The sequence below is a fragment of the Corythoichthys intestinalis genome, unplaced genomic scaffold, assembly GCF_030265065.1.
Source record: "Corythoichthys intestinalis isolate RoL2023-P3 unplaced genomic scaffold, ASM3026506v1 HiC_scaffold_25, whole genome shotgun sequence".
Taxonomy (NCBI): Eukaryota; Metazoa; Chordata; class Actinopteri; order Syngnathiformes; family Syngnathidae; genus Corythoichthys; species Corythoichthys intestinalis.
Genome location: NW_026651594.1, coordinates 4,635,024 through 4,759,013, shown reverse-complemented (window position 1 = coordinate 4,759,013; position 123,990 = coordinate 4,635,024). Strand labels below are relative to the sequence as shown.

Sequence of the window (123,990 nt, the reverse complement as noted above, 5' to 3'; positions counted from 1 at the left end):
TAAAAGCCACCGGGGAGTCTGTTTTTTTTTTTTTTTTTTAAATATTTATATTTCATTACATAGACATGCGTCGTAGGGAAGGGAGATTGAGGGATAAAAAAAGGAGTTAGATGAGGCTGCTAAAGGCAGTGGATACCTCATCAGCTGGGTGAATAGCAGACCTGGTAAGAACAAGTTTGCAAGGATAGTCGGGTATTAAATCCAATTATAAACACAATTACAATGTTATTTTTCTATACGATTTTTTTGTCATTGCTTTATTAATCATTAGGTGCTAGAGTTGTTAAGTATGGATAATAATGAAATAATAGTTTTAAGAGAACTGTGCTGTTGGTGGCTCAGTAACCATCTGATGTGGTTTGTTCTCAGATGAACAAGTGAGGAAGGAAGTTTTGATGCAGAGGTTGAAGGAAGAAAAGAGGCAGACTGACTGAGTCACAGCCAGAAAGTGTTGATGACAGTTTTGATTTCTATTCACTGTTGCCCCCCTCCCAATTAAAGTATGTCACAGTCGCAGCCAATTATTATCTAAAGCTGGTTAAAATTGAAGTTATGTTGTTTTAAGGTGTATTAAATACTTGTTCATGTGCCCCTTTTGATCTACGAGCATCCACCCCTCCACCGGTCTCTGCATGGCCCTGCTGAAACACAGTGTGGGTCGACAGAGCTCAATATTTTGTTGGGGGTGTACAATACAGTGTACTGGAACATATTTCCTCCACACCCTTCTCACCTTTTTAACCCCTGACCCATTTTCATGCCTGCATGTGTACAATTGGACAATGCTCAGTATTTTTCCATGACCAAGTGCAGATCTAACAAAATGATATTTAATATCAACATGTTTACATCTTTGACGACAACAGGGTTATTAGAGCAATCGCACCCCTGATTGTCCTCATAAATGGTAACTGGTGAATGCTCATACAGTGGGGCAAATAAGCATTTAGTCAACCACTAATTGTGCAAGTTCTCCCACTTGAAAATATTAGAGAGGCCTGTAATTGTCAACATGGGTAAACCTCAACCATGAGAGACAGAATGTGGGGAAAAAAAACAATCACATTGTTTGATTTTTAAATAATTTATTTGCAAATCATGGTGGAAAAAGTATTTTTCAATACCAAAAGTTCATCTCAATACTTTATGTACCTTTTGTTGTCAACAACGGAGGCCAAACGTTTTCTGTAACTCTTCACAAGCTTTTCACACACTGTTGCTGGTATTTTGGCCCATTCCTCCATGCAGATCTCCTCTAGAGCAGTGATGTTTTGGGGCTGTCGTTGGGTGACACGGTCTTTCAACTCCCTCCACAGATTTTCTATGGGTCTGAGATCTGGAGACTGGCTAGTCCACTCCAGCACCTTGATATGCTTCTTACGAAGCCACTCCTTTGTTGCCCTGGCTGTGTGTCTGGGATCATTGTCATGCTGAAAGACCCAGCCACGTCTCATCTTCAGTCCCCTTGCTGATGGAAGGGAATATTCACTCAAAATCTCTCGATACATGGCCCCATTCATTCTTTCCTTTACACAGATCAGTCGTCCTGGTCCCTTTGCAGAAAAACAGCCCCAAAGCATGATGTTTCCACACCCATGCTTCACAGTGGGTATGGTGTTCTTCGAATGCAATTCAGTATTCTTTCTCCTCCAAACACGTGAACCTATGTTTCTACCAAAAGGTTGCGTTTTGGTTTCATCTGACCATAACACATTCTCCCAGTCCTCTTCTGGATCATCCAAAATGCTCTCTAGTGAACCGCAGACGGGCCTGGACGTGTACTTTCTTCTTCAGGGGGACACATCTGGCAGTGCAGGATTTGAGTCCCTGGTGGCACCATGTGTCACTGATAGTAGCCTTTGTTACTGTGGTCCCAGCTCTCTGTAGGTCATTCACTCGGTCCCCTTGTGTGGTTCTGGGATTTTTGCCCACCGTTCTTGTTATCATTTTGACGCCATGGGGTGAGATCTTGCATGGAGCCCCAGATCGAGGGAGATTATCAGTGGTCTTGTATGGCTTCCATTTTCTAATAGTTGCTCCCACAGTTGATTTCTTTACACCAAGCGTTTTGCTGCAGATTCAGTCTTCCCAGCCTGGTGCAGGTCTACAATTTTGTCTCTGGTACCCTTCGATAGCTCGGAGTGTGACTGACTGACATTGTGGACAGGTGTCTTTTATACCGATAATGAGTTGCTATACCGATAACAGGTGCTATTAATACAGGTAACGAGTGGAGCCTCGTGAGACCTCGTTAGAAGTTAGACCTCTTTGACAGCCAGAAATCTTGCTTGTTTGTAGGTGACCAAATACTTATTTTCCACTCCAATTTGGAAATGAATTCTTGAAAAATCAAACAATGTGATTTTGGTTTTTTTCCACATTGTCTCTCATGGTTGAGGTTTACCCATGTTGACAATTACAGATCTCTCTAATCTTTTCAAGTAGGAGAACTTGCACAATTGGTGGTTGACTAATACTTATTTGCCCCACTGTACCCATTTTCCATCCCACTCAGCAACTGAACTAGATATAGGCTTTCCTGCGTGGCGGATGCCAAAGCCATGTACTCTGCGTCACATGTAGACAGGGCTACTGTGGTTTGTTTTCTAGATTTCCAAGAAATAACAGGACCAGCTTCAGAAAGGCTAAAACAATAACCCGTTACACTTCGCCTGTCATTCTTATCTGATGCCCAATCAGCATCACAAAATGCAACAAGAGTAAAGGCCGAGTTATACTTCCGCGTCAGACCTACGCCGTCAAGGAAGAATCGAGTTACGACCCTACGCCGTAGCCTTACGCGCACCTCTCGACTTTTCTAACCTTCGCGTCGCGTAGACGCGTAGACGTAGCAAAAACGGACTGTGATTGGTCCGCTCAGACTGTTGTTTCCGGGCGAAAACACCGCCATTGTAGAATAGAATCAAACATTATTTTCTACACGCAAAAATGCACCAAGCCGACGGGAGTATCGTCAAGAAATTATTATTGTGACTGCCAAATGGCAAGGTCGGCAATCGAAAAAATAAATAAATGGAAGAACCACCGAGACGTGGGTGGTCGGAATCGAGTGGCCACACGAAGCGGTGACACAGTCGGCCAAAAACTGCCAACTTTTTATCACTTTATGTCGTATTTTTGGTTGGTGCACTTCATCATTTACTGTGTACATATGTTTCAAGTATATGAAGAATAAAGCACAGATTTGGTGTCAAAAGAGTTGTTTTGATCTTTAATTTTCAATAACAGACAGTTCACACACACAATACATCATCACTGATTGAGAGTGCCTCGGTGCTTTTTATGATAACCTTAAAATCAAGCCTCCCAACGCAGTTTGGGAAGTTCCCTAGACGCCAGAAATCTGCTATGGCTTCCCACTGGCTGGTTGTAGGACACGGCAAACAAATCGGGCTGGAGGGCTTTGCAGACCTTGAACGCAGTACTCAACGCCAGTTTGAAGCTAGCCGCCACAGCTAGCTCTCTCCACCCGAGTCTAAAACTCTCTGTGCGGCATCAAAAGTCGGCCAGACCGCCTCGAAACCGTCTTCTGCGTCGCCTGTCCGTCAACATTTGTATGTTCAATATTTATTCAGTGTCGATGAGCAGAATATTTACTTTCAAGAGTTCCATCTTGCATTGTTTATTTTTTCTCCGACTAGCGGAAGTAAACGAGCATGCCCCAAAACCGTACAAACATGACGCCACATCCCTCTAGTGGCTTGGCGGTGAATTACAGAGCAACGCGTTCCCTCACCGCAGAACTATCGAATGTCGAATGACGCCGTAGTCGCTACGCCGTCACCGCAACGCGGGAGTATAACTCAGGTTTAAGAGTCACATTCTTTTTGTAACACAATCCCTTGTCAATAGTGCCCTTTAAGTACCTCAGTACATGCTTTGCTGCAACCCACTGTTGTACTCTTGGTTCAGACAAGTGGTGTGACAGCTTACTAACAATAAAGCTTATGTCTGGCTTAGTGCTAGTCATCAAGTAAATCAGGCTGCCAACCATTTCACGATACCTTTTTGGATTAAAAAGTTCACTTTCGTCATCAAAACTTTTTTGTTCTCACATGGACCTGCTCTTGATTTACAGTGAGACATATCAAACTTGTCCAAAATCTTTGTGATACACCTTTTCTGGTCCATTTTTGTCTCGTTATTTCCTTGCGTAAAGTAGATGCCTAGGAAATGTTTCAGTTCACCTAGGTCTTTCATTTTGAATCTCTCTCCCAACATCACCTCTACACTTTTGAGGGCTTGATCGTCACTTGCTGCAATAATGAGCTCGTCAACCCAGATTATTAATATGACTTTTTCCCATTTTAGATTGTTTACTGTAGACACAATGATCGGCCGGATTCTGAATAAAGTTATTATGACACAAAAAATCATGTAACATTTTATTCCAATTCCGTCCCGACTGTTTTAGGCCATAGAGTGATTTGTTAAGTCTGCAGACTAGTCTCTCACCCGTGTCTGACTTGACCTCAAATCCCTCTGGTTGTTCCATATACAGCTCACAATCAATAGGGGCATGCAAGTATGCCGTTTTTACATCCATTTGATTCAATTTAAAATCATACTGAGCTGCAATCTGCATTAAACTACGTACAGAAGTCATATCTGCGGTCGGAGAAAGGGTTACTTTATATTCAATACCCTCAATTTGACTATAACCTTTTGCTACATACCTAGCTTTATAGGTTGTCTCAACTGGATTGTCTTTAACTGAAAAAAAACATCTGCTCCCCACTGCATGTTTACCCTCTGGTAATGTTGTCAGGGTAAACGTATCATTCTCCCTCAGAGAATGAATCTCCTCCTGCATGGCCTTAGTCCACTCTGGTGAACTCATGGCTTGTTCTAGTGTTCGGGGCACATCACATATGGTTCTATACCAATAATCCAGATTTGCATAATCATCGTCACATGTTACTTTGCAATCATTGTCTCTAAAGTACTGAGGAAGTCGCCTCTGCCTCTGTGGATAACGTGTGCCCTCATTGTTCTCCCTTTCACCAATATCTGGGTTTGGGGCTAACACTTCTGCTTTTACTTGGGTTTCTTGTTTAATGACCTCAGTTTGTGGTAGGTGAGTTTTGTCGCCCTCTCTAGGCCATGCATATTCACTGATGTCATTATCTGTTTGGGTGTGGCACTCTTTGTGAAGAACTTCACCAGCCTATTTTTGACCACTTTCCCAGAATCAGGATAGAAAACCAAATATGCAGGGCAATATTTGTCATAGCCAACAAAAATCCCTCTGTCAAATCTGGAGAGTCTTAACTTTTTCTTATCATATTTATATGCATAGCAAACAGACCCAAATATTTTCATCCTTGAGAGGTTAGGCCTCTTTCCCGTCAACATGTAATATGGAGTTTGCTTTTAAACGTCTGTTGTAACATCGATTTCTGATAATTGCAGCAGTCTGAACTTCATATGTCCACAACTCCTTTGGTAGACCACTCTCAATTAACATGCATCTTGACATTTCAAGCAAAGTTCTCCAACTCCTCTCAGCAGTCCCATTCTGATGGGGCGAATAAGGAGCTGAGGTATCATGTCTAATGGCATTTTTACTTAGCAGTGACCGGAATTCTTTGGATGTATAGTAAATTCTTTACCATTATCTGAGTGAATGCATTTGGGTTTACCATATGGAGCAACATCTGTTTTAAACTTTTCTGTTGCTTAAACTGAATCACTTTTAGCTTTTAATAAATAAGTAAACATTGCTCCCGAGTAGTCATCTGTAAATCCTAAAATGTACATAAACCCATCTTTTGCTGCAGGCTCTATAGGCCCTGATAAATCCGTGTGTACAAGGTCAAGTTAACTTTTAGCTTTTGGGTCTCCCTCCCTATTCCTGCTTTGAGGAATTAAAAAAAAAATTATTTTTTTTTTTAGAGTTTTTTATTGTTTTCCAGTCACAAGTCAATTTAACATATATGTCTCAGCAATGGGATGAATACCCTCTACATGTTAAAAAACATTTTTGAAAAGATCAGTTAACAATTTGCTGTGGATATACATTGATAAACATAGATATTCAGAAATACTACAACTAAGCACACCAAGCAACAGTGGTAACAAGAAAAGCACCTCACATGAAATGGCTGGATAAAATATGCAAGACTAGTAAATACCACTCTTGGTTCAGAAACAAACTATCATTCAGGTTTCATACAATGGTGTAAATATTACATTGAATTTGAAACCAAACTAAATTAAACTGAACTAGTGCTCCACATCTATGTGCATGTGTTGTGGACCCTTACGTTTGTTACAAGTGTTTGTTTTGTTTGCTTAATGTAATGTAACCAAATAACCCTCTCTGGGTTCTTCACAGAAAAAAAGCCAGGAAATAAATAATACTATTGAAAAAAAAAATATATATATATATATATATATATATATATTTTTTTACAATTTTTTAATCTATTTTTTTTGTTTTTTGTTTTGTTCAGGGGGCCAGACCAAATGTGGCCCGTGGGCCGTAGTTTGGGGGACCCCTGAGTTAGTGCTTTGAATGAGACCAGGGCTTTCTCTTTTTTTACACACAATAGCAGCCTTTCACACAGTGCAACTTCTGAACTCCGGTGCAAAATCAGTAATAACAGTCAGTCACTGTATTTTAGTCACAACGACCCATCAATAAAAATATTCAAGTAGATATTAAAGAAAACGACAAAGACAATACTGTAGTGCAGCAGCATCTTTATCGCAATATCAATCCAGGGATCAGTTCAGTTGCACACAAAACATCAACTAAATTACAATGTAGAACAAAAGTAAAATGTAGGCCTAGCCTATCTTATATCTGTAATCTTTCTCGCTCCCTCTTCCTCCGCTTCAGCCATTGTTATGTTATGTCCTATCTCTCATGTGAGCAGGGTCTATATTTTGTTTGAAGCAATTTTTTGGGGGGGATTGAACAATAAAGACACAAATCTACCTCCAACTTTATCAACCAACAGTAGGCTCTCAGAGCTGTGACTGATTTTAATAAAATATAAAAACATATCAAAAGCAAAATAAATATACAGAACACAACAATTATTTTGTCTATCTTTTCATTATAGTCATCATGCAAAATACATGGTGTCTCAGCGGTGGTGCTGACGTATTCTGTCTGGGCTGTCATAACAGGGTTGGCACTCCAATGCCGGCTCCTTCTTGCATTTGCCACAGGTGTACCTGTAGCAGTGAACACAACTGCCGTTTGCAGAGTTCTGTGAGCATTCAACTCTAACTTGACACTTGGCTCTTTTACTGGGACTGGGTGTGAGGGGCTGCTGACGAAGCTTGTTCTCTTTGCGTGACAAAAGTCACTTGAATGAAAGCAAAATGTTTGAATGCAAAAGTTGCCTCAAAATAAAGACAGCCAAAGAAATTGTTGTATTTGTTTTGCTTTTGATATGTTTTTATATTTTGTTAAAATCAATCACAGCTTTCAAAGCCTACTGTTGAATGATACATTTGTTGGTAGATTTGTTTATTTCTTAGTCAGTGCCCCCCAAAAAGTTCCTTCAATCAAAGTATATATTTTCAATCAATAACAAAAGTCACTTGAGCGAAAGCAAAATGTGTTTGAATGCAAAAGGGCGAAACCTTCCAGAGTGAGGCTGCTTTGTACGGAGTTTTATTTGTGTCACAATTCTAAGGCCACCGCTGGCTGCTTTGTCTTTGCTCGTAAATTGAGCCATTAGCAGAGGAGGGGGTTGGGGGAAAACTTTCTTGAGTAGGCAGCTTTCTCTTTACTTGCAATAGAGGTGTCCCAATTCTTAGGGCTGATGTTTCAAGCCCTACCCCTTACCCCTACTCCTTATTGCTTCGTTTGAAGGGCCAAGGGGTGGGCCGAGGGGTGGGCAAAGGGGTGGGCCAGGAGGTGGGCCAAGGGGTAGAAATGAGATGGGCTTGGTGGAGGATCTCCTTATAAGGCTGTCCCAAAATGGGACACCCTTGGTAATATTAGGAGGTACCAAAACCCCTGGTAATTCTAGTGTTAAGGCAACTTTGAGCCAATTGCGCAAGTCATTTACATAGAAGGAAATCTTTCAATTTGTAAACAATAGTCAAGTTGATCGAGTGGTCCAACCATATGTCGGCTAATGAGTCCAAGGCTACTAAGTAAGAAACACCGCGTTAAACAAGGAATAGAAAACACTTCTTGGCGTGAGACCTTGTAGTTAAATGCCGCGTGTAACATGTTTTTGTAACAGTTATCTAACTCCAAACACTACCGAGGTGGCAAAATATAACTGGAGCGGACATGTGTCAGATGTACAGCAAATTTCAGCCCAATTTCGTAAAACGGATCCACCCCAGTGTCTTTTTTTAACATTGGGCCAAACACCATATGAATTGACTTGCCAGATCAGCTAACAGTTTGGGCCAGAACTGGTCCAAAGTAGCAGAAACCACAGTGTGTGGCCTAGATGAAAGGATTATTTCATTTGGAAAAGCAATTTCACATTAAAGATGACCCATATTGAACTGTAAACAACATATTGTATTTCTTAAGGTTCCAGGATAACGCCAGGGACCCAAGCGCAGAGACTTGAGGCAAACTGGCACTGGTAACAAGAGTTTATTGACAGTTAGATGGAGTGGCGGGTAGAGGTTGCGGGTGTGCTCCCTGTAGCATTGAGACGAAGATGACACTGTATGATTGTTGTGGACAAAATAATGACAACCTCTAGCATGTGTTGACGTGAGGTCTAGATTGATAAGCCGGCCACTTGAGTGATCAAAATGAGGTGAAATGACCAATTATACATTTGCCGAATGCAGACGGGCTGACATGGATTTTGTTGTTACAAGGAAATACTACAAGGTATGTGCATCTAAACAAAAATACTATGTCACTTTTTTATTGCAGATATTGATCACAATAAAACATTTGGACAACATGATTCCATTTCTTGTTTTATTTAAAACAATTGGTGCATGAGCAAAACGGGTCAATAAATCACAATTTATAAAATTATTGGAAAAATAGCAAACGAGAATGTGATACCAGACGGCAGAGCTCCGGAGGCTCGCCAAACTTTCACCCGAAATTATGGCCTCCACACGGGCTTTCTCCTGCTGTCCTCAGTAATTCCAGCTCCAATAGCCCATCTCAAGGTGGCTCAGTTAAAAAGCATGTAGTTAGATCTCTGGATCGAGCTCCAGCCCCAGCCTCTCTGCCTCCCCCGGGTAGAACGCACATGGTCTTCATATATGTCCATCAACGTACAGTAAGTCTTGTTGCGAGGCACAATAACATCTTTCCTTGCCTAACAGCGTTTTCCGACTGTAAACAAACAGACAAAAAACTTGTAACACTTACATGTTTGCGTTGACGTAATTGTGCCATCTACACGTACTGATTAGCAAATGGCTATCAGCAGATACAGTAGTTGTAGTAAATAGTATTAAATATCACAATAATTACCATCATCGTGATAACAATGTTATATCAAGTCGTTTAATACGCAAGATTTTAGCTTTAGTATTTTTTGAGCAACGGACACATGAGAATGCAGGGATAGGAAGAACATACCTTCCATAACACCAGCGGAAACATGGCTAAAAAAACACCCGGTCTTTGTGGCACAAGCTTGGTTCCACATCTGCCTTCATGAAGATGTTGTCCTCCCCTGTCGTGATGATGGCAGAAGCACAGGCGGTTTTTCCTATGGGCAATGTGGGCGACCGCCCAGGGCGCAATCTATATGGGAGCGAACAGGCACCCTCGAGGAGAAACAACAACACAAAAAAATTTGCTAGTTCCTAGACTAATACCGCTCATTTCTATGTCAAGTTGGTAGGGCGGGCACCAGGTCGCCCCTTACTATCATATCAATTACTGCTTAAAGTCATGTGTCAGGGAAGGGGCAGGGGTGACGTGACAGATGAGGGAACAGCTACTCGTAACTGCAGAGTGAGTGAGCATGGCGAGCCTCAATCACTGTCAGAGGAAAAGCAAGGAGGGGAGCGGAGCTCCGTGTCCTGTACAGCTTTTCACAGGCCACCTCATTATTTATGTGACTACTTTAAGAAATGGTGATTTTTTTCCAAGAAAGTCCATTAATGGGTCTATCATATTCGTCGTTCAATACTCTACAAGAAAAATATAACATGCATCTAAAATAATCCTAAACGATTTTATTAGCAATTTTAATACTCCTTTTAGCAAGGTTACTTGGGTATGTGCAGGCATGAAAATCTCTCACCTTTCGGCGAAATTCGCCGTTTTGAAGTCAAAAAAGGCGACCTACGTGAAGTGCGTAGATCCGAGGAGAAATTCTTTTTGGGAGGAGGGGGGGGGGGTCGGGAGGTTTTATTAAATTATTATTATTATTATCATCATGTGATTAACTTAGTACGTAAACTGATCGGTTCTTTAAAAAAGTGACACGGACAGTCAGCAAATCCTTCTAGATGCTTCGCTGACGAGAACCAATCATCGGTCCAAGCTGCGGGCCATTATTCCAAACGCGCGCACTCCTTAGGGCCCAAGTCCACTGCATGCGTGATCGTTGCGTTTCCGGTCCGACTCCGGTAAAATATGGCGCCGGAGCCAATCCGTTCCCATTATATCCTATTGTTCAACGTATACCGGCCGCGTCAGTGCTCCGGCTTGACTGCGAACCACCTCCGGCGTGCCGCATGCCCGCCAGATGGTATAGGCTATTTTCTATTTTTGCCGGACACGCATCCGGCAAAATGCGCGGAGCTGGGCCTGGACGTAACAGCCCAGGTGCCTAATCACGGTTTAAACACGAGCGAAGATGGATGATGAGCGCTTCATCATGAAGGTGGAAACCCACAAAATAATTTATGATGCAGCAGATCCTTTCTATAAGGACAATATAAAAAAGGAAGCTGCAAGGTGTCCTATTATGTGTGTTTTTCTGTCCTGATCTCATCATGATGCAGTCATGTCTGTCTCTTAATTCCAGATTAACTAAAATATCAATATGCAAAGAAAATATGTGCTCTCTCTCTGCTTCTCTGATGAGTATAGACTCCGTTTGTTTTTCGTTGTTTTAAATGGCACATTGTCGCGCGCGATCACGCGAGAGCTCACGGGGGGACGAGGTTGGCGGACCGCAGCCGTGCAGCAGCCGGTATGATTTGCCTGTTTTTGACGGACTGCGTGGCACGCAGGCAACACTGAACCGGACCGGAACCGCAACCATCACGCATGCAGTGTACTTGGGCCTTTAGACGCGTTATTTTCGGCTGGGACTTGAGCTGACGGCCGGTGTCGGCACAACACCGGCCCGACGAGTGGTGGGAATGACTCTTGCTTCTTAAAGCTTTTCAGAAATACAGGGATCCCTCGTTTTTCGCGGTTAATGGGGACAGGGACCCGCCGCAATAAGTGAAAACCGCGAAGTAGCGCCCCCCAATTTTTTTGGTGTGTGTTCAATGTATTTATTTAGATTTTACATTGGGAAAAAGGATACATATATATAAGACATGTTTTTTCACTTTTTTCACCAAAGTATCATTTATAAATGGTTTTCAAGCACTTCAAAATGTAAGAATTATGATAAGTTTTAAACATGTTACTGCCCCACAGAATTATTTTCAAACAAGAATAAAGTAGTTAGAAAATGCTTGGCTTTATTAAATGCTTCATACTGAGTCTACTCAAACCCTTTCAGGCTTTGTTAAACGGTGATTGACACACGTGCAAAGTTTTTCTTTTTATATATATTTTTTGTTTGAAGCAACTTATTTGATTGAATAATAAAAACACAAATGTCCTAGCCAAAATGTGGCCCAAATGCAAAACAACATTACTTCAATGGAAAAATTTGTTTCAATCAAGAAAAATAGTTTTCAAATGCTTTTTTTGTCTCAAATTTATTTTGCAATCAAAAACATTTTTTTTTATTGAAGTGACTTTTGGGATTAAAAGTATAACTGTATTTTGATTGAAGCAACTTTGTTTTTGATAGGAGTAACTTTGTTTTTTGATTGAATAATAAAAACACAAATCTACCTCCATCGTTATTGAGAGAGAAAGAAATTAAGAAAGCTTTAAAACTAAAAGCCACCGGGGAGTCTGTTTTTTTTTTTGTTTTTTTTTAAATATTTATATTTCATTACATAGACATGCCTCGTAGGGAAAGGAGATTGAGGGATAAAAAAGGAGTTGGATGAGGCTGCTAAAGGCAGCGGATACCTCATCAGCTGGGTGAATAGCACACCTGGTAAGAACAGGTTTGCAAGGATAGTCGGGTATTAAATACAATTATAAACACATTACAATGTTATTTTTCTATATGATTTTATGTCATTGCTTTATTAATCATTAGGTGCTAGAGTTGTTAAGTATGGATAATAATGAAATAATAGTTTTGAGAAAACTGTGCTGTTGGTGGCTCAGTGACCATCTGATGTGGTTTGTTCTCAGATGAACAAGTTGAGGAAGGAAGTTTTGATGCAGAGGTTGAAGGAAGAAAAGAGCTAGACTGACTGAGTCACAGCCAGAAAGTGTGGATGACAGTTTTGATTTCTATTCACTGTTGCCCCCTCCCAATTAAAGTATGTCACAGTTGCAGCCAATTATTATCTAAAGCTGGTTAAAATTGAAGTTATGTTGTTTTAAGGTGTATTAAATACTTGTTCATGTGCCCCTTTTGATCTACGAGCACCCGCCCCTCCCACATGCACGGCCCTGCTGAAACACAGTGTGGGTCGACAGAGCTCAATATTTTGTTGGGGTGTACAGTGTACTGGAACATATTTCCTCCACACCCTTCTCACCTTTTTAACCCCTGACCCATTTTCATGCCTGTATGTGGTATGCCGCTGCGTACGTTCCCATAGCAACCAGTCCTGTTACGCCACAAGTGCTGCATATTGTGAGAACGAGAATAGGCGTAAATCAAAAAGTAAATCCGAACTTTAAGATTTTTTTGGGTTGAATTTGAATCATATTTCACATCACTTAATATGATACAAAATAATAAATGCAAGTCTAGTATAAAAAAAAGCTCATGCAAAATTGTTTAGTACTTAATTAATTTCCTCTTGAATTATTATTTTTATTTATTTACTATTTTTTTGTATGTTTAATGATATAAACATGTTGAGATGGTTATATTCTATGTGAACTAGTTGTTTGTATTATTTGTTATTTGTATGTTTTGTAGTGTTCATTCATTCATTCATTCATTTTCCATGCCGCTTATTTCTCACAATTAAAAAAAAAAAAAAAAGAATAGGCATAAGCGTAAGGTGCGCATTTCGAGCAGAGGGGCCACCCCACCTGTTTGAGGATTAATCTGTGCGTCAATGAACGAATGTAAGTATTTCCTCTTCATGCCATAAAGCGTTCTTTGCAATATATTCGCATTGCACATTTGCTTTAAGAGGGAAGGTGTTACTTTAGCATCTTAAAATGATGTTGTACATCCATATGAGTGTAAAGTGCTTAGTTTTCGCCACTTTTATGGCCAAGATGACCGCACGCAGCGCGCACTCGAACCCGTCGCCCCCACCTTCGTGTTCATTTTACTGCACAAATATGTATGTATGTCACGTGACTCAGAGTGAGTGGGCGGCGATCGGGCCCTTTTTTAATTGGCAAAATGAAAAGTTATCCGTCTGGAAAAAAAAAAAAAAAAAAAAGCAGAAGAGGAGAAAAGGAAGCAAGACAGCGGTGAGTGTACTATGTTACTGTAGTTTTATGTCCTAATGTAGTCGAAGCACTGCAGACTAGTAGTAGTAAACCAATTAACTGCCTTAACTTGTTGTAACTAGCTTGTTAGCATTTGCGAACAGCATTGCAGCATGCTAGCGTTTCTTCATACATAAAGATGTTACCTAGAACATTAAATCAGTGTTTAGAATCACCATACACACTGATCAGCCAGACTGATAAGATGTTACATGATTCACTTCTGTGCCAGAATGTTATCCTTATTAAGTAAAAGCAATATAACTTACCAGCTAGTCAGTAGAATACGGTATGTGTAAAGGTATGTGTACTAAGCACAATAATAATAATAATCTGAAGTACATTTTGTTTATTAAGGCGTGTGTGTAAATAATTAAGGATAGTGTGAAGTGAATGAATAATGCAATTGGGGGGGGGTGGGGGGGGCACTTTGAGTGTCCAAAAAAGCACTCTATGAGAGCGAGGCTTTATTAGACTTTTATTAAATATGCTATTGCTACAAGTCCAACTGTCCCCCTTACTTGCACATGCTCAAAGGGCCCCATGTTGCCTGTTGCCAAGGGCCTCCGGGGACCCTTGCTACGCCTCTGGGCGGGGGATAGACTATTTTAATAAAATAACATAAAAAACGTAACACATTCTTGTGTTTGATGGCGGGGGTGGTTCGCCCAGGGCGCGAAAGTAGCCAGGACCGCCACTGGGCAGAAGGTTGCCGTATTTCCAAATTTGTTGCAGGGATTTTGACGAGTAATGTTACTCCAGCTCCACTGTTGTTTTGAATGGAGAAATTCTAAACGGAATGTTGCTTGCAGACATTAGCAAGTTGTTACATATTTATGTCATACTGCTGTTGCCATAGTTGTACAATCCCTGTAGGTGTGGCATGACAGTAAAAAGACATCAAAGTGATGAGTTGTGTGCACATATGATGAGAAGCACACTGGATAAAGAAGTTCCAGAAGTCTCAGCCTTACATGTACTTAGATTAAGGAAGTGCACAACAAAAAGTGGCGACGAGGACGTCTGGACCTGCGGCAGCTCGGATGTGATTTTATAGTTTGCAGCAGGTCGCGGTGCTCCAGGGGATAGACGGCGCTGACCTCCGCTGCCGCGTTGCAACTTCGTAGGGAGGAGGACGAGCGGAGATTTCAAAAGGAGCATGATGGTGCTGTATAACGAGGTGCGATGGCGGGAATTATTGGCTCTGTTGGTCCTTTTGATGAAATTGTGGAACAGTGGCGCTTGTACACAGAGCGGTTTGGCTATTTCGTGGAAGCTAACGAAATAGCAGAAAAGAAAGTAGTGCCCACATTTTTGAGCGTTGTTGGGCCAAATACTTTCAATTTACTGAGAAACCTGTTTCAACCTGGCGGCATAATGTACAGGGAGATCGTGGAAACTCTTAATGCACATTTTTCACCCAAGCCCCTTTTAATTGCAGAGAGATTCCGATTTCGCAGGAAAAATCAGGAGGAGGGGGAATCTGTCACTGTTTGTAGTGGTGCTGCGGAAGCTTGCTGAACATTGTGAGTTTGGTGACGTTTTAGAAGACACTTTAAGAGACAGATTGGTATGTGACCTGAGAATTGAAGCAACACAAAAGACGTTACCCTCAGAAAGTGGATTAACGTTTTAAAAAAGCCTTTGATGTAAGTGTTGTTATGGAAATATCTTCAAAGGAGGCGCAACAACTGAAAACAATGAGCAGAATACACCAAGTGGCAAGTACCCAAAGCAATGTTGCTGGTCCCAGTTTTAGGTGCGGTAAAACGGGGCACCTTGCCTACACCTTTTGGTGCAAAGAAATGAACTGTCGTAATTGTGGAAAAAAGGGTCATGTTTAGAGTGCCTGTCAGAATAAAAAAAAGCAGACAAAGGATAGAAAATTGAAGACAATAAGAAAAAGAAGAAATATGTCAAAGCAGTAGAGAGGGCCTCTGCTTCCGAAAATGACAGTGACGTGCACACCGTGCATGTAACGGACGGAGACTCACATTGTTACTGGGTCACACCAAGGTTAGAGGGTCTCCCAGTCAAAATGCAAATAAACACTGGGTCAAATGCATCGCTTCTGTCTTACCAAGACTATAAACAGTGTTTGAGACACCTTCCATTAAGACCATCAGACACTGTGTTCAAAGCGTACACTGGACACAAAGTGCACATAAAAGGAATGACTGACACGACTTTCCAATGCAGTGAGCAAACTGCCAACTTCCAGTGTATGTCACAAAAGGGAATTTTGCTTCCATCATGGGATGACTATGGATTAATCCACTACGTATAAATTGGCTAAAAGTTCAGCGGCTGTCAGACGGTTCTTCAGAACTACAAGTCATCCTGGACAAGAATGAAGAGGTTTTCCGTGAGGAATTGGGCAGCATGAAGGACATTACAGTGAAATTGGACATTAAACCAGGAAGCAAACCTGTGTTTATGAAGGCTAGGACAGTGCCATATGGAATTCGGGACAAAGTCGAGGCTGACCTGGATGCGCTGGTCAAATGTGGTGTTTTGGAACCAGTCACCACCAGTGAATGGCCGACACCAATTGTGCCGGTTCCGAAAAAGAATGGTGGAATTGATCATGTGGAGATTATAAAGTGACTTTGAATCCGGTGTGAAGCAGTACCCGCTTCCATTGAACGATGATTTGTTTTCAGGTCTGAGCTGGGGTCAAAAATTCAGCAAAATTGACCTCAACCAAGCGTATCTGCAGATGCACGTGGACGAAGAATCATGCGAGTGGCTAACAATTAACATGGACAAGGGACTTTTCAGATAGTGCAGATTACCTTTTGGAATCGCATCTGCTCCTGCACTATTTCAACGGGCTATGGATCAAATTTTGTGTGGATTGCCAGGAGTACAATGTTACTTGGATGATATTCTCTGCACCGGTACCAACGACGAGGAGCATCTTCGCAACCTGGATGCCCGCTTTTTATTTATTTATTTATTTGTTTAGTTTTTTTAAACCTCTCCTGTTCAACTGTTTGACATGGAGAATGGAAGTCTAAGTGCCCGGTTGGTCTGAACAGTTTTAATGTTTCAGATTGAGAGTATGACATACTCCCATTGTGATCATTCAACATACCTCTTTATTATGACAAAGCAGCGAACAGGAAGAGGTTATGGGGGGACAGAAGAAACACAAGAGAAGAAAGATAAGAAACACAAACAACAACAAGAAATACATTGACCTTCTGCATTAACTACTAATATATTGGTGCTATCGTCAGCTAGATGTATTTCCGGTTGACACCATGTGGGGGGCCTGTTGACCGGGGAGAGAGGGGGATGGGGGTAGGGGAGTCTATAAGTGATTGAAAGGGGTAGAGTGTACACAAATTAGCTCTGTGATCTAGAACCCAGTAATCGTGTGAATTCCTTGTGAGTGTAAGCCTGTTGGCAACCGACCCTACGCCGCCCCATCGCTTATGCCAGCACCGGGACCCCCCACCCGAGCGCGCCCTATAACATCCAGTCGCACGCGAGCCCCACCAAGCACGCGACACCTTACAGACTAGCGGAGAGGCCCCCCGGGCACCAACCAAGGGCCGCGGCCCCTACCCAGCCAGCCCGGGGATGGGGGGGGGGTTCAGCGCGGCCCATCCCTCCTCCCGCAGCCCAGCAAAGAAGCCATCATCCCGTCTCCCCCCCGGATCCAGGGTGGTCCCCCGGGCCACCCGCGCAACCATCAACCGGCCTTCAGGGATGGCAAGAGGGGATGCACCACCAGCCCCACGCCCACCCCCGTCCGCCCACCCAGCCCACAACCCATAGGCGCATACCCCCAACCGGCACAGCACGCCGCGGGATCCCCAACGGCCCATCAAGCCCAGGGCTGGGCAGGGTCCCCCACCGGAGCAGGCAACATCCAGCCGATACACCGGCGCCCAGAGGTAACCGTGAGGCACCCCCTCCCCCGCAACAGGTCCCAACCATCCCACAACCTTGGGGTGTGATGCATTAAAAATAGGGAGGAGACGGGTCGGGACTGTATGGCCCCTTCTCAGTTCTCCCCAGAGTAATGAATGGATGCTGTCTTAAAAAGGCTATATAAAAGGCAATATGGTCTATGGTTGAGTGCGCAAGGAAAAATGTGAATTCTTGAGACAAGGGCAATTGTGGATGCACCCGTCCCAGAAAATGTGAGTCAGCTTAGATCTTTTTTTACGTCTACTGAACTATTATGGATGGTTTATTCCCAATGGCGTACTGCACGCTACACGTCACTTCCACTCATAAATATTCATGACGTTAGCTAATGTTGCTAAGGGGGGACACGCTACCGTTTGTCCCCAATTGGAAATGAATGGAAATCGTGTACGAAGGAGATGTTCACAGAGCTAAACCTACCAATTCTGTTCGAAAATAATGTCAATGGTGCCAAACTCATTGGTAAAGATGTGGAAAAACTTTAAAATTTTCAGTTAAAGAGATTGCTTGAGTGTCGAGGGCTGAAAAAGACGAAAATAACGAGCCGACCTAAGCATAGTCTTAGCTTTTTTATTGACATCTTTTTCTTACGCGACTGACAATGGCATTCTCCTGTTTCAACAATCTATCCTTTACCACCACATGCCCTGCCTGTCTTATATATTATATCCTCTGGTAGTCTTACGTCTCTGACCGTTCTTTTGGCCAATTTACAGTGGGGCAAAAAAGTATTTAGTCAGCCACCAATTGTGCCAGTTCTCCCACTTAAAAAGATGACAGAGGCCTATAATTTTCTTCATAGGTGTACCTCAACGATGAGAGACAAAATGAGAAAAAAAAATCCAGAAAATCACTGTCTGATTTTTAAAGAATTTATTTGCAAATTATGATGGAAAATAAGTATTTAGTCAAGAACAAAAGTTCATCTCAATACTTTGTTATATTCCCTAAATTGATAATGACAGAGGTCATAACGTTTTCTGTAGGTCTTCAAAGGTTTTCACACATTGTTGCAGTTATTTTGGCCCATTCTTCCATGCAGATTTCCTCGAGACCAGTGATGTTTTGGGGCTGTCGTTGGGCAACACGGACTTTCAACTCCCCACAAGGATTTCATATATGGTTGAGATCTGGAGGCCAGCTAGGCCACTCCAGGACCTTGCAATGCTTCTTATGAAGCCACTCTTTGTTTCCCCGGCAATATGTTTGGGCCGGCAATATGTTTGGGATCATTGTCATGCTGAAAGACTCAGCCACGTTTCATCTTCAATGCCCTTGCTGATGGAAGGTTTTCACTCAAAATCTCACAATACATGGCCCCATTCATCCTTTCCTTTACACGAATCAGGTGTCCTGGTCCCTCTGCAGAAAAAATGTGGTAAAGCATGATGTTTCCACCCCCATGCTTCACAGAAGGTATGGATACAATTCAGCATTCTTTCACCATCAAACACGACAAGTTGTGTTTCGACCAGAAAGTTCGATTTGTTTCATCTGACTTGACTCTCCCAGTCCTCTTCTGGATCATCCAAATGCTCTCTAGCCATCTTCAGATGGGCATGGACGTGTACTGGCTTAGGCAGGGGGGACACATCTGGCACTGCAGGATTTGAGTTCCTGTTGGCGGAGTGTGGTATTGATAGTAGCCTTTATTACTTTGGTCCCAGCTCTCCCCAAGTCATTCACGAGCTCCCCCCGTGTGATTCTGTGATTTCTGCTCACTGTTCTTGGGATAATTTTGACCCCACAGGGTGACATTTTGCGGGGAGCGCCAGATCAAGGCAGATGATCAGTGCTCTTGCATGTTTTCCATTTTCTAATAATTGCTCCCACAGTTGATTTCTTCACACCAAATTGCTTACCTGTTGCAGATTAAGTCTTCCCAGCAAGATTCAGGTCTAGAATTTTGTTTCTGTTATGTCCTTTGACAGCTCTTTGGTCTTGGCCATAGTGGAGTTTGGAGTGTGACTGTTTGAGGTTGTGGACAGTTGTCTTTTGTACTGAGAATGAGTTCAAACATGTGCCATTAATAGAGGTAACGAGTGAAGGATAGTGTTAGGGTACGCTGGGAAGTGGACCCCAAAGCAGACGAGTGGCTGCGGTGATTTACCAAAGTTTATTTATGAATTCACGAGGGTCGCAGCAGCGCACCTGCACTCGAGCTGGTAGCTGGCAGGTGTTGACAGGAAGTCAATCAGGCGTCGGTACAATTCGGGGAGCAATCCTGGGATGGAACAAGAGGTCTGATTAGCCGGGTAGGAATAGTTGCGGTAAATAGTGATGTGCCCTACTGTGCCGAGTAAACCGGAAAAAAACCTGCAAAGAGCGCATCGAGGCATGTGTTGATCACGCTTGTGGCCACGCCCGAAGCCTCGGAAGGCACGTTGCTACGTCGGAAGCCTCACGAGACGGGCTTCCTACGTCATCGCCAACACATAGTTTCGCGGGTGATTCGAAATAAAATGGCACACTGAGACGACAATGAGCTGACAGGTGACACTGACACACCCAACTCACATCTTCAAACCTCAATTCAATCGGATTCGTTTTGCAATGGACGCACCGTCTCTGTCTGGGATCATTTTGAGCAGTTCTCTCCTTTAAAAGGTTCAAATTATAATAACCAGTGTGAATATATATTGTAAACTATTGTGACAACACAGTGTATCCCTCGTTTTAATGTATTTCTTCTTCTTGCTGATTTTTCAAAAGGTGAAGTGTAAACTTTGTTCTTGAGAACTTTGGTATACCAAGAGAACACTTCATCTATGTTGAGGCACTGTACCCCGGCCCCATCCGTCCCTTGCGAAAGACTATTTAAAAAAAAAATCCTATCCAAAAAAAGAAACCGTTTACAGCCAAAAACTTTGGAAATGCTAGTTGTCCTCAATAAAAATGAATGAAAGGTGTGTCTTGTTCCTTGTTTATACTGTATGTCAATGTCTAAAATAACATACAGATCTAGGCTCTTTCAAGTAGAGCCTAGATCTTGAGCTCCGGTCGGGCCCAAAATGTCAATCATTTACGTTCGGGTCGGACTTCTCTCGCTAACTTTTTAAAAATAAATATACTGTATATTTGTATATGGATGTTAAACTAAGGAATACTTGTTATGAAATAAATAAATTGTATAAAACAGAGAAATGGCGCTGTCATGAGCCGCAGGAGAGCCAGTGCATTGTTTGCGCACATGAACGCTCAGGGGCGCTCCGCGAGTCTGCAAATCTGCATCCTGATATTTCCTTTTCGAATTTCGATATGGATATGATATTAGTCAAACATCTTTATTATCATTTGTTTCGAGGGCCGCACGTCTTCGTGCAAAGCAGGACATCGTGAAGTTCGTGGTGTTCCTTAAAATGTTCTTATTTTGTTTCAGTGTTCCTTAAGGCTGGTTGTTCTTCAGAGTCATTAAAATAATGTAATTCAAAAGTATTTTAGTTTATTTTTGTATATGCTGCTGTTCCTCTCCTTGTCAGAGAGGTGCGTCCATGAGAGCACAATATCCCACACAAAAATATATTTAACAAACCTATCCAGCGTGCATTTATATTGATCATAAAAGTATGTAGACTATTTAAACATTATGAAAAATTGCGTTTTTTTCTGCCAACTCGAAGGAATTAAAATAAATGTATGTTGCTGCATTTTGCCAAGGAAATGACGCATGAACTATTCACCTGATAGAACAGACACACAAATATTAAAGATATAAATGTTTATTGAATATGCATTTTACAGTGTTGTTTAACTGGGAGAATTTGTTACAAAAGACAGGCTTTAATTTGTTATCATTATGCACATAGGCGTCGTCACAAATGTGATCACACAAAACACAACAATTTTCCAAGCAGTGCTCTGTCCAGGTCTGACTGACTCATTGCATCCCCGCATTTCCTCCTTCAAGGTCCTCATAAATAAAAAATAAAATTTCGGCTTTTTTTCGGGCTCGGGCATGCAAGTTAAGTTAATTGCTCCGACTTTAATACATGCGGGCCGGATTGGGCTGGATTTTTTAGGCCCGATCTAGGCTCTTTCAAGTAACACACACATATTCATTCACATCACAACTCCCTGCCCTGTTGACCCCATCAAATCCATGGTATCATTTTAATCACTCTGCCTGTCATGACCTTTATTTTCCACATGATGGCGCAATAGAACAAATGAAGCCTCATGATGCTTCGGCCCAGGAGCGAACCAGTTTGATGGAAAGCCTCATTGCTTCATGATGCTTCAGTTTGCCATCACTGGCGGTAAATACCTGAATGCTGGACTTCACTGACGAGAAAGTTGAAAGTGTTGGTCTGGCGATGAGCGGCACCGACGAGCTGGTTTTTAAAGGCGGCTGATTGTTATGGCTCGCAGCTGTCACCGTTCCACTCAACTGGTCTCAAGCCTGCAATCAAGGAGCCCTGACAGATAGAAGAGCCTCTCAGAAGGGGTTACAGCTCTGTAAGAGCCAGAAATCTTGCTTGTTTGCAAGTGACTAAATACTTATTTTCCACCATAATTTACAAATAAATTCTTTAAAAATCCGACAGTGATTTTCTGGATTATTTTTCTCATTCTGTCTCTCATCGTTGATGTACACCTGTGAGGAAAATTACAGGCCTCTGTCATCTTTTTGAGTGGGAGAACTGGCACAATTGGTGCCTGACTAAATACTTTTTTGCCCCACTGTACATTGATATTTTTGTGTTGCCTGGTACACCAGACTCACCGCTGTTCCAGCTATTGAGTCTGGCCACCATTCACTCGGATACAATTTCCAGGGCGGAGCAAGCCACAGCAAACAGACAGCGGAGTGGACCAATCAGCGACGGGCAGACGTGACGTTAGTAAAATGGCGACGGCAGGACGAGGGACCTGCGCGCGGAAGTAAACATACGAAGAGAGCGGAGTTTATTCAACATGGCTAGCGCGAGACAGACTGTTGTCAGTGACTCGTGTCGATGTGTTTTTGGTCATTTAAAACTGATTTTACCGTGGACTGGAACATATTCTCGGCTCTGCCGTTCACCATCTGTGTTGTTGAAGAGACGACTTTCGACGCGCAAGAGTGACGTTGCTCGTGAAGAACACGTCACGCAAATAAACGAATCTGATTTGTCGATTGATTTTGTATCTGCTCGAAAAGGCCGTTAATGGGATGGTTCCCAGACTATTTCTCTCAGTGGAGAATAGTCTGGCAGAGCCAGGCAAATTTTTGTGTAGCGATCGCAAACGCCAATGAATACTTAATTAATAACAAATCTTAATTCTATAATTTATTGTCACTTTCCCCTTACTAAAGTTTTTTTTTTTTTTTTTTAAACAGAAAAGCTAACAGTGGCAGTCAGATACCATTTTAATTCTTTTCAGGTCATTCATTGTCAGACAGAAGCACACATGGCTTCCTTCCGAATGTCACAGTGGGACTCCCTGATGCGCAGGACGGACAAGAGCACCAGCTGGAGTTCCTGGTGGTTCGTCTTCAACTGTTTTGGTGCGAACTTCTCATTAGGATGTGACTTCAGAAGCGAGGAAGAACAAGGCCTTAAAGTGGCTGACCGGCAAGAAAAAGGAGCAGAGTCAAGGAGGGCAGAAAGGAGATGGCGAGGAACATGGACTTGTACAAGTCGAGGAAGCTGACCAGAAAACGTAAGGCATAGAAAGAGGCTTATGTGATTGTTGGAAGACGAGGCTCACATCCTGGTAACACCACATAGATTATTGCACTGCCTGAATCTCATACGCATTTTATATTTATGTTTATTTAGATTTCATACTTTATGCTTGCAAGTCACTTTTGAGATTTTAACTGATCTTATCCTGCACTGTAAAGGGAGATGGTCCACAATTTAATTGTACAGCTGTATTATAAGGGCTATTCTATCCTTTAATAAGTTGTGATTGTATATAGAATTTATTAATAATCTACATATCTTTTATAATTGATTCTGCATGTTTTCCTCAAGTATTATACTTCTGTTGTGAAAACTGATTTTTTACCTGTTGAAAACTTGCAGTAAATAAAAAATAAGTTCCTATTTTGGGCAAAAACTTAGGTGATCATCTCAGCACTTGGTGATATTTGTGAATCCAGTGGAAAATCTGAAATTTTTTATAGCCATTTTAAGTTTTGTTATACTTATATAAAAAATAATCGGGATTTTATAAGGGAATGACTTTGAATTTTTTTATGCCGCTGCTCATGGAGATTCATATATGGCTAAGGTAGGTGCCTATTTTGGTTGTAGGTCAGTAGCAGCTTTGGTTTTGAAAACAACAAGAAGAACAAGAAGCTTTAATGGTCATTGACACAAGTGTAACAATGAGATAAATCCGATGAGTGAGCATCGAGCTGCTGCAGATGAACTGCGCCGCCACCAACTCTTTCTTCTTCAGAAATTACGGAGGACTTACAGAAGTTACAGTGAACACACATATACAACATAGCAGGGATATGACAAATTAAATTTGAAGTTTTTGAAAATAGGCTTCCTAGGGATCAGCCCTGCGCCCCGTGTAATGTCAAAGTGGCCAAAGGTAGCTATCTTGAAATCAACGAAATTGGAAAAGACAATTGAGAAGTTGTGAGAGATGTTTAGCCGGGCCTCAATTTGTGTCAAAAGAAATGGTGGAATTCCTGCAAGCCAATGGGGTTCCACACATCAAGTCGGCTCCCTATTACCCAGCAACCAACGGCTTGGCAGAGAGGTTTGTGCAGACCCTCAAACATGCTCTCAAAGTATCACAAGGGCATAGTACACAACATCAGAGACTACACGAATGTCTCCTCAAATACCGAACATCTATGCATGCAACTACAAACGTATCGCCAGCAAGCCTAATGTTTTCTCGAGAGCTACGTATTGGCATGGACCTGCTGAAACCACCAACCCTGAGAGACATTATTCAAATGGATCGATGGAAACAAGTACAAAGCTGTTATGGGCCGGAGTTATCAGAGTAAGGAAAAGTGGGCCCCTGCCACCATCCTTGCTCAAACTGGGCTTGTTTCCTACACAGTTCAGACAGCTGATTGTGTTTGGCATCGCCATGTGGATCAATTGTTGGGAACATCAGACACTACTCCAGAACGATCTATTGATTGTGATGATTCTAGCAGTGTAATTATACCAGAAATGTCTAGCTTACTGGATGTGTCAAAACCAAACAATCCTTCTGTAATTGTGTCTGATTCAAACAATGCACAAATGGAACCTGCAACGGTATCGGAACCTGATTCCACTAGTGAAAAATTTGAAGTGACGGTTGAACGTCGTTATCCTGCACGTGACAGGCGACCGCCTGCTAGTTTGGATTTATAAGTAATAACTAAGATGGGAAAAGCAGGAGCTTCTTTTGGGTTTATTTCTGGTTATGTTATGTAATGGAAGAGGAGATGTGACATATTATGTCATGTCACACAGCTGTTGCCATAGTTGTGCACTCCCTGTGGGTGTGGCATGCGCTCCCTGTGGGTGATGTATGACAGTAAAAAGAAATCAAAGTGATGAGTTGTGTGCACATATGATGAGAAGAACACTGAATAAAGAAGTGTTGTTCCAATCAAGTCTTGGCCTTACATGTACTTAGATTAAGGGAGTACATAACAGAAGTAAAGCAGAAGTACCTCGGAAATGTGTCTATAATGTTCCTTAAATGTGTTATTGTCTAAAAATGAATTAACTAATGTTAATAAAGGGACCCTTATTGTAGTGTTACCATATTTTCCAGAGCCAATTCAAATAGCTTCGTGAGAACATTTTCTCTAAAGATTGGTGTAAAGCTAAAGCAAATCTACCAGTCACGAGTCAATGTTTCAAAAAACAAAAAAACAACTCATAACAAACCACAATATACAACAAAAACAGTGCATCTAACGCAAATGTTATTTTTAATATTACTTTGTTAAATTTGACTGCACCTTCAAATCAGAAATGACATTCCGTTCAAGGCTCACGCAGTGTGAGGCTCTAAAATGGCAGTTCAGCTCATCATTTGAGTGAAGATGCTGCTGGAAGCACTCAACGTAGCTGAAATTCCAGATGTGGACAAAGAAGAACGGGTTCAAGTATGGGGTTGAACTATAGTACTCTCCTACAAATCTGATGAGGCATTGAAAAAAAAAAAAACTCTGATGTGGCTAATATGACTGTCATTTAGCCAATTTTCAAGTATGATTTAAAACGAGATATGCGAGATACAGATAATATAAATTGTGTGTATTTTCTGAGTAATGGCAGATGACCGGAGTTATGACTTGCTAGCTCGACTTTGCAAGCTGTTAGAGTATCACGCTTCAGCAACGAGTCATTGTATGGCAATTACATGAAAATGTCTGATGTATGAGTATTTTTTTTGTCACATTTGATCAGAATCTCTAGTTTGTGTGCACTGAACCGATACATCTATCAGCCCTTAGTTTGGAAAATGATGGAAGTTCAAAGGGCAATGAGACACTTGCCAACTGTGAGCCTAGTAAAGAATAAAACTGTTGATGGTGCAACATAGACAACACAATCATAATCACAACCTGTCAGATCTGGTAGGCTACAGCAAGTGTTAATTTTACTGGCAGACATTTTCATGTGAACACTGTAATAATGTTGGAATAACATTAAATACATATTAAAATTTATTGTCGAGAGCAAGTAATTGAACAAATAATGGAAGTCAAAATACATACACATAAATATGAATGTATATTTATACATATGTTTCCCTTTGATCAATGAATTGATTTTTCCCCCCCAGACAATAATAAAAGATTGCAAACTTTTAATGAGGATACAAACAGAAGTTAAAGAATGCAATTATCAAAATCAAAGTCAGCTTTTATTGTCATCTTCTTCATATACATGTATACATATACTGTATATGCATAATTTTATCAAAGCAAAATAAATAATTTCATAGGGATTCAATGAGACGAAAAAATTTTACATCGTAGGGATGTCCTGATCACATATTTTTGCACCTGAGTCAGAGTCACCTGATTTTTAGAATCTGCCAATTCTTAACAAAAGTTGGGGTTTTTTCACCCCATGAGTCATCTCCGTATTGTGGTTGGAGCTGTTTGCGTTTCCCAATGATCCTAGGAGCTATGTTGTCTGGGGTTTTATGCTCATGGCAAACAGGTCCTGGTGAGGGATAAGACAAAGCATGGCTCAAAATAACCCTCATGATGAATGGATGAATGAAATGGACTTAGGTTTCCCTTGCCTGGAGGTAGGGCATCTGGTGGCCGGGCTCAGAGTCTTTGGCGAGTGTGCTGGAGAGCGCTCCCTCTGGGGACTCCCTCGTTCTGCTGGGGTAATTCAACGCTCACGTGGGGAATTACAGTGAGACCTGGAGGGGCATGATTGGGAACCTGAGCTGTGTTCTGCTATTGGACTTCTGTACTTGTCGTGGTTTGTCCATAATGAACACCATGTTCAAACATATGGGTGTCCATATGTGCACTTGGCACAGAGTCTTTTTCTTGCCCTTGAGCTGACTTCTTAGGACCTGCCGTACTCGTTGCAGATACTTGACCGTTACAGCATTCGTTATGGCCTCTTCATGATGTTACATTCCAAGGTACTTGTAGCCCTCCTTAACATGTGCTCTCCACCCCTATGGGAGTGCAACCCTCTTTGTCTGGACTATGTTCCCTCTCTTTGTCACCATTCGGCCACATTTCTCCAGTCCGAATGACATTCCGATGTCGCCGCTGTAGATAGATCCAGGTGGTGCGGATCAGTGAGTCAATGTCTCGTTCGCTCTTAGCGGACAGCTTAATTTCATCCATGTAGAGCAGGTGACTGACGGTGGCCCCATACCTAAGTCAGTATCCATAGTCAGTCTTGTTGATGAATTGGCTGAGGGGCTTCAGGCCCATGTAGAACAGCAGTGGGGATTGAGCATCTCCTTGTTATATGTCACATTTGAAAGAGACTTGCGCAATTGGCTGAAAGTTGGCCTCAAGGGTGGTCTGTCACAGCCTCATTAAGTTTGCAACAAAGGCTCTTAGTGTGGTGTTAACCTTGTACAGCTTCAGGCAGTCCGAGATCCATGGATGCGGCATCGAGTCATATGCTTTCTGGTAATCAATCCAAGCAGTGCACAGGTTTGTCTGTCTGGTTTTACAGTCTCAGGGGAGAGTTCTGTCCTTCCTTCAGTTTATCTCCCCTAAAGAAACCTGAAACTTTCAGGTGTGCTGGAGGAGGGAGACATGGAAAACACGAGACGAAAAGTGGCCCGAGGTGCGGTTTTGATGAACCCTGTTCTAGGTTATTATACTTTCATTCCAGATTCTTTATGTAAAAAAAATCTTTTTTTTCCCCCAAAATCATCCTGGCGAAGGATCACGCGACCTAAATTTATCTAAATTCATATTAATTGTAAATCAGGTGAGCCAGTTCTTTTGACAATAGTTTGAACATACTTCACATAAGGAACCGACAAAGCACACGTATAGCACAACAACTGCAAATCCTCAACAGGATTTGAGGTAGGTCCAAAGAAAATTGTCTTGCATGGACAAACTGATGAAGCCACAATGGATGACAGGCAAAACTGTGCTTAGCCACAGCTTCTCACACCAACACGCACACACGTCTCGTAACCTGATCCTTCTGATTAAATGATTGCCCACCAACTCAGTACAAAAAAAAAAAAAGGTTTTTCACCAGTGTGGTTTCTTATGCGTTGTATTAAGGTTTCCCTCAAAGAAAATCTTTGACCACAAATTGAGAAGGAAAAGGTTATTCTCCAGTGTGGGTTGTTGTGTCTTGTTAGGTTTCCCTTTGAAGAGAATTTTTGGCCACAAACTAGGCAGGAAAAAGGGTTTTCTCCAGAATGGGTTCTTGTGTGTGTCATTACGTGATGCTGGGAATTTAATCTTTCGCCACCAAATGCACAGGAAAAAGGTTTTTCACCAGTGTGGGTTCTTTGGTGTGTTTTTAAGCCCGTCTTTTGAGTGAATCTTGACCACAAACTTAGCAGGAAAAAGGTTTTTCACCAGTGTGGGTTCTTGTGTGTTCTATTAGGCTACCCTTATGAGAGAATCTTTGGCCACAAACTGAGCAGGAAAAAGCTTTTTCTCCAGTGTGGGTTCTTCTGTGTTGTTTTAAGTTTCCCTTTTCGGAGAATCTTTGGCCACAAACTGAGCAGGAAAACGGTTTTTCTCCAGTATGGGTTCTTGTGTGCCGTTTTAAGTGTTGAGTCTGAGAGAATCTTTGGCCACAAACTGAGCAGGAAAAAGGTTTTTGACCGGTGTGGGTTGCTGCGTGTGCATTTAAGTGGCTCTTGCGACTGAATCTCTGGCCACAAACTGAGCAGGCAAAAGGTTTTTCTCCAGTGTGGTTTCTTGTGTGTTGTTTTAGGTTTCCCTTTTCAGAGAATCTTTGGCCACAAACTGAGCAGCAAAAAGGTTTTTCTCCAGTGTGGGTTCTTGTGTGTCGTTTTAAGTGTTGCGTCTGAGAGAATCTTTGGCCACAAACTGAGCAGCAAAAAGGTTTTTCTCCAGTGTGGCTCCTCATATGCCTATGACATCTATACTTATTTATAAAGGTTTTCACACAGTGAGAGCATTTGTGTTTGTCGTCACTGTTCTTATGACCATCATCACTGTCAGGTAAGTGTGATATGGCGTCTTCGCTATCTGATAGTGGAGCGGTGAAACTGTCCGCTTGCAATCCTTCTGTTGAGCTGCTGCTGCCAATTGGAGGCTCCGCTCCTCTGCTGGTCTCACTCAGGCCCTCTTCACTCTTCAAAGGCTCACCAGTTGGCCTAGTGATATCGTTTTCCTCTTCAACGTATGTCTCTACCTCTTGCGTAAACTCTACTTCTTCCCTTTTGATTGGAAGATGCTTATCTCGCTTTTGCTGTTCAGGGTCGTCTGGCTCTTCCTTTTTTATTTGCAGGTGCACAACTTCCTCTTTAACGCCAGGAGACTCTGACTCCTGCCGCTCAGAACCAAGATATTTTCTGAAACCTGCAAGACACAAGAATACAAACTTTAAAGTAAAAAAATCAATAACATGTTGGATGAACATAAAAAAAAAATCATGGAAAGTATTTGCACCTGATTAAATGGCTCCTTTCCAACTTTAAGCACTTGTATGATTTATTGTTAGATAAGGGTTGATATGAATTATTATAATCAGGGGTGCACATAAGTGGTCCGCATGCGCGCATGCGTACCGGACGTAGACAAACGCGCTGGCCCTCAACAACTTCCATACGCTTTTGTGTACCGATGGCTGACCACCGTATTTGCGGCGGACACGAGAAAATAACTTCTCAAAATGTCAAAGAGGCAGGCCACACTGAGTAATTACTTCCGTGTTCCCCCACCCCCGTCAAAAGACAGACGACAGAGACGTCACCGGAGCTACCGAAAAAAAGGACTTTTGCTGAAAAGTAGGAGGTACCATGGCTAGAAGCAAATGATGCTCGCACGGAAATGCGGTGCAAAATGTGCTGTGAGAATCCCAATGTCGCCGATAAGAGCAGCGCATTTTATGTAGGGTCAAAGAATTTCAGCCATCCAAACTTTGAAAAGCACGAAAAAAACAGAGAGCATGTGGCAATTAAGCAAACTATCGATGTCAAACAGGACCCCGCTCGCCCTATGGACAAGTGGTGGAATAAAGGTAATGAACAGCGACATGCACTGACAAACGTGTTTTTGCTCGCATTTTACAAAGCTAAACATGCACGTTCAATAAGGTCTTATGAGGAGGACATCCCACTTTTAAAAAGGCTTGGAGTTAATGTGGGAGCCGCATAATGCCCTTTATTTTGAATTGGTGCTTTTTATTTCTTTACATTTCAAAGTAATGGCAATTTTGTTGTGCCAGTTGATGTTAATCAAGCATTAATTGTTAATATAATTAATTAAAGTTAATTGGCTCTAAGTAAAGCTTGTCATAAATTTATCGCATCAGGCGGGTTGGCTCTCAAGCTCAATGAGGACCAAGTCACATCTCCAGGTCCTCCTCTGAGAACCTGGGCAAAAAAATTATGTGCACCCCTGATTATAATGTTACTTAAAAGTATTTCCACCTGATTAAATGGCTCCTTTCCAATTTGAATCACTTGTGGTAACCCCAAATGAACTTTTGCAAAAGCTACGTCCGTTCCACTTACAGTTGCTAAGCCAATAAGCTCACTCACGTCGACGGCACAGCCATCGCAGGCAGGCATATATAAAAGTGTTTTAAACGATTTATTTTGGAACAGTATTGGTGCAACAGTTTCCAGACTGATGCAAAAGGGTTTACAATATGCAGCTGAGGGTTACAATTAAACACGCATGATAATATCGGTGGCCGATAATGGCAATTATGACGTCACATCGATAATCCAGATAAAAAAATAAATTAAAAAATTCAACAGCTACAAATAGCTAAAGATAGCACTAACATATTCATAGTTTGTGTAGGCATTCAATATATTTCTTGTTGTTTGTGCTTATTCTGTTCCTCTTTCTCTCCTTTTCTTCTATCCCCCATAACCCCTTCCTGTTCACTGCTTTCTCCTGATAAACAAGGCATGTTGAATGATCACAATGGGAGTATATCATACAGGACAGCATTGTCGGTATTTCACAAAACGAGCCATTTTTTGTAAACCACGGAGGCGAACAATACAGACGTGACATTTCTGCTTCTCGTTTTACACATGGACGCATTTGTAAACATTACCCTTGAATACAATCTGTAGAAAACGCACAGTTGCTGGAATATGGGCTACACAACAACAAAGACTGCAACAAATGTTGGGGGCGGTTTGGAGGAACGTCAGTCTGGCGGGACATGGACCGCAGACAGTTTCAGCCCCAGAGTATCAGTTGTGCGTGAGGAAACAATCAAGTGCACGATGATGACAATGGCTTCGCTGTGCATAACCTCAAGAAGCCTCAATGCATACGGCAAAGATGAAGACTTCGGCATCAGCCGAGAAGGGCCATCTGATTACTACAGATGGTTAGTCCTTACTCCTGCTGACTATGAAATTACAAAGTGGGGGGACTTCCTCTTAAGATCTAGTTGTTGATTTTGTTTCCCTGATTGAAAAAAAAAAATACTTCCCCCTGCTCCAAAATTGCCCAATTATCTTGCCTTTGTTGATTTGAATACATTTTCTGTTGCAAAACGTTACTTGAAGTGTTACTTAATATGACTCAGTCTGAGTGTCCAAAACTCGGTGACCAAAAATCGGTCAGAGGTCTCAAAAATTTCTATTTTTAGCTCACATGAACTGACCTACCTAATGACTACTCCGAGCAAAAGGACAGGAACTACCCCATCCGCCATTGGAGGAGTGTAAAGCTACATTCACACCGGCCGCGTCATTTGCTTGTGGCACGTCGGGTTCCCACTGAAAGTCAATGTAAACGCGCAAAAAGGCACGTCAAACTGCCTCGCGTCGGGGCGTTGCGATGACGCAAATCGACTGTCACGCGTCAAATTTAATGCGCCGCAAGAAGATGGTTTGGTTGAACTTTCTGCGACAGAGTTCGGCGTCGAGGGGGAAGCAGCCAATCGAATACATTTTCTCATTCATGTGACTTTAGCTGTTGGAGCCGGAAACCTGCCGCCACATCCGGTGAACACAAATCCAAACATTTCGAACTACTTAGAAAATGGAAGGCGCTTTGATGATTGCTGTGAGTGACCATAGCGTCCTACAATACGACGTTGCCAACATAGAAAAACCGGAACAAGAAGGACGCTGCCTGGAGGGATATAAACGATCTGCTCAATGTTTTTGGTAAGTACTTAACGCTGGAGCTAACGCAAAAAACGCTAAATTACGGGCTACAGTACTTTAAGCCAACAACTTACTACAACTCGGACAAAACGGGAAAACTGCTATGCCTCATTTGTTTACAATTATCTAGCGGAGCAGCGGCTAGTTCGGCGCCGGCCGACGTGGAAATTCACGACATTGATGGCGTCCCTTGATAAATTTGCAGCATCGAAAAAGACCACTACCAATTTCGGTTCTTTTGCATGTGCATTAGGGTGTGTCTAGAAATAAAAAGTTGAGAAATGAGAGGGGGCCCTATGTTTTCAAGTTGTCTTATGATATACTTGATCATAATCAACAGCAAAAAAATAGTTTTGACTTTATTTACCTACCCCCTTTTTTGATTGAAAAAAAACAGCATTTTTTGGGCGTTTTTGCATTTTTTGACCATTTCCGCCTAAACCCTGTTTTTTCAGATATGTAATTTTTTATGCAATATTTCTCATCTCCATTTAAAACCAGATATTTATTACAGTTGAAAATGGTCCCTTTAAAAATAAAAAAATGGTCCTTTTAAAAATTAAACTTATTTAGTTTCCAATAAAACTTTTACTCTTCTAACATGCCAAGACATGCTGCCGGCCATCACAGATCATTAAGAGAACACTTTGTACCCGAACATATTTGAATTGAACTGTTGAACCTTTTTATTGATAACTCCTATTGAGATGGGTCCCAAGACCAGGCATGAGGCTGGTACTAGTCTGGCTGATGTGACAGGTCCAGGAGAAGCGATGATACAAACCGAGCTCTCTACCCTCCGGGGTGTCCTGAGGCATGGCATCTACCTGCAGGAAAAGAGGCTGTTGGAGGATGGGGTGGATAGGGGGGTGGATAGGAGGAACTACAGCATCAACCAGCTGGTCAAGGATGTCAGGGTGGAGTTGGTGGGCTGTTGGCAGAGGGCAAATGCTCAATTCAGTACCCCGGTCACCATAACAGACAGTCCATAGAACGGAAAATCCAGGTGGCCTGGACTGCTCTGGAAAACTTTGCCTGTAACAGAGGGGGCATGAATTGGTCACCAGGATTGCCTCAGAGTGAGCAAACCATGCAGAGGACCGGACAGTGGGCATGACGGTCAACTGCACCACATTGGGCTGGGTGCGGAGGCAGGACAGCTCAAACAGGGCATTCCTTGGACCATCCACCCAGCTGTTGTTGACCTTTACTTGGAACCAGCAGGGGAAGTACACATTAATTATGAAGGAGACAATGTCCTTCAGTCTAGCCAGGAGCTTGCCCTTAAGTCCATGACTGAAGTTGCTACCGACTGTCAGATCTCTGGAGAGAACCCTTAGCTTCCCGGCAATTCCAGGGAAGACAAGTCTCCCTGATCTTCCTGACGAAATAGTGAAAGACCTCTCCTCAGACCAGCACTATGGATACAGGATCACCAAAGCTATCAGAAGTGGCAAGATGGACAATGATCTTGCTGCACTGACAGTTGGCAAGACCGGACACCACCGGTGGCTCACCACAGCTAACCTGTTCTGTGACTGGTGGTGCCGCAGTCATGGACTTAAGGGCAAGCTCCTAGCTAGACTGAAGGAGATTGTCTCCTTCATAATTAATGTGTACTTCCCCTGCTGATTCCAAGTAAAGGTCAACAACAGCTGGGTGGATGGTCCAAGGAATGTCCTGTTTGAGCTGTCCTGCCTCCGCACCCAGCCCAAGGTGGTGCAGTTGACCGTCAAGCCGACTGTCCGGTCCTCTGCATGGTTTGCTCACTCTGAGGCAATCCTGGTGACCAATTCATGCCCCCTCTGTTCCAGGCGAAGTTTTCCAGAGCAGTCCAGGCCACCTGGATTTTCCGTTCTATGGACTTGTCTGTTATGGTAACCGGGGGACTGAATTGAGCATTTGCCCTCTGCCAACAGCCCACCAACTCCACCCTGACATCCTTGACCAGCTGGTTGATGCTGTAGTTCCTCCTATCCACCCCATCCTCCAACAGCCTCTTTTCCTGCAGGTAGATGCCATGCCTCAGGACACCCCGGAGGGTAGGGAGCTCAGTTTGTATCATCGGTTCTCCTGGACCTGTCACATCAGCCAGACTAGTACCAGCCTCATGCCTGGTCTTGGGACCCATCTCAATAGGAGTTATCAATAAAAAGGTTCAACAGTTCAATTCAAATATATCCGGGTACAAAGTGTTCTCTTAATGATCTGTGATGGCCGGCAGCATGTCTTGGCATGTTAGAAGAGTAAAAGTTATTGGAAACTAAATAAGTTTAATTTTTAAAAGGACCATTTTTTTATTTTTAAACGGACCATTTTCAACTGTAGTAAATATCTGGTTTTAAATGGAAATGATAAATATGGCATAAAAAATTACATACCTGAAAAAACAGGGTTTAGGCGGAAATGGTCAAAAAATGCAAAAACGCCCAAAAAATGCTGTTTTTTCAATCAAAAAAGGGGGTAGGTAAATAAAGTCAAAACTATTTTTTTGCTTTTGATTATGATCAAGTATATCATAAGACAACTTGAAAACATAGGGCCCCCTCTCATTTCTCAACTTTTTATTTCTTGACACACCCTAATGTGCATAAAGTGTCGATTTCATGTGCATGTAAGGTTTCTGTGTGGTATGGAAGCAATTTTAAGCAACAAAAAACTCGTCATATCTGCTCATAGGAATGCCATGACGCAATATGGCACTGTGACTATTGCAGCATTGTTACTATGTTTTTTTTATTTTTTATTTATTAAATTTACCTATAATTATTGAAATTTTTTTTTTTTTTTTTTGGACATGAGCCAAGATGAACATCAGAGTTTAATGGGGGACTCCCCTCCACTCCTTGCATAAAGCCTATCTGTCCAGCGACTACACCCTCAATGGACTGACCTCCTGGAACACCTGCCTTGGGAAGCACACTGACAGACTGCACACCAGCCATGGGTCAAATCGCAGAAACGCCAGCCGTTGAGCTCTGTGCTACTCCCCTTCCACAGTTAGCTGAGGACCCCTCCTCTTTCACCCCGGCAGTCACACCACAAAGGCCGCGTGGTATGTATAAAGTTTATTAATCAATGTAACCGATGTTTGTGTTGCACATGCTATGATTGTGTTGTAATGGCATGATCAACCTCTTTTTTTAATACAGGTAAAAAGCGAAAGGCGGGAGACTCCGTGGGAGACCAGGAGAATGATATTCTCCAAGCCATCAAATTCCACGGAAACAATGCACCAACCCACAAAATAAACCACTGTCTTCTGGCAATTCAAGAGCTTATCGACACACTTCCAAAGATGAAGCAGCAAGAGCTTCGATTAAAGTTGCATCAGCTTGCGTTTGAGTTTGTGGAGGCACACGGAAGCTCTGAGTAGTTGTTTTAATTTTTTTACAGTGTGAATTTTTTCTTCCACAACAATGTACTGTGTGTATTCTGCAGTGGGGAATTATAGTTTAATTAGTACCGAATTGATCTCTTGCAGTCTGGTCTATTATTATTATCATATCTATCATATCTATTGTATGGTGTATCATAGGAATCAAATTACAATCAGACTGGCAGTGATTCGCAGTGTAGTTGGAAAAAATGCCTTACATAGGAGGTTTTTGCATTGTTCTGTGTACATAGGTTTGTTTAAAAAACTTTTTTTTCCAAATTTTTTTCATTCCTACTTCATTTGTTACCTAGTTAGGTATTGTACAGCTAAACTCATAGTTACAACTAGGGTTTTCATTTATCATACCATCATTTCTATTTCCATTCATATGAGCATTAAAACATCAGGCATCAACTAAAAAATGAAATAAATAAAGTAGTATGAAATGTAAATTTAGAAAATCCAACCCCCTGCACCTACAAATTAGCTGAAAACTGTCAAAAGTACATAAATACTTGATTACAAAATTATTTATCCACACAAACATTTTTATGTACTTAACCTCTTTACAAATAAGTGGTTAAACGCAAGGAACGTAATGAATTGTATAGAGTTTGTAATTATTGTGTGTTCAAGATATGACAGGCCTTAACAAGAATTTAAATACTTGGTGATAGATTGGTTCGGACATAGCTAATGTAGGGGTTCCAGCAGATCTTGTCATCGATGAATACACCAAGAAATGTACAAACACTTTATCTAACATCACATCTTTAACTTGTATGTTGAAATCATTGTAATTCGCCATTACTTCCGGCTACGCTATTATTTAGGTGTATTTCCTCCTGTATGTTTGTAGCTTGAAGGCGGGCGAAAAGGAGTTACGGCAAATGTGTTTTGATCTCTTCTAGCTGCCCCTCGAAAAGAGGCAAAGCTCTTATGGTGATTCTAGTGATCCTTTTATTTTCTAAGGTGATCGGCTTAATTTTCTTATGGTTAAAAGAAACATTTTGCAATGTTTGATAATAAAAGACACCAAATCATCAGTCAACTCTCACCCTTATTCTGAGCGGGTCCGCTACAGTTAGCTTACTTCATAGCACTTTTGAAACACGTCTCAAATTACTGCGGTATTTGTTTCAGTAAAAGACAAGAAAAGTAAAGTACCTTTGCCATCGGTTTGCTCCAGTTGAGCAGTTTGGCCGGTCTGTGTGATCCCTTGCAAAGCATGCAAAGTAATCACGTTTGATCACACAACACAGAGTGGATTGAGGAGAAAAAAGGCTGCGTCCAGTGTTACTGGATCGGTTAATGGTATCGGCGCCCTCTTTGTTGGTACTCGCTGATACAGATACCACCATTTTGGGCCGGATCGGCCCCCCCTGCCGATACTGGTATCGGTGCATCTTTACCGACACTACAGCCGGGCGGTATACTGAAAATTTACCGTTACCGAAATTCTTCACAATGAGCGACGTAATTTTGACCACGTCGGTAAATTCGGTAATTTAATAAAACTAGAAAATAGTCTTTTCATCCCACTTCGACTCTGTGTTGTTCGGCTATGTTCATTCCCCTTTAAGAAAGCAGTCAGTGTGCTTACATATGAAGTCACGTGGTTATCCGGAACTCAAACAGAAGCCCAGTAGGATAACGCTAGCCGCTAACGATAGTGGCTATCGCTACAAGCAAACGTGATGGAGTCGGGCTTAAAGGAGCTTCGCCAAACTTTCACCCGACGTTAAATAGACTCTTGGCGGCCTCCGAACGGGCTTTCACCCACTTTCCTCCCTGGTTCTCACGATTTCAGGAGAGGGTGCGTTCTACTGGTAGCCACGCCACAGGCTAACGCTAGCGGCTAACGCTATAAAATGAACGTGATGGAGTCGAATTGCGGCTCTAACCTTGTCAAAACGTCTGAACTTAATGAGTGGATTGAGCACGGATTGCATCTAGCAATTACTATGTTGCGTTATTTTGTATCTGTGTGTGTGATTTCTTTGATAACTTTTATGACGATAAAGCATTCAGCATACATTATAATGCAACAGTGAAGGCTATATGATATTTGCCTGGCACGGCCAGACTGTTCTCCCTGTATTTTTCAAACACTGAGAGAAAAGTCTGGGAACCATCACATTCACGGCCTCTCAAGCAGGTACAAAATCAATCGACAAATCAGATTCGTTTATTTGCGTGACGTGTTCTTAACGAGCAACGTCACTTTTGCGCGTCGGAAGTCGTCTTCACAACAACAAAGACGGTGAACAGGAGAGCCGGGAATATGTTCCAATCCACGGTAAAATCAGTTTTAAATTAGCAAAAACACATCGACACGAGTCATTGACAACAGTCTGTCTCGCGCTAGCCATGTCGAATAAACTCCGCTCTCCTTGTATGTTTCCTTTCACGCGCAAGTCCCTCGTCCTGCCCTCGTCGTTTTACTAACGTCACGTCTGCCCGTCGCTGATTGGTCCACTCTGCTGTCTGTTTCCTGTGGCTTGCTCCGCCCTGGAAATTGTATCCGCTGAATGGTGGCCAGACTCAATAGCTGGAACAGCGGTGAGTCTGGTGTACCAGGCAAATATAATATGACCGTTTGATGGCCACAGCTATTTTTCTGTATGTGCTTGCTTCATTCTGTGTAATTAACATTAATACTAGGGCTGTCCCAAACAACTAATTTCCTCCCGATTAGTCAGCCGACTATTTTTACGATTAGTCGACTAATCTAATAATTAAAAAAAAATTTTTTTTTACTACTTTAATAATTAAAGTTTTGTTCAAGCTTATTAATTCACAAAAAACATTTTGGAACACCTAAATTCTTTATTAACGTATAAATAAATAACATAAATACCAATAATTAATCACAAACAATGAGGTCAAATGCTGCTGGCATCAACTAGTGCAAAAAAATGTAAACGGAAACACTGTGACTTCACCTCTTTAACAGGAGTCAAAACAATTCCGACTCTTTTTGTGGTCTGTCATTGTCTATATTGTTTTAAATGTTAAAATGAATTGCAATGTCCCGGACAACCATTTTCAGAATAATTTGTGTGAGTTTAGATGCTTTTTCTGGTGTCCATTCCGCATTTTTGGGGGATGGGAAAAACTGTTCAACTTTTGTTTGTTTGAACCTGAAAATAGATGAAGTAGAGGGCACACTGAAATATTACAATTATTTTGAATGAAAGGCACACATACCCACCGTAACAAAAATTAAATATGTAGTATTAATTGTTATAGTATACTACTATATGTAATACTTTATAATATTGAGTAACTAACATTAGTGCAGTCATGGATTACGGTAAGCAGGCCAGTGCTGTTTCCATACATATTTTTATTATGTATATACAGGATATATGTATATATTTTCCCCAAGTGGGAGCTTCCATGATCCTAATAAATTTAATAATAATTTGGAAAAAAAAAAAAATATAATTATATATATATATCAATTATTTTATGAAATAAAAATGCACGTTGATACGACGCACATAAAGGCAACTTCCATTAAAAAAAGTCGTTAGAAAGTTGTATAGACTTACAATCCGCTAGCTTGTTGTTTCTTGTTGTCTTCGAAAATTACACTTCACTGACGGCGCTTCAAGTGTTCGTTCATAGCAGACGTGCTACCGTGGTATGCGAGCTCAGCTTAGCAAAGAGTACACGAAGTGGCACCCTCCATATTTTCCCTGAAATAATTCCAGGCTCTGGCTATTCGGGTCCGTTTTTTTGGCTTTATGCCGCTTTCACGTGTTACCAATTATGCCCTTTTCGGTAATTGGCAGTGTTTTCAACTCCTCGCCATCGTGAGGAGTGAACCGGCGATTTACTTGGCTCGTTGTCGTCGGTTCGTCCGGGTTCGTCCGATTTCCTCCTCAGAAGGCGGCGGTGTGCATAAAAACACCGAGAGGCGTCGGATGGCTCTTTATGGATACTTTTATTGACCAAAACAAAAACGTGGGGGACGCAGCCACTCAACTCGGCGCTACCCAACTCACCAATCTCACTCCCTCTCTCTCGCTCGCCCAATTTCTTCCTCTTTGCTCAATCTGACAACGCCGGTCACATTGAAATAGCCCTGTGGGTGCCAGTAACAACGGCTTGTATCGCGAGCGCCCGCCATTCTAAACTTTATCCGCATGCAATTTTTTTTTACCCCGTTATTACCCGTGGACTGTATGTTTTGCCCGTCGACGCATTTACGACATCGATGACCAAAACATCACTAAAATGGTTCAAAACTGCTGTGCTATGTGGTGTACAAATAGCTATTTATCGGAATATAGTATCCATGAGTTCCCGAACGCGGAAAAAAAAAAAGCTGGACTACGCAGACAATGGGTAAAGTTCGTCCGTGCAAAGAGGGCTAATTTTCTAGACCCAGCCTCCGGCACGGTTTTCTGTTATCTTCCACCTGAAAGCTTTTCGAACTATGGACAAGTGAAATCAGGTTTTGCTGCAAGATTGCTGCTCAAAGCAGATGCGGTGCCCACCATACACCAGCCACCTAAATGTCCCGAGATATCAAGAAAGAGGACGATGACTGGCAAAGGAGGCTAAGGCTAAGCAAAGGAGGGGAGCAGCCAAGCTTGAAATGGCCAGAGTGAGTACTCTTTTATAATAAAAAAAATATCACGCATTGGATACAGGGCTGGACACATGTATAAATTATCGATTGTAAAATATATAGAACAAATCCTCTGATCCCATTCATATTTGTGTCTGTTGGCAGAGCGAAAAACTATGATAGCGCAATAAATGATAATTATTCTATACATTACTTTATTTTGCGGTCACGGTGTATCAGCTTCACAAAAAGAAATGCAAAAAATATCATTCGTTGTTTCCCACACGATCTGCTGCCGATGTTTAATCAGTGTCATTGCTCCCCTCAATGACCGTTTCATTACACTGCATTGGCGTTCGTTTGGGCTCAAATTGGTAACCTAAAACACCAATTAAACCTTCGTAACTCTCCTCGTCACCATTAGATGAACATTCGTTACGTCCTTCTACGTCGGATTCGTCGCTGAAACTAGAAACGAAATTGTCTGCCATCATCGCCGCCATTCAGTAATAAAGCACTGAGCCTTTTTTCTTGTTGAAGAAACACCCCTCACTGTCAATTCTGAATTCTCTTTTATTGACAACACGGGGTGTTTCTTCATGAGGGAACCTGGAATATGTGCAGGACGAACACAATGCAACAGCATAAACAGCTCAAAACACCGCTAATTCTCCCCTCACTAGAAGGAATTATATTGATGCAGACAGGCGCTGCCCCCCTAGTGGCCGGTGGCACTCTCTTCACTTGAAATGACGTCACACACACAATCTGCCAGATCTCGGGCCCCGGTCGTTTTAGCTTGACAATCGAGCCAAATTTCTCTCATTTTCTCGTGTGTAATTACACGAAGTGGCATGATATGAATACAAAAGGCATGCGTTTATGGATAAATGATGGAATTAAAATTAAAAATTTCCCAGGGCATCACATACCCTTTAACAGGAGTCAAAGCAATTCTTACTCTTTTTGTAGTATGTCTATATTGTTCTAAATGTTAAAAATTGTTAAAATGTTAAAATTGCAATCTGCCTCATGTTCCAGACAATCAATTTCAGAATACTTTGTGTGAGTTCAGATGCTCTTTCTGGTGTGCATTCCGCATTTTATGAGGAGGGGAAAAAACTGTTCAACTTTTGTTTGTTTTAACCTGAAAATAGATAAAGCAGAAGGCATACTGAAATATCACTACAATTATTTTGAATCAAAGACACACATAGTCATAGTAACTCATGTTGTCCCGATCCGATATTTGGATCGGATCGACCGCGATATGCGCAAAAAAATGTGCATCGGTATCGGATCGGCCAACACGGAAAAATTCTGATCCAGTCTCCCGATCAAGTTTTTTTTTTAAAAATCCAGTCCGGGTTTTCCAGCGCACCGATTTACATAATCCATTCCAGTTTATGCTTTGGTTTCCCTAAAATCCGGTCCCCATTTTACGGCACACAGTCTCCCAATTTACCTCTGTGGCATCTCCTACATTATGATTGCAATGTAAATTTAAAGTTTATCGGTAAAAATGTCAGCTGTGTGGGATCATTTTACCTTAAAGGACGACAAAGGCGAAGAGGCAGAGTGCAACATATGCCACAATTAAGACAAGCTTGGTGGTAAAGCTGTAAGAAGTTTTCCTACAACCAACCTAATCAAGCATTTAGCGAAATACCACCATAAACAATATAAAGAGTATGTTAAAGGGTATGACAACACCTGGGGAAATGCTAATATTCCATCATTTATCCATCAACGCATGCCTTTTGAATTAATATCATGCCACTTTGTGTAATTACACACATCGCAACACCAAGAAAATGATAGAAATTAGGTCGATTGTCAAGCTAAAACGACCCGCCCCCGAGATGCCGGAAATCTAACACATTGTGTGCGTGACGTCACAGTAAGGAAACAACTGGCTCAGTGCTTAGTACTGAATGGCGGCGATGATGGCGGACAATTTTGTTTCTAGTTGCAGTGACGAATCAGACGTAACGAACATTCTTTTAATGGTGACGAGGATAGTTACGAACCTTTCTTTGGTCTTTTGGGTTATCAATTTGAGCCCAAACGAAAGCCAATGCAGCCTAATGAAAGGATCATCGAGGGGAGCAATCACACTGATGAAACACCGGCTGCAACAGAAACACCAAATGGTTTGTTTTGCATTTCTTTTTGTGAAGCTGATACACCGTGACCGCAAAATAATGTATAGAATAATTATCATTTAATGTGCTATCATCGGTTTTCGCTCTGCCAACCGACACAAATATGAATGGGCTTAGAGAATTTGTTCTATATATTTTACGAGCGATAATTTATACATGTGTCCAGTCCTATATCCAATGCGTGATGTTTTTTATTATAAAAGAATACTCACTCTGGCCATTTCCCTCCTTTGCTTTGCCTGGGGTGGTCTCATCAGAGCCAGTCATCGTCCTCTTTCTTGTTATCTCGGGACATTTAGGTGGCTGCGCGTGTAGGTAGGATTTCATTTGTTCATAGTTCGTATAGCTTTCAGGTGTAAAATGCGCACCATACAAAACCGTGCCGGAGGCTGGGTCTGCAAAATTAGCCCTCTTAACACTGACGAACTTTACTCATTGTCTGCGTAGTCCAGCTCTTTTTCTCGCGTTCGGGAACTCATGGGTACTACATTGCGACAAATAGCTATTTGTACACCACATAGCATGACAGGTTTGAACCATTTTAGCGATTTTTTTTGATAAAACATGAACGTAACTCTCTCGTCTATAAACAACGATGGCACCTGCCTCGACCTTTTGTTTCCTTGTTATGACGTCTCCGCCTCATTCGGCTGTTTCCGGAATACTTTCGGAAATGTTCGTAATTTTCGATCTTTTTTCGATAATTGGTCATGAATGCGATTTATTTTTTTGTTAATTTTATTAATATTTGTTATCTTGGCACATAACGGTTCTATTGATATCTCACAGCCCCTTAGTGTTTTCATACCCTTTAAGAAAACCGAAGACAAAAAGAAAGGTCCTACACAACTGGCAGAAACTTTTGCTATGCGTGACAAACTGGCACTCGACAGTCCCAAAGCCCAGGGAATAACAAGAGTCATTGCCGAAGAATTCATTCTGGATGACGAGCCATTATCTCTCGTGAGTAAAGACGCACCATACAACACTTAGAACCACAGTACAACATGCCCAGCCGTCATTACATCCTTGAGTGAGCCTTGAGCTATTTGGCCGTGGAAGATTCGAGAACATACACAAATATCCAAATTCCGATTATTGAAATATGTCAAGTAAAGCGGAACTAATACACAGCCCGGTCTTCGGGACGCAATGAGGAACGGACCGCATTGCGTCCCGGGAGTAAACATCATGCTCGTCATAGACCCGGGTAATGCCAATGCTCAACTCACGGCTTCGGCTCATCTCATGCTGCTCGATAAAAAACACAAGAATACCGGACTGCAGCTGACAGCCGCTACAAACTACGTCAACATCATTTTACTGTAGATAATAGATATCATATGTATATAGAACTCGATGCAAAATGACAGACTCGACGGTGTTAGCGACACGTTTTGAAAACTAGATGCGATATGACAGTCTTGTCGGCGTAAGTAAACAGCCTCCATCTTAAAGCAGGAGACTTCCCCAGAAGGCTGTTGTAGCGAACCTTCCAAGCAAACCTAATTAACTTTTAATCTAAAATACTCCTAAATCGGCAAAATCTTGACTTGAATCTATCTTAAAAACAGTTTTAAAACTTTCACATGTCGAAAGTCGACAGAAGGGAAATTATGGAATAACGGGAGCAATTTTAACAACTTTAACAGTTGATACGCAACATTAATTGAATGTAGTTTAAAGCTGCTGATACAGAATGGGGACTTGAGTATTTTATTTACTGTTTTAAACTGTTTATTTGATACTGAAACAGTCGCTTACATAAAGCAGTAATGTGAAGTAATTTCTTCACATGCCAAATAGGGTCACAAGTAAAGTAATTAAACATTGTCCAACAAATAAAGCAAGAAAAAATAATTTTTATGTTGTATATTTGACAAAATAATCGCGTTTCCGAAGTTCGAGCCTGAAAGGGGACGAACCCGGAAGTAATACGTCACACCGGGAACGCGATGGCACCTCCATACATACGGCCGCCATACAAAGTAGGCCTGAACGATATATCGTTTAAACATCGCCATCGCGATGTGTGCATGCGCAATAGTCCCATCGCAAGGACGTGCGATAGTTTTTTCATTTCACTTTTTTTAATCCACTAACGTTTGTTTTGAGCAGGGGTTTTCAACCCAGTCCTCAAGGCACACTGTGGGTCCTGGTTTTTGTTCCAGCCGATCCAGCAGAGACAGTTGAACCAATGAGGCTTCTGCTAAAACAAGCCACACCTGACTGCAATCAACTGATTGCACTTGTAAAACACCAGATTGGGGAAAAAGTGTTGTCATCTTGTTTGGTAAGAATGAAATCCTGCACCCACAGTGTGCCTTAGTGGAATAGGTTGGGAACCCCTGGTTTTGAGGAAGGAGCGGGAAGGAGAGCGCACAGCCTCTCATTCTCTCCAACTCGCAGTCATCGGCTCCTCCCCCGCTACAGCGGAGTGGAGGGAGGAGGGGACGAACAGCAGAGCGGAGGGAGGAGGGGCCGTTTTCAAAGTGAAAGCAAGCAACACGTTGAATAGGGAAGACTGTCTCCCATTTTGGCTATCGACAAGAATATAAGGAACAAAAAACAGCCCAGTCGACAGTGCCTCGCCGTGGTTGCCTCAACAAGAAGCAATCCGTCGAACATGTGGGACCAATTAAAACGCAGGTATCTATGCATTCCTGCTACGAGCTTCCCATCAGAGGCTTTTTAGTACAGGTGGGAACATTGTTACGTGCCAACGTTCTTGTCTCAAGCCTGCAATGGTGGATAAACTAGTAGTCTTGGCCAAAAACCTATGAGACCCAGTTGAGAATTGCTGAGCAAGGAAGGTGGACGATATGCAGACAAATACATAACACAGCTGCAGGAATGTCTTTTCTTCTTTTTATTCATGTGACAGCTATCAGGAAGGCAGGAAATTTGGGAGTTAAAATGGTTCTGTTATTCATCACAGTTATTTGCAGTTATTCAGTTCAATTGAGTTTCTGTTTCTTTTATATTTAAATTAATTGTAAATTGTATTTTTCAAATAACTATATGTTTTGAAACAATTCTGATACTGCTTATGATCAATCACAGTATCAATGAAAGTGAATAGTAGCGAGGCTGATACCCAATCACCAGGCTACAATGGGTTAATTTGTCTGTTATATCCAATCAGACAAGTATTCTTTGAGTAGACACTGCTTATAATCAATTACAGTATCAAATAATATAATAGTCACAACTCATAATCAATTGCTATGACTTATCATTAACTTCAGGATCGCGGATCGTCGGCGACTTACATGGACAGCAAACAATAACACTTCACTGCGTTAAACAAGCGGCACATTTTATTTAACCCACAGTATAAAGTGTACAAGCAAACAAGCAACAATTGTATTTCAGCTCATAGATTACATGCAATAACATAAATCTCATTACCGTGTGCTGGAAGGACGGAGAGCCGGGCGTCCTCAGTAAAGCGAGCAAGAAAATACCAAGGCTGGGCGTCCGCGCATAAACCCACAGCAGACTCTGATTGTACTTGTCTCCGTCGCTTCTTTATAGCAAGTACCGCGCCCCGTAACTTCCCCTCCCGTTCGAGTGCGATTAGATGTTTCACACGGTTGACGAGAAAAACATGTTATGTTATTCCGATGTTTTGGGAGTCAGCTTGATAAGGTTGCCGATGTTTTGGGAGTCAGCTTGATAAGGTTGCCGATGTTTTGGGAGTCAGCTTGGTAAGGTTGCCGATGTTTTGGGAGTCAGCTTGGTAAGGTTGGTTACCTTGCAGCTTGATGTCAGTTGATGAGGTTAAAAACAACATTCCTTTATATAAGGCTTTGGGGCCTTGTCTTACACTATAGTACAGCTGCACATAAAGTTTTGATACTTAATATTTTTGTTTAAATATTTTTACAACTTTGTTGCAGTTTTATATTGTTATATTTTGTGCAAACAACTCAGGGGATTAATGCACTTGCACTTTTATTTGACAGATTTAATATTTAAATTCAAATATGTTGACAACTTTATTGTTGTTTTACTAAGGTTTTTATTTATGGTTATAGTTTGTGAACAACTCTTGTCATATTTAATATTTTTGTTCAAATATGTTTACAACTTTGTTGTTATTTTACAGAAGTTTTTATATATTGTTATATTTTGTCAAAAACTTGGGGGACGAATGCACCTGCTCTTTTATTTGTCATGTAATATATTTGCTGCTGTTGAAGTGTCAAATATTGTGTTCAATAAATTATCTATTTTGAGCAGACATGGCTTCCTGGATCCCTTCATACAGCAATCTTAATCATTCACTAATGAAACGGTATTATATGAATACACTGTGGTCACGGTGTGTCATGCAAAGTATTTCCAAACAGCTATTCAAGTCATCTAGTGAAAATTTCTTTAAAAAAAAATATATATATATATATATTTTTTATTTATTTATTTATTACTATCGCAATATAATATCGCAATATATTGCACACCTCAAAAAAATCGCAACAATAGTTTTTTCCAATATCGTTCAGGCCTAATACAAAGTCCTTCAAACAATGATTCAAACAGCTATATAAGCGATAGATCAAGCGCAAGGGAGGAGATCCAAGTTTTTGAAGACTTGGAGGAAGAAGAGGAGATTGGAATTCTATGTTATTAGCCAGACGCCAGTCAGGATGCAAACAATGTGCCTAGACTTCCTGACATGGAATGGATACAAGACCCATCGAGATTACAACATTGGTAAGATATAGGCTGTTATTATTTACATGATTTGAAGATGCAGGCATTTGTACATAATTTTATGTTTTTGTCCATCTGATGACATTTAAAAAAAAAAAAATCAGACTTCATGCTCATTTTGGCAGACCCGGCAGCTCTCGTGCATATAAAATAATAATACAAAAATGTTGGGGGGAAAGAAGGAGATGAGTCGTTGTTATATCTTGACCGAGTGACCCACACGACACCTTTATTGGCTTTTACAACATTACTCAAAGTCTTGCCAAGTGACTCTGAACAACAACGTTTCTCTCTTAGTGAAGGAGTAAGGCACAAAAAATAACACATCTAAATGACATGCGTACACTCCACTGGTGAACTCCCGTATTACAACTAAATAATATCCACTATATCACAGTCGCCGATGACTTTCTCCACTTTTTTGTGGCAACAATAAGAAAACAAAGTGGCGTCTAATGGCGTGAGGAAATGTAGTTTTTTCAAACAAGCGAACAGATTACAAAGCACCAATTCAGTGTTGTCCCGAGACTACATTTCCCATGATTCACTGCGTGGCCTGCGCGCTCGCTGATTCGCTGCCAGACATTAAAAGCAACACTTGTCACCTGTCAGCGGCTCTCGCGAAGCGGCGAAACACAAACTAGAAGGCTATCTGCAACGTGACCGTGAATTACCGTGACGCCGACCCGCTTATGTGCACATCAACACCCCTTTCCCGATTGACAGTGGATTAACCCTTTCGGACAAGATCGTAGATGACGCACAATTTAAACACGCTTAACCTAGCGAACGCAACAACAACTATGATCGGGGATAGCCTCGGCTAACGTCGCTAGCTTATACTGTTCATTCCACAACAGTTGGCAGCTCTGCTTTGACAAAGTCATCAGTCATCTATCCAAAAATCACACTTACTTTTTGGCAAATCCTTGATCATAGGCAGACCGGTTAAGGAAGCAGGCATCTTCGAAGTGTTTGCAGCAGAGAACACTACTCGATGATGGCATGAAATTCATTCGCTTCGTGCGAACGAAAGATGTCCATTTACGTGCCCTGCTATCCTTTGGCCACTCATACAACTTTTCGTTTGAGTGAGAACAAAACATCGCCACACACACCGCCGTGGCATCTTACCGAGAAGCAATGCAACAAACAATACTGTTCTATGGCGGACTTCCCTCGCACTTCCCAGTGTGACGTAATTTCCGAAGATTTCCAAAGATTGCCGAAGAAAAGCATTTTCGCTTTCAAGGGCTTTGCTATGGGTTAAACAAAGAATCTGGAAGGGTTGCGTTAAAAAAAAATAATGCTACGACGCACATAAAGGCAACTTCCAATTTTTAAAAAAATCGTTAGAAAGTTGGATGGACTTACAATCCGCTAGCTTGTTGTTTCCTGTTGTCTTCCGAAATACACCTGGGTGACGGCGTGTCAAGTGTTCGTTCATAGCCCACGTGCTACCGAGGTATGCGAGCTCAGCTTAGCAAAAAGAGTACACACAGTGGTGGCACCCTCCATATTTTCCTTGAAATAATTTCAGGCTCTGGCTAGTCTGGTCCGCTTTTTTGGCTTTATGCCGCTTTCACGATGTTACCAATTCTGTCCTTCTTGGTAATTGGCAGCGTTTTCAACTGCTTGCACAGTGAGGAGTGAACCGGCGATTCACTTGATTTGTTGTCATCCTTCACTGCATCAGTCCCTCTTTTTTCACCTCTTTTATCAACACCACCGTTGTTTTGGGGCTTTTTGAAGAAACTTCGGACACTCAGTTGCCTTGACATTTTTCCGAGTAAGGCCAACGACGTCATGCATCAAGAGAGACAATAGCTAATTAATATGCTCACTCGCCACCCTGTGGTCTAGGGTGTGAATTGCAACCTGTCAAAATGACAGATGGACTTCAGTTTTTTCCGTCACCGTTTTAAAAAAACGGTCAACGACGGAAAATATTCGGTTAACGCGACCCCTGAACCTGAGAGACTTTTTGTACAATTTTTGTAACTAATGCACGAAACACTAAAAGCATCTAATAGCTTGGGGGGTTTGTGGGATTTTCCACTGAGGTTGTTTGTTTGTTTTGCTTTTTCAAGACAGTTTACAATATTATTTGCACGTTTTACTGACTGACTATGCCATTTCTGTTTGTTATTTATAATGTTTTGTGTATCACTGAATTAACAGGTCAGTTTCTTGTTACCAACCATTGTGTGTTATTCAAACTCACCTAATTCAGCTGGCTAGTTGTTATCAAGAGTACTAAAACCCTTTTCAACATGAGTCTGACAACTAAGTAAGGAGGCTAAATAACTTTAATACATGCTCAGATATCAGTATCGGCCGGTATCGGATCGGAAGTGCAAAAACCTGGATCGGGACATCCCTAATAGTAACAAAAATTAAATATATAGTATTAATTTTCGAGCATACTCCTATATGTATATACAGAATAATACTTTATAATATAAAGTAATTAACATTAATGCAGTCATGGATTATAGTAAGCAGGCCAGCGCCGTTTCCTCGAGATGTCCCGATCCGATATTTGGATCGGATCGTACGCCGATATGGGCAAAAAAATGCGCATCGGTATCGGATCGGAACACGGAAAAATTTCGATCCAGACTCCCGATCCAGTTTTTTTTTTTTTTTTGGGGGGGGGGGGGGGGGGGGGGGGGGGAGTCTGGTCCGGGTTTTCCAGTGCACCGATTTACATAATCCATTCCAGTTTTTGCTTCTATTTCCCTAAAATCCGGTCCGCATTTTTACGGCACACCTTCAATACACTAAATTTACATTACCGTCTCCCAATTTACCGAGAGACTATCGGTAAAAATGTCAGCTGTGTGGGATCATTTCACCTTAAAGGACGACAAAGACGAACAGGCAGAGTGCAACATATGCCACAATAAAGTCAAGCGTAGTGGTAAAGCTGTAAGAAGTTTTAATACAACCAACCTAATCAAGCATTTAGCGAAATACCACCACAAACAATATTAGGAGTATGTTAAGAAAACCGAAGACAAAAAGAAAGGTCCTACGCAACTAACACTGGCAGAAACTTTTGCTATGCGTGACAAACTGGCACTCGACAGTCCCAAAGCCCAGGGAATAACCGATGTCATTGCCGAAGAATTCATTCTGGATGACGAGCCATTATCTCACGTAAGTAAAGACGCACCATCCAACACTTAGAACCACGGTACAACATGCCCAGCCGTCATTACATCCTTGAGCGATTCGGCCGTGGAAGATTCGAGAACGATTCAGAAACATCCAAATTCCGATTACTGAAATACAGTATGTCAAGTAAAGCGGAACTAATACACAGCGTGGTCTTCGGGACGCAATGAGAAACTGACCGCATTGCGTCCCGAAAGTAAACATAATGCTTGTCATAGACCCGGGTAATGCCAATGCTCAACTCACGGCTTTAACTCAACTCATGCCGCTGGATAAAAAACACAAGAATACTTGACTGCTGCTGACAGCCGCTACAAACTACGTCAACGTCGTTTTACTGGAAATAATTGATATCATATGTATATAGAACAAGATGCTACACGACAGACTCGACTGCGTTAGCAACACTGAAGTAATGAAAACCAGATGCGTTAGTAAACAGCCGCCATCTTAAGGCAGAAGACTTCCCTAGTAGGCTGTTGTGAACCTTCCAAGCGAACCTAATGAACTTTTTATCTAAAATACTCCAAATCGGCAAAATCTTGACTTGAATCTATCTTCAAAACAGTTTTAAAACTTTCACATGTCGAAAGTAGACAGAAGGGAAATTATGGAATAACGGGAGCAATTTTAACAACTTTAACAGTTGATTCGCATAATTAAATGAATTGAATGTAGTTTAAAGCTGCTGATACAGAATGGGGACTTGAGTATTTTATTTACTGTTTTAAAATGTTAACTTGATACTGAAATAGTCGTTAATTTAAACCTGAGAGGCTTTTTATACTATTTTTGTAACTAATGCATGAAACATTTAAAGCATCTAATAGCTTGGGGGATTTGTGGGATTTTCCACAAGGTTGTTGGTGTGTTTTGCTTTTTTAAAGGGTATGAAAACGCAAAGGGCGTGTGAAACATCAATAGAACCGTTATGTGCCAAGATAACAAATTTTGATAAAGTTAACAAAAAAATCAATCACATTAATGAGCAATTATCGAAAACGGATCGAAAATGACGGAACATTTCCGAAAGTGTTCCGGAAACAGCCGAATAGGACGGAGACGTCATAACAAGGAAACAAAAGGTCGAGGCAGGTGCCATCGTTGTTTATCAACGAGAGAGTTGCGTTCGTGTTTTATCAAAAAATCGCTAAAATGGTTCAATTCTGTCATGCTATGTGGTTTACAAATAGCCATTTGTCGCAATGTAGTACCCATGAGTTCCTGAACGGGAGAAAAAGAGCTGGACTACGCAGACAATGAGTAAAGTTCGTCAGTGCTAAGAGGGCTAATTTTGCAGACCCAGCCTCCGGCACGGTTTTGTGTGGTGTAAGCCTGTCGCAATATGCAATAATTCCATTTATCGCGCGATATATAAAAATGAAGGCGGTAATTTTTCCGCTGCAATTTATCGCCTCGCGTGCACGTGTGTGCGCGTGTGCAGCCGACGTGCTGTTAAAAGTTCGTTACCAACTGCGCAAAATGCATCTTCGTTCCAGGTCCGGCAAAAACTAGCGCCAGAGCCAATCGTTCCCATTATATCCTATTGTTCAACGAATACCGGCCGCGTCAGTGCTCCGGAGTGACTGTGGACCATCTATGGCGCGCCGGTGTTGTTGACGTGTGGGCGCTCCCGTAAGGAGTGACATTTCACACGGGGCGGCTATTTTTCGGCACAACGCTGGATATTTACAACGAAGTCCGCCAAAACATTGTTACCGACTTGGCTGCTACGAATAACCTCACTTTGACAACGAACAGCTGAATGAAATGAAGAGCGCTGTGCTTCAAACTCGTCCTGTTTATGAAAGCCATCAAATGCTGGTGTAGTAATAAGCAGACGTGACTCCAGCGGCGCTTGCTAACTTTTTTAATGCGCGGTTGCGCGCACACACTAGATATCATGAAATGGCAAACTAGATGTGGTACGTCCCATGCCATTGGCTACGTGAGCCCAGAGTGATTATGGGACACGTAGTCCATCGATGAATTCTAAACTGTCATTTGTCACATGAGGTTAAGAAGGCCAAATCAATCCATACCAGTGACTGTAGATAATGTTGCGAATATTGTTAATTCAGTACGTGACACAGATGGATTCGGACCATAAATAGGATGTCTTGCTCATGTAGTAAACCTGGCTGCTAAGAGAGCTGTAGCAATCAACGGTGTGCCCTGCCTCACTTTACAAACAGTAAAGATTGTTCTCAGCACTTTTATACAATTTTTTTTCATATCAGTAAGAAGTAAGCACGTAAATATTATGCACTAAAATGCATGTTTATATGATGGCAATTTAATTTTTGCTCGTTAGCAAAAAAAAAAAAAAAAAAAAAAAGAAACAAAAAATACAATTGTTATTTTTTTTTACAGAGCATTAAATGTATTGAATCGGATCGAAAATCGTGTCCCCCGTATCAAAATTCGTACCGAACCATGACTTAACTGTATCGTTGCATCCCTATGGAACACCATTGCAGAAGCTATGACGGGAAATGTTTTCATTTTCCTAAATGCTTAAGTTATTAAGTGCAATTTTTTTTTTTTTTAAACACATTTTATTTATTCCGTGTTTCTGTGCGGTATCAATATTGTTGTTTTTTACTTAAGAGGCAGGGTCTATTGTTTTTAGTTGTGATTTCTTTAAAAAGTATATTTGAATTTAAGAGTAAATATTTATCGTGTTTAAATGGGAGTACTTGATCTATTAATATATACTGTATTCGCACTGTGTTATTGTAAATTGGTTAGAAAAAAATTGGGGGGGGGGGGCGCAATAATATCGCATATCGCAATAATTTATGAGAATAATTATCGCACACTAAAATTTGTTATCGCGACAGGCCTAGTGTGGTGCTCATTTTACACCTGAAAGCTATACGAACTATGGGCAAATGAAATCAGGTTTTGCTAAGAAATTGCTGCTGAAAGCAGATGCGGTGCCCGGTGAAAGAGGATGATGACTGGCTCTGATGAGACCACCTCACCCACTCCAGGCAAAGCAAAGGAGGGAAATGGCCAGAGTGAGTACTCTTTTATAATAAAAAACATATCACGCATTGGATATAGGACTGGACACATGTATGAATTATCGCTCGTAAAATATATAGAACAAATCCTCTAATCGCATTCATATTTGTGTCGGTTGGCAGAGCGAAACCGATGACAGCATATTAAATGATAATTATTCTATACATTCCTTTATTTTGCGGTCACGGTGTATCAGTCTCACAAAAAGAAATGCAAAACAAACCATTCGGTGATTCTGTTGCCGCCAGTGTTTCATCAGTGTGATTGCTCCCCTCAATGATCCTTTCATTAGGCTGCATTGGCTTTCGTTTGGGCTCAAATTGATAACCCAAAACACCAACGAAAGGTTCATAACTCTCCTCGTCACCATTAGAAGAATGTTCGTTACGTCGGATTCGTCGCTGCAAATAGAAACAAAATTGTCCGCCATCATTGCCGCCATTCAGTACTAAGCACTGAGCCGGTTGTTTCCCTATAGTGACGTCACGCACACAATATGCTAGATTTCCGGCATCTCGGGGGCGGGTCGTTTTTAGCTTGACAATCGACCTAATTTCTATCATTTTCTTGGTGTTGCGATGTGTGTAATTACACGAAGTGGCATGATATTAATTCAAAAGGCATGCGTTGATGGATAAATGATGGAATATTAGCATTTCCCCAGGTGCTGTCATACCCTTTAAGACAGTTTACAATATTATTTGCACGTTTTACTGACTGACTATGCCATTTCTGTTTGTTATTTATAATGTTTTGTGTTTGTCACTGAATAAACAGGTCAGTTTCTTGTTACCAACCGTTGTGTGTTATTCAAACTCACCTAATTCAGCTGGCTAGTTGTTATCAAGAGTACTAAAACCTTTTTCAAAATGAGTCTGCCAACTAAGTAAGGAGGCTAAATAACTTTAAACTTTAACACATGCTCAGATAGGTCGCTAACGGTATCGGCCAGTATCGGTATCGGATCGGAAGTGCAAAACAATATCGGTATCGGATCGGAAGTGCAAAAACCTTGATCGGGACATCCCTAGTGTTTTCCCTAGTGTTTCCATATACATTTTTATTATGTGTGTGTGTAAATATATATATATATATATATATATATATATATATATATATATATATATATATATATATATATACGACGATGCATGTTAATACGATGCATATAAAGGAAACTTCAATTTAAAAAAAATCGTTAGAGAGTTGTATGGACTTACGATCCGCTAGCTTGCTGTTTCTTCTCGTCTTCCAAAATGACACCTGCGTGACTGCGCTTCAAGTGTTCGTTCATAGTCAGCGTGCTACCGTGGCATGCGAGCTCAGCTTGGCAAAGAGACACACAGTGGCACCCTCCATATTTTCCTTGAAATTCCAGGCTCTGGCCATTCTTGTCCGCTTTTTTGGCATTATGCCGCTTTCACCGCTTGCATGGCGAGCGTTCGCCATTCTAAACTTTATCCGCATAATTTTTTTAAAACCCATCATTACATGTCGACGGTATGTTTTGCCTGTCGATGTATTTACGTCATCGATGATGTTGACAACGTCTACTAGTCGAGAGAGCACTACATAAATCGTCATATTTCGAGCATGTCCTCGGATGTAGAAACAAATGTTGACTCAAATTTTACGTCGGATGTCGAAAAGATCGTGCGTCGAAGCGATCGTCTGTCGAGTACCACTGTACATGGTAAATGTTGTTATACTTGTATAGTGCTTTTCCACCTTTCAAGGCTCTCAAAGCACTTTACAGTATCTCGCCATCCACCTACTGGTGATGCAGCACCAGGAGCAATTTGGGGTTCAGTATCTTGCTCAAGGATACTTAGACGAGTTCATCAGGGCAGAGAATCAAACTCACGACCTCTGGCGACAACTACACTACCACTGAGCCACTCCACCTCCAATATGTATGGCACCTTAAACCTGCGCTGATGTGCCGATGTCAAAATGAGTCAGTCATATCGTCAAACAACAAGGATTGGACACACTATCGCATAAAGATTAAACGGATTGAACGAATGCCACCAAATGACAGCTCAGGCTTCTACAGAAACAGCCCCGCACTACCCTCAAGGTAAGTAACATGATACTCACAAAACAGCGAGTGTGATGTGAAGGCGTCACTCTCTGATGGTCGAGCGATGAGGTTGTCTGCTTGGAATCCTTCTTTTGAACTGCTGCTGCTGCCACTCGGACGCTCTGCCCCTCTGCTGGCCTCACTCAGACCTCCATCTTCACCCTTCAAGTAGGCATGTCACGATAACAAATTTTAGTGTGCAATAATTTATCTCATAAATTATTGCGATATGCGATATTATTGCCCCACCCCCCCCCTTTTTTTTTAAACCAATTTACAATGACACAGGGAGAATACAGTATATATTAATAAATCAAGTACACCCATTTAAACGTGATGAATGTTTACTCTTAAATTCAAAAATACTTTTTAAGAAATCACAACTAAAAACAAGACCATGCCTCTTTTAAGTAAACGACAACACTATTAATTCCGCACAGAAACACAGAATAAATAGTCTTTTTCAAGAAAAAAATAAAATTGCACTTAATAACAAGCATTTTGGCAAATGAAAACTTTTCCCCCTCATAGCCTCTGCTATGGCATTCCATGTGTAATATTCTGATTGGATGTTTTCCGAGGCACCCTGAAGCACGCAATGGTGATGTTGTTTTGTTTATGTGACGCGGCAGTGAGACAGAGACACAGGGTCCATATACACTGGGTGCATCTTCGTTCCGGGTCCGGCATGGCATTGTGTTGACTGCGTGCCCCGCAGTACGTCAAAAACAGGCAAAACATACCGGGTGCGCACGGCTGCGGTTCGCCAACTCCGTCCTGTCGTAATGTGGCATTCAAAACAACGACAAACACGCGGAGTCTGTACTCATCAGAGATGAAGAGAGAGAGGTGGACTTGATTTGATTAAACATTTTTTCCCGATTTTTTTTTTTTTTTTTGCTTTTACCATGAGTTTGCGACACTATTTAATTACTGCTTTAAATTACATGACTTGCATATAAAACGTCCATTCTCATAGCTTCTGCTATGGCGTTCCATGTTTAATATTCTGATTGGATGTTTTCCGAGGCACCGTGAAGTGCACGCTACAGTGATGTGCCACAGGTTGAGGAAGCGTTGTTAGCGCTGTGTGTTAATAAAAACAAAGTTGTCAGCATGTCGTGTGTTTGATATCATTGCCAGAAAAACACACATAATAGGACCTCTTGCAGCTTCCTTTTCAATGCTGTCCTTAAAGTAATGATCTGCTGCATCGTAAAGCATTTTATGACTTTCCACCTCCATGATGAAACGTTCTTTGTCCAGGTTCGCTGGTGTTAAAACCGTGAGTAAGACACTGGGCTGTTGACTCCAGGCCTGAATCTGCCCATTTTGACGGATGCGTCTCCGGCAAAAATAGAAAATAGCCAAAACCATCCGGCGGGCTCCGGCACGCCGGAGATGGTCCGCAGTCAATCTGGAGCACTGACGCAGCCGGTGTAGACCCCAATCACCAACATCAAACAATCACGTGATCGCTGTATTGTGCCGCCATATTGTCCGTCATTGTGTGTCCGTATTGTCAATGATCGTAGTTTCTAAAGGTGGATTCACTTGCAAATTATGGAAGCCCCGGTGCTTTCAGACGCTGTAAACTCATTGGATGAGTTGCATAAAAGCCGTTATTTGGAAAAGCTTCGGTCGACCCAGTCGGCAGATCCATATTTGATGCCCAAACCGATGTTTCCTCCCGTCTGGTGTTCTGCCAAAATCTCACCGGTCCCGTCCCATGTGTCAGAGCTCGTCCTGAGACCACAAAATTTCCAATCATACTCCAGTTTATGCCACGATGAGGAGTCGGGTACCCAAAATCGGCACCGGTCCGAATATAAACCGACATTTGGTCAGCTGAGCGTCACCGCTTTCACGATTGTAAAATGAAACTTGATCGACAACGGGCCGGTGTGTGGCGAAAAATATCTGCCCAGCGTGAAATGTCCCCCCTGACGGCAGCGCTTATTTATAACGCTTTATTTAAGTGAAAACATTAAATGTTTTCATGGACGCAATACAGTAATGGATTTACAACTGTAAGATCAGTTTTAAATAATTAAATTGCACAAAATATTAGTACTGTATTTTGGTAACAAATCGTGGACTGGGCCACATAACCATCTTTGAACAGAAATGTATTAGTGTATAGGTTTTCACGACCATATCCCAATGACAATCACAAAGGTATGACATTTATTAGTTCAAGCAGAGTAAAATAATACATATTCACGGTACAAGAAAGTCGTTTCCGTGTGGGCGCTCCCGTCAGGGGGGACATTTCACGCAAGGCGGCTATTTTTCGGCACAACACCTTCTTGCTGCGCGACCGTGGCGACGAGCTTCGTAGTCTCCGTCTGATGATGTCTGCGATCATGTTGGCATCATATTGATGTTTTCGCCGCTGTCTAACGGCTGTCGACACAAACGCATTATGGACCGAGATAAAACAAACCGTGCTGCTTGCGAGATTTGCCCTTTCAACAATGGGCACACAGCAACTACTAAAATTACCGTTTATCTTCTCTGTTACTGCAACCAACCGCCACACTCCTTCACCATTTTGATTAATTGATGTTAACGATTGTCAGGAAGGTTTTTGGGTTTGTTTACTAGGCGGTGATTCCTTAGACAAGCAGAAAAACACACAGTAATAGGAGGAATGTACGTAGCAGTAAAATGTAAACACGATGAGGTGACTGACAATATGGCGGTACCAGTCAGGGGGGCGGAGTTGTGACGTCACGTGATTGGGGTCTATACGTTGAACAACAGGATATAATGGGAATGGATTGGCTCCGGTGCTATTTTTTGCCGGACCCGGAACGAAGATGCGTTTTGCGTAGTTGGTAACAAGGAAGCCGAACTTTTAACACTAGAAGTACCATGGGTGTCCCATTTTGGGACACCCTAGGATCATCCCCAAGGGTGTCCTATTTTGTTTTGTAAATGGGGCCATTACTTATGCACCGCCGGCCGCATCCCATTTCTATTTTTCTTCCCCCACCCCTTGGCCCTTAACAGCACGTCTGTAGCACTCGCGTGAAAAATCGCAGCGGGAAAATTACGGCCTTCATTTTTACTTACCGTGCGATAAATGGAATTTTTGCATATTGCGACAGGCTTACCTTCAAGGTCTCATCAGTCCACTTGGGGATGTCCACCACCTCCACTTTTACATATGAAGGGTCCTCCTCCTCCGTTTTGAGGGGATGCGGTTGCTGCTGCTCCTCAATGTGGGGGTTCTCAACTCTAATTAAATACTCCTCCTGCTCCTCTTTGATATGGACAAATTCTTCCTCCACCTTCTTGATAGATGTCAACTCTTCCTCCTCCTCTTCTTTCATGCGAGGAGACTCCTGGGGTTCAGGACGAGCAGATTGACTAACATCTAGAAGACCAAAACCATAAAACATGGGCCAAATCTTATTTCTTCATTTGCCATATACAGTCCCTAAAACATTTATTGCTTCAAAAATATTCTTCTGTGACAATTTTGTATTGATTCGTATCTTGTTGTCCTCCACTACGACACAGTAAGTCAAATTGCTTGTCATCACATTTTAATAAGTAAGGCACAAACATAAACAGTCCTTTTAGAGTCAAGCCTCCTGTTGAGGAAGCACAGCAGTGGCGTGATACAACACACCTATGGAACCCTAACTAATGCTGAAGATTACGGCAACATTTTGTCACATTTAGCGTCACAGTGTTTAAACAGGGTTCCTACAGGTTTCCTCAAGTTAAATAGAAGACTTTTTAAAACCTAATTAAGACAATTTTTAAAAAACTTAATACCTATTTCATGGCCATATCGACCAAGAAAACCAAAATCCGTGAATTTGTGTTAATTTCTCAAAAGTGGAAATGTGGAATGTGCGCAGGATGAAAGAAGGCAACATTTTGAAAAGGCTACTCACGCGACACCACCACAGTACAGACACAGACAACAGGCCAAGTAGAGGAGTTCTCGTTAGCATTAGAATTTAGTGTAATCTTAAACTCTTGGGCAACCATAACACCTCTGCTTTCAAGGTTGCTGTGGACTCAAACGATGTGCATAGATCCACTCTCGCAAATCCACAAGCAATCGTAGCTGGGCTGGGATGCTGGGGGTCGGCAGCACTGGCAGCTAGCTGGCTAGTGTTAGCTGCTGTCGCTTCGTTGACATAAACAGCTTGCTTCAGTTTTAGCTTGTCTCTTCATGCTCACATGCAGCTGGCTAGCTTAAACAGGCAGATTGAAAAACGCCGGCGATGGAGGGAGCTTGTCTCTTTCCTCTTACGAAGGTATTGTGCTTGGACGATTTAGCATTGGACTGATTGTACCCAGCGTTTTTTTTTTTTTTTTTTTGCATATGATGCAAAAAGCCTTGAACACACTGCTATCCACTGGTTCGAGCCAAAGGCAAAAGGACTGTTTACTCAACCACGCGTTGTTGAATATACATTTCTCAATCTCTCTAATATGAAATGTATGGCTAGGTGTAAAAAAAAAAAGCATCTGTATTGTGTAGAGCAGGGGTCCTCAAATACAAATCTTGAAGGTCCACCATAGTTTTTTTCATACAAGCATGGGTCCATTTATTAATGTCGGTCAAGTACAAGGCAATTATAGCCAGGTCCGGATATTCAGAGTTCTGTAACCCTGTAGGTATTTTTGGGGAAAAGTTGTCATACAGCATTTTTAGAAATTTCAATGTCTTCTTAATACAAATCCACTGTATTTCAATGACATAAGGTTCACATTTTTTTGTAATGCTTGGATAAAAATAGATGTCATTTTCCCAGGCTGGAAATAAATGGCAAATAGGCTAAAATTATAAACTTTTACATATCACCACTAAACTTCACCAGTTTCTTGCTTACATTTTTACAAACACTTTTTGTATTGGAAGTTTTCTGAAATACTATGTTTACATATGCAAATGAGGTGACATATTGGAATATTAGGCATAATTGGGCGTAATTGACAACTGATGAAGATCAATGGAAACAATTTTAGTTGATACAAACCATAAACATGTCCTAAATTGTTTTGTTAAATTTGAACCTTGTTTTTTTCATGATTAAACTTAAACTATAGTGAGCCTGATCAATTTTTAAAAATGAGGGATGAATAAGAAAAAAATAGGTGTCCGTGTCATCAATGGACTTTGGTTGACTGCAGGGCTGGACTGGGACAAAAAATCGGCCCGGGCATTTTGAGCCGAGACCGGCCCACCAGGTATTGATGGAAAGACAATTAAGCCTATGAATGAAAACAAACTTTCTTGTGACAATGCTTTCACACTGTCTTGTTGGTGTATATATACTTCATGACTCATTATGACAGAATTTGTACGACTCTTCAAAGGTGAAACAAATAATCATGAAAAGTATGGAGTGATCGACTTATCATAAATATGGTTTACCTTGGCCAATTGAGACCACTCATAAACTGTCATATAGTTGAGATTTCGCACTTTTGACAGAAGTTTGAATGGAAACTACCAGGCTAGATCTTGCCTGCGTTGTCTTACAAAAAAAAAAAGTTATGTGCTCGGACGCGCTGGCGCGTCCGCTCGACCTTATAAAGTTTTTAACTACCCAACAAATAGAGATAATACTTAACTACACTGTAAATTCTAACAAGTTAAGTTTACTTAAATAAATTGAGGAAACCGATTACCTTGGGAAAAGTAAGTAAACAAACTTATTGTGTTAAGTAGTGTAAATTATCAAATTTAAGTGAGTGGTACTTCTTTTTGAAGTTGTGAGAACTTGATGTATCTTAGTAAAGTTAAATTCAAATCAAGTTGTTACAACTCAATTACTTTGAGTCAAATTAACTTTAATAAGGGTATCTTAGTGTACTCCACTTCAATAAAGTTGACAGTAACTCAATAAAGATAAGTAACAATAACTTAATATACTATGCCAAAGTAAGTGGGCAGTACTTAAATTCCCTAAATCAATGGAAAATGACCAGATATCAATAGGACGTGTCCCCCAAACTTCCCCGATTCCATTGACGCTTATAGGGGGTGCTGCCATTGACGGCCATGGACGTCCAAATTTCCCATTCATTTCTCATGGCATTTACTTAGTTTAATGCCATTGATGGGCATGTTTCTTCATTGTATTGATGCCAATGTCCTTGGATTTCATTGAAGCCTATGTAAGTCAATGCCATTGACAGCCATGGACGTCCAAAAATTTCCCATTCATTTTCAATGGGGAAGAAACAAAATTTCCCCAAATCAACAGGAAATGACCTGATATCAATGGGACGTGTCCTCCAAACTTATCCGCTTCCATTTACACTTATAGAGGGTGCTGCCATTGACGGCCATGGACGTCCAAATTTCCCATTCATTTCTAATGGCATTTAATCACGTTTTTTCATTCTATTGATGCCAATGTACTTAGATTACATTGACGCTTATGTAAGTTGATACCATTGACATCCATGGACGTCCGAATTTTTTCACATTCATTTTCAATGGGGAAAAAACAAAATTTCCCTAAATAAAGAGAAAATGACCAGATAACAATGGGACTTGTCCCCCAAACGTATCTGCTTCCATTTACACGTATAGAGGGTGCTGCCATTGACGGCCATGGACGTCCAAATTTCCCATTCATTTCTAATGGCATCGTACTTTTCAGCAGGAATGGACAGAGGAATTTGCCTTTGTGGCGAGAGCAGGTTCTGCGGCGTTGTCTAAAATACAATGATAAAATTGCATCTATGAAAGGGTCAAATATAAAGCGGCACTTCGACACCCGCCATACTACATTTGCATCGAAATATCCGGCGGGGGACAACAGGAAGAAAGCATGTCAAGCGCTTCTTACAAGAGTGCAAGCTAGTCACACGCAACTCCGTGTTTGGACCAAACAAGGTGACTGGAATTCAGCTAGCTTTGCTGGCGCTTTAGCAATTGTGAGAAACGGGAAGCCATTCACAGATGGGGAGTACGCCAAAGAAAATGCTTGATGTTGCCAATGAACTTTTTGACGACTTTTCGGATAAAGACAAGATTATTAAACGGATAAAAGACATGCCCCTGTCAGCAAGAACTGTTCACGATCGTACCATCATGATGTCAAATCAAATTGAGGCAACGCAAGTGAAGGACACAAATTCGGCTCCATTTTTTTCACTCGCTTTGGATGAGTCAACCAACGTAAGCAATTTATCACAGTTCAGCGTGATCGCAAGGTATGTTGTCGGTGACACACTACATGAGGACAATCTGGCAGTTTTGGCTATGCAAGGGACAACATGAGGGGAGGATTTATCCAAGTCCTTCATTGAGTTCGCTAAAGAAAAAAAAATCTACCAATGGACAAACTGATGGTGCTCTGTGTATTTCTTCTGCTTCTTCGTGAACATGAAAGGAGACGTATCTTAAGTTTCTCAATGCCTGCATGACGCTTAACCTCATCAAGTATCAACCAGACTACAAAGCCATCAGCAACACCATGCAGCACCAGAAGTACCAGTAATCGTAAGAAATACTCATCATTTATTTACAATAGCATAACAATGTTATTAAAAATAATTCAGAGACTAACCCAAACCCTTGTACTTTAAAAGTGTTGAAATTACATAAAATGCACACATTACTTGTATTTTTGGTTTTAAACATAATTTATGGCTCTCACGAAATTATATTTAAAAAATGTGTTTATGGCTCTCTCAGCCAAAAAAGGTTCCCGACCCCTGATTTATAGCTTCCGATCTATCTGAGAAACAAAGAACAAAGCTCAAAACGCATTTTAAAGCAATAAAACTGCCCACTGGAGGGCAGTAGCGCATTTTGTAATACTCGAGACCCGATTCAACAGCAGTGAACGGTCGGACAGCACGGTCGGAGCGCTGGCGGCATGATGCCAGGTGGCGGACGACCGAGCAAAACAACTGGACCACTAGTGCAGCTGGCTCTCCGAGCAGACCCCGCAGACTCAAAAATAATCCATCTTTGTGAGACAGACAACGACAACGGCGTCATCTGGCGACAACTGCGTCATCTCTCAGTAGTCATGTGTAAATAAATTGTTACTTTGCTATCAAAAGTTCTATTTGTCCTGTTCTTTGTGATATTTTGTAAAAGGAAAACATTATTCAGATGTTTGGGATGTAACTAATGCAAAAAATAGCTGTGTTAAAGTCAAAGTTATGTTTGAAATGTATGTGTTTACAAAAAGCTCATTTTCTCTGTTTTTTCATCAGAAATTGGAAAATTGCTCAAACTAAGCTACTTTCTAATGAAGATATGAACTTACTTTTTTTTCCTGCTGAAAGAAGAGAGTAATCTTTCTTTTGGTGGGTTCCATGTTTATATAGCAATAGAACAGAATTTTCTGTGGGCCTTGCAAAATCAGTTGTGACGGCCCCTGGCCGTTTAATTGTTAATTTTCTGAGGTTCTTCCAGTCAGCTGATCGTCGCCTCCACCAGCTGGCTGCTCCCCCTCCGACTATGACGACAGCTGATCGACGCAGGACGGACCGACGACGTCACCACCGCTGATTGGCCACCGGAAAAGGCGCCAAGCTTCTTAAACCTGCCGCTGTCAACGCTCTAAGAGGTCGCATTTGACAGTATTCTGCCGCAGTCCTCCTCGCCAGCTATTTGCTCGCCATTCACTCTCGTTTGCATTTGATCGCTACTTTGATACACTCCCGCTTTTTCAGTGAGGTCTTTTGTGTTTATTCGTTATTGGATCGTTTTTGTTCACCACTGTAAATGAGAGCACTGAAGCAAGTAAGGGTAAGTCGCCATTTCTGTTCAACCCGTTTTCTCCTGTTTTGTATAGAGTAGGAAGTTAGGTTAGACGCTGTCTTTTCTTTGTTCCTTTTACATGATCAGGGTTTAGTTAGCGGGTGGGGTTTAAGTGTAGTTCCTTTTGTTTATTGTTTTGGCCTGGGCTTACACTGAAGTCACGCTTCGCTGGCATTCTGTACATATTCATTGCGAGTTTGATTGTTCTGTAAATAAATTTATGTCCACTCGTACTTTTGTGTGGCTTGTTTTATGTTACGCCCTTCGCGAGCCGTCTTCGGCACGTAACACAGTCAAAATCCAGCAAAACGGCCGGGAGTGAAGGGCCTTGCTGTGGTGAAAATGGCTAGGAGTGAATGAGTTGATTAACATTCGCTGAACAGAAATCTCAACTTTGCAAATGGTTAGAAAACTCTCTCCCAGAGTCAATCTGAATCGTATTATGGCACATGAACTGTTTGTACCATTATCTTTGGCAGAGGTAAATGGACAACTTCGTTCAGGATCGAGGGCCATACTCGCAATGATCATAACTGCTGATGTTGAATGCCCTGATCACCTTTATGACAAAGATCTAGACAAGGAGCAAATGCTCGTAATTGATGGTCAAGCACTGGTTATTGCCATTGCTAAGCCAGAAGGCGCAAAGACATTTGGAGACCTTGCCGGTGTCTTTGTAGAGGCTGTGCTCAAAAGCGGAGCAAAATTCCAACGGACTGATGTCTTGTTTGATTGCTACCAAACACACTCAATTAAAAGTGGAACACGGAATCACCGTGGAAGAGGCTTGGTGGCAATCTGAAGACCTGTTGAAAGCACAGATTTGCCTCTTCATGCGAAGTGGGAAAACTTCATTGCTCATCAGGACAACAAGGCTGACCTTACCTGATTCCAGTCATAACAGCTGATTCTGAGAGCACCAGTCAACAAAATCCTAGTGGCAGCAGGTGGTTTTAGTGATGAAGATGGTGTCGAAGCGTCCAATGCAATACTGAACATACGTTGCATGGAAGCTAAGCATGAGAAAGCAGACACCAGAATTGTTCTCCATTGAATAACAAGCAAGGCATCAACCACTGTTGTTTCAGCAAGAGACACTGACATATTGCTCTTACTAATTACCCACTTCCACATGATGCCATACAAAAAGCTCTGGATGAAAGCAGGTACATCAAAGAAGAGAAAGTACTTCCCAATCAATGCGATTGTGAAACAACTGAAGATGGAACCACAGGTTCTGAAACTGCTTCCTGCTTTCCATGCACTGACTGGAAGTGATTACACGTCATACATTGCAGGGCACACAAAAGAGTCATGTTGGTCATGTGTTTGTCAAGCACCATCATCTCTTAAAGTGACTTGGTGAAGGTCCAGAGCTTAGTTAATGCACCATTCAGAATGTAGAACAGTTTGTCTGCAAACTATATGGTGCAATGGATGCGGATGTCCCGATCCAGGTTTTTGCACTTCCGATCCGATACCGATATTGTGTTGCACTTCCGATCCGATACTGGCCGATACCGAAACCGGCCTATCTGAGCATGTATTAAAGTTTAAAGTTATTTAGGCTCCTTACTTAGTTGTCAGACTCATGTTGAAAAGGGTTTTAGTACTCTTGATAACAACTAGCCAGCTGAATTAGGTGAGTTTGAATAACACACAATGGTTGGTAACAAGAAACTGACTTGTTTATTCAGTGACGAACACAAAACATTATAAATGACAAACAGAAATGGCATAGTCAGTCAGTAAAACGTGCAAATAATATTGTAAACTGTCAGTGGAAAATCCCACAAACCCCCCCAAGCTATTAGATGCTTTTAATGTTTCGTGCATTAGTTACAAAAATTGTATAAAAAGCCTCTCAGGTTTAAATAAACGACTATTTCAGTATCAAGTTTACATTTTAAAACAGTAAATAAAATACTCCAGTCCCCATTTTGTATCAGCAGCTTTGAACTACATTCAATTAATTTAATTTTGCGGATCAACTGTTTAAGTTGTTAAATTTTTCCCCATTATTCCATTATTTCCCTTCTGTATTGACATGTGAACGATAGATTCAAGTCAAGATTTTGCCGATTTAGGAGTATACTGCTCCCTTTGTGTGTGTAAGTGGACACAAGTTCGCAGCAAGCCAAACTCCATTCAAAAATGAACGCGGGAGTCAGGAAGTAGCATCCAAGCTCCAGGTGCTTTTATTTAGCTGCACTGTCACATCCAAAAATGAACCCAGGTGAAACTAAAAGAAATAGAAGGTACAGAACGAAAATGATTGACAGGTTTGACTATCCATATGCTATATATGTCAAATATATACGAAGCCAATTCCCATACAATGCCTCTCAATATTCTATATGCAAATGAAGCATGCAGCAGGTGCCAAAGTTTACAAAGTGGCCAAAACGCTCCAAATATGGCACATAAATCGCTAAATACTATATATAAAAAGTGTTGTACTTACAGACGATACCTTCGAAGGCGCAAACAACACGACAAGTTTAGGATAGCGTGAGCACAGTAAACAATGCTACCCAGCTCTCGTCAAACGGCGGACTGACGAAACAACTACAAACATGGCCGTTGCGCTACTTCTTTCCTGTCGGACGGCTGTCAAAATAAAAGCAGGAACGAAAAATGCACATCGCAAAATGAAGGGCAGAACAAGGAGTATTTTAGATAAAAAGTTAATTAGGTTCGCTTGGAAGGTTCACTACAACAGCCTACAAGGGAAGTCTCCTGCTTTAAGATGGTGGCTGTTTACTAACGCACCTAGTTTTCAATGCATGTGTATGTCGCTAAATGCTTGATTAGGTTGGTTGTATTAAAACTTCTTATAGCTTTACCACCACGCTTGACTTTATTGTGGCATATTTTCCACTCTGCCTCTTCGTCTTTGTCGTCCTTTAAGGTGAAATGATCCCACACAGCTGACATTTTTACAGATACGTCTCTCGGTAAATTGGGAGACGGTAATGTAGTGTGTTGAAGGTGTGCCTTAAAATGCAGACCAGATTTTAGGGAAACCGAAGCAAAAACTGGAATGGATTATTTATATCGGTGCGCTGGAAAACCCGGACCGGATTTTCATAAAAACTGGATCGGAAGTCTGGAGCAGAATTTTTCCGTGTCGGCCGATCCGATACCGATCCGCATTTTTTGCCCATATCGGCGTCCGATCCGATCCAAATATCGGATCGGGAATTCTCTAATGCGGACCACATCAATGACCTCAGGGCAAGCATGCTTGTAAGAGGTATGCCAATAGAAAGGCTGCCACTGCAGCACTGTAATTCCATATTCACCGTTCTCAATTTCAAGCTTTAGTGTGGAACCAAGCTAACTTGCAAAAGCCAGTTCTACCAACCCTTGAAACCATGGTGTGGAAATTTGAGGGAAATTTGCTTGTTCCTCAGCTCATGTCTCTGCCACCAGTTCCAAAGGCTTGTGAGGAGTTCATGTCCTGTGCCTGCTCCACAAGATGCTAGACAGGCCGATGTGGATGCAAGCCTAACCCATGTACCGCATCTTGCAAACGCAGATTGTCAAATAGTACTTGCATGAATCAGTAGCTTTTATTATGTCAGTAGGTGACACTATTAAGGTTGTCCCGATCCGATATTTGGATCGGATCGGCTGCCGATATGCGCAAAAAAATGCGCAACGGTATCGGATCGGCCTACACGGAAAAATTCCAATCCAGACTCCCGATCCAGTTTTTTTTATATAATCCATTCCAGTTTTTGCTATGGTTTCCCTAAAATCGGGTCCGCATTTTACGGCACACCCGTCTCCCAATTTACCTCCGTGGCATCTCCTACATTATGACTGCAATGTAAATATAAAGTTTATCGGTAAAAATGTCAGCTGTGTGGGATCATTTCACCTTAAAGGACGACAAAGCCGAAGAGGCACAGTGCAACATATGCCACAATAAAGTCAAGCATGGTGGTAAAGCTGTATGAACTTTTCCTACAACCAACCTAATCAATCATTTAGCAAAATACCACCATAAACAATATAAAGAGTATGTTAAGAAAACCGAAGACAAAAAGAAAGGTCCTACGCAACTGGCAGAAACTTTTCTGGATGACGAGCAATTATCTCTCGTGAGTAAAGACGCACCTTCCAACACTTAGAACCACGGTACAACATGCCCAGCCGTCATTACATCCTTGAGCGATTCGGCCTTGGAAGATTCGAGAACGATTCACAAACATCCATATTCCGATTATTGAAATATGTCAAGTAAAGTGGAACTAATACACAGCCCGGTCTTCGGTACGCAGTGAGGAACAGACCGCATTGTGTCCCCAGAGTAAACATCATGCTCGTCATAGACCCGGGTAATGCCAATGCTCAACTCATGGCTTTGGCTTAACTCATGCCGCTAGATAAAAAAACACAAGAATACGTGACGGCAGCTGACAGCCGCTACATACTACGTCAACATCATTTAACTGTAGATAATACATATCATATGTATATAGAACTAGATGCAAAATGACAGACACGACGGTGTTAGCAACACATTTGAAAACTAGATGCGAAATGACAGTCTTGTCAGCGTTAGTAAACAGCGGCCATCTTAAAGCAGGAGACTTCCCTAGAAGGCTGTTGTAGCGAACCTTCCAAGCAAACCTAATTAACTTTTTGTCTAAAATACTCCTAGATCGCATACTCCACAATCTTGACTTGAATCTTCAAAACAGTTTTAAACCTTTCACATGTCGAAAGTAGACAGAAGGGGAAATTACGGAATAACGGGAGCAATTTTAACAGCTTTAACAGTTGATTCGCAACATTAAATTAATTGAATGTAGTTTAAAGCTGCTGATATAGAATGGGGACTTGAGTATTTTATTTACAGTTTTAAACTGTTCACTTGATACTGAAACAGTCGCATTCGTCCTAAACCCGATACTGGAGCCGGAAGTCACTCATTTTCATGGCGAGAGATTCAAAAATTGAATATATAAACCAATTGCTTCCACACATCCGAGCAGTCAATTTCATTCAGGAGCATAAAACACTCCGTGAAATATGAAATAAACATGCTTTTTGGTGTCATACGCACTTTAAAACAATCTGAAAAGTAACTCCCACAAAGACACTGCGGTTTAAATGGAATTGACTTCATATAATCAGTGATGGTAATGGGATTGAAACAGTGTAGTCCGAACGGCTAATCCACTGGATGTTTTAGAACAGGGGTCCACAACGACCGGGCCGCGGACCGGTACCGGTCCGTGGCGCATTTGGTACTGGGCCGCGCAGAAATAATAAATAATTTCTTCACGACTGCATTCTGGCCAAATGACTTTGGCCTGTGCCGCTTAACACACCAATATCCCTTTCTACTCTAGATATACAACTACAGGATAGGAGGTCGTCATAGAAATGCATTGATTGGACTGTTAAGGCCCAAGTACACTGCATGCGTGATCGTTGCGGTTCCGGTCTGGTTCAGTGTTGACTGCGTGCCACGCAGTCCGTCAAAAACAGTCAAATCATACCGGCTGCTGCACGGCTGCGGTCCGCCAACTCTGTCTCCTCGTGAGCTCTCGCGTGATCGCGCGCGATAATGTGCCATTTAAATCAACGACAAACAGACGGAGTCTGTAGTATGTACTCATCAGAGAAGCAGAGAGAGAGCACATTTTTTTCCTTGCATATTGATATTGTAACGTTTGCTAAGCGGAAGTTTGGCCGCGAAAACAACACACGAGCTTCAACGCCTTTTTCCTCTTTTTCTTTATTAACTTCCCGCCACCTCACCAATGCAATAACAACAACTACAGTGGGAAGAACAAGTATTTGATACACTGCCAATGGGTTTTCCCATTGTCAGTGTATCAAATACTTGTTCTCCCCACTGTATTTACACTGACGCTAGCCCCGCGTTGGTGCATAAACTAACCCACCGATGACAGCCCCGGTCGGCACAACACCGGCGACGCTACAATATTTTAGTTGTGTCTGTCTCTTAATTCCAGATTGACTGCATCATGTTGAGATCAGGGCTCCGTGTGTGGAGGGAAGGGGGGCTATTATGCCCTTGGTTGTGTCGGTGCGTTTATATCTTTGTGCACATTTAAAATTTATGGCACATAACATCCCATAGAGCTGTTATCATCATCGGCGATCACTCGTAATCGAGTATGATAGTCCACCTGGGGGGGAGGTGTTATTTGTGGGTCCTCAGATGGCTGAAAAGTCCAATTCTAGAACCACAGACTTTCGTGCAGTGTGGGCATGGGTATGTGTTACTGGGGGTGGAATATGATGTGGCCTCATGGGTGGCAGTTTTCCTCTCCTTCCTGCGCTGTCTTTTGACTGTGGCAGCCCGGCGGAGATTAAGTTCATGGAATGTGGCTCCTTTGCATAGACTGTCTCTCCATGCAGACCTATTTTGGGCAAGGTCTTCCCAGCAAGCGCTGTTGATGTTGAACTGCTTGAGGCAGTTTCTTATGTTATCCTTGTAGCGCTTCTTCTGCCCTCCAGGAGCTCTCTGGCCTGTCAGCAGCTCTGAATAAAGGACCTGTTTGGGCAGCCGCGTGTCTGGCATTCGGACAACATGGCCGGTCCATCTGAGTTGATGTTTAATGACGGTGGTGCTAATGCTGTCTATGTTTGCCTCCTCGAGTACCCTGACATTTGTGCGCTTCTGGTTCCACGTGATGTGCAGGATTTTACGTAGGCACCTCTGGTGGTAGGACTCCAGAGCTTTTACGTGCCTGCTGTAAGTGGTCCATGTCTCTGCTCCGTATAGAAGTGTAGGCATGATAACAGCCTTGTAGACAAGGATTTTTGTCCTTGCCAGCAGGTCGGGATTTTCAAAGACCCTTCTTCGGAGCTTTGCAAACGCTCCTCCGGCACAGTAAATTCGATGGCGTACCTCAGAGTCAATGTCTGCGCTTGAGGAGAGGTGGCTGCCCAGGTAGGAAAACTGGTCCACATTTTCAAGGACTGTGTTGTCGATCATTATTGTTGGCGGGGTTATGGTGGAATCTCGTTGAGGCTGATAGAGCACCTTGGTCTTTTTAACATTTATGGCCATTCCTAGGAGCTTGTATGCTCTAGCAAAAGCATCAAGTATGGTCTGGAGATCTTTCTCTTTGTGGGCGACGATGGCATTGTCATCTGCGTATTGCAGTTCCACAATAGAGGTATTGGAGATCTTCGTCTTGGCCTTGAAACGGTTAAGATTGAAAAGCTTGCCATCTGTTCTGTAAATGATCTGGACTCCAGGGGGTAGACTGTTACTAATTAGGTGGAGAATGGCTGCAATGAAGACGGAAAACAGGGTAGGGGCAATTATACATCCTTGTTTGACCCCAGTTGCCACCTTGAAAGGCTCAGTCTCACTTCCACTGCAGAGAACTGTTGCTGACATGTTGTCATGCAGGAGCCGCAAGATCCTGATGTACTTGTCTGGACATCCACTTTTTGATAGGATTTTCCAGAGAGCCTCACGGTTTACAGAGTCAAACGCCTTTGATAGATCGATGAAGGCCATGTATAGTGGTTGCTTTTGTTCCTTGCATTTCTCTTGTAATTGTCTAGCTGTGAAGATCATATCTGCTGTGCCTCGGGCAGAACGGAAACCACACTGGGACTCAGGTAGGATTTCTTCAGATGTTTGATGTAGCCTCTTTAACAGAATGCGGGCAATGATCTTTCCAGTTGTAGAGAGGAGTGAGATGCCCCTGTAGTTTCCACAGTCTGCCTTGTCCCCCTTTTTGAACAGGATTACAATGAGTGCATCTCTAAGATCTGCAGGTATTGCCTCCCTGTCCCAGATTTTATTGATGAAAGCATGCATGTGCCGAAGAAGGTTGTTCCCTCCGGCCTTCAGGATTTCAGCTGGAATTCCATCAGGACCAGCAGCTTTGTTGTTTCGTAGCTTTGCGATGGCATCTTGAACCTCCAACAGGTTTGGTGCATCACCCATGCATTCCTTCACGGGCCTCTGTGGGATTTTGTCAAGGACCTCCTCATTGACTGTTGCTCTCTGATTAAAGAGTTCCTCAAAATGTTCTTTCCAGCAGGTCCTGATCTCGTCGTCTGTCTTCAAGATGTTCTGTCCGTCCTTGGACCAGAGGGTGCTTGATATCTGATGACTGGGTCCATATACAGCTTTGGTCGCATTGAAGAAGCCCTTTGTGTCCCCTGCTTCGGCAAGTTCTTGAATTTCCCTGGCTTTCTCTGTCCACCATTGGTTTTTAAGCACCCTTACCCGACGTTGGACGCAGGCTTTGGCCCTGGCATGAGCTTCCCTCTTGTCCTGGCATGAGATGTCTTTCTGCCAGGCACAGAAAGCCTGCCGTTTTTGGGAAATTAGTTGTTCGATTTCCTCGTCGTTTTCGTCAAACCAGTCTTGGTTTCTCTTAGTTTTTAAACCGAGGACTTCTTGGCCAGTGTTAAGGATGGTGGTTTTCAAAGAGCTCCAGTGTGCCTCAACATCATCAGGATACACAGGTGGCAAGTTGTCATTTATAGCAGCTTGGAGTAGCTCCTGTGTCTCAGGCTTTCCCAGGTTCCTGATGTTGAGGCAGGGGCGCTGTTGCTTTTTCCTCCCTCTCCTTTTGGGCATCAGTCTGATGGCCATGATTGATCGAATTAGGCGATGGTCTGTCCAGCATCCATCTGTACAGGACATTGCCCTGGTTAGATGTACATCACGCCGGTCCCTAGTTCTGACGATTATGAAATCAATCAGATGCCAATGTCCTGAACGTGGATGCATCCAGGAGGTCTTAAATTTGTCTTTCTGTCTGAAGAGGGTGTTGGTGATAGTGAGATTGTGTTCTACACACTTGGTCAGAAGGAGAATCCCATTGGAGTTGATGTTACCTACACCCTCTTTCCCAATGGTGCTAGTCCATGTTCCATGGTCCCGACCAACTCTGGCATTGAAATCCCCCAGAAGGATGATTTGGATGAGCTGTTATAAACAACTGATAAATAATCTGTCATATTTATAAAATGGATAGCGAATTATATACGACACAACTAAAAAAAACGCATACTTGGAATTGGTGTCTGAACACTGCAGATTCATGTGCCCAGCGCAAACTGTTGTTTTTTCTATGAAGAGTCAAGTGAAATTTAGGGAAGAAAGAGAAACGTCTTGAATAGACCACCAGGTCGAAACTTGTGGGTGTCTCTTTTTTCTCTTTCGTACTTTTCCCCCTCGACTCGGTATACAAACAGAGATTGTTTGTGCGCCGGGCACGAGAATTTCTGGAGTGGAACCACTTCCAGATACGCTGTTTTTTTTTGTTTTCCCCCCCCCCTTGCTTAGCATGTCGTGTGTTTGATATCATTGCCATAAAAACACACATAATAGGACACTTTGCAGTTTCGCTTTTAATGGTGTCCTTATAGTAACGATCTGCTGCATCGTATATCACTTTGTGACTTTCCACCTCCATGATGAAGCGCTCATCATCCATCTTCGCTCGTATTTAAACCGTGATTAGGCACCTGGGCTCTCGACGTCAGGCCCAGCTCCGCCCATTTTGTCGGATGCGTGTCCGGCAGAAATATAAAATAGCCTATACCATCCGGCGGCCATGCGGCACGCTGGACGTGGTTCGCAGTCAATCCGGAGCACTGACGCGGCCGGTATACGTTGAACAATAGGATATAATGGGAACGGATTGCCTCCTGCGCTATTTTTTACCGGAGTCGGACCGGAACCGCAACGATCACGCATGCAGTGTACTTGGGCCTTTAGCAGTACATCTTGTTTTGTATTTCTATGTGCGCTTGGCCTCGATAATAACGTACGACGTAGGTCGTCGCCCATCACATTTGTTCCCGGAAATAATTAGCCCCCACACTAGAATAACTGAAAAACAGACGTCTTTGGACAGATTTTTTACGGGGAAAAGGGAACTTGACGAGCCAGAAGATGACCCTACAACCTCAAAGAAAACAAAGTCAGTGCTACTTCCTAATCACTAAAGACCCACGAACTGCGAAGGAGTGGATTCGTGACCCATATGTGAATAAACCGAGTGATTCGAGCCCGTCTGTGCAACAGGAATATCAGCTTGTAGAGATCGCAAATTACGGTGATCTTCAACATACATTTGAGACAACAACTCTACTAGAGCTGAAACGAATACTCGAGCAACTCGAGTTTAAAAACTGATCCGAGTAATTTTATTCACCTCGAGTAATCGTTTATTATGACAGCTCTAAGCATCACGTTTTGCTCGGACTACTTTTAATGCAGGACAACGCGCTGATGTCACGTGCGGAGAGGAGGAAGGGAAAAAAAAAAAAAACACTGCAGCCGACAGCCGCTACAAACGACGCCGACGTTGCTAAATTCTAGCCCGCACGATGCTATGTTGGTAGCAGGTAGCGTCTGATGCGTCTCATAGAGATCACATGTATGTTGAACTAGATGCGCATGACAGACTTGGCTGTGTCTGGGCAGCGTTAGTAAACAGCCGCCATCTTAAAGCAGTAGAGCGCTAAGCGCTAATAAAGAGCGCTAAGCGCTAATAAATAAGATTAACGTTACTGTCACTACTGGCTCATGTAACATTAGCCCTGCGGAGGGCTAGGTTTCTATTAATTATGACCACTGTCGATGCGTGGCTAACGTGTCTTACATACAGGGTTTAACATAACATAGCATTGTGGAGTGATGAGGGTGTAAAATAAAAACTTAATAATGCTCACTATCAATTTTAGCTCAGTAGTCATTGCTGGATAAAACACCAAGTAACACTGGTCCCTAATGTGCTCCAATACAGCCTGTATCATACATTTATTTTGAACACTGCAAAAACACAAAATCCTATCAGGACTTACAGTTTAGACTAACTTAAAACTTACCGTAAATTCCGGACCATTGAGCGCCCCGGATTACAAGCCTCACCCAGTACATTTTTAAGGGAGAAAGAATTTTGTACATACATAAGCCTCTCCTGCCTATAAGCCGCGTGTGCCCACATATTAAACTGAAATATTTATAAAGAAATACACAGTTTTCCAGGTTTAAATACCATATTTTAACAAATCGGGTTATGATACAGCGCATGACTTACAGGTAAGGGAGGTGCGGAAGAGCAAGAGACGTGCTGTCGTTGGTGTTGCGGGTGTGTCTCTGTGTGTGCGTCGGCTGCTAGAGGCAGCAGTCGTGTGTTGTTCGACGAGTTTCCAAAATAAAGAATTGCAACCTAACTTAACGGGTTACTATTTGTCATCGTTACAATACCTTAACTTTTCTTTCCAAACAGCGCCAGCAACACGGCACTTAGCTGACTCCTCAAGCTCACTCCTTAGCGTGTCGTCCTCTTCATCACGCAGCAGACCGGCTTTTCGAAACCCGTTGGTGATGGATTTTTTTTCACGCTGCTCCACGCTGTCAGACTTTTGCAAAAGTTGCTCTTCGCATACGACCACTTTTGTAAACGATCTGACGCCGCTGGCCATCCAAGCCTTCAATTCAACTCGGCACATCATATCCATTTCTTCTAGCATGATGCGGGTATGCTAATTCTTGCCTGGCACGGCCAGACTGTTCTCCGTGTGTTTTTCAAACATGTTGAATAAACTCCGCTCTCCTCGTATGTTTACTTCCGCGCGCAATTCCCTCGTCTCGCCCGTCGCTGATTGGTCCACTCCGCTGTCTGTTTGCTGTGGCTTGCTCCGCTCTGAAAATTTTATCCGCTTAATGGTGGCCAGACTCAATAGCTGGAACAGCGGTGAGTCTGGAGTACCAGGCTATGCTAATTCTACGAATGCACAAAGATGAGGGTCTGCTACTTTTTTTCGTGCACAAGGACACAAACTTAAAATACTTGTAAGAGTGCCAACTAGCGTCTTCCTCGACACACATATTCCACGTGTCTTATGCTTGCATTTTATGTTCGAGCGCTCCTGGCGGTCGTTAGAAAAATTGATAAATTGGCCGCATCATTGCATACGCTGCAGGATTCAAAATGAGGGAAAAAAGTAGCGGCTTGTAATCCGGAATTTACGGTAACTAGAACTTAAAAATGGCTGGACACAAACAGAAATTCAATTGAAACACGTGAGAAAAAAAAAAATCCTAACTTTTAAGTGATGTGTGTTATCAAGCGTAATGGCATTTTTAGGTATATATATATATATATTAGGGCTGTCAAAATTATCGCGTTAACGGGCGTTAATTAATGTTTTTAATTAATCACGTTAAAATATTTGACGCAATTAACGCACGTTTGCCCCGCTCAGACAGATTTAAATGTCAGTACAGTGAAAGGCCAACTTGTTAATTGTGTTTTATGGCGTTTTTTCGCCCTCTGCTGGCGCTTGGGTGTGACTTGCGTATGTTATCTGGCGTAATGTCGCCCTCTGCTGGCGATTCGGTGCAGCTGATTATTTGGGTTTCGGTGCGCTTTTCTGACGTGATTATATGTCGACGCGAACGCGCACTAATAGACAGTGCTATTCAGACCAGCTAACGTCTGCATCCAGTATTCTGTGGCAGTTCTCAGCCTCATCACACTGTTTGTGTCTAATACATGCATCGCTTGTGAGTTTTATTCCTCCTTTGTTCAAGTTCATGAGCATTATAATGTTATTGGTGATGTGTATTTGAATTTGTTCACATATATGGTGAAATGCAGTTACATTGTTAGATGCTTGTGAGCTAATTGGCTAGTGCTACTGCTCAAATGGACACGTGTGTGTACATTTTATGTTATTTTGTGATTTATGCAAGTTATTGACACATTGCCTTATTTTCAGTTTTACAAAAATACAAGAAACGTGCTCCTGTCAAAAAGAGATGACTTCAGTTTTTTGATTGAAAATTTTACAAATGTTATTAAAACGAAAACATTAAGAGGGGTTTTAATATAAAATTTCTATAACTTGTACTAACATTCATCTTTTAAGAACTACAAGTCTTTCTATCCATGGATCACTTTAACAGAATGTTAATAATGTTAATGCCATCTTGTTGATTTATTGTTATAATAAACAAATACAGTCCTTATGTACCATATGTTGAATGTATATATCCATCTTGTCATATCTTTCCATTCGAAAATAAAGACATTGACCTAAAATGGTTCAAGATTAATAGTTTTTTAGCACCGTTGGATATCATTGAGAGTGCAACTGAATATAAAAGAGGGCTTTTTTCACCGTCACAAAAGCTTTGGAAGCAAAAATTTTTAAGGGTGCAAAATTTGACAGAACACCGGTCCGTGAAAAAAAGACCCAAATCACACCGGTCCGTGGTGCAAAAAAGGTTGGGGACCCCTGTTTTAGAGCATGGACCAGGTCAGCATGATCGCATCACTGACTGATGAATTGGGAGGGCTGTACCCTTGCTTGAGCCATTGCGTTGACAGTGCCCATCTCAACAGTGAACTGTGAGAAATTTCTCTGCTGTTAACACAGTAAGACATTTGGTCAACTGTATAATGTACAGAACTGTACAACGTCAGAGATGCTTGTATAATTTCATTTCTTTGATCTTTTTTTATTCTTTTGTAGGTGAAAACAGACCTGAGGAACAGGCTGCAAGGGGACTGGAAGCATGCCTTACATTGACTATAAATGTGACCACCGATTGCCGATTTCCCTTATGAAAAAGCCTACAAATGAGACACGGAGAAGTCCTACATCATACATTTTAAAGGCCAAATGTGAAGTAAGGTTGGCCAACCATGTTTTTGAATAATATCAATGGCTAAACGATTATAAGCATATTTTCGTTATCTTTTTTAACGCAACCCTTCCAGATTCTTTGTTTAACCCATAGCAACGCCCTTGACCACGAAAATGCTTTTCTTCGACAATCTTCAGAAATCTTCGGAATTTACGTCACACCGAGAACTGCGAGGGAAGTCCGCCATACACACAGTATTGTTGCATTGCTTCTCGGTAAGATGCCATGACGGTGTGTGGCAATGTATTGTTCTCAATCTAAAGAAAAGTTGTATGAGTGGCTGAAGGATAGCAGGGCACGTGAATGGACATCTTTTGTTCGTACTAGGCGAATGAATTTCACGCGATCATCGTGTCGTGATCTCTGCTACAAGGACTTCGATGATGCCTGCTTCCTCAACCAGTCTGCTTATGATCAAGGATTTGCAAAAAAGTAAGTGTGATTTTTGGATAGATGACTGATGACTAGGGATGGGAATTGATACGATTTTTCCGATTCCGATTCCATTATCGATATTGCTTAATGATTCGATTCCTTATCGATTCTAATTTTGGGAAAAAGAAGAACAAACGTTTTGATTGGCATCGAGTTTGTTTAATCAGAAGTCACAACCTTACAAACTCACAACGAGGTCAACGAGGGTGGCGTGGCTCAGTGGTAGAGTAGTTGTCCCCCAACCCAGAGGTTGTGGGTTAAATTCTCCGCCCTGATGAACTCGTCTAAGTGTCCTTGAGCAAGACACTGAACCCCAAGTTGCTCCTGGTGCTGCGTCACTAGTAGGTGGATGGCGAGACAGTGTAAAGCGCTTTGAGCGCCTTGAAAGGTGGAAAAGCGCTATATAAGTATAACACCATTTACCAAAAGAGGCCCAAAGCCTCAATGTTAACTGTGGCGATAAGTGGCAAATGCACAAGAATGTGTAGCATTTTTCTAATAGAAATAAATAATATTGGCATATACAGTAGGTCGTTGTTCTGCCTTTGGCAACATGTGTTAAGCAGAAAGCAGCCCCAAACCTTTTACTGTGAGGGCCACATAACCTTTCTCTTCTCTGATGAGGGGCCGGGGTCAGTTTGTAACAGAAAAAGTGCGACGATTGCAGAAGTGCCTAAATGTAAAAAATTATTGTTTTTCAGAAAGCCACAATCAAATAACCTTTTCTGGATTCTTCACGGAACAAAAGTAAATGAAATAGAAATAATAATATAATATAATAATAATAAATAATAATAAGCACACTAATAATTAAATAGATAATAACCAAATAACCCTCTGCGAGTTCCTCACAGAAAAAGGCCAGGAAATAACACTATTGAGTAAAAAAAAAAAAAAAATTCAAAATGCTCTCTGGTATTGTTTAGAGCAGGGGTCTCCAACCCAGTCCTCAAGGCCCACTGTGGGTCCTGGTTTTTGTTCCAGCCGATCCAGCAGAGACAGTTGAACCAATGAGGCTTCTGCTAAAACAAGCCACACCTGACTCCAATCAACTGATTGCACTTGTAAAACACCAGATTGGGGAAAATGTGTTGTCATGGTGTTTGGTAGGAGTGAAATCCTGCACCCACAGTGGGCCTTTGTGGAATAGGTTGGCGACCCCTGGTTTAGAGGGCCGGACCAAATGTGGAGGCGGGCCGTATCCAGCCGTAGTTTGGGGACCCATGTGTTAAAGTGTATTATTTATCATTATATTGAAATGCATGCCTTTTAGTTTTTATGGTGCTTTCACGCTCAAGTGGGGGCGCCCTTGCGCTTCCTCATGCGAAGAAGAATGCGCTCACGTGAAGAAGAGGGCGCTTACACGCGAAGAAGTGCCGCATCCAAGCGAGTGAGCGAGTTAGTGAGAGAGGGAAACACTGCTACGAGCCTATGTTCTTTGTTAAAGGGTATGACAACACCTGGGGAAATGCTAATATTCCATCATTTATCCATCAACGCATGCCTTTTGAATTCATATCATGCCACTTTGTGTAATTACACACATCGCAACACGAAGAAAATGATAGAAATTAGGTCGATTGTCAATCTAGCACATTGTGTGCGTGACGTCACTGTACGGAAACAACCAGGCTCAGTGCTTAGTACTGAATGGCGGCGATGATGGCGGACAATTTTGTTTTTAGTTGCAGCGAAGAATCAGACGTAACGAACATTCATTTAATGGTGACGAGGAGAGCTATGAAGCTTTCTTTGGTGTTTTGGGTTATCAATTTGAGCCCAAACGAAAGCCAATGCAGCCTAATGAAAGGATCATTGAGGGGAGCAATCACACTGATGAAACATCGGCGGCAACAGAATCACCGAATGGTTTGTTTTGCATTTCTTTTTATGAAGCTGATACACCGTGACCGCAAAATGAAGTAATGTATAGAATAATTATCATTTAATATGCTATCATCGGTTTCGCTCTGCCAACCGACACAAATATGAATGGGATTAGAGGATTTGTTCTCTATATTTTACGAGTGATAATTTATACATGTGTCCAGTCCTATATCCAATGCGTGATATGTTTTTTATTATAAAAGAGTACTCACTCTGGCCATTTCCCTCCTTTGCTTTGCTTGGGGTGGTGGGGTGGTCTCATCAGAGCCAGTCATCGTCCTCTTTCTTGTTATCTCGGGACATTTAGGTGGCTGCGCCTGTAGGCAGGCACCGCATCTGCTTTCAGCAGCAATTTCTTAGCAAAACCTGATTTCATTTGTCCATAGTTCATATAGCTTTCAGGTGTAAAATGCGCACCACACAAAACCGTGCCGGAGGCTGGGCCTGCAAAATTAGCCCTCTTAGCACTGATGAACTTTACTCATTGTCTGCGTAGTCCAGCTTTTTCTCACGTTCGGGAACTCATGGGTACTACATTGCGACAAATGGCTATTTGTAAACCACATAAACAAACGGACAAATGTACGCATGCACGCAATGATAAAACGCAGCCGTGAAAATTCTCGCCCTCATTTTTATTTACCGTGCGATAAATGGACTTTGTATATATTGCGACAGGGTTAGCAACTTTAATAAAACATGTCGTTAGTTAGTTAGAGGGCCTGACAATCTGCCAGCTTATAATTGTCTCTGGTCGTCTTCCAAAATTACAACTGCGTGATGGCGCTTTAGGTGTTCATTCACGGCCGACGTGCAGCCAAGCTTGGCATTCAAGAGACAGGACACAACAGTGTACCCTCCTTTGTTTCATTGAAATAAGTCTTTCCCCGCTTGCATACCAAGCGTCCGACATTAATAAAAATCTCCCGACCCCCCCAACCCTTAAAAATGTTCTCCTTGGATCTACACAATTAACGTAGGACACCCTTTTTTACTTCAAAACAGTGAAATTGTCCGAAAGGTGAGAGATTTTCATGCCTGTATCTGGTGAACATTATATAGCATTTAAGCTAGCGGACGTTTGCTATGCAAGTTAGTCAAATGTTGCATTGTTGCAAATGGATAACTTGCATAGCAGAAGTCCGCAAGCATAAATGCTATAGAATGCTAATATAGGGTGACCAAAAGTCTTCTTTTGCCTGGACATGTCCAATTTTTACATCCTGCCCGAGGCATCCTACCGGGTTTTTTAAATGGATGAAAATGTCCGATTTTCATTATTTTTTACGGGACAATTAGCGTGTGTTGAAATGGACTGACGCTTTGCACAGATTACCACTGTACTGTGCTGCCTGTGACAATACATTTACATTTTTTGTGCATGCGTGAGCAGTCACAGACTGGCTTTATTATGGCAGGCATCATTCCCAAACAAACCTTCGTCAAGACAGGCGCTCATAGGCAAACGGTATGCACACTTGCTAAATTTACCTTTCAGCAACTGACTTCTGTTGAAGCTTTGTACTGGTGTGATTTGTAAAATCTAGAGCTGTCCCGACTAGTCGACATAGTCAACGTCATCGATGACGTAAATCCGTCGACGAGCACAACATCCCGTCGACGGTTAATGAAGGGGTAAAAAAAATATATGCGTGGAAAGTTCAGAATGTCGGATGCTCTGTATGCAAGCGGCACAAAGCTAAAAAAAAAAACGCACCAGTGTCCAAAACATTGACTTATTTCAAAGAAACAAAGGAGGGTACACTCTTCTGTCCTGTCTCTTCAATGCCAAGCTTGGCTGCACATCGGCCGTGAATTAACACCTCAAGCGCCGTCACCCAGTTTGTAAATTTTTTTTTTTTTTTCATTTTCTGTACACCAGAGGGTGCTGTCGCCTTACTAAATAATAATGTTTCATTGACAATGGGCCTATGAAGTGCTATTAGTATTGTTCTTAATGCTAACTGAAAGGTTTATTTCATGTTATGGTTTATTTTATGGTATAGAAAATTATATAAGGTTAAAAGGTCATAAATATATAAAGTGTATACAGTGATTGCACTCAAGAGAGATTGTCAATGATAAGGTAATAAAATAAGGTAAAGGCAATTCATATAGGCAATTCATTGATATATAAATAAGTTTTAACCCTTGAGAGTCGAAGGACGCGCCGGCGCGTCCTCAGCGCACGTCGTCTTTGAAGCACTCTCGCGTTTTAATTACGTCACCCACATGCCGTTGGTTGGTCTCGTTTTAAAGTGCGGAAGTTGCGGTTTACTCTCGTTGTTATTTGAAGTCAATCGACCAACTAAAACGTGAGATATTGTCATTTAAGTTTTATAGTTTTATTGTCCTCTCAAAAAAACATTAAAACGCTGCATGGATCATTTGTTTATGTCTATATTTCCATCATTTCTTGTCCTTTTTCAAAACGGAAGCTCCATGAAAAAAACACAAATCAAACGAACCCTTTCGAAGTCACAGTGGAAGCACAAAATGCGTTTTTTTTTTTTTTTTATAAATATAACTGCCGTGCGAGGTTCCACCGAACGAGAGGCAGGAGTGTTCTGACGCAGCGAGGGGGCGAGCGACGGCCGTTTGAATCAAGCAAGCGGGCGAGCGACTTTGTGTGACTTTGAGGATGAACGGAAAACTAAATTTAGCGCAAGCAATTGTGCTTTTTGATCAACTTGAGGAAGAGGGTGGTCCAAATTCGTCATCATCGTCTTCTTCGGAAGAGTCCTCGAGTGAAGATAGTGACGGATTTGAACACGTGGGTGACGCCATCGACGAGCAGAGGTAAGCCAACTCACTTTTTTTTTTTTTTTAATGCTGTAAAAGTTTCTTTTGATATTGCAAGACAAAGTTAATTTTGATGCAATATAAGTGCGTGTTTGTGTATGTAATAATAAAATGTGCATATCAGATCAAAGTATAATTTGTGGTCTTCTTTCTATATGAAGATTAGGGATGTAGCACATATTCAGCTACGGTATTCTTTCTATTGTCATACATATAGATTTCCATTATTATTTATTGCTGTATATATTTTTATTTTATACTTTATTATTTTCATAAATACTGACTTTTGTTTCATGTACATTTATAGTGACAATGAAAGTAAAGTGAAATGAAAACGGAAGGGTGGAAAGAGGACCGACACCCCATGGAAGTGTGGGCTGTGATGTAGCCCTGTGTCTAATTCCAGGACGAAACTGCTTTTCGGAGTGGCATGCCTGAAAAAAATTTAACTTGTTTATTGTAAATATTTTTGAAAATACTTTTTCCCCCAATGTTATATATATATTTTTTTTCCCACAATCAGTCTTCTCAATTTGTGTATATAAATGTGTGTTCAAGAAGCTTGATTGTGTGTACATAGTTTTCATCAGGTGATGGGCCGCAATACCTAAACTCATAAAGAGATGGCCTCTAAACACTTTTTGTGTTAGATGGTATATTTTTTCACTGTTCTTCACTGTTTGGTCTGCTGTATATAACCTGTTTTGACTAGAGCATGTATAAATGCAAAAAACGCCTATGGCTATACCTGTTGTTTATGTTGAATTGTCAAATAAAAGACTATTTATTCTAATTTTTTTTGGTTGAATGTTCATCCTAACATGTTGAATAAATATTACAAAGTTTCAAAACGGTTCGTTACGCATGTTTGGTTGTCAATTGGACATCAATATTAAAAATTTTGACAAAACGATTTTGGAATTTTTGGTCTTTTTGGGCCCAAAATTATGATTTATAATTGGTCAGTGAAGGAAACAACAGTTTGGACATGAAGTTCAAGGTGTCACAAAAAAAGGGACCAAACCAGGCCATCGTAAACAATTCTGTCTTTGAAATATAAAGGCAACTTCAAAGGCATGCAAAATCAGACAAAATAGGCCCAGACCTTAAAGGGTTAAAAGGAAAAAGGTGAAAAATTTATGTTAATTTCTAATTGTGTTGTTTTATTTGTGTGCACCATAGCTCTTACAGTGTGATTACATCAAGGATGGAAAAAAAGTTGTAAACCATCAGTTTAAGAGACCATCTTTTCAATCGGGATGCTACACTAGTTAATTCTATCAGCATTTTAACTCATTGTTTATTTGTGATTTATTATTGTTATTTACGTGTTTATTTGTACTTTAATAAATAATTTAAGTGTTCCAATATGTCGTTTGTGAATTGATAAGCGTCAACAAAAATTTCATTGCTAAATTAGTAAACAAAAAAAAAACAAAAAATTTTTTTTTTAAATTATTAGATTAGTCGACTAATCGTAAAAATAGTCGGCTGACTAATCGGGAGAAAATTAGTCGTTTGGGACAGCCCCAGTAAAATCCCGTTTGATGTTGCATCATTGCTAGAGGCACGCGAAATTTCCGATTCTTAGATTATTCGCGATTCGGCTGTGGAAGATTCGAGAACTATTCACAAACATCCAAATTCCGATTATTGAATTATACCAGGTAAAGCAGAAATAAAACAGTCAGCGCCAGAGGTTGCGCTAGACTTTTTCGTTGTCTGTCATTTTGACTGAGAGTGTCATAAAAATCTGGTCATAATCTATTTTTACCCGTCACTTACATTTTTAAAATGATAATAATGACATATTCAATAGTATTTAGTTTTCATTCATTTTTAATTAATATTCTGTCCGAACAAGCTTAACAAGAGGCAAACAGACAGCGGAGTGCACCAATCAGCGACGGGCAGACATGCCGTTAGCAAAGCGACGAGGGCAGGACGAGGGACTTGGCGCGGAAGTAAACATACGAGGAGAAAGGAGTTTATTCAACATGGCTAGCGCGAGACAGACTGTTGTCAATGACTCGTGTCGATGAGTTTTAGCTCATTTAAAACGGAATTTACCGCGGATTGGAACATATTCTCGGCTTTCCCGTTCGCCATCCGTGTTGTTGTAGAGACGACTTTCGGCGCGCAAGAGTGACGTTGCTCGTGAAAAACACGTCACGCAAATAAACAAATCTGATTTGTCGAGTGATTTTGTACCTACTCGAGAGGCTGTGTCCCAGACTTTTCTCTCAGTGTTTGAAAAATACAGGGAGAACAGTCTGGCCGTGCCAGGCAAACACTCAGTTGCCTTGACATTTTTCTGAGTAAGGCCAACGACGTCATGCATCAAGTGAGACAATAGCTAATTAATATGCTCACTCGCCACCCTGTGGCCTGGGGTGTGAATTGCAACCTGTCAAAATGACAGATGGACTTCAGTTTTTTCCGTCACCGTTTTAAAAAATCGGTCAACGACGGAAAATATTCGGTTAACACTACCCCTGGTCAGCGCGGTCTTCGGGACGCAATGAGGAACGGACTGAGAGTAAATATCATGTTCAACTCATGCCGCTAGATATAAAAAACAATAATACCTGCGTCCGACAGCTGCTTCAAACAACGCCCAGTTGCTAGTTGCTACAAACATACGGCCACATACGGCTATAGTACATATCATATATGTGTAGCATTAAATGCAAAATGACAGTCGATGGCGGCGTTAGATCATGTCAAGAGAACGACGATGAGAAATGATAGACTCGCCATTTAGTAGTTGCCGCGTTGTAAACAGCCGCCATCTTAAAGCAGTAGACTTCTATAGAAGGCTCTGTTGTAATGGTAAAGCGAACCTAATCAACTTTTTATCTAAAATACTCCTAAATCGGCAAAATCTTGACTTGAATCTATCTTAAATGATGAAACAGTTTTAAAACTTTGACATGTCGAAGGTAGACAGAAGGGAAATTATGGAATAACGGGAACAATTTTAACAACTCTAACGGTTGATTCACATAAATAAAGTAATTGAATGTAGTTTAAAGCTGCTGGTACAGAATGTGACTTGAGGATTTTATTTACTGTTTTTAACTGTTAACTTGATACTGAAACATTAGTTTGGTTTAGCTGGAGAAGATTTTTGAACAATTTTGAAACTAATGTACAAAACATTAAAGGGGGGGGGGGTTAATAATCGATTTATAATCAAATCGGAGCCTCTGAATTGTAATCATAATCGAATCGTTAGGTGCCAAAAGATCCCACCTCTAATCATTGCGCTGCCGATGACTGTAAACTTTTATAGCAATATTTGATTTTTTCCTCAGCTACCGGTGCTCGCTAATAGGGTAGCTGCCAGTGAGCAAAGCTGCACTAGGCATTATGGGAAACAGAGTTTTGAACTGCTGCGTTTGGAAACATGATGGTTGAATTGTTTGTCTGTTTATTTCGGTTATTGTTTGCACGCAATCTAGAACACTGACTGAGGCAAATAATTGAGTGGGAATAAAAATTTGTCAATGACAACTGTATTTATAAGAATTTATAAAAATGTTTAGTTGGCACACAGTAGTAATGACGGGATCTATTGTTCACTTGAGGAAACGAATCCATTCCAGTTCGTTCAAACAAATCGTTCAAACAAATCATTCAAACAAATCGTTCAACGAAACGTTCACCGCCCTCATCCCCCTCCCCGCCCAAATGAATCGTTCGGTTAGTGAACGGGAAGTGACGTTGACGAACGAATCACCAAAGACCGCTTCGCAGTATAACTGAACGGGAAGTGACATTGCTTGGTCCCTCCCTCTCTTGCACACAGGCTCCTCATTGACCGCCCGTCGTAGTTTCAGAAATGAGTGACAGACGATATCATTCTGCTTTCACGGCATCGTCTCCCTCCTGCTGCTGCAAAAGCGAGGGAGAACTTCCGCGTCGTCTGTCGTATTTCTATGGGATCAAAGTCATGGCTCGTGCTTGCATTTCGATTTAGGACGCGGTTGAACATTTTCCTTTTGTGGGGGGAGTTGGGGTTTGGGGACGGGTAGAGGTGTGCAAAATTTCCGATTCTTAGATTATTCGCGATTTGGCCGTGGAAGATTCGAGAACGATTCACAAACATCCAAATTCCGATTATTGAAATATGTGAAGTAAAGCGGAAGTACACAACACTCAGTGCGCCGCGCGGTCTTCGGGACGGAACGGAGCGAGAGTAGCTAAACATCATGCTTCCAATTACCCGGCCCCTTATAAACGGCCGCCATCTTAAAGCAGTACACTTCCCTGCAAGGCTGTTGTAGCGAACCTTCCAAGCAAACCTAATTAACTTTTTATCTAAAATACTCCTAAATCGGTAAAATATTGACTTGAATCTATCTTTAAAATAGTTTTAAAACTTTCACATGTCAAAAGTAGACAAAAGGGAAATTATGGAATAACGGGAGCAATTTTAACAAATTTAACGGTTGATTCACAACATTAAATTAATTGAATGTAGTTTAAAGCTGCAGATACAGAATGGGGACTGGAGTTTTTTATTTAATGTTATTTTTGTATATTTGTTTACTGCTATATGTTAACTTGATACTAAAATAGTAGTGTGGTTTAGCCTGAGAGTATTTTTGAACAATTTTGGAACTAATGTACAAAACATTTAAAAAAAGAGGAAAAAAAGGAGGGGGGTGCATCAATAATCGTTTTATAATCGAATCGGAGCCTCTGAATCGTAATCGTAATCGAATCGTTAGGTGCCCAAAGATTCCCAGCTCTAGGGTCGGGGGCACACAGACTTCCTTTAGCATGATCTTGATCACATATACAATGCTGCTGATACCAGCCAACGCGGTATGCTTGCTGTCCCGAAAATAAATCGAAGGTTTAATTTCTAAATATGGAACGACCAACACATCATATTTACTTCACGCTCTGCTGTGTTTTTGTTTTTATGCTCATAGCTATTATTTTTGGTAACTATTGTTAAAACTAAAGTGTAAATAGCTAGTTGTCAAATGTGTTGCTCTGAAATGAAAACAATACTACATTTTGATATTAGACAGTTTCATTGCAAATCACTGGTATTAATAAATAAAATAATCCGGTCAGCTCCTCTGTTGTCCCCTCATCTCAGATCGTCAAATGCTAACGAGAAATAATTGTTTGCTCTTTACGATGTCGCCTTTCTACTCTCATTAGTCTGTTAAGAAAAACGTAAACATATTGCGACATCTCCCGTGCCCGCGTGCGTTGTTTTTGGGCGCTTGAGTAGCACATGATGGATGGATGGACATAATTTGTCAAACCAACCAACACCCGACACGCTCCGACACGAAATAAATAAATAAAACACTCGGAAAAAATGGACATGTATATACAGTTTCATTGCAAATCAGTATTATGGAGATCATGCCTCCATACAATGACAGTTCTCTCCCCCTGCACTGCCGTCACACGACTGCAGCTCAGCTTTTGCTTGCCTCGTAGCTACCCATGAAAGTGTTTTAAACTACTGTAAATTTGATAGTATGTCGTCATATGTAGTCTCGAGTCTGTTGAGAAAAGTAGTACACTAAACCATGCTCGCTAGGTTTGTGTGGTGTTTTTGTTTGTTTGAGCAGCATATGATAGGCTCCGCATTAACAAATATGTGACAAAGTCATTTCCTTTCATTTTTTGACTTGTTCACCGCATGACTGGAAAGTCCAAGTTAACAACAAGCTCGGTCAGGAGCCAGAGGACAGAGTAAGTGAACGGGAAGTGACATAACTCAGTCTTGCCCCCTGCATGCACGCTGGCTGCTTATTGGCCACACATGGAAGTGAGGGACAGATGCCCTGATTCTGTTCCCGCTCCCTCCCCTGCCCACGATGAGGCTGGCGTGTGATTGGTCGTGTGCGATGTCAGAAGACGCTGCCGCTTGTTAAACGCCCTCCCACGCAGCTAACAAGCCCCAACTTCATAGAACGAATCAGTGCAGAAGGTGATTCGTTCAAAAAGAACGAATCGTTCACGACCGATACAACACGAGCACATACCCTACAGCGTGTGTGTATTGCCTAGACCAGGGGTCCCCAACCTTTTTTACACAACGGACTGGTGTGATTTGAGTCTTTTTTTCACGGACCGGTGTTTTGACAAATTTTGCAACCCATCAAAAACTGCAACTATGCGGTTCTGCGGATGCACGTTAAATTACCGCATTCGCGGCCATTGGCGGCGAATGCAGCAATTCCAAAGACACTACAAACTTTCTTTAAAGAAAGGAATATTAACTTACGTTTGATCGTGGATGAATACGTAGAAAAGTTCTCCTCAGACCCATCCTGCCATGTTAGCTGCACACCGTTCTCTCACCGTTAACGCCTTGGCCGTGTCGTTAAGCATTAATTAAGAAGCCCGCTTCACAAAGATGCGATGTTGGAAATTGTAGCATGATTTGCAGTGTTCTCGTACCGCTGTTAGAATATTCCGGAATGACTTTAATTGTCTCAAATGTACGTTTAAGGTTGCCGTCATTTGCGATCTCTACAAGCTGAACCCCTTGTTGCACAGACATGCTCGAATCACTGGGTTTACTCACAAACGGGTCACGAATGCACTCCTTCGCAGTTCGTGAGTCTTTGAGGTTGTAGGCTCACCTTCTGTCTCGTCAGGTGCCCTTTTTCGCCGTGAAAAATCTCTCCAAAGACGTCTGTTTTCCAATCATTTTGGCTCGTGTGGGGGAACAAATGTGCTGCACCCGTGGCCTAGTCATACGTTATTATGGAGGACAAGTGCACATAGATATATTATATATACAAAACAAGATGTACTGCTTGCAGTCCAATTAATGGATTTCCATGACGACATTCTAATCTATACTGTAGTATTATATCTAGAGTAGACAGGGATATTGATGTGTTAAGCAGTGGCACAGGCCAAAGTTAATTTGGCCAGAATGCGGTCGTTAATAAAATATTACCTCTGTGCGGCCCGGTAGCAAATGCGCCATGGACCGGTACGGATTGGGACCCCTGGACTAGACTACACTTCCATGGGTCTGCATTATATTAATGAAATATTTAGGTACAGTGGTATCTCTGCATACAAAGTTAAATGGTTCCAGGATCTTGTTTGTAAGTAGAATTGTAACAAATTAGTTACTCCAATCACTCCAAGCTCAACTGCTGACTGACACCTACAGCACTGTTATTTTTTTTTTTTTTTTTTAAGATTTAAAATTTTAAAGAAATTAAGGGTACCAGTCATCATGATCTCTCCAAGAGATATCGGTGGTTGTGGTTTGTTTCCTCTATATGTGCAGGTACACAATTTGCAGTAGATTTATATTTTACAGCAATGTTGCACAGAAAAGGTGTCACCGTTTAATAAATGACTTAAAGTGCGTACGAAAGGAGAAAAAAAGTCTTAAATAGGATTATTTTGTGGATTAGAATCATATTTTGAGACGATTCGACTATATACAACAATTTAGCAAAGCGCAGATGACGAGAAATTAGTCTTTTAATCTGCCGGTTAGCCACGCCTACCATTATAGACCCTACTCACCAACGTCACAGAATGACGTGTCGCTGTATCCGGCCGCCATATTGTCCGTTTGTGTTTATCCGTATTCTCAATGGTTTCAATTTGTCGTGCAATTTATGGTGCAATTCATAGAAGCCCCGGTGCTTTCAGACGCTGTAAACTCATTGGATGCGTTGCATAAAAGGCGTTATGTGGAAAAGCTTCAGTCTATCCATTCGCCAGATCCATATTTGATGGCTAAATCGATATTTTTCGACCCGCTGTCTTCGCCCTCTCTGCCTGACATCTGCTACCCTGATATCTACAACTATCTTGTCCACACAAAATCAGCCTATTCTCACGAAAGTTTGAAAAACTTTAAGAGCAGCACTCTTAGCAACATTACCCCGCGTGACCCTTTACTTCCAATTTTCTAAAATGGCGACAATCAATAAAAAAAAAAAAAGTTGACTGCGATGGCCGACGCTTCAAGGATAGGTGGATATTGGACTATTTCTTCAATAAAACACGCAACAACTGTGTCTGCCCCATTTGCAAAGAGACAGTCGCCGTTTTCAAAAAGTTCGATGTGACGCAATATTACTAAACAAGACACGCTGACAAGTACGACAACATTACAGGGAAGATACGCAGCGAGAAATTTTAGCAACTTGAAGCTAGTTTAATTTCACAGCACAGTGTCGAAAGTGTCGAAAGAGAACGCCAAACAGACGAAATTGTTGAAATTATGAATTAAAAGAAAAATATAAAGCAAATGTGACACACAGAAGGGCTTGCTAAAATTTGTTTAAATATATTGTTCTATGTAAATCAGCCAAGGTAGCCTCCCGCATTTTTACCACACCAAATCTGGCCCCGTTTGCAAAAGGTTTGGACACACCTGTTTAACTTCTTTCACTTGGAACCAGCTAAATATTATTCAAAAAATAATGATGGTGGAAGAAATAAGCATCTCGAATTTGAAACTGTATGTTGTCGGCGGTTAGCCTAGCAATGATCTTAATTGTGGTTATCAGCCCAAAACCCTCTAAATATTAGGGGTGCAACGGTTCAGTTAGCCCACGGTTCGGTTTGAACCTCAGTTTTGGGATCACGGTTTCGGTTCGGTTTCGGTTTGCGTTTTTTTTAATTTTATTTTATTTTTTTTTATTAAACTGCCTTTATTTTGCTTTTTAAAAAAATGACATAAACACTTAAAATTTAAACATTTTTGACTGTTAAAATGCCTCTTAGCTCTTTAGCAAGTGTAGTGACTGACTACTGAAATACACACACAGTAGTAAAAAAGTTACTTGGCAAAGTAACTGGTGATACCTTTCATGTTTTTTTTTCATTTAAAAAAAAAAAAAAAACAACAACATAGTAACCTTTGCTATGTTTGGAGGTCATTTAATGTTGTGAATCAACCGATAGAGTTGATAAAATTGCTCCCGTTTTTGCCTTAGTTCCCTTCCGTCTACTTTCGACATGTGAAAATTTTATAACTGTTTCATCCTTTAAAGATAGACTCAAGTCAAGATTTTGCCGATTTAGGAGTATTTTGGATAAAAAGTTGCTAAGGTTTACTACAACAAAGCCTTTCTGAGAAGTATACTGCTCTAAAATGGCGGCTGTTTACTAACGCTACCGAGTGTCATTTCGCTTTTAGTTCTATATGCATGAGATATCTAGGCGTAGATTGTATGATGTCGGCCACGGTCAGGAAATTGGAGCCACCTAGCCTAGCATCGCGTTTGCTACAGCGTCTCAACAAACACTCTTCCCTCTCCGTGTATGACTTTTCTCGTGTCATTCAAGTATTAACCCCTTAATGCCTAAATTTTTTTTCCAATAATAAAAAAAATAATTGGGGTGTGTTTTTACTTTCAAATAGATGCTAAATTAAATTGAAAGTGTTAATTTGAATATAGCCCATAAAATAGTCATACATTTAGGTATGATGCCGATTAGCGACAACAGGCAATTAAGGAAAACAAATGGCAAAAAAGGCACATTCCCATCTCAGGTCTGAACACACTTTTATCGCAACATCTTTTTTCACTGCTTGTGAAATTCTGAAAATCAATTATTGTTTTTGTTTAAACACAGATGTACATCACATTTTTAATCAGACTAAAAGACATATGATGTAAATAAATAAATAAAAGAATATTTTTATCATAACAGGCAGGGCACTGGCAAATGTGCTGGCAACAATCACCCCTCTATTATCAAACCATTTGACTGCTCTTATGCAGACATTGTCCACAAGAGCCTCTTGCTCTTCAAATGTCCCTCTTCGCTTCTTCTTCATCTATGAGTCTGCACTGAAACAGCACCCACGCAGGCGATTGTGCTGCACGGTCCCAAGTGCAGGTATGCCCTTTTTTGCAAGAGCAACAAACAGATCTACAGATGAGAACCAGTTATCAAAGAACAGCAGGATGAATGACTTGTGCAAGCTTGAGCACAATGTTACCACTGGCTCCAATGTCTGGTTGGCCTGGTACCGGATCTATTTTCCCTGTGAATATGTCAAATGAGTGCACCAGACCTCTTGTGTCGCACAGTACAAAAATCTTGTATCCCAATTTGTATGGCTTTTTTTGGGATATATTGCTTTAGGCTCGATCTGCCCTTGATGTAGCTCTTGCAGGTCTTGCAGGTGCAGCACTGGTGGTTGGAGGTGGATGAGGCGGATCATCATCATCTTCCTCACTGCTGCTAATGTCCACTGTAGAGTCATTGCTGCTGCTTTCATCACCTGGTGCAGAAAATAATAAATCACTTTAGGAAACACCAAACATTTTTATCTTTTCAGTGTGTTCACATAGTTACATCCATAGATGTCAAACAAGCTCAAACTTGACACAAACTCACCTTCACTTGCTTTATTAGGATTGTACTCCTCATCGCTGCCCTCACTCTCACTGAGAGCACTCTCAACAGGAGGTGGTTTGGCCCAGTGTGCTAGCTTTGCGTAAAAAGCTGCTGCATTCATTTGTATTTCTGCAGAAAAATAAGGTAAAGAAATTACTGTTATAATTTCAAAACAAAATGTGTTGAAAACCATCAACATACATACATTTGCTTCTGTTTGGTAGTTATCAGCTCATGCTGTGTTCATTTTTCATTATATAGAAATAAGAAAAATAAATCAATAGCAATGACATTGTTTATGCAACACGTTATGTTTATTATGTCTACAGATGACAACAAGTGTGGCAATGTGTAAATAAAACGTGTCTAAAAGTGGAACGACATGGAGGCACCCGTGTGCACCGTTGCATATAAAGGATGCGTTCATTTATTTGTTCTACAGAAAAATAGTAACCACAAATGCCCTTTTTTATGCAACACATTACTTTTGTAATGTTTACAGATGATAACGAGAGTGATAGTTTATAGATAAAACGCGTGCGAGTGTTGCAAACCTTCGACAAACAACGCATTTACGTTTGCGGGGTGGCGGGGGAGGGGGGAGGTGCTTTTCCGATGATGCCGGCTGTAGCGATAGCGCTACAAACCAAAATCGTCATAGAGCTTCAAAAATACTCATCATAGAAACTCTATCTCATCGTGTTAGCAACACAAGTACACAATAAGACGGTACATATTTTTTTATTTTAGCTGACTTACCTTGAATTGAATGAATTAGTCAAGTTGGTGCGCAGGACTTCGACGTGGCTTTCATCTTGAATATCACGGTCCGGAAAAGGAAGCGGTGTTGTCTCTGGTCGGACACGACTGAAACTAATGCTTGAAAAAGGTTCCTAGGCATGTGTTTGACATTAATGTACCGGCAGTGAACAAAGGCAGACGATATGTTGGCCGCTTTCAAAGCGGGAACGGTATGATGCCGAATCGCGACATTCGGCGTTAAGGGGTTAACGAACATTGGCTCCTTGCTGAAACGGTGACCAAATCCGAACGGATGAAAAAAAACAAAAACGCAATGCACGAAAAACGTGCAGATTTTGAACGTAACGGACGGCGTACACATTTAAAAACCAGTGCTCACTTGTACAAATTACGACGAGACCGTACAACTTGACAGGTATGAATTATAGTGGACCGTCACAGTTAGGTAGTAGCACTCTGTAGCACGGGACGTCCAACTATTAGCGGTCAGGGCGAAACTATGTGCTTTCGTGAAATCATCTTCAATGGCTTTGCGTGCCATTTCTTAAATGTCGGGGATTATGTTGTGGGCGAAATATGTCCGCGAGGGAACAATATAACGCGGGTCAAGCGTTGCAATTAAATTAACGAAGCCCACATCTTCAACCACGGAATATGGTTGCATGTCTTTTGCAATGCAAATCCCCACTGCGTGGGTTATTTTCTTGTGTTTTTCTGACCTGATATTGTAAGGCTTTTGGAACTCCTCTTCTATAGACCCGTGTGTTTTCACTGGTGTCATCTTTGGGGTTGTCCTGCTCTGAGAAAGCGATGTCTTTGGGTGATGCCGGCTGAAGTGCTGACTGCTGGGTCATGTTAGAAGTCTTGCCGTTAGCATAGGGAACAAGCGCTGAGCAATGCTTGCAAATTGTTTTATGTTTTTTTCAATATTTTCTCTCCGTCTGCATTGTAGTCCACAGGGAAACCGAAATGTTGCCACACCGCAGATTTGAAAGAAGCCGGTGCTTCCTCAAAATTCGGTCTGTCGACTCCTCCGCTCGCCATAACTTTTTTTGTTTTCTTTCTCGTTTCACTTTCACCTCGCTCGGAAGCGAGAGAGGGCGTTACTCGGCTCCTATTACACAGGTGCTTGACAGCGATTGGACATTTACTCGTGGGGCAGGAATTTCCCCACAGCTGCGCTTCACGTCACACACAGGCACAGAGAGTTTGACCAATTCATTCCACAAGCGTTCGGAATAAATTACTGTAATTGCAAAACCAAAAAGGCGCGGTTCATAAAGGCGTATTGAACCGAACAGGGCGAACCGTTCGGTTCGGTTTTGAACCGCAAACCGTTGCACTGCTACTATATATATATATTAAATGCATCTTACCAGATATAAAATGACTACTACATAATCTGTGGTAATCGTTTGGAGCCCAGTTTTCTCGTCGAATTGCAGCAGTCCATCTCGCTCTCCTCACCGGGTCTCTTGGAATACGGTAGAACTTCAAGTCTCTCCGTATATCTTCTCTGTTATTGCAACCAACCGCCACACACGCCTTCACCATTTTGATTATTAATGTTAACGAGCAGAAAAACACGCCATAATAGGAGGAATTTACGTAGCGGTAATGCTAAAACCCGACGAGTAGACGGACAACATGGCGCGGAGGCGTGCTTGTGACGTCATGTGAGTAGGGTCTATAGGGCTATAGCGTCCCCAACAGGTGGATGATGTCTGCGGAGTCACAATTACATCTGATTTAGTATGCAGCCCATTGAGGGGGAATTATTCACAACGAGGAAAACGCGATGAAGAGAGCCGCAAAATGTCATTGTTTCAGTCTCTCTACTCCAATATTTTTACAGGATATTCTTTTTATCCAAGTATTTTTCCCCAATAGCTAAATAAATGGCTTGAGAAGGACCATTCAGCCCATTGAGGGGAAATTATTCAGAACGAGGAAAATGCGACGAAGAGAGCTGCAAAATGTCATTGTTTCAGTCTCTCTATTCCAATATTTTTACAGGATATTCTTTTTATCCAAGTATTTTTCCCCATTAGCTAAATAAATGGGTTGAGAAGGACCATTCAGCCCATTGAGGGGAAATTATTCAGAACGAGGAAAATGCGATGAAGAGAGCCGCAAAATGTCATTGTTTCAGTCTCTCTACTCCAATATTTTTACAGGATATTCTTTTTATCCAAGTATTTTTCCCCAATAGCTAAATAAATGGCTTGAGAAGGACCATTCAGCCCATTGAGGGGAAATTATTCAGAACGAGGAAAATGCGCCGAAGACAGCCGCAAAATGTCATTGTTTCAGTCTCTCTATTCCAATATCTTACAGGATATTTCTTTTATCCAAGTATCTTTCCCCAATAGCTAAATAAATGGATTGAGATGGACCAGTCAGCCCGTTGAGGGGGAATTATTTAGAACGAGGAAAACGTGATGATGACAGCCGCAAAATGTCATTGTTTCAGTCTCTCTACTCCAATATTTTTACAGGATATCATTTTTATCCAAGTATTTTCCCCAATAGCTAAATAAATGGCATGGTGATGACAAATAACAGTCTTGTGCTAAATGGAATATGAAATAATAAAATTGCATTTATTCAAGACAACATGGCAAAATTACTCCATAATGGTCAAAACTGTCGACTTCACCTTTACTGTCGCACCTCCCGAACGATATTTTATGCAACCAACACGCTAACCCGAACCAAGTGATGTTTCAAAGTCTTCGAAGCGGAAAATCACACATAACTTAACTCATAAATAACACATAACATCATTTTACATGACGACTGGGTTGTCGATTGTCTTTGCCGACGGGCAAATCATGATATCGTTAGATAATCGTTATCGTGACCCTTGTATCGCGAATCGTATCGTATATCTGAGGTTCCCACTCCTACTTAGCAGGCAGGCATAGTACTCTCAGGTGTATTGTATTGAAGCCTACATGGGACAATGGATGGAAATTGTTTATTTATATTGCGTCACATCACGGTCTGTTAAATTTAAAGTGTATGTCAACACCTGGGGAAATGCTAATATTCCATCATTTATCCATAAACGAATGCCTTTTGGATTCATATCATGTCACTTCGTGTAATTACACACATCGCAACACCAAGAAAATGAGAGAAATTTGGGTCAATTTCAAGCTAAAAAGACCCGCCCCCGAGATCCCGGAAATCTGGCAGATTGTGGGCGTGACATCAAAACAAGGAAACAACCGGCTCAGTGCTTTAGTACTGAATGGCGGCGTTGATGGCGGACAATTACATTTCTCGTTGCAGCGACGAATCCGACGTAAAGACCATTCTTCTAATGGTGACGAGGAGAGTTATGAACCTTTCTTTGGTGTTTTGGGTTATCAATTTGAGCCCAAACGAAAGCCAATGCAGCCTAATGAAAGGATCATTGAGGGGAGCAATCACACTGATGAAACCCTGACAACAGTTCGTGTGGGAAACACCAAATGGTATGTTTTGCATTTCTTTTTGTGAAGCTGATACACCGTGACCGCAAAATACAGTAATGTATAGAATAGGGCTGTCCCAAACGACTAATTTTCTCCCGATTAGTCAGCCGACTATTTTTACGATTAGTCGACTAATCTAATCATTAAAAAAAAAAATTTTTTTTGTTTTGTTTACTAATTTAGCAATGACATTTTTGTTGACGCTTATCAATTCACCAAAAACATATTGGAACACTTAAATTATTTATTAAAGTACAAATAAACACGTAAATAACAATAATAAATCACAAATAAACAATGAGTTCAAATGCTGATAGAATTAACTAGTGTAGCATCCCGATTGAAAAGATGGTCTCTTAAATTGATGGTTTACAACTTTTATTCCATCCTTGACGTAATCACACTCTAAGAGCTACGGTGCACACAAATAAAACAACACAATTAGAAAGTAATGAAAACTTTTCACCTTTTTCCTTTTAAAACCTATTTATATATCAATGAATTGCCTATATGAATTGCCTTTACCTTAATTTATTACCTTATCATTGACAATGTCTCCCTTGAGTGCAATCACTGTATATACTGTATATATTTATGACCTTTTAACCTTATATAATTTTCTATACCATAAAATAAACCATAACATGAAATAAACCTTTCAGTTAGCATTAAGAACAATACTAATAGCACTTATAGGCCCATTGTCAATGAAACATTATTATTTAGTAAGGCGACAGCACCCTCTGGTGTACAAAAAATGAAAAGAAAAAAAAAATTACAAACGGTGACGGCGCTTGAGGTGATTATTCACGGCCGACATGCAGCCAAGCTTGGCATTGAAGAGACAGGACAGACGAGTACCCTCCTTTGTTTCTTTAAAATAAGTCAATGTTTTGGACACTCTGGTGCGCTTTTTTGGCTTTGTGCCGCTTTCCCCGCTTGCATACAGAGCATCCGACATTCTGAACTTTCCGCGCATATATTTTTTTAACCCTTCATTAACCGTCGACGGGATGTTGTGCTCGTCGACGGATTTACGTCATCGATGACATCGACTATGTCGACTAGTCGGGACAGCTCTAGTATAGAATAATTATCATTTAATATGCTATCATCGGTTTCGCTCTGCCAACCGACACTAATATGAATGGGATTAGAGCAGGGGTCCCCAACCTTTTTTGCACCATGGACCGGTGTGATTTGGGTCTTTTTTTTCACGGACCGGTGTCCCTCTTTTATATTCAGCTGGACTCTCAATGTTATCCAATGGTGCTAAAAAACTATTTACATCACAAACATAAATGTGCAACACGGAAATGGCGTAAATTAACGCTTAACGACACGGCGAAGTCGTTAAGTGAGAGGGCTACATGCAGTTGTTGTGTGCGCCAAACATGGCAAACGTAAGTTAATATTCCTTTCTTTAAAGAAAGTTTGTAGTGTGTACTTAGGAATCGCTTCATTCGCGGTCCTTTTTAACGTTACGCGCATGCCAACTTTGTCAGAACACCGGCAATGTCCATCCATCCATCCATCCATTATCTTCCGCTTATTCCGGGGTCGGGTCGCGGGGGCAGCAGCTTCAGCAGAGAAGCCCAAACTTCCCTCTCCCCAGCCACTTCAGCCAGCTCCTCCGGCGGGATTCCAAGACGTTCCCAGGCCAGCCGAGCGACATAGTCTCTCCAGCGTGTCCTGGGTCGACCTCGGGGTCTCCCGCCGGTGGGACATGCCCGGAACACCTCTCCAGGGAGGCGTCCAGGAGGCATCCGAACCAGATGCCCGAGCCACCTCAACTGGCTCCTCTCAACGCGGAGGAGTAGCGGCTCGACACCAAGCCCCTCCCGGATGACCGAGCTTCTCACCCGATCTCTAAGGGAGAGCCCGGACACCCTGCGGAGGAAACTCATTTCGGCCGCTTGTATCCGGGATCTTGTTCTTTCGGTCACGACCCACAGCTCGTGACCATAGGTGAGGGTAGGAACGTAGATCGACCGGTAAATCGAGAGCTTCGCCTTTTGGCTCAGCTCCTTCTTCACCACAACGGACCGGTGCAGAGTCCGCATCACTGCAGACGCTGCACCGATCCGCCTGTCAATCTCCCGCTCCCTCCTACCCTCACTCGTGAACAAGACCCCAAGATACTTGAACTCCTCCACTTGGGGCAGGATCTTATCCCCGACCCGGAGAGGGCATGCCACCCTTTTCCGGCTGAGGACCATGGTCTCGGATTTGGAGGTGCTGATCTTCATCCCAACCGCTTCACACTCGGCTGCAAACCGCCCCAGTGAGAGTTGGCGGTCACGGCTTGATGAAGCCAACAGCACCACATCATCTGCAAAAAGCAGAGATGAGATGCTGAGGCCACCAAACCGGACCCCCTCAACGCTTCGGCTGCGCCTAGAAATTCTGTCCATAAAAATTATGAACAGAATCGGTGACAAAGGGCAGCCTTGGCGGAGTCCAATCCTCACTGGGAACGAATTCGACTTACTACCGGCAATGCGGACCAGACTCTGACACCGGTCGTACAGGGACCGAACAGCCCTTACCAAGGGGCTCGGTACCCCGTACTCCCGGAGCACCCTCCACAGGACTCCCCTAGGCACACGGTCGAACGCCTTCTCCAAATCCACAAAACACATGTAGACTGGTTGAGCGAACTCCCATGCACCCTCGAGGACCCTGCCGAGGGTGTAGAGCTGGTCCACTGTTCCACGGCCGGGACGAAAACCACACTGCTCCTCCTGAATCCGAGATTCGACTTCCCGACGGACCCTCCTCTCCAGCACCCCTGAATAGACTTTACCGGGGAGGCTGAGGAGTGTGATCCCTCTATAATTGGAACACACCCACCGGCAATGTGCGGCAGAAAAATACAGAAAATATACAATAGCATTTGTTTTTAGCCCCGTCGTGTTAAGAACAGGGAAAAAATACAACTCACCCGCTCAATCAGTGGGAGGGCTGAGTTTGTTTCGTTGAGACGAGATGGGAGAATGAGAGAAGCTAGCATCAAGCTAGCGATCTTGGAAATTGTAGCACAGTTTTCAGCGCGCTCCAAGCGATGTCGGGATATTCCGAAATGACTTTAATCCAGAACTTCGGTAGAGTTGTTGTCTCAAATGTACGTTAAAGTCGCCGTGATTTGCGATCTCTACAAGCTGATATTCCTGTTCCACAGACATGCTCGAATCACTCGATTTATTCACATACGGGTCACGAATTCACTCCTTCGCAGTTCATGGGTTGTTAGTGATTGGGAAGTAGCATAAATTTTGTTTTCTTTGAGGTTGTAGGCACATCTTCTGGCTCGTCAGGTTCCCGTTTCCCTGTAAAATTGCAAAATTAGCCCTCCTAGCACTGACGAACTTTACTCATTGTCTGCGTAGTCCAGCTCTTTTTCTTGCGTTCGGGAACTCATGGGTACTACATTGCGACAAATGGCTATTTGTAAACCACATAGCATGACAGGTTTGAACCATTTTAGCGATTTTTTGATAAAACACGAACGCAACTCTCTCGTCGATAAACAGCGATGGCACCTGCCTCGACCTTTTGTTTCCTTGTTATGACGTCTCCGCCCCATTCGGCTGTTTCCAGAACACTTTCGGAAATGTTCGTCATTTTCGATCTATTTTCGATAATTGCTCATTAATGTGATTGATTTTTTTTTGTTAACTTTATCAATATTTGTTATCTTGGCACATAACGGTTCTATTGATGTCTCAAACCCCCTTTGCGTTTTCATACCCTTTAATTGTCCGTCTTAAATAATTTGAAAATTTACACTGTCACTGCTTACAAAGCGTTAAAGTACTACGTATGTTGTCGTGACAAGCTGGGGAGGGGTTTCTTGTCCCCTGGTCCCTACAAGTCGGTTGACAGCCCTGATTAAACACCTCAGGCTTCATGGAATACAAGTGTCGAGTGCAAAGTGCAATGCGGAGTGCAGCGTTTTTGACACGCTGCCCCGTCAGAACCAGTTAAGTAAAACAATAAATTACGTCTGTCTTCTGCTGTACCCGCGAACCGAACCTGGATTACGCAGTAGATGACGGATGGATGGAATAGTACGAATAAATAGCGTTATTACCTACGGTAGATATAACGTTTATAGAACTAGATGAGAAAAGACAGACTCGGCGGCGTTAGCACTTCTAATAATTTCCAGGCCACTGTATGTACCACGAAGTAATGAACGTCAAAAGTGAACCAACCTTCTCGTCTGTGACGAACAACTTTAACGTTACAAAGTTCTTCAGGGAATTTTTCTGCCACCGGTGTCGTTCTCCCGTCCATTTTCCACGATCGACGCGTTCTTCTCGTTAGCCGCTAGGCTCGGCTAGGCTGAAGTGGGCAGCAAAGCTTCAAAGTGCGCCGAGACGACTTCAATATTTAAACGAATAAAAGTGTTCGACACGTCGAGGGTTCGGCTCAGTGAAGCGAGGAGAATAATAGAGAAAAAAAGACGGGTGAAAAGAAAACAGTGACGGTGTAGTTTCCAGAACTGTTTGGGAGGGTGTTTGTCTGTTGGGGGGGGGGGGGGGGGCCTTCGTGTCAAACTATTCACGCTATGTGATTGGCTGAGGAGTCATGTGCTTTCGTAAATGTGCCTGATCAAAACTGCAAGGTGCTGGCGCTCGTGCCTGATTAAAAGAAAAACGCAATATTTCTATTTTATTGTCAAATTGAATCCCCAAATAATTTATTTTGCTTTCATAAAATTATTTCTGTAATGCATATATATATATATATATATATATATATATATATATATATATATATATATATATATATATATATATATATATAAAATTAAAAATCGTCGTCTCGCCCACCCGGGCGGTATGGTCTCTCCTTTCAAACTCGGGTCCTCTACCAGAGGCCGGGGAGCTTGAGGGTCCTGCGCAGGATCTTAGCTGTCCCTAGGATTGCGCTCTTCTGAATGGAGACGTCGGACGTTGTTCCTGGTATCTGTTGGAGCCATGCACCCAGCTTGGGGGTTACTGCCCCTAGTGTCCCGATCACTACTGGCCCCACTCTTGCCTTCACTCCCCACATTTTCTCCAACTCTTCCTTCAACCCTTGATATTTCTCCAGCTTTTCATGTTCTTTTTTCCAGATGTTGCTATCGCTCGGGATTGCTACATTTATCACTACTGCTGTCTTCTGATGTTTATCAACCACCACTATGTCAGGCTGGTTAGACATCACCAGTTTGTTTGTCTGAATCTGGAAGTCCCACAGGATCTTGGCTCGGTTGTTCTCTACCACCTTCGGAGGTGTCGCCCACCTTGACTCTGGGGTCTCCAGTCCGTACTCGGCACAGATGTTCCTGTACACTATGCCTGCTACCTGGTTATGTCGTTCCATGTATGCCTTGCCTGCTGGCATCTTACACCCTGCTGTGATGTGCTGGACTGTCTCAGGGGCCTCTTTGCATAGCCTGCACCTGGGGTCCTGTCTGGTGTGATAGACCCCAGCCTCTATTGCTCTTGTGTTAAGGGCCTGTTCTTGTGCTGCCATGATCAGTGCCTCCATGTTGTCTTTCAGTCCGGCCTTTTCCAGCCACTGGTATGTTTTTCCCATGTCAGCTACCTCTTCAATTTGTCGGTGGTACACACCATGCAAGTGCTTGTCCATCCATGATAGCTCCTCAGGGTCCTCCTCCCTATTGGGCTTCTGTTGCCTGAGGCATTCACCGAGCAGGTCATCACTGGGGGCCATTTTCATGATGTACTCTTGGAGGGATGTAGTTTCCTCCTGGATCGTGGCTCTGATGCTCATTAGTCCTCGGCCTCCCTCTTTCTGCTTTGTGTAGAGCCTCAGGATGCTGGACTTTATATATATATATATATATATATATATATATATATATATATATATATATATATATATATATATATATATATATTTTTTTTATATATACAGTGGGGAGAACAAGTATTTGATACACCGCCAATGGGTTTTCCCATTGGCGGTGTATCAAATACTTGTTCTCCCCACTGTATGTGTATATATAATCAATTTTATTTGTATAGCCCTAAAGCACAACAACGTTGTCTCAAAGGGCTTAGCAGAGGCAATATGATACACAGTCAGATATATATATATATGTATTTGTGTGTGTATTAACAGGGGTGGACTGGGACTAAAAAGCAGCCCTGGACTTTGACTCAGCCCAGCCCACCAGAATCGCTGTACGAAGGGAAACACAGACCCTCTAGGGGGTCTGGAGGCATTCCCCCCAGGGAGAATTTTTTTTTTACATTTTATTGTAAAATGAATCAATGTCGTGCACTTTGAGAGAAAAACGAAGCGGCTATGAAGAACTACACATTGAATTATTATACATTTTTAAAAAGCGGCATGGAAAATGAATGAATGAATGAACTTGAATACTCACTGAGAAATTAACAGCACAGTCCAGGTCTCAGTGTAGAACCAGAAAAGGCAGGAGACTGCCTGAAGCACAAAGAAAACATCGTATTATTCATGCTAAATCACAATGAAAAGAGGCTGTAGTTATACATTTCAACTTGAATACCCACTGAGAAATGAACAGAACACTCTCAGGATCTCTATGTGGAACCAGAAAAAGGCATGAGACTATATTTCTTCTGAAATAATATTGCTGCTGCTTGTGCATATGTTGTTTTACAGCTAAAATATTTTTCTTAGGAGAGGGATAGTAGGACTAGCATACTGTAAACTTGACACGATTGCAAACAGGGACATGGACTAGCTGGCACTAACACTTTAATTGCCATCTATTTTATTTAAAATGTAGCTACCTGGTGGATAACAATTGCCAATAGGCCTATAGAGCCTACCCACGTACCACGTGCTCGCTGTATGGTTCCGCCCACTTGTCCGTCAAAACATAGTGTTAACCTGTTACGGCTACGTACATTTCTCCTATTTACGGCGTGTTTTTCTGCTCCTTAACATTAATAATCAAAATGGTGAAGGCGTGTGTGGCTGTTGGTTGCACTAACAGAGAAGATGGAAGGAGAGACTTGAAGTTTTACCGTATTCCGAGGGATCCAAAGAGGAGAGCGAAATGGACGGCTGCAATTCGACGTGAAAACTGGACACCAAAAAATCACCACAGACTATGTAGTAGTCATTTTATATCCGGTAAGATGCATTTAATATATATTTAGAGGGTTTTGGCCTGACAACCACAATTAAGATCATTGCTAGGCTAATCGCCGACAACATACGACGTAGTACGACATAGTTTCAAATTCAAGATCTTTGTGACTTCCCTTTCTTCCACCATCGTTATTTTTTGAATAATATTTAGCTGGTACCAAGTGAAAGAAACTGGCCTCGTCTACGGGGCTGACAAATAACCACAATTAAGATCATTGCTAGGCTAATCGCCGACAACATACACGTATGTATGTCGTGAGAGTGCTATCGCTAAACCATATAAACATTAAAAGCCTTAACTCCATTGACAAACGACATGAAATACATTAGACTTGACAGTGGATGTTAGCAATAACAAAATATTTTGAATTGAAAATTTCGTAACTCACCTTTCCAAGCACAAGATAGATTCCTGCCAAATGAGGACCTGTTTCACCCAACCAGCAACGAAGTATTATAAGCCTCCAAGCTCTTGAAGTTTTTCAAATTTTCGTGGGAATAGGGTGATTTTGTGTGGACAAGATAATTGTAAATATCAGCGTAGCAGATGTCAGGAAGACAGTGGGTCGAAAAACATCGATTTGGGCATCAAATATGGATCTGGCGACTGTATAGAACGAAGCTTTTCCTCATAACGCCTTTTATGCAACAGATCCAGTGAGTTTGCGGCATCAGAAAGCACCGGGTCTTCCATGAAATGCATTTTAAATTCCGCCATCAATTGAAAACAATGCTAATACAGAGTCAAAATGACGGACAAGTGGGCGGAACCATACAGCGAGCACGTGGTACGTGGGTAGGCTCTATACAGTGAGGGGAACAAGTATTTGATACATTGCGGCAGTGTATCAAATACTTGTTCTCCCCACTGTACCTCGTAAGTAATAGACTGTATTGGCTGAGCCAAAATTGTGTTGGTTCGTTCCACTGAAATGGATCTACGTGACCTCTGCATTGTAATTTACATACGTTGCTAATTACTACCAAAAAAAAAAGTTCTACTCACGGTTTCCAGTCATTTTTTAGTAATTAGCGTTTTCGTGCCGGTCTTTTTTTCCCCGTGGCGCAGTGATATTGATACGGCGGAGTCGTATCGTCAGTGTGTGAAGCCATTTTAGGTCACGTGCACCAATAGGAGACGAGGACTGTTGCTATGCGCTTCGAAAACAAACAATATGGCAGCGACCGTGTCAAGCTACAACACGAGCGAAGATGAACCAAAGATAAGAAAACCGCATTCGGAATGTAGTCAAAAGGCATTGAAACGATGCTATATGCATCTCTCAACTGTCCAAGGGCGAAAAAGGGCAGGAATTTGGAAAAAACGTGCAGAGCCCGCGTGGTTGCGCCAGACAATGGCTTTCTTCCCAGGCTCCGTCGAAGGATCTTGCTGAAAATGCGTCGACTGGGATTTTTAACGACATTCACTACAGGTAAGCCACACGCACGCCTTTACTACAAGGTTAACTGTTATTAACTTATGCTAAAAAAATTCTTATTTAAACTAGTGTCGTAACGATACCATTTTTTAGCCCAGATATCAATACCACTTTGTTATAAAATGTATATAGGGTACAGTGTGTCGAAAGTGAATCCAGTAGAACTTTTTATTGCATACCAGTTATGGGTGACAATGGCTAAATAAACCTTTTGGCTCAAGAACATCAAGCTGTAGTCAATAAAAGCCCTGATACTGACGTGGCAGTGATTGCTGTAAGTCTGCAGATAGATTTACAGTGTAAATTGCATTTTTTCACAGGAGGAGGCAACAGAACGAGGACTGACGTCTCTAAGGTCTCTGCAGCTCCTGGCACTAGTGTGTGTTCCGCACTCATTGGCATCCATACATTCACAGGTTGTGACTCTGCTTGTGCCTTTCATGGCAAAGGCAAAAAAACCTTTTCTTTTGCACGTCATAAAAAAGAATACCTGACTGGGTTTGCAAAGCTGGGCAGCAGTTTTAAACTCGAACTACAAACATTTAACACGTTGTGTAAATACGTGTGCCACCTGTTTTGCCAGTCATGTGCCAAAAATGATGCCAAATGCAGATCTTTCTGTATGGCCTCGTCAGTCTTGCCAGAACATTCTATTCCCCCCAAAACTGATGCTCTGTACCAACATTGCAGGACAGCAGACTATCAAGCAGCAATTATGAAACGTTGTCTGACAGTTAAAATGTGTGCCCCTTCACCCATTGGGAATGGGTGGGACATTGGCAGTTGGCAGTGACATGGATGACTAAAAATCCTGCCCAATACTGTTTTGCAAGTAGTCAACTGTAGTTGAAAGGCAACCAATTGTGACATGGGAAGATGTTCCTGTATGTCTGCAAAACTTTCTTGTACTGATTTATATCGGTGCCAAGTATGTGAGAATGTTTCCAAAGAAACAGAAGACACTTGGATGGGATGATGACTTTGAGTAAAGCGATTTTGAGGAGTAATGTTGTCATGTACAGTTTTACTATTCTTTTATTTCTATTTTTTTTAATTCGTTTTTCAATATTTGTATGTGTAATAATGTGTATTTCTATAGTATGAGATACTTCCATGTTTAAATAAATGTGTACCAACAGTACCATACTTAAATGATTTCAACCTTTTGTGTATATATAGTGTGATTAAAAAAGGCTGTGCCAAAATCAAAATGCCATGTCAAAAACGAAAAACATTTTTAAAAAAAAAACTACCTTGGACAGATGTAGGAAGTAACTAAGTTTAATTTCATGTTTTCATAGTACTCAAATATGGCCATCACCAGCAGCATGGACAACATCAAGTTGACATGAGAATTCCTCCCTCCCGCGTTGATTGTGTCTGTTATGTAATCTTTCATGTCATCAATATTCGCTGGAAGTGGTGGTATGTTAGTGTATAACATACGTTATGTGCCATAAAGATGGATAACGAACTTTGTCTTTAACATACCAACACGTCCAGCAAGTACTGATGATGTGAAATATCGAACAACAGTTGCAATCAAGACAGTAACTGCGACATGCACACGTTTGAGAGGAATTCCCATCGTGGCTTGATTTTGTCCGTGCTGCTGGGTGTGCTCACATTTGAGCACTTGTGAAACATGAAATAAAACTTGGAAGTTATCTTCAACACGTGTCCATCACTTCTTTTGTGATGTCTTTCATTTTTTAAGTATTACCTTATGATTTTGGCACATTATATTTTTGATCACCCTTTAATTTTTTAGTCTTATTCCATTTTTGCCATGATTCACATTTTGGAGGGTGTGGTAGCAATTGGGTTGATTTTCAGCTATTTATGATCATGGCGTGCATTTTTTATTTTATATATTTCATTGCATAGTAGGTTGTGATATTTTTAATATGACACATAAGCCTTTAGCTTAATTCAATATATATTTCATTGTGCTGGGTGCAAATCATTAATGTTGAAGTGTTTCCTTCAAGAAATTAGCTACATTTCTCATTCTGAATTCACCTATGTGTATACTAAGGCACCAATACTTGTTTCAAATGTTTGGTAGATGTGTTTATGACATTTGATAAAGATTTTGTGTTGCCAGAATTAATATAACACTTAAAACAAGCAAAAACAGCAACACTAGATCTGTATTTTTGTGTATTCACATCAAGATACATTTCTGGCTGGTGACTAAGTTAGGAGGGTATTGGCTTTGAAAAAATCAATTTTCTAAGCACTTTTTCCATGGTCCAAATAAAGCCATATTTCCACAAGCTTGTCCATTCGCAGCACTTCCTGGTCAACTCTAATCTTTTAATGGACGACGGTCTCACAGAAGAAGTTGTAGCTGTCAGTGAAGGGTGTTTCAGTTCTGAAAAACACGCACACACACATAAACCATGTGAGAACTGTTTCATCCATATCATATTTACATAATCTTCCAATCCAAATTATATAGGCTTGTCTATTCTGCCATTTTTTCCTGAATAAAATTATCAAATAGGTTTTTGGAACTACGGTTAAACAGACTAAATACTATGTTATTTGTCAATCTAAACTTTTTGCTCAAAGTTAACAATCTAACATCATAATAATGACCGCTACAGTCCAGAACTCACATTGCAAGTCTTAACTTCATATGTGATCTGACCAGAAGCCCACAACTCCCATAGTTATTCACAACAAAAGGCGTGTGTGTGGCTTACCTGTAGTCAATGTCGTTAAAAATCCCAGTCGACGCATTTTCAGCAAGATCCTTCGACGGAGCCTGGAGAGAAAGCCATTGTCTGACGCAACCACGCGGGCTCTGCACGTTTTTTCCAAATTCCTGCCCTTTTTCGCCCTTGGACAGTTGAGAGATGCATATAGCATCGTTTCGATGCCTTTTGACTAAATTCCGAATGCGGTTTTCTTATCTTTGGTTCATCTTCGCTCGTGTCGTAGCTTGACACGGTTGCCGCCATATTGTTTGTTTTCGAAGCGCATAGCAACAGTCCTCGTCTCCTTTTGGTGCACGTGACCTAAAATGGCTTCACACACTGACGATACGACTCCGCCGTATCAATATCACTGCGCCACGGGGGAAAAAAAGACCGACACGAAAACGCTAATTACTAAAAAATGACTGGAAACCGTGAGTAGTACTTTTTTTTGGTAGTAATTAGCAACGTATGTAAATTACAATGCAGAGATCATGTAGATCCATTTCAGTGGAACGAAATCCATTTTCTAGGCACTTTTTCCATGGTGCCAATACAGCCTATAACCCTCTTCATCCCTACTTACTTTTTTCTCTCTAACCTTCTCCGCGCCACCCTTCTTTTTTTGCCACCACCATCCATATATTTTATCCACGCTCGTCGCTTATCAGTTCTTGTCTCGTGACGTTTCCGGTGTTCTGTCAAAATTTGCTCCCTTATAAAATTTGCTCCCAAAGCTTTTGTGGTGCTGAAAAAGCCCTCTTTTACATTCAGTTGGACTCTCAATGTTATCCAAAGGTGCTAACTAAACTAAATACATCATAAACGTACATGTGCAACACGAAAATGGCGTATATTAATGCTTAACGACACGGCGAAGTCGTTAACAGTGAGAGAGCGGGGTGAAGTTGTTGTTTGCAGCTAACATGGTAGGATGTGTCTGAGAACTTTTCTACATGTCGTTCCATGATCAAACTTAAGTAAATATTCCTTTCTTTAAAGAAAGTTTGTAGTGTTTACTTTGGAATCGCTGCATTCGTGGCCATTTTTAATGTTACGTGCAAGCGCAGAACCGCAAAGTTGCAATTTTTGATGGGTAGCAAAATTTGTCCGAACACCGGCGCAATGCAATGGTTTTCGTGTATTGCACATCAACATGCCCGCGACGTGATCCTTTGCTAGGCATCCATTCTGCGTGGTAATTGTTGAAAATGTTACACTCGTGTTCTATGAAAGACTGCCATTCTAGGTCCCATGATAGAAACGGATGCAAAAAGGATTGGATATGTTTTTTTAGCACTCCAGCCTGGAAGAGAAAGTATGGACCTCAGATGAGTTGACCAAGAGGCGTCGAATGGCTTGGGTTGCAGCGGTGAGAAGAAAGGCCATCCATTTTCATTCATCAACAGAAAACATTTCGGTCTGTTCCCTACATTTCCATGAAGGTAAGCAACTGGAAGTGTTAATATTCTTCGGATGCTGATACTGATTGCATTTGAACGCTTATGGCGTGTGGTTGTGTTGCTGATACTGACTGCATTTGAACGCTTATGGCGTGTGGTTGTGTTGTTTACTTTGGCTAACCACACTAGTGTCTAAGAGTGGCTAACTGTAGCCTTACTGGCTAACTGATTATTAAGTATGGGAGATGTGTTAGAAAAAAATGCTATATTTACCTCCCGCTTAGGCTACTGATATGCTTGACCAAGCACTCTGTGGAGGAGACTACAGATCTAATAAATCACCAAAAGAATATTCTGCTCGTTTGTTATGCCTAATGATCAGTTAAACTTTAAAAAAAAAAAAAATCTGTTGCATACACAACAGTGCCATATGAAGGCAGTTCCCACCATTTTAGACACACTACAAAGGTTTAAAATCCATTTTAAATAACTAATGTTAACCTGTAGTATGACTGATACGACTTTTGTAATTACAGGAAAACCAGCATGTGAAATGAATGAGCCAGACCCTGACTGGGCACCATCCTTACGCGTGGGACACACATGTGTTCAACCCACCAACGTGGACCGCTCTTCTAGACGAAGTAGGCGTGAGAAATTGGGGATGGAGGAAGACGTTGGTGAGCTACAGGAGGAGCCTTCAGTGCCCTTCAGATACTCCGTCTGACCTTCATGCGCCTGCGTTTGGACCTGCCTGCACTACACATTGCACACATATTACATGTTTCCCGTAAGACTGTGTACAAAGTGTTCAATGACATGGTGCCCTTTTTACATGCTAACTTGAGACGAGCAATTGTTTGGCCCGACAGAGAAACACTCTATAAAACAATGCCTCACAAGTTTGTTGAGTCCTTCGGACGCAGAGTTGCAGTGATTATTGACTTTTTTGACATTTTTGCAGAGAAACCATCAAATCTTAAGGATCGTGCGTAAATGTTTTCTAGTTACAAGCATAACTACACCATGAAATACCTAATTGGAATCACACCAAAGGGGGGAATTTGTTTCATGTCAAAAGGTTGGGGTGGTTGCACAAGTGACAAACACATCACCTTGAACAGTGGTTTTCTTAATAACCTTTTGCCCGGGGACATTGTCTTGGCTGACAGAGGCTTTGATATTCAAGAACATGTGGGTATGTTATGTGCAGAGGTCAAACTCCCTGCGTTCACAAAAGGTTGCTGTCAGTTAGCTGGTCGAGATGTGAAGGAGACTAGGAAGATAGCACATTTGAGGATCCATGTTGAACGGGTAATTGGTAATCTTTGCCAGAAGTATAAGATCCTAACAGGAACTATACCTATTAACTTGGTTCTGCCATGTGACAGCGAAGATTGGACATTGTTGGATAACATTGTTTATGTATGTGGTGCCCTTACAAACCTTTGCCCAACTGTTGTGTAATTTGTAGTTATAAGTGAAAGGTACCATTTACTATGCTAACCGTTTCAGCCTTTCAAACTTAGCTGTTACTGATATTTTGTATTTTGTTGTGACTTGATTGTACTTAATAAAACATATTAAGTCATCTTGAATTCTATTCTTTGTAAGTACAGCATTTGTGTCGATACTGTATTATATATTGTATACAGTGGGGAGAAGAAGTATTTGATACACTGCCAATGGGTTTTCCCATTGGCAGTGTATCAAATACTTGTTCTCCCCACTGTATATATACTGTATATGTGTGTGTGTATATATATATATATATATATATATATATATATATATATATATATATATATATATATATATATATATATATATATATATATATATATATATATACGCAGTGGGGCAAGTAAGTATTTAGTCAACCACTAATTGTGCAAGTTCTCCCACTTGAAAATATTAGAGAGGCTGTAATCTTCAACATGGGTAAAGCTCAACCATGAGAGACAGAATGTGAAAAAAAAAAACAGAAAATTACATTGTTTGATTTTTAAAGAATTTATTTGCAAATCATGGTGGAAAATAAGTATTTGTTCAATACCAAAAGTTCATCTCAATACTTTGTTATGTACCCTTTGTTGGCAATAACGGAGGCCAAACGTTTTCTGTAACTCTTCACAAGCTTTTCAAACACTGTTGGTGGTATTTTGGCCCATTCCTGCATGCAGATCTCCTCTAGAGCAGTGATGTTTTGGGGCTGTTGTTGGGCAACACGGACTTTCAACTCCCTCCACAGATTTTCTATGGGGTTGAGATCTGGAGACTGGCTAGGCCACTTCAGGACCTTGAAATGCTTGTTCTTACAAAGCCACTCCTTTTTTGCCCTGGCTGTGTGTTTGGGATCATTGTCATGCTGAAAGACCCAGCCACGTCTCATCTTCAATGCCCTTGCTGATGGAAGGAGATTTTCACTCAAAATCTCTCAATACATGGCCCCATTCATTCTTTCCTTCACACAGATCAGTCGTCCTGGTCCCTTTGCAGAAAAACAGCCCCAAAGCGTGATGTTTCACCCATGATGCCCATGCTTCACAGTGCTTCACAGTGTTCTTCGGATGCAATTCAGTATTCTTTCTCCTCCAAACAGGAGAACCTGTGTTTCTACCAAAAAGTTCTATTTTGGTTTCATCTGACCATAACACATTCTCCCAGTCCTCTTCTGGATCATCCAAATGCTCTCTAGCGAACCGCAGACGGGCCTGGACTTGTACTTTCTTCAGCAGGGGGACACGTCTGGCAATGCAGGATTTGAGTCCCTGGCGGCGCATTGTGTTACTGATAGTAGCCTTCGTTACTGTGGTCACAGCTATCTGTAGGTCATTCACTAGGTCCCCCTGTGTGGTTCTGGGATTTTTGCTCACCGTTGTTATCATTTTGACGCCACGGGGTGAGATCTTGCATGGAGCCCCAGATCGAGGGAGATTATCAGTGGTCTTGTATATCTTCCATTTTCTAATAATTGCTCCCACAGTTGATTTCTTTACACCAAGCGTTTTACCTATTGCAGATTCAGTCTTCCCAGCCTGCTGCAGGTCTACAATTTTGTCTCTGGTGTCCTTTGACAGCTCTTTGGTCTTGGTCATAGTGGACTTTGGAGTGTGACTGACAGATTGTGGACAGGTATCTTTTATACCGATAATGAGTTAAAACAGGTGCCATTAATACAGGTAACGAGTGGAGCCTCGTTAGACCTTGTCAGAAGAAGTTAGACCTCTTTGACAGCCAGAAATCTTGCTAGTTTGTAGGTGACCAAATATCTATTTTCCATTCTAATTTGGAAATAAATTCTTAGAAAATCAAACAATGTGATTTTCTGTTTGTTTTTTTTCCACATTTTGTCTCTCATGGTTGAGGTTTACCTACAGTGCCTTGCAAAAGTATTCGGTCCCCTTGAATCTTGCAACCTTTCGCCACATTTCAGGCTTCAAACATAAAGATATGAAATTGAATTTTTTTGTCAAGAATCAACAACAAGTGGGACACAATTGTGAAGTGGAACAACATTTATTGGATAATTTAAACTTTTTTAAAAAATAAAGAACTGAAAAGTGGGGCGTGCAATATTATTCGGCCCCTTTACTTTCAGTGCAGCAAACTCACTCCAGAAGTTCAGTGAGGATCTCTGAATGATCCAATGTTGTCCTAAATGACCGATGATGATAAATAGAATCCACCTGTGTGTAATCAAGTCTCCGTATAAATGCACCTGCTCTGTGATAGTCTCAGGGTTCTGTTTAAAGTGCAGAGAGCATTATGAAAACCAAGGAACACACCAGGCAGATCCGAGATACTGTTGTGGAGAAGTTTAAAGCCGGATTTGGATACAAAAAGATTTCCCAAGCTTTAAACATCTCAAGGAGCACTGTGCAAGCCATCATATTGAAATGGAAGGAGCATCAGACCACTGCAAATCTACCAAGACCCGGCCGTCCTTCCAAATTTTCTTCTCAAACAAGGAGAAAACTGATCAGAGATGCAGCCAAGAGGCCCATGATCACTCTGGATGAACTGCAGAGATCTACAGCTGAGGTGGGAGAGTCTGTCCATAGGACAACAATCAGTCGTACACTGCACAAATCTGGCCTTTATGGAAGAGTGGCAAGAAGAAAGCCATTTCTCAAAGATAGCCATAAAAAGTCTCGTTTAAACTTTGCCACAAGCCACCTGGGAGACACACCAAACATGTGGAAGAAGGTGCTCTGGTCAGATGAAACCAAAATTGAACTTTTTGGCCACAATGCAAAACGATATGTTTGGCGTAAAAGCAACACAGCTCATCACACTGAACACACCATCCCCACTGTCAAACATGGTGGTGGCAGCATCATGGTTTGGGCCTGCTTTTCTTCAGCAGGGACAGGGAAGATGGTTAAAATTGACGGGAAGATGGATGCAGCCAAATACAGGAACATTCTGGAAGAAAACCTGTTGGTATCTGCACAAGACCTGAGACTGGGACGGAGATTTATCTTCCAACAGGACAATGATCCAAAACATAAAGCCAAATCTACAATGGAATGGTTAAAAAATAAACGTATCCAGGTGTTAGAATGGCCAAGTCAAAGTCCAGACCTGAATCCAATCGAGAATCTGTGGAAAGAGCTGAAGACTGCTGTTCACAAACACTCTCCATCCAACCTCACTGAGCTCGAGCTGTTTTGCAAGGAAGAATGGGCAAGAATGTCAGTCTCTCGATGTGCAAAACTGATAGAAACATACCCCAAGCGACTTGCAGCTGTAATTGGAGCAAAAGGTGGCGCTACAAAGTATTAACGCAAAGGGGCCGAATAATATTGCACGCCCCACTTTTCAGTTTTTTATTTGTTAAAAAAGTTTAAATTATCCAATAAATTTTTTTCCACTTCACGATTGTGTCCCACTTGTTGTTGATTCTTTACAAAAAATTAAAATTTTATATCTTTATGTTTGAAGCCTGAAATGTGGCGAAAGGTTGCAAGGTTCAAGGGGGCTGAATACTTTTGCAAGGCACTGTATGTTGACAATTACAGGCCTCTCTAATCTTTTCAAGAAGGAGAACTTGCACAATTGGTGGTTGACTAAATACTTATTTGCCTCACTGTATATATGTGTGTGTATATACAGATATGTGTGTGTATATGAAAAAAAATAACATTAGAATTACATGATAATAGTATGTCACATATGTTTTGAATAATTCTTGAAAGTAAACTAAATAACTGTCATGTTGGCCACATCAGAGTGCTTTTTTTGGAATTTGCGTCTTCAAATTTATGTGAGAGTACTTAAGTTCAAGTCCTAGTGCAATCCAGTGCCCCCCATACTTGAACGCTTTCATGTATGTCCACATCTTGAAGCTCGGCTCTGTTGATTGCTTACAGCAGCATCATCACTCTAATGAGCTGAACAGCCAATTTAGAGCCTCACATTGCATGAGCTTTGAACTCATGTCATTTCTGATTTTTAGGTCCACAGTCAGATTTGACAAAATCATTGTAAAAATTACATTAGCGCTAGAGGCAGCGTTGTTTTTCCTTTATGTTTAATTATTATTATTTTTTTTTACGTGTTGTGGTTTGTTTGTTTGTTTGGTTTGTTTGTCACAGCTTGCAAAGTTGAGCTCACAAGTCAAAACACCGGTCATCTGCCAATACTCAAAAATACAGATAAGAGTTATATTGTTTATCTCACATTTTTAAAAATAATACTTGAAAATAGGCTAGATATATTAACCACATTAGTGTACTTTTTTAGTGCTTCATCATATCTATTTAAGAGTACTTTAGTTAGTCCTGGCAAAGTTCAGTGACCCCCATACCGGTTCTTCTATGTCCACATCTTGAAGTTCAGCTACGTTGATTGCTTCCAGCAGCATCTTCTCTCCAATAAGCTGAGCCTTTTTAGAGCCTCACATTGCATGAGCTGTGAATGGCATATCATTTTTATTTTTAGGCACACAGTCAAACTTAACAAAATAATTTGAAAAATGACATTACATTAGTGTTAGATGCATGGGTGTATGTTTGCTTAGGGATGGTACACTGTAAAAAATTGCTGTAAATTTACGGCCAATTTTGAACACTAAAATACAGTTTTTGTGTTAAACAGTTTATTACTGTAGTTAGCAATGCACTGTGGGTAGTTAGCAATGCATTGTGGGTTACCAACATTAAAGCAACAAGACAAATGCTGTAAACGGTATGTTGATGTTTCAATTACATGACACTACCGTATTTTTTGGAAACTGAGTTTTGACTGGAAATTTGGAGCATTGTGGCAATATGGACTATGTTTTTTGCCAATTTAAATTAAAATAACTAGACACCGCAAATAATTTGCCATCAAATCCTGGAGGACCTAATTACCCATAATTTGGATATTGGAGACTCATCAGAGGATGACTTTAGATGACATTTGCTCCTCTTCATTGCTTGTTGTTCAACTTATATTGGGATTTATGTGTACCAATTTATAAACGGTAAGTTAATTAAGTCTTACTCATATTACCTAAAATATTTTATATTAAACTAAAGTTGTTAGGATGCTGGATAGCGATATATAATATTGATGTTAATTCCTCTGGAGTGCCAGTAGAGGGCAGTTTTCTATTGTTTTGCAAAAGATGCAGCTGAGAGAATTTTTGGGGGAAATAAATAAAAGTGTCTCATATGTATCCAACAGTGGAGTTACTATACGATAAAATTTATTTTCAATTATTTCTCTATTTACTTGTATATTATTATTTATTTAATAAATTTATTATGTTTATGTTTTGATTGTTAGTAGTTTTAAATTTTGATGTTGCAAATGTTAGCTAAATGCATTAGCGTTAGCTGTACCGGATGATGTATGTACTACAACACAATCACATCGATGCAAACACCAGACTGGATGTTTGGTTGGCCTATACGCTATATTATTATATTATTTGACGTCGCCTCCATTCTATTCTACTCATATGTTATGTTTCTTGTTGTATCCCCACTCTGATCTAAACTGGGTCTTCTCCAAAAATTGTAGCATTCCATCACCCTGAAGGCTGATTTATGCTTCTGCGTAGCGGTGACGGCAGACCTACGCCATTAACGCAGACCCGATTACGACCCTACGCCATAGCCTGATGTGCACCTCCAAAAAGTCCTGACTACACATCACATCAACGCGCGTGACGTGAACGTCGAAGGACTGTGATTAGTCCGCTCAGACCATTGTTTCCGGTTCAGCACAACAACACCATTTTCAAACATTCGCAAACGACTTCTGTGTTGCCTACGCTTCAACATTTGTATCGACAACATTTGTTGTTTAATATTAATTAGCTGCAGCTTCAAATGCACACGTTCCATCTCCATTGCCATTGCTGTCAATGACCGGTGGAAAATTAAAGGAATTCAACAAGAGTCCCCCAAAACCATACAAAGACAAAGCCACACCAATCTAGTGGTATGGCGGTGAATTACTGTGGAAACCTCACTGGCTGCGACAAACTTTTTCCCCACGTCACACATGAGACCAATGTTTACATTTGGAGTAAATTAGACAGGTGCTTTTTTGCTTCAGTTTTTTTTTTTTTTTTTTTTTTTTTTTTTTACAAACTCTTACTTCTTCACATTGAAGAACAACATGGACAATTATTTTTCAACCATTGTAAAGTCAAACCCTGATAAACATCAACAAAAAAGCATTGAGCAGACAACCAGGGCGTGAACTGGAAAATCACTGGCATGCAAGCACAATGGAAACGATGCACAGCTGGAAGAGATTGGCCAATCAACCCATGAGCAACCCAGAGCTATAAAAGCAAGGAAAGGAAGATGGCACCCTGGTTTGGCTATTGACACTTGCAGTCCTGTGCAGCTGGAGATGTTGGCAAAATATAATCAGAGAGGCAGCCGGTAAGCAGCAGAATTAAAAGATGAAATGTGCCAGCAGCCAGTGATGGCAAACTGAAGCATCATGAAGCAATGAGGCTTTCCATCAAACTGGTTCGCTCCTGGTAGTGATGGGTCCGTGAGACCTCATGAAGCGTGTCGACACAGTGACACACTGTGTTGACACAGTGTGGATACTGTGTCATTGAATACTGACACCTGCTGGACATAAAAAATCCCTACAGGCAACCCACTTGACAGACTGACACTGAATTGATGACATAGCATGTAAAATCAAATAATTTAAGTCTTTGCATTCATATTGCATTATTCCATATCTTTAAATTATGTGAACATATATTATAATGTGAAAATGTAAGTAATAATGAATGGGTGAATGAGGAATGCCTGTGGACTTTTTGTTCTGATAAAATTTTATTCAAAAACATAGTTTTTTTTTTTTTAATGTTTAAAATTTAGTTGGTTACCTTTTTAAAATCAAACAAGCCTGCTGTGGACAACACACTCGCATGGAACCAATGATGCCAGCATGCACAAGAATTTCCAGTTGAAAGAGGTTTGGATAAGATGTCCATTGGCTCAGTTGGGCTTCGGTTCATGTTCGGCTCAGCCATGCATCGTTGCACTTTTGCAATTTCATCTACAGTTGCATTGCCTTCTTGACTCCCCACTTCGTCATCTAAGTGCTACCATAACCCACCAGAAAGAAATTGAAGTGGACAAAAAATAAATTATAGCTTAATTACAGATTTCTAATAAATTACCAAAAAAGTGACTGTGGGAAAGTAAAGGAATGGCTCTATACCTGTGTTTATTTTGGGATTATCAGAAACTTCATTCTCATGCTTGGGCCAGTAATGCTTCAGCATTGAGGAGGTGGAAACTGTTTGTATATGGCAGGTTAGTCATATACAAAGTACAAATGCAACATTTCACCTGCAAAAAAAAAAATAACTTTAATAGTAAAACCGAAAATTTTTGGTCTTGCGTTGCGTTCTGACCAGGACTCGAACCCGCGCGCACTACGCGTCGGGGACGAGTGGCGTTCGCTCTGACCACTAAACTAACATGTCAAATGCAGGTAAAGGTGAAGGCAAGGCTCCACAAATGACGGACCCGCGTGTACCTGTCACACTAATAAACTCAGATTTACATTAAAATTAATTGTATTTTGAATGGAAGATGACAACTGCATTTTCCCTGTCTTACGTCCATTTCCACAACATGTAGACAACGAGGAAGTAACCGTGAGATGTGGATTGTTTCAGCAGCTCCATCGCGTTGACAGACGCGCTTCCTTTTGAAGCAATTTGCCGCGTCATGACTGTGTCGACACAGTTCAATGAGTTCATGCATCGGTCACGTGATTTTCTTGTAGCGATACGCGCATCGATGCAGGGGTTGCTCCAGGAGCTCGGCGCGCGCGCCGGCGCATTAGTATCACTGGACCCATCACTAGCTCCTGGACCGAAGCATCATGAGGCTTCATTTGCTCTATGGCGCCTTCATGTGGAAAATAAATATCATGACAGACAGAGTGATTAAAATGATACCATGGATTTGATGGGGTCAAAAGGGCAGGGAGTTGTTATGTGAATGAATGTGTGTGTGTTACTTGAAAGTAGAGCCTAGATTGGGCCTAAGAAATCCAGCCCAACCCGGCCCGAGCAATTAACTTAACTTTCAGGTCTAAGCCCAAAAAAAAAAAAACGAAATTGTATTTTTCTATTTGTATCCCCGAGCCCGAAAAAAAGCCGAAATTTTATTTTTTGTGAGGACCCAGAAGGAGGAAATGCAGGGATGCAATGCGTCAGTCAGACCTGGACAGAGCACTGCTTGGAAAATGGTTGCATTTTGTGTGATCACATTTGTGACAACACCTGTGTGCATAATGATAACAAATTAAAGCCTGTCTTTTGTAACAAATTCTCCCAGTTGAACAAGACTGTAAAATGCATATTAAATAAACATTTATATCTTTCATATTTGTGTGTCTGTTCTATCAGGTGGATAGTTCATGCGTCATTTCCTTGGCACAATGCAGCAACAGACATTTATTTTAATCAAGTTGGCAGAAAAGAACGCAATTTTTCTTAATGTTTAAATAGTCTACATATTTTTATCATCATAATAAATGCATGTACACAACGAAATAACGCTGGATAGGTTTGTTAAATATATTTCTGTGTGGGATATTGTGCTCTCATGGACGCACCTCTCTGACAAGGAGAGGAACAGCAGCATATACAAAAATAAACTAAAATACTTTTAAATAACATTCTTTATTTTAATGACTCGCATCAGAACAAACAAAAGAACAACCTGCCTTAAGGAGCACTGAAACAAAACATTTTAAAGAACACCACGAAGTCCTGCTTTGCATAAAGAGGTGCGGCCCTCGAAACAAATGATAATAAAGATGTTTGACGAATATCATATCCATATCGAAATTCGAAAAGGAAATATCAGGATGCAGAGTTGCAGACTCGCGGAGTGCCCCAGAGCCTTCATGTGCGCAAACAATGCACTGGTTTACTGCGGCTCATGTTTGGGATTACCACAGTTTATTTTATTTTATAACAACTATTCCTTAGTTTAACTTCCATATACAAATATACATTTATTCTAAAAAAAAAAAAAAAAAGCGAGAAGAAGTCCGACCCGAACGTAAATGAGTGACATTTTGGGCCCGACCCGAGCTCAAGATCTACTGTAGGCTCTACTTGAAAGAATGATTGCTTTATTTTAGACATTGACATATAAAAAAGGAACAAGACACACATTTCATTCATTTTTATTGAGGAAAGCGTTCCTAATTTCCAAAGTTTTTGGCTTTAAAACTGTTTCATTTTTTTAGATAGGATTTCTCCTGCTTTTGAAAATAGTCTTTCGCAAGGGACGGATGAGGCCGGGGTACAATGCCTCAACATATAGATGAAGTGTTCTCTTGGTACCCAAGTTCTTTAGAACAAAGTTTGCACTTCACCTTTTGAAAAATCAGCTAGTAGAAGAAATACATTAAAACGAGGGATATACTGTGTTGTCACAATAATTTACAATATATATTCACACTGGTTATTATAATTTGTACCTTTTTAGGAGGGAACTGCTCAAAATAAGCCCAGGCAGGGGATGTTCTCTTCTTTTTCGATGTTGGACAGTGCGTCCATTGCAAAACGAATCCGATTGAATTTAGGTTTGAAGATGCGAGCTGGGTGTGTCAGTGTCACCTGTCAGCTCATTGTCGTCTCGGTGCGCCATTTCATTTCGAATCACCGGCGAAACTATGTGTTGGCGATGACGTAGGAAGCCCGTCTCGTGAAGCTTCGGACGTAGCAACGTGCCTTCCGAGGCTTCGGGCGTGGCCACAAGCGTAATCAACACATGCCTCGATGCGCGCTTTGCAGATTTTTTTTCCGGTTTGCTCGGCACACGCATCGGAGCCTCGGCACAGTAGGGCACATCACTAGCAGCAGCGGCCATTAGCCACATTGCTTGACTCACCGGTGGAAATGTTTGGACAATTGTAGTATATTGTTTATGGGTAATTTGGGATTTGAGACACTGGTTTGATATTGACATTGACATTTAATGTTTTCTAGCGTTCACTTTTTGTTGTTAATTGTGTTAATTAAAACATTGTAATTTAATGAATTTGTCCTTTTATGGTATAAAAGGTTTAATATTTAAAAAAGTGAGATTTAAACACTGTAATTTGAAATTAGTTATTGACTGTGTGCAATTTAAAGAGTTAATTGACTGTTCTAAAATAGTTGTAGTTTAAGTGCAAGAGATTCAATTCAATTCAATTCAATTCAATTTGTATAGCCCTCAATCACAACAGAGGTCTCAAAGGGCTTTACAGAGGCAATATGATACACAATTAGAAATGAAGCAACAAAGATGAATAGATACAGTTCAAGTCCTGGGTATCCCCTATCCTTAAGACCCTCCATGCCGGCAAGGAAAAACTCCAAAAACTCCAGAGTCAATTGGGAGAAAAATGAGAAACCTTGGAGAGTACCACAGTCAGGAGAGATCCACTCCCAGGACGGATAGACAGGAACCCCAGAACGGCTAATGGGAATTAGCAAGCGAAATTGTAGTCCGTAAAAATACAGTGGAGTAAAGGAGCAAGAAGAGGTCCCTCTGGTCAGATGAGACGGGGGTAGCAGCGAGGACGTTAATCCAGCCAGGGGTCCGGACAGTCAGGAGGCTGCAGCTGAAAAATAGCCCCTCCCCAGAGATTCAATGTTAATGTTGAATTGTTTAGTCAAATGCAACTGTTGACATTTTCTTTTTGTACTGTTTATTGAAGGTTTTCACCTAATGGAGAAAGGTTTCCACATTGCTCAAATAAAAGAAAAAAGGCACTGCCTCCCAGAGTCGGTATCAGTTCAACGATTCAGCACACTCCTGTTCGTCGTTTGTCCTTGACCGATCACCACTTCTGACCCAGCCTGTCCTGCTTGACCCGATTACACCAGATCGCCAGCCTGACCTACACAACCCGACTGCACCATCTCTCTAGTTCCTGTCCGTTTTCACTGCCTGCCAACACGATGAAATAAAACCTGTTCTGTTTCGCACCTGACATCAACATTTTTTTCTGTACTAGACGGAAATATATGCATTCATAGACTGTAAAGTCATTTTCCCAAATAATACTGTTAAAACACTGTATAAAAATGCAGCATACTGCAGCTCCTCAGTTGCCTGCTCTTTACTGTGAATTCTGGTGATACAGGAATACAGTTTTTCCTGGATTACAGACAATTAAATATTTTTACATTACCAAGACTGTAAAATAAGTCTGGTAATGGCAATCCTGCTGACGGACTTTTATTGTGTTTTCTATAAATACAGGAATCAACAGTTTTCTGGATTACGGACTATTACTGTGAAACATTTTTACATTACCAAGACTGTAGAAGAACAGTTTATAAATGGCAACCCTGATGCCAGCTCTTTACTGTTATTTTACGCTGAAATTTTTTACAGTTTAGGGATAAAACACATGATGCTCAAATGGTCCCCACCAACTTTTAAGCAACCTTATTTGCATTATATGATTCAGTTATGAAAGCATTGCCTTCTTGATTTAGGTGAAAAATGACCGACCTTTAGATGTTTGGGCTTTATAAGAACAAATAGCAATATTACCTAAAAAATAAGTGGAAGAATCTGACGCATTAATCTGTTAACCCTTTAACACCGAACGTGTCGGCAGCGACGCGTTTACGCATATCGTCTTTGAAGCTTCGTCACGCTGTAATTACATCACCCACGTGCAGCTGGTTGGTCTCGTTTGAAAGTGCGGAAGTTAATGTCCACACCAGTTTTTATTTGAAGTCAATCAGCCAAGAAAAACGGGAGATAATGTCATTTGAGTTTTATAGTTTTATTGCACTCATAATTATGCATTAAAACGCTGCATGGACCATGTATCCATCTCCATATTTCCATCATTTCTTGTCCTTTTTCAAAACCGAAAGCAGTACAAGAGACGACTTATCCCAAGTGTCATTGTGATGTCAGGAAGGAGGAACCGAATGTGATAATTTTTAATAAATTTCCGAGCGAGGCGCCAACTATTGAAATGGAGGCATGCGAAGCAAGCAACGGCCGGTGCTGTGCCGAAAAATGCACCACACCGGTTTGTTTGAGCGAGCGACTTTGAAACGTGCA

The 123,990-nt window shown here is 41.5% G+C and overlaps 1 protein-coding gene across 8 annotated transcripts; it reads right to left on the bottom strand.

Moving 5' to 3' along the window:
* Positions 1 to 25,824: 25,824 nt before the first annotated feature.
* LOC130911305 (zinc finger protein 79-like) lies at positions 25,825 to 102,235 on the bottom strand. Of its 8 annotated transcripts, none has more exons than XM_057829178.1 (6): positions 101,929 to 102,235; positions 94,949 to 95,074; positions 80,507 to 80,611; positions 58,644 to 58,906; positions 55,542 to 55,686; positions 25,831 to 29,603 (listed from the first exon to the last, which is right to left on the bottom strand). In XM_057829178.1, exons 4-6 carry the CDS (start codon positions 58,860 to 58,862, stop codon positions 28,606 to 28,608), a joined length of 1,362 nt encoding a protein of 453 aa, XP_057685161.1. In that variant the 5' UTR covers positions 58,863 to 58,906; positions 80,507 to 80,611; positions 94,949 to 95,074; positions 101,929 to 102,235; the 3' UTR covers positions 25,831 to 28,605. The 8 variants fall into 8 exon arrangements, with proteins under 8 accessions (XP_057685157.1, XP_057685164.1, XP_057685160.1 ...); XM_057829180.1 differs by having other exon boundaries at positions 94,949 to 95,071; XM_057829176.1 differs by lacking the exon at positions 94,949 to 95,074.
* Positions 102,236 to 123,990: the final 21,755 nt, after the last annotated feature.

What these genes read in the sequence shown, in the direction of transcription:
- LOC130911305 (XM_057829173.1), bottom strand. Translation starts at nt 102,010, where the DNA reads ATGGACGGGAGAACGACACCGGTGGCAGAAAAATTCCCTGAAGAACTT. An exon ending in TGTTCGTCACAGACGAGAAG is followed by an intron (nt 58,907 to 101,928) that starts GTTGGTTCACTT and finishes TTGGTCTTCTAG; the next exon opens with ATGTTAGTCAATCTGCTCGT. An exon ending in GGACTGATGAGACCTTGAAG is followed by an intron (nt 55,687 to 58,643) that starts GTAAGCCTGTCG and finishes GCCTACTTGAAG; the next exon opens with GGTGAAGATGGAGGTCTGAG.